Source organism: Tenrec ecaudatus, chromosome 4 (genome assembly GCF_050624435.1).
Source record: "Tenrec ecaudatus isolate mTenEca1 chromosome 4, mTenEca1.hap1, whole genome shotgun sequence".
Taxonomy (NCBI): Eukaryota; Metazoa; Chordata; class Mammalia; order Afrosoricida; family Tenrecidae; genus Tenrec; species Tenrec ecaudatus.
Genome location: NC_134533.1, coordinates 99,303,577 through 99,429,854, shown reverse-complemented (window position 1 = coordinate 99,429,854; position 126,278 = coordinate 99,303,577). Strand labels below are relative to the sequence as shown.

The window sequence follows — 126,278 nt, the reverse complement described above, 5'->3', positions numbered from 1 at the left end:
GTCACCAAGCTTTCACCTTGCTTTCATTTACCTTTCACTCAAGTGTTTCTCTTTATTCCATTTCCTTTGACTGGCTCCTTGAATTTCATAGGTACAATTATCAAATGAAAGGTCCTTTGAGAGGACATGAGCAATGCTGTCAAGAAGCTCAGGTCCCCCACGTGGAGCATAGAAAAGATTTTCTGCATTTCTCCGAGGTCATCCTCTCCCTCGCTCCGGAATAACCAAAAATCAAACCACTGCCATCACGCCACACTGTGCAGAGTTTCCAAGACTAAATCTCTATAGGAGCAGCCAGCCTCATCTGTCTCCCACACACAGGTGGATGGGATTTGAACCGTTTGACCAGAAGCTGGCAGCTCAGTACTTAGCCCACATCACCACCTTCTCTCCCATATGTCAAAACTCAGAAAACACACGCACTGCCATCAAGTCAATTCAGACTCCCCCTATGGGTTTCTGAGACTGTAATTTTAAAAATCATTTTACTGGGGACTCGTACAACTCTTATCATAATCCATACATACAACCATTCTGTCCAGCACATTCGTACATTTGTTGCCCTCATCCTTCTCAAAACATTTGCTTTCCACTTGAGCCCTTGGTTTCAGCTTCTTATTTTTCCACTCCCTCATAAAAGCTTGATAATTTATAAATTACAGAAGTGGAAAGCCTTGCCTTTTTCCCATGGGGATGCTAGTGGTTTCAAACTACTGACCTTGTGGTTAGCAGTCCAATGCATAGCCACTATACTACCAGGATCCCTTTAAACCTGGGCAGAAGGAAGGCTAGAATCCTCTGATCATCTCGCATCTGCTCAGCCTGATTTTGACGCCATCGCCCTCCCAAAATGGATTGTCAACATAATGAGAGTAAAAGACACTCTGTTCTACTCAAAATGATACCAGCTCTGCCCTGCTCCCACCACGTGAGCTCTCGGCGTTGAGCTAGGAGCAATATTGGAAAGCGTGCTTCTGGGGTCAAAAGAGGGTTTTTATTAGGTGCATATATCTGCATTTTAATCTCCTCTTCATTATTCTGAATCCAACCCCCTATCATTTGTAAATATTTTAGAATGAAACTAAATGGCTTTATTGCATAGTGCAGCATGTTGCTCTGACAAGAGTGGAAGAAGGCCTCAAGAGAGAAGGTCGGAGAAGTCCATGAGGAAGCAACTCTGCAAGACCAGGTGAGGAATGTCACATCCGTCTTGGGCGACCTGAGTAGAAAAAAGTGCGTCTATCTAAATTGTCAGCAATTTTCTTATCCTTCTTAACCCTAGACCTGCAGTGCAAAAACAACTAATGTGAGCTTACGATGCTGCGTGAATGTGTTCCGAGCAACCTCTCTTGAGGATGAAGTGTCAAAAGTCCTATCAGAGCATATTCCACCAGAATGTCAGACTGTCCGAGACATCCGGGGTGTTGGTTTGCTGGAGTTTAGACATGTCTATAGATGAACCAGCTAGTCCAGAAAGCTGGTACTTTTCTCAGCAGATTCTTTAAAAGCTTTCATGTCCTTGCTGGATGGTTTGCATTTGTTTGTTTGCTAACTTGCTTGTTTGTTTTGTGTATAAGTGTGTGTGTGTGTGTGTGTGTGTGTGTGTGTGTGTGTGTGTGTGTGTTAATATCGATACTCTCAAGACCGTGGGCCTACATTCCCAAGTCCAGTGACTTACTCGTTCAAGGTGTTGTGGTTGTTAAGACATTTGCAGAACTTTGCACCTTATTTGCTCTACAATATCCTTCAAATATTTGCAGCACATACAAATACAAGTACCCCCCAAAATCCAAATTTTTCATTTATTTTCCAAAGCTATGTATCTAAAAAAATTTTTTTAACAAAACAACCTTCTCTTTCAAAGTACTCTCCATTATACTTAATACATTTGTCAGATCTGCAATTCCATTCTTGGAAACATTTTTCAAACATCTGTCTGGATGGCTGACAGCGCCTCCCTTATTTTCTCTTCACCTCTTCTATGTCATCAAATCACTGTCCTTTCATGTCCCTCTTCATTCATGGAAACAAAAAGATGTCACACAGAGCAAGGTCGGGTGAATAAGGTGTGTGGGGCAAGAGAGGTATGCTGTTTTTTATCAAAAACTGGCACATGAGCAGGTGCATTGTCGTGCTGACAAAGGCCCTTCCCTGTCTGACACAAATCAGGCCTTTTGTGTTGCACACTGATACACAATCTTTTCAGAACCTCTAAATAGAAGGCTTGATTAACAGTCTGACCTGGTAGAACAAACTCCAAATGCACTACTAGTTGAAATTTTTATCCATTCAGGAAGTTGAGAGATGTCCAAAACGAGGTTTGTCTTCAATCAATATTTCACCTTTTTTGAAACAAGGAAGCCATTTGTACATTTAAGTTTTTCCCATAGCACTATCCTTGTAAGCTGTGTTCAATATCACAACAGTTCCTGCAGCATTTTTCCTGAGGAGGGGACAAAATTCCACCACCACATGCAGTTCACTTAAGGCGGCCATCTCACGAGGTGTCGAAGGAATGAGGTATTAGGCATCAAAGAACAAAATATCATATCATTGTGAATGAGGGGGAGTGTGCAGTGGGAACCAAAGCCAATCTATAGGCAACTGGACATCCCCTTACGGAAGGGTCTCGGGGATGAGATGAGCCAGTCAGAGTGCAGTGCAGCAACAAAGAAACATATAACTTTCCCTAGTTCCTAAATGCTTCCTCTCCCCACCCCCACCCCCACTATCATGATCACAATTCTACCTTACAAATCTGGCTAGACCAGAGGATGTACACTGCTACAGACAGGAACTGGAAACTCAGGGAATCCAGGGTGGATGATCCCTCCAGGCTCAGTGGTGTGAGTGGTTATACTGGGAGGGTGGAGGGAGGGTGGGTTGGAAAGGGGGAACCGACGACAAGGATCTACATGTGACCTCCTCCCTGGGGGACAGACAATATAAAAGTGGGTGAAGGGAGACATCAGACAGTGTAAGATATGACAAAATAATAATTTATAACTTATCAAGGGTTCATGAGGGATGGGGGAGTGGGGAAAATGAGGAGCTGATGCCCGGAGCTTACGTGGAGAGCAAATGTTTTGAGAATGATGAGGGTAATGAATATACAAATGTGTGTTATACAATTGATGTATGTATGGATTGTGATAAGAGTTGTATGAGCCACCAATAAGATGATAAAAAAAAGGTCAGTCATCACAAAAATGAGGTTTAAGCAAAACTGCTTTTTTAAAAAACTTCTCTGACAAGAAAGAACCTTCCCAGGCAACCCACTAGTTGTACTAACTCAGAGTGAGTTGCTAGATGCTTGCCTTGTGGGAAAATTACATCCTATGAAACTTCCGTTCTGCCCAGTGCAATTCTGCTTTCCGCTTTTGGAAGGGGTACCTCCCTCGAACATTCATAGTAATATCCTCTTCCAAAACTATATATGTACATGGGTGTACTCCCATTCACTCTCCCACACCTTTTCAGCTTGATGCCCGTCTCTCTGTGTATTCCTTTGTGGATATTTGTTATTGTCATTATTGCCAGATTGTGTACATACTAGGATTTACCCTTGTTATCTCTTATTCTTAATTTCCTTACCTGGCCACTGGACATGTTGTACCACTCTCCTCCTTCTTGGATATTGCCTTTCATTTCACCAAATTAATGTGTCTTGACTCTCAAAGTCTCTTACGCTCTCATCACCTCCCATCCTTTGTAATCACCCAAGAATAGTTCCTTCGGTGTGTAAGGTTTTCTTGACTTTTTATAACAGTGGCCTCATACAATGTTCATCACTTTGTGATTGGTTTATTTTACTCAGCATGATAGCCTCCTGGTGCATACATGTTCTGAGGCGCTCCCCCGAGACACCATTACTCTGTAACCTGGTGTGTTCCGTTGTGTATACACCATAGTTTGTACATCCAGACATATGATGATGACTCCTAGGTTGTTTCCATCGTTTTGCTATTGTGACTAATACTGCAATGACAATAGGTGTGCATATACCAGTTTGTGTTATAGTTCTCATTCCTCTAGAGCACGTATCCAGTAGTGAGATCATGCCATATTTCTAGTTCTACTTCTTATGGCAATGCCATACCGCGTTCCACAGTGCTTGTAGCATTTTGAAATCCTAAACCAGCAGTGTCAGAGAGTTCTCATTTCTCCACACCCTCACCAACATTTTTTTTCTGTTTTGTCTTTGTTTATTTGTTTGCAAACATTGCTATTATTGCTAGAGTGATATGGTGGCTTATTGCTGCATCTCTTTATTGAGTAACCATCCTAAGCATATCTTGAAGTATTTGTTATTCACCTGGAAACCTTTGGTGAAATTTCTATTCACTTTTGAGTTGTATTGTTGAGATATTGAAGTTTTTTGTAAGGTTTATCCAGACATTTGTTGCCCCAAATTGTCTGATTTGGGGACGTGGACTGCCAGGGCTTTCTTTCTCATCCAGTTTATTCTGAAAGTTACACTGAATCCTATTCAGCATCCTTGCTAAAAATAGGCCTCTACTAACAGATGAATTGAGGTCATGCATGAGGTTAATGGGCCAAGAACTTAACCTACATTTCCCATGTGTAAGGTGATATCAATATATACATATGTGCATATACATATATGCAATATATAGAGAGAGATATAGGCCACCATTGTTTGTCAATTTTAACACAGAGAAGTTCAAGGGAAAGGAAGAAATAATAAAGTAAAACAACTGAAGAGAAGATTTAAAAACACCTCAAGAAGACAAAGTAAAATTTTGTAGTGAGATGTGCAAAGACCTGGAATTACAATTCCCAAAAGAAAAGAATGTTGAAGGACACAGGGAACATTAGAGGAGGAAGGAAGGGATATACAGAGCCACTACACCAAGAAGAACTGGTCAGTGTTCAGCCATTTGAGGAGGTCGCATATGATCAAGAACCCGTGGTCCTGAAGGAATAAGTTCAAGCTTCACTGAGGGACTGACAAAAACCAAGACTTCAGGAACTGGCAAAATATCAATCGAGATGTTTCAATAAACAGATTCAATGTTAGAAGTACTCATTCATCTCTACCAAGGAATTTGGGACACTCAATAAAAGAAATCCATACTTCTGTCAATTCCAAAAGAAAGATGATCCAAAAAGAATGTAGAAATGGTTGAACAACATCATTAACACAAGTTTGCAGAAATAATTACAAATCAGAATACCAAAGTAAAATTTTTTAAAACTATTGCTGCCAAATTGTAGAAACCTTTATTAAACAAAAATAATAAAATATTAAGCTATTGCTTCTCAACATACTCTCCATGTAAGATGATGTTTCCATCTCTCTAATTTTTCCCTGAAGAATTCCACACTGCTGTGTTTACGCCATTTCAGAACAGTCTGAAAACCCTTATGGCGCAGTCTTACTGTGTCACATGGTCATTAGGAGTCGAAAATCGAGTCAGTGGAACCTAGCAGCAGCTCAGTCTAAACACCCACTGCCATCGAGTAGGTCTCGACTCACAGAGAACGGAAGCGGCCATTAACTGAGCCCAAGAGAAGGAATGGCAGCTTCTAAGGGCCTCGCTCCCTCCACCACCCAAAGCCACGGTCCTGGACTTGATTCTGGCTTGCAAGACTGGGCAGCGTTACTTCAGTAGACTGCCATATAATTCTCCCTCGGAACGGCTGGTGGAAGCCTGTGTGACCCATGAATTGCAAATAATAAAATCCAAATCCCAAAGAGGGACTAGTATCCGAGCTCAACTTGTGAACACTTGGTGTGCAGAAAGCTGCGGATGACGGTGGAAGGCCCACCTCGCATGGAGTAAGTCTCCAGGGAACCCCGTGACTAGCCTCGCTCTCAGACAGAGAGCATTGCAAAGTGGATCGTGAAAACATAATACCCTATCATTTGATCTCCCTTTTGACCCATTTTAAAGTTGTTTCATTTTTAATATTTTCTGTTTTCTCTTTGAGTGAGGTTTTTCTGTTTTGTGTAGTCATTGTTGTTGGGTGTTTGTTTGTTTTGTGTGATCTTGTATGGTTGTACTTTGGTTTGTATGATTTTCTATACATGAAATCCAGGATAAGTAGGTCTATAGAGACAGTAGCTATATAGGGGCATGGCAGGGGAGAATGTGGGCACTCACAATAAGTATGAGAGGGAAATGTTCTAAAAATGTGCTGGTGATTGCACAAATCTTAATGTGATGGAACAATTAAATTGTATAAATTGTTAAGTATATTCCAATAAAATTATATTTTATTCAAACAAATGGTTGCTGGATTCAAATCATTAATCTTCTGGTTAACCATCCAGCAATTTAATCACTGTGCCATGGCTCCTTCAAGTAGAAAATGGAGAGGTTTCATATGAAAAGACTTAACAAGATGGCACATATACATGAATTGCTATTAATTGCTAATATCTCATCATGTAAATTTAGGAGGATAAATCAAAATTTATCAACAACAAAGCGGAGATAGAAATCCTGAGGGTGTCGGAGCAACAGCAAACTATCTAAGAGGAAGTACTAAGAAATAGATATAGGAGGAAAGTGGTGGTGGGGTAGGAAGAAGGTAAAATGAAACAGAGGAAGGAACTAGGAAGCAAAGCAACGGATATAGGTATAAGCATTGGTGTGTACAGATGCAAATGCATTAATCCACAAAAAATAGAGGTATTGGCCTATGTACATATATTTATATGTCAATATAATACAAGTAGTGGACGGACTTCGGCCTCTGCTCATACCCTCCCTCAATACAAGAACACTTTATTCTAACAAATCAGCACTCTGAGATTCTCACAATCCCAACACAATCGCTGAAGACAAAATGGGTGCATAAACAAATGTGGTGAAGAAGGAGGATAGTGTCAGGTTATAAAACAGATATAGCATCTGGGGTCTTAAAGCTTGAACTTAAACAAGTGGCCCTTCAGCAGAGGAGTAACAAGCCCACATGATGCACACCACTGTGCAATCATGAGAAGTCATTGGGACCGAGTCATAGGCATCAGAAGACACACAATAAACAAACAAAAACAGCTGGAGCAGAGATCCAAAGCCCACCTGTAGACAGTGGAACAATCCCCCCACCAGGGTGCCACAGGGAAGGGATGAGTCAACCAGCGTGCAGTAAGGCATCGATGAAACACACAATATTCCTCTGATTCCTTGGGGCTTCCTCACCCACCCACTATCATGACCCCAGTGCTGTTTCTCAATTCAGGCTAGACCGGAACATGTACACAGGTATAGAGATAAGAGATGGGAGCTCAGAACACACAGAATCCAGGAACAGGAGTGGGAATAGTAGTATCAGAAGGGGAGGGGGAAGGGGGACGAGAAGAAGGGAGAACGTGGGAATCAATCGCAACAATCAACACATAACCATACACCCCCTCCAGGGGGGAGAACAAAGAAAACACAGGAGAAGGGAGACAGTGGTCGGTGTAAGATATGAAAATAATAATTTATAATCTATCGGGGGTATGAGGGTGGGAGGAGGGGAAAAAAGAGAAGCTTTTTAATTGATACCAAAGGGTCAATAGAAAGTAAATGTCTAGAAAAGAATGAAGGCAACACATGTACAAACATGTCTGATGCAATCGATGTATGGCCTGTGACAAGAGTTGTGTCCCCAATAAAATGATCTTTTAATTTAAAAAAATTAGTCATCGAAACCCTATGGAGCACAGATCTCTGATACAATAAAATGATCTTTTAATTTTTAAAAATTAGTCATTGAAACCCTATGGAGCACAGATCTCTGATACACATTAAGTTGCCATGAGTCAGAATCTACTTGATGTCTAACCCAGTTTCGGGAGTTTATCACTGGCCTCTTCTTCTCTATTTCTGCAGGCCCTAACCTCATGGCGCCTCAAACTCCACTCATGTCCCCCTAATGCTCAGGTTTCTAGACTCCATTCCTTTTTTTTTTTCTTTCTTTCTCTATCTTTTTTGAACCATCTTCTTGACATATAATTTACCTAGCACACAAATCAATGGTTCAAATGCATCAAAAAGAATTTCGTAATCATTGGCACAATCACTTTTGGAACATTGTCTTCATTTTTGCATCCACTGTTAACAGCATCTCCGGTCTTCTCAACCTCCCTTGTCGTAACCCTAAGAAACTATTGATCTAGTTGTCATTTCAATAGGTTTACCTACCCTAGATTTCATATAAGAAAAGTCAAACAAGAAGAAGCAGAAGCAAGAGAAGAAGACAGCAACAACAGTAAAATAAAACACAGAAAAATCTAATTCCAAAAGATAGTAGGAAGTACTAGAAAATAAACTAGTGCAAGTTAAAAATAGGTCAGAAAGGAAAATAAATGGCAAGATGTTCAATTTAAACCAAACTGTATCTGTAGTAATCCAGTTTCCAATTCACCCTGTCTGTGAACAAGACTGTTCACATCAATGGTCTGAGGGAATTCAATAGCGGCTTAATCACATGGAGAACTCTAGCAAATGTATTTTGGGCTTTCACTGTCATCCTTAGCCTACTGCAAACCAGGTGTGCAGAATTTAAGCTCTAATACAATTCCCTCCTCTAATAAAATCTTTGATTTTATCATTTAAAATTCTTGGATCACACAAGCTGGTGTACTTCTTCTGCCTGGACTTAACTGACACCTCATTTAGATGGCTGCTTGTTTTAGAGAAGCCTTTAAGACCCCAGACACTATTTTTTTCTGATAGCCAGGCACCATCTGATTCTTTACCACACTCTGCTCAAACACCCATCTCTTCAGTGATCACTTCATGAAAGACTCCATTCCTTCTGACTTCTCACAGAAAGTCCTTTCCTGGAAGCCTACACTGTTGTGGTTCCTCTTTCCATACAGAGATACTCAAATATTAAGTGTAAAGAATAAGAACTCAAAAACTTTAAAACAGAAGGCAATAAATCTATCAAATCAGATTAGAGGCCATTGAGGAAGTCCTGCTGGTTAAGCGGCTAGATTGTAAGCTTCTAGAGGAAGAGTAGACAATTGGAACCCACCAGCCTCTCCAAGGGAGAAAAACCTGTGGGTTTCCTAGAAGTAAGTCATTATGGGAGTAAAAAGTCTGGTCTTCCTCCTGAGAAGTGGCCGTGGTTTCAAACTTCTGACTTTGTGGTTAGCAGTCCACAGCGAAACCACAACTCCACCAGGGCTCCATTAGAAAAGTAATGGGCTACAATTTAAGCTCCGAAACATTCAGTTCTTCCATCAACATAGCCTGTCCTCAGCTGCGCCCCTGCCCCTAGAGAGGGTGTTTCTGTTTTGAGGTGGTGTTTTTTTCCCCCAGCTCTCTTCCCCATCCAGGCAAATAAGTGCCTAGAGACAATGACTTCATCCATAGCCTGGGAAGGCCAGTGCACTGTCTCCCATCTGTCTCCACTACTTCTGTGCTGCTGCTGCTGCTGCTGCCGCTGCCGCTGCCGCTTCAACACACCGAGTCGATTCTGACTTAGACAGACCCAGTAGGACAGGATAGCCCTGCCCCTGTGGGTTTCTGAGAGTATAACTCTTTACAGGAGTAGAAAGCCTCATCTTTCTCCTGAGGAGCGGCTGCTGGTTTCAACTACTGACCTGTGGCTATGTACCACCAGGACTCTTGCGCAGCTCCACAGAAGGGCATAGTAAGTGAATCACGTACCGCAGACATAGTTTACAAGCAATTCCTATCCAGCTATTTCATCAACAGTGAATTCCTAGTGAGTGAATCCAAAGAACTATAATTTATTCTGGGAACTACACAGAAAATATGATTTAGCCATTATGACCTGCTATTCAATAAACATTCATTGAGGAAGTAAACTGGGAAGAGAAGAAGATACAAATATGAAAATTACATTGACCCTATCTTTTAAAATCTCAAAATCTGATGAGTATAATAAATACATAAGAAATAATTCAATATAACATAAGGGCTATAACACAAGGCTGTACAATGAGGAGGGAGGAGGCCCTAATAATGGAATTTTAAACTTATTTTAATGAGTTTCTGCAATAAGTTATACAGTTATTTTTAGGTACTTTCAAGTTTCAACTCAAAACAGAACAAAACATTGCCCAGTCCGGTGCCATTCTCACAATTGTTAGACTTGAAGTTGTTGTAACCAATCTGTCAGTCCATCTCTTTGAAGGCCTTCCTCTTTTTCACTTCCCCTCTATTTTACCATGCAAGACATCCTTATTCTGGCCTCTCCTGATAACATGTCCAAAGAATGTGAGAGGAAGTCTCATTGTCCTTGCTTCTAAGGAGCACTCTGGTTGTACGTCTTCACAGACAGGTTTGCTTGCCAGGCAGGTTTGTTTCCTGACAGACATGTCTGTTTGTCCCTCTGACAGTTCATGTGATCGTTGTTAGGTATCATTGAGTAGGTTCTGAGCAGCAACCCGGTACACAACAGAATGAAACGCTGCCCAGTGGTCCTACGCCACCCTCACGATTGTTCTCAAGCTTTGTTGCAGCTTCTGTGTCAGTCCATGTGGAAGAGGGGCTCCCTCCCTTTTTCTGTCCTTATATTTTACCAAGCACGATGTCCTGCAGGGGCTAGTCTCTCAGGACAACATGTCCAAAGTGTGGGAAACAAAAGGATTTCTCCCATGCTGTCTCCCCCAAATAGATGCCAAATTTAGCTGCTTGCGAATGACTATACACTTGGAGATGATCTGGAGTAAATCAGGGGTCATTCTCCCTAAGAGCTATCAGCCATCTAGACCAAGCAGACACCACTGCTTATCCCACAACAAGTAGGGTCCACTCCCTTCTGATAAGGATAGTAGCTCTGTTTCCTTGTAGGAGACACCAGAGAGGTCAAACCCATCCAAGGATGACCAAGGTTAGGCTGCCATCCTAAATCTCGGATCTGCCCATCTTGTCACATTTATACCCCCAATCCCTCCTCTTTCTATTGCGTGTATTTCCCTAGACCACCCCCCTCTCATTACTGTATTACCTATAGCACAACCCCTTCCTGTGATGGATGTCCTCACCTGTAATTGGGGGGCTTGCATGTTCCCAGAGAATATGAAAGCCCTGGTTAGCATTAAATATCTCTTTCCCTCCACGTAGACCACCAAGCGGGGCTGAGGTGAGCATGCTACCATGAATTGTGTCTGACTCCATTTATTTCAATATTTCTCTTCTATCTCTCATGCTCCCTATAACTTTATTATAATCTTTACTTACTATCACTGTGCAGTTGCGCCTACTGGACCCGTAATAATGTGTTAGGGGCTGGCTTCTCCTGACACCAAAGTATTTAAGACAAAATCTCACCATCCTGGTCTCTAAGGAGGACTCTGGCTGTACCTTGACTAATACTTGTGTATTCTTTCCATCTTCATTGGATGCTTCCTGCATCATTCAATGGGTTGCCCATAGAATTGTTCAATGTTGCAACTCAAGACTTGAATTTTTATCTTGGGTTCTTTCAGTTTAAGACATGTGTGGCATCTTGTCTTGTTCCTTCTCTCAGGAGAAATGTTTTCAGCATTCTCCCTGTAGAGCATGAAATAGAGAAAAGAACTAGAAGGCAAAAGGTATTTATATAGGTCTAAATACAGGCATGTACATATATAAATATATTTATATGTGATAATGGGGAAATAGACCTATGTGCGTATATATATAGGTTTAGTCCCTCAATTCAAAAATACTTTGTTTTATTAAATTGGCATTCCATGATGCTTACCTTCCCAACATGATCGCTCAAGACAAAGCAGGTGCATAAGCAAATGTGGTGAAGAAAGCTGATGGTGCCCGGCTATTAAAAGATATAGCGTCTGGGGTCTTAAAGGCTTGAAGATAAACAAGCGGCCATCTAGCTCAGAAGCAACAAAGCCCACATGGAAGAACACACCAGGCTATGTGATCACAAGGTGCTGAAGGGATCAGTTATCAGGCATCAAAGAACAAAAAATCATATCATTGCTGCACACCTCCATGATACGATCGCTGAGGACAAATGGGTGCATAAGCAAATGTGGCAAAGGAAGCTGATGGTGCCTGGCTATCAAAAGGTATAGCACCTGGGATCTTAAAGACTTGAAGGTAAACAAGCGGCTATCTAGCTCAGAAGTAACAAAGCCCATATGGAAGAAGCACACCAGCCTGTGCGATCACGGTATGTCGAAGGAATCAGGTATAAGGCATCATCAGAACAAAAAAATCTTACCATAGTGACTGAAGGGAGAAGTACAGAGTGGAGACCCAAAGTCCATTTGTTGGCCACTGGAGATCCCCTTGCAGAGGGGTCTAGGGGAGGAGATGAGTCAGTCAGGGTGCGATGTAGCACCAATGAAGAATACAGCTTTCCTCTAGTTCCTAAATGCTTCCTTCCCTTTCCCCCCACTACCATGATCCGAATTCTACCTTGCAAGTCTGGATAGAGCAGAGGATGTACACTGGTGCAAATAGGGTTGGAGGCACAGGGAATCCAAGGCAGATGATCCCTTCAGGACCAGGGGTGTGAGTGGAGATACTGGAATGGAAAGAGGAAACCGATTACAAGGATCTACGTGTGACCTCCTCCCTGGGGGACAGACAACAGAAAAGGAAGTGAAGGGAGACGTTGGACAGGGCAAGATATGACACAATAATAATCTATAAATTATCAAGGGCTCATGAGGGAGGGGGCAGCGGGGAGGGAGGGGAAAAAAACAAGGACCTGATGCCAAGGGCTTAAATCGAGAGCAAATGCTTTGAAAAATGATGAAGGCAATGAATGTACAGATGTTCTTTACACAATTGATGTATTTATGTATTGTGATAAGAGTTGTATGAGCCCCTAATAAAACATTTAAAAAAAGAAAATGTGGTGAAGAAAGCTGATGGTGCCTGGTTATCAAAAGATATAGCATCTGGGGTCGTAAAAGCTTGAAGGCAAACAAGTGGCCATCTTGTAGGGAAGCAGGAAAGCCAACAGGGAAGAAGCACACCAGCCTTTGTGACCGCGAGGTGTCAAAGGGATCAGTTATCAGGCATCAAAAAAAAAAAAAATCATATCATTGTGAATGAGGGAGAATGCAGAGTGTGGACCCAAAGCCCATCTCTAGGCAACTGGACATCCCTTTACGGAAAGGTTGTGGGGAGGAGACAAGCCAGTCAGAGTGCAGTGTAGCAACGATGAAACATAGTTTTCCTCTAATTCTTAAATGTTTCCTTCCCCTCCCCCCTGTCCCCCACTATCATGATCCCACTTCTATCTTACAAGTCCGCCTAGACCAGAGGATATACACTGGTACAGATAAGAACCAGAAACACAGGGAATCCAGGTCAGATGAACCCCTCAGGGCCTGTGGTGAGAGTGGTGATATCAAAGGGTGAGGGAAGTTGGGGTAGGAAGGGGGAACCGATTTTAAGGATCTACATATAACCTCCTCCCTGTGGGACGGACAACAGAAAAGTGGCTGAAGGGAGACATCAGTGTAAGACATGACAAAATAATACTATTTTATAAATGATCAAGGGTTCATGAGGGAGGAGGAGTGAATGGGAGGAGGAAAAATGAAGAGCTGATCCCAAGGGCCCAAGTAGAAAGCAAATGTTTTGAGGATGAGGATGGCAACAAATGTACAAATGTGCTTGACACATGGATGGATGGGTGGATTGTGATAAGAGTTGTACGAGCCCCCAATAAAATGACATAAGAAAAATTTTAAAAAGAACAGCAATGAAACCACCAAACACCTCATGACACGGATGGACCCAGAAACCATTAATTAGGCTTAGTGGACTTAGTCAATCACAAAAGGGCAAGCATTGCATGACTCATTACTGAGGACAAACGTCACAATGAAGGGAGGCAAAAAAAATTGCATAACAGTGTGCGACAAAAAAAAGCCTAAGTTTTGGCAGATGGGGCACTGGTCTGGCCACCACGACAATGAATTTGCTCGTGCAGCCATTTCGGTGTGCCAGTTTTGGACAAATAACAACATGCCTCGCTTGCCCCATACAACTGACTCCATGTGATTTCTTTTTGCTTCCTCAGATGAAGAGGGACATGATTTGATGACATAGAAGAGGTGAAGGCAAAAATGAGGGAGGCGGTGTCAGCCATCCAAACAGATGAGTTTGAAAATGTTTCCAAGAATGGACTCGCAAATTTGAGAAATGTATTAAGTGTAATGGTGAGCACTGTGAAGGTGATGAGGTTGTCTCATAAAAAAATTAAATACAAAGCTTTTGGGGAAAAATTCTATTTGGGGGTACCCCTCATATGTTATCATTCTCATTTGTTTTAAGAAATTTCTTCATTTCAGCCCTATTAGTTTTTATGTAATATGTTGTTGAGTTCCACGTGTTTTAGTATTCCTGTTTTTATTGTTGATTTCTAGTTTTATAGCCCCATGATTTAAGAAAATGGATTGTAAGATGTCAATTTTTTTTCATTTATTAAGGCTTGGTTTATAGCCCAACTCTATTCTAGAGTATGTAGTGTGTGTACTGGAGAAACATGCACACTGTTTTGTGGTAAAAAGGTGTGTGGTGTAAATGTCTAAGGAGTCGAGCTGATTCATTGTGTTGATTATCTCTTCTGTTCTTTGTCGAGTTTCTTTCCTGTTGATCTTTCTTTCCTTGAGTGTGGTGTATTGACGTCTTCATCTATTATTGCTGAGTCTATTTCTGTCTTCCACTCTGTGAGTGATTTATTGATGTATTTTGAGAGTCTTTCCTTGGGGATGCACATGTTTACTATGGTTATGTCTTCCGGTTCTATTATTCCCTTTTCTTTAATTATTATGTAGTGCCCATTCTTGCCTTGCATTATATTATTTTCATTGATGTTTACTTTATCAGCAATTAATATTGTGCTTTTTAAGGCCTCCTACTGGCTTGGTACATTTTTCTCCATCTTTTGATTAGACGTTTTTTGTTTTTGATGTTAAGTTAGTCATTTGTGAGCAGCATAGAGTTGAGTCTTGTTTTCCTTTGTTATCTTCTTCATTTTCTGAGTACTCCACTGAGTTTAGATGATTTTCGGCTGTCTGTGCTTGTTTTCCTTGAGTTTGTGGGGGTGGGCAGTGGGGGTGGGTAAAGTGTACTGTAGTGGACTGTTGTTTCTGCATGGCAGGACTCTGGCAGCTCTCGAGGTGGCCAGCAAGCAGGAAGGTGAGTGGAGCAGGAAAGCAGTTCCCAGTGTCTCACACTCATGTCATCGAAGAGTCATCGGGCTGCAACTTGATTGACAACTTTGACTCCATTCGTAGCCAACGTGTCTAGTTGGCATAAATCATCTAACGACCACACCCACTATTCTACCAGGACTCCTCTGGCTAGTGATCTACTTCCCAAACAACCAGCCATTCAAAATGTGGGTGAGGGGATACAGCAGATGGTGTACATATGAAGAAAAAAATTTTATCAAGCATCCATGAAGGTGGGAGGATGGGGGAGGGAGACAAAAAGAAGAGCTGATACCAAGGGCTCAAGTAGAAAGATAATGTTGTGAAAAAGGCAATGGCAACATATGCACAAGTTTGCTTGTTATAATTGATTTATGGATTGTTGTAATACCTATAAGAGCCCCCCAATAAAATTATTTTTTAAATTAATCTATTAAAAGAGAAAAAAAGAAAAGAAAAAGAAATATATTCCAAAGAAACATCTAGATAGATAGCTAGATAAATGGGTAGATAGATAGATAGATAGATAGATAGATAGATAGATAGATAGATAGATAATCAGTCACTGAAAACACTGCGGACTGCACTGCTGCCCTGAAGCACATGAAGTCACCATGAGTTGAAACCAATGGAACTGTACTTTTGTTTTTTCCCAAATCATTGTAACGACCCTGAAAGATTGTATTACACCTATTTCATAAGTGAGTAAATTTTCATAGCTACTATGTTATAACACTTGTATTTGAAGTCATGTTTATATTCCCAAAATCTTTTCTACTGCCTCTATAAGATATCATTAAAAAAAGAAACAAATGAAAATCACTGAACACCTGATTTTCTGTCTGGACTTGATTATTTGCCTCATTCCCATTTCTAAAACTTATTTTGGTTATAGAATCACCGATTCAGGTCTTCAGATCTCTTGTTTACTCAAAAGTTCATGACTTCAGAATTTCCCATCATTTCTCATCAAAACAAAACTACTCTGTATCTAATTGGCCTGAGATTTACGGCTTTTCACAACCTAGATTTCATGGTTAGTCATTATTTTCTGTTTATCATTGTCGAACTCAGTTCACTGATGAGTATGAAACTTATTATGGCTTAAGTGATATTTACTTTTATTGTCTTACATTTATTAGATTTTGAGGCCTGTGTCTCCTCCTCGCTCTAGCAAACGGTCTTCCCCTTCAATATGTAGCCTCATGTTAGTGTTTACTCTCGGGAGTCTATTGGCCTCATAAAAGGAATTGAGCTTTCTTATCTTTCTGACAAGAAGAAAATGATAAAACTAACATTACACAGCAATGAATTAGGATATTTTAAAAGGAAAAATCATGCTACTAATCTTAATTTGCTCTTTAAAAACTTAATAAAGAAACAATCAGGTTTGCCCAGGAGAACTCTAGTTTATACCTGTTATCCCAACACTGTTATTAACAATAACCCGTTTCATTCTCAAAATATCACTGTCGGGCAGTTAATTATCTACCACATGAAGCTATCATAACTGACATGGGACTGATGTCGCATATCAGCCAATTGCTATGATAAATTTACCTGGTCTGGATGTGCTTCAGATTTACATTTAGCAGACTGGAAATCGTAGCATTTCTCTCACTGGATAGTTTGAGGAGAAAATGAAATAAAGCAAATAAAGTATTAAATTCTAAATAAAAGTTATTTGTTTCAAGCACTGGCCATCCCTAGTTATCAAATTAAAGATTCAGCACAGATATCCAACACTAACAGGATTCAAAAGCCATCTTCACAAGAAGCAGGAAGTATACAGGAAGCTATCCTCTAACAACCCTATCACCTTAGTAACTAAGGATATTCCAGGATGGAACGACAGGACTTAGATGGAGGCTCCTTGCAGTGGTCCATTCTGAAAATCCGATAACGTGGAGTCCAAAAATGTCACCATCAACCACTCCTCATTCCCATCACCTCCCCGCCCCCCCCCCCCCACCAACTTTTTGTGTCATTTTCCTGGTCCTTCAGAGGTCTGGGCCTCTTCTTTACTCTTGCCAAGCCTCCTCCCCATCAATATGTGGCAGGATGTACGTGTTCACGCTGTTTCAATGCATTATCTTAACTGATTTGGCTTCCCAGCCCCATTCCTTTCTTGAATGCACTAGAAGGTGAAATGCAACTCTTCCCCCACATCTTTGGAGGAGGAAACTCTCCCTTCCCTTGATTGATGAGGACCGTGTTTTTCAAGTTATGCATTTAATGAATCATTGAAGTGTATTGTGAAAGAACAAAGGGAGAAGCTTCCACCCCGACTAGAGAGTACCTTGGAGCTGGTGGAGAAAGGAGGTCTGTAAATCTAGAAATAAAAGACACATACGCTCTTCTCCTAGTCATTACGCTGGGAAGCATCGAAATTCCAGACAGGAGATACATGATTCATCTTGGAAAGCAGAGCTTTCCTAAAGCTTTCCAGTGCCCTAAATGTGTCAGGGAAGCTGTCAGAGCTGCCTGGATGATGCAGACACAGACACTGGGTGGATCAGCGGTGACAGGCAGAGATGACTCATGACTCTGGGAGGCCTCCATAGCTTTGGCACAGGGAGGCAGTAGGGTCGCGGTTAGGACACAAAGCTGATCTTCCTGCAGCCCAAGTGAGCGAGAATGTGGAATCAAAATTAAGTTGATTCAAAATTAAATTGATCTAAAGAAATGAAATTAAGCCTATACCATCTGACTCTGGACTAAATTCAAATCCACTATAACTAGATCCAGGTACAGTAGATGCCTGATGTACAGTAGATTCCTGATGATAGCATATAAATTCAGGAGGTGGAAGACTACCCCCGGGGCAAAGATGTCTTTTGACCGTTCCTTGACCACCCTTCAATATGTCTTATTGCTGTACTCCAACCACGTCTAACCCTGGGTGACCACACTGTACAACCAACTTAGGTATCTTCAGAATGTGGGCTGGATTTTTAGTGCACGGCTTCAGTTGATCTTCTCTCCTGCATTGCTTTGATGTAGTTTATTTCATATGTGTGTACACACACACACGTTGTATTCTAGATTCCACACAATCATAAGACTGCAAGCATAAGGGCTCTATCTGATCCACCTGGGTCATACACACAAAACACAGTGTTGGCAATTGAAAGTTATCATTATTTAAACAGTAAAAACAAGGGACAGATTTGAGGTGAACCAGTCCCCTCTAGCTCCAAAAGTAACCCATTTAACATTGTAGGGCAAGAACCCATTTATGCTAAAAGGGGGAGCTACCCACCCTCTCCAGAGTATCCAGGTCCGTCTCTATGTCACTAGGTAGGTACACTGTGGTCTACATGTTGGCAGGTGTTTCTCTCTCCCTCTGAGCAGGTACATCCTCAGGCCAGGTTGGATGTAGACTGGCTGTATCCGCCTCTCTTTTCCTCTGCAGCTTCGCTTTGCACGGTCCAGACCCCTTGGACTTGCTGGTTCTGCACTCAACCAGCAACATAGAGAGAGTTAAGTTACGATGGCATTAAGATAGCTCAGGAAGCAAAACTTTTACAAGCAATCCCTATAGGGCATACAAACAAGCTTCTGCTCCATTGGCAACCTACTGGCCAGAGGTTTCCAGCTCCTCTCCGTAGCCCTTCTCCGTCTACAGTATCCACGTTTTGACTCCTTGGTTCCAGCTGCTCAAATAATTATCCATCAGTTTTCCATTTTACCGGCATTTTCTGCCAGTCAGCTCTGCTGCCATGTCTCTCAGTCTTCCATGTTCAGTTCATTATTGCCATTCTTGTCCAGTATCGGACCTTATTCTAGGAAATTATCAGTGCAAGGTCTTGTGCCCTAAGGATGCACTTACTTCTTGGCTCTGATGTCTCAGAATGCCCCCTGTGAGCTTCCATATGCGAGCATTTTTAATCAATTGCAGGGCAGAAAAAGTGCCCAACAGCATGGCTGAGAAAAGGAATCTCTGTAGACAAAAGAATTATATCTTCATAATACTTCCTGACCATGACATGCTAACCTGCCAACTTCCCAATAAACCCCACAATTGAGAATATTGCCTGTGAGTTCTATGTGGCCATTGCAAGGGGTTATCACGCCCAGCAGAAAAATGTCATGGGGGCAATGATTGATGACAGAATAAGGTAAAGGAAGTGGGGGGGGGGTTGTGGAGGCATATCTGCCTGCCCTCTACTTCACTGGGTAGATGTGAAGTTGTATTTTCCTTCCCTCTTTGTTAGGTACCCGCCCCCACAATCAAATGTGTCCAGGGGTGGTGGTGTAATTGAGGAGCAAGTTAAAGAGACATTAGACAAGATAAGGCATACAAGTGCTCACCTACGGGGCCACCATGACTTTAGGAGCCAGGCCCATGCAAAGAGAGAGAATTTATTTCCAACAGAGGCTTATCTACTCTTGGGGGTGGCAGACGGGGGCATGCAAACCCCCCTAATTACAGGTAACAAAGTGGGTTGTACTCTAACCCTAAAGGTCCCTGAGTACATTGGAGGAGTAACATAACACCAGTGCGGGGGCAGGTAAGGGGGAGTGGCTGTCTTCAGAGTCTAGAGAGCAGTAGCACCTGTCTGCTCCTATATTTAAAGCTGATGGGTACTTAGTAATCAGCCATGTGCTTGTAAGAGATAACCTTAAGGTAGCACTATTGTGAGAGGATGTAGTGAGGAACAATATCAATTATGAGAATGTGAATGGGACTTATCTCCAACTCATAATGGTGAAGGCTTCCCCCCACCCCAGAAACCTAGCCTGCCAGACTTCTTAATATATGAGAATAATCTGTATACACTCTCTTCTCATCCTCTGTTTCCCACACTTCTTGTGTAGCCAGTGGGGTGCAGATGTGGCTTCCACACCATTTCCTCACAGTAAAACAGATCAAATAGTTAAGAGTTCCGAAAACTTCTAGACTCATTGAATCTGGGGATTTCTCTGATATGTCAGGGGCTAAGAACTGGGCAGCTGAACAAAAGTCTGAAAGTTTGAGTCTCATCAGAAGCACCTCAGAAGAAAGGCCTGCTGATCTACCTCTGAAAAAGTCCATTAAAAATTCTATGGAATACAGTTCTACTCTTTCATATCATGCCTCGACATGAGTCAAACTTGTCGTCTCCCCCAAATATATGTTAGACTTAGGACACTGCTTTCAGCTAATGGTAAATGATTGTCAAGTTACCTCCCTGAAGGCAGTCAGTTGCCAGGCAACTGTCTTGTCCCACCACAGGTAGTGCCTGCTCCCTGCTGTTAAGGACAGTGGGCTACTTCTCCCTAAAGGCTTGTGACCATTAGTCTGGTTCCTGTAGGTAAGGTTCACACCCTACTGATAATGGTTTCTATGGAGATCCAGAGAACAGGTCAAATCTGCTCAGTGACATCCAAAGTTAGGCTGCCATCCTGAATCTAGGATCTACCCATCTTGTCACATGTATGCCCCCAATCCCTCCTCTTCCTATTGCATGAATACCCCTAGATAGTCCCCCTCTCATTGCTGTATAACCTTAGTGCAACCACTTCCTGTGAAGTATGTCTTTACCTGTAATTAGTGGGCTTGCACACCCCCCAAAGATATATAAGCCTTGGTTAACAATAAAGATTCATTTTAGCCTCTGGTCGCTTCCCCTTCCTCTCTCCCCCGCCCCTGCCCCGCCCTGTCCTCACTCCCCTGTTCCCTTGTCCTCCTTCCCTTCCTCCTCTCTCCAGGTGGACCACCAAGCAGGGCTAAGGTGAGAATGCTACTATGAAATGTGTCTGACTGCATTATTTCAATCTCTCTTTTTTCTCTCATGATCTCGACGACTTTATTATAATCTTTATCTATCTCAACCATACAATTGCACCTATCAAACTCACAATTATTTGTGGGGGCTGGCCCTTTCCCCCCACAAACAGGGACTCATGTGAGCTTATCAATCTAAGCCTCTCACTTCAGAAATGAAGAAACTAAAGCTAAACTATTCTTCTGAGCAAGAGCTGCTTAGGGCCCAGTGGCTAATCACTGAGGTGGAGTTGAGCCAAGAATTCCTAAGTGGACACCTTATTCCATCCAAATTCTGATCCTGGTGCAAAACCAAGAAACCCCTATTAGAGCTGTAAGCAAGTAGCTGTCTGCCAAAGACTATTGCTTTCAGAGAAATGGTGAATTTATTTTAGAAAGAGGACCTTGAGTCCTACCTCTACAGCAACACTTTAGTCATTTGATCTGTATTTCATAAATTGCCAGACTCAGTAGCCTTTTTAAGGAGTCAGCTTAAAAAATTAGTTTATAATTACTAAAAGAGCCATAAAAGAAAAAAAGAGTAAGTTTTTATTTAGGCCTCTGATGTGGTCCTTTAAAACCTTCCAGAATAAACTGAACTTGCGTGTAAATGATGAAACAGAGGCAATCAGGTGAACCACAATCATCCACGCCATGCTTCTTTGCCCCCCATTCCAGGAAAATGCAGAGGAAGATGAAACTAATTTTCCAGGGGGAGAAAAAAAAAATAAAAGATCACCCACCCCATTCCTAGTTAGCACTTCCTCTTTTTACCAAATCTTCCAGGAAACATTAAACAAAATCAAGTAGAAGATGTCATGCTTTTACTAATGACGCATAAACATTTCAAAAGTGAGCAATTACATTCCTCTAAAGGAATTTTTAAAATGCTATTGATGCAGCAGCATAGCTAGAGGAAGGTTGCAGGAAGTGCATTGCATAATACGTACATGGGTAAGTCAACAGTATCGCTACTAGGTTTCTGGTTCATACATGCACACACCTATTCCAAATGTATTTGCACATGTCTCTGTGAACAGTGGATGTCTATGGACAAGTTCTCCCAGTAATAAACTTGTCTTAGTCTTGATGGCATGCCTTCAAAAAGAGGTCCAATCACAACAGTGCCTTCCTGGGAAATCTGCTGGGCCAGTTAAATTCAAAGAGAGGTCAGATCAGAAGTTTATAGTGACAGGATTTTGGAATTCTAAAGTGACAGTCTTCATAGAAAAAGCCCTGGTGGCATAGTGGTTACAAATTGGGCCATAATTTGCAAGGTTAGCAGTTCAAAACCACCAGCCGGGACTTTATGCTCTCATAAAGAGCTACAGTCTCGGAAACGCACAGGGGCAGTTTTACCCTATCCTATTGGATCACAATGAGTCAGCATTGATTCTACTGTAGGGGAGTAAAATGAAATGAATCTTCATAGCTTTTCTTAAAGATACGACATGAAAAAAAATTTTAATTAAAAAAATTTTTAAACTTTTTAAAAGACACGAGATGATTATGGGCCTTATTATGAGGAAGTTTTAAAAAATTAAAAACTGCATCGCTGAGAAAGGCCAAAAATTGTGTCAAGGAATTTTTCCCTCATTAGAACAACGCACCTAATCAACCTTTGAGGGTGCAACAGCTGTCTGATGAGAATTCCACTGGGAGCTTTAAAAGCAACCTGGGTTGCGTCCCTCGGGGATGCTGAAAGTAGCGTTTGGAATTCCTGTCAATAAAAGAGCACACACTTCTTCAGGGAAGAGCTGGAGAAATGGAACAGCACCCGCAGAAGGGTACAGGCCTTAAAGGAGGATATGTCAAAAAGCAATACCTTCACATTTTGATATTTGGAAAATAATATTTTCTGATTTTGTGGCAATACTTTTTACTTATACACTCTCTTGTACACTCTCCATTTGCAAATAAGCCGATTTGAATTACGCCAGCGGGGTTTGATAACTTGCTTTCCTAAAGCTAATCTGCCTAGTTGTAATTGGTAACTTCATGGAAAATGGAAGTAAATGCATACATTCTTTAAAAACAAACTCACTGCTTTTATATTACTTTGATATTAATCACAGATATTAGAGGTTAAGAATTTGGATGCTTTATTTTGCGGAGAGTCTTACCACATGACCTTCTCCTTCAAAGAATCATCATTTAAAATGGAAAAATGTACAATAAGGTATCATTGCACCAGAATGTTCCCAGGAGAATGCTCAGGACTTTTACCCTGAGAATTGTGACTAACTACATGTGATTGTCTGTGTTTTTCTATAATCATTCTCAGAAACACCTTGGATACCTCCCCTACTTGGAGTTGTTCTCAGGGGTGTGATCTGGCAGCATCAGCAACACCAGGGAACTGGTTAGAAACAGACAGACAGCCCCACCCCAATCTACTGAATCAGAGAGACTGTTGGGGTGAAGTCCTGTACCCTGAGTTTGATCAAGCCTGCTGGATGATCCAGATACTAGTTAGAATTTGAAGAGCACTGCTGATCCTCAATATCAATTCTCCATCTTCTTGCCCTTTTACCTTCCGCAACTGTGCATTCAGATGCCTCCTGCTTTGTTCCCAGCTCCTGATGGTGTTCTTATATGAGGGGATCCTCCCCAAAAAAATATGGGGAAAAGCTCTGCCAGTGGAACCTTCGTAGTGTGCATTTTCCCACTAAGCAAACATCAAGCAACCCGCTCAGTTAGTGCACTCAGTGGCGTCTCCTGGGAAGGTTCTCTGTGGTCACAGTAAATTTTTCATAAAAGTCGTTTCACTCAAACCTCCTTTTTTTGTGATGGTGATTTAAGAGAACAGTGTGTGACTGTGAACTTTATTTCCTGCTCAGGAAAAAATGCTACTGAAAATGCTGTGATGTTGAACACAGCTTACAAGGACAGTGCTTGGGAAAAACTCACATGCACTAGTGGTTTTCTCAAAATTTCAAAAAAAGTGAAATGCTGATTGATGACAAACCTCATTCTGGATGTCTGTCAACTTCCCAAATGGATGAAAATGTCAACTCAGTGCATTTGGAGTTCATTCCACCAGTCAGGCTGTTCGTAAAACTTTCTATTTAGAAGTTCTGAAAAGATTACATAACAATGTGCAACAAAAAAAGACCTGATCTGTGGCAGGCGGGGACTGGTTGTGCCACCATGACAATGCACCTGCTAAAGCAGCCATCTCAGTGTGCCAGTTTTGGGCAAAAAACAACATGCCTCTCTTGCCCCACTCATCTTACTCACCTGATCTCACTTCATGTGACCTCTTTGTTTCTGAGAATGAAGAGGGACAGGAAAGGACAGTAATTTGATGACACAGAAGAGATGAGGGAAAAAATGAGGGAAGTGCTGCCAACCATCCAAACAGATGAGTTTGAAAAATGTTTCTAAGAATGGAATCACAGATTTGACAAATGTATTAAGAGTAATGGGGAGTACTTTGAAGGTGATAAGGTTGTTTTGTAAAAAAAAAATAAAATAAAAATTTAAATACATAGCTTTGGAAAAAATATTCCGGGGTTTTTTTGGGTACCCCCTCATGCATGCCTTTATCACCTCCTAGAGGCAAGAATGAGAGAAGTCGCTCTGAGTTTTGAGAGCTGGATTGGCACTCAGAGCTAAGTCTTTGTGTTAGGCCGGTTGATAAGAGAAACAAATCCAGTGTATATATGTTTATTAAACAGCTTTATATCAAGTAGTAATTATATATCAAGAGGTTCCAGTTCATTCCAACTCAAGTCCATAAGCCCTATACTAGTCCATATATAACTCTTCAGACTCACGCAGCCATATGCAATGATGCAGAATGCAGGAATACCACAGGCCAGTGGGTGCAAAATTCCATGGATGTACTGGCAGTGTATGCATTTCCAGGGCTCTGGCAGGTCTCAGGGGGATCGGAAGCAGGAAGGTGAAGGCAGAGAGGGGGAGGTTCCAAGGTTACTCCTTATGAGAAGACCATCCCCATAAGGAGTCTCCATCCCTACACTTTTATATTTTCAAGTTGACATGAAATTATATATAAGAAGCATAGTCTTGGTGTCAAACTTGAACAATTTCACGGAACATCGACTCCAGACCAGGCCACTCTGTGACCACAATGGATCTAGACAAGACCACTTCATACTCAAGTGTGAATAGAGACAGAAGCATGTCCAAGCCACAAAAATAACCAAAGCATCCCCTGTACTAGTAACGCAAGTGATGGCTGCCCTTAGCCATTTAAGGCTTTGCTTATTCCTGCTCCTTTAAAATTAGGTTAGATACCTAAGCACAGAATGCCACATATTCTGAAAACATCCAGTCCCACGCGAGCCTTGCTTCTCTGTATCACCCAACACAAAAACTTATCAAACAAATCCTAATGCGGTCCTTTTTCTTTTCTTTTTTTTTAAAATCACTTTATTGGGGGTTCATACAACACTTATCGCAATCCATACATCCATCAATTGTGTAAAGCACATTCGTTGCCCTCATCATTCTCAGAACACTTGCTCTCCACCCAAGCCCCTGGCATCAGCCCATTTCCCCCCTCTTACAGCTCTTATAGCATCAGTTGTTTCAAGCACATTTGAAGATATTTCACCGTCATCATTTTCAAAATATTTTCTTTCTACTTCAGCCCTTGGCATCAGCTCCTCCATTTACCCCGGACCCCCACCTTCGTGACCCCTCAATAAATTATAAATTATTATTATTTTCATATCTTACACCATCTGCTGTCTCCTTTCACCCACGATTCTGTTGCTCATCCCCGTGGGGGTTGGGGGGTTGGGGTGGCAGTGTAATACGTCGATCATTTCAATTTACCCCTGACACCACCTTCCCCCTACCTTCATACTATCCCTACTCTCATTATTGTTCCTGATGAGTTTATCTCTCCTAGATTCTTGGTGTCAAAAGCACTCATCTGTACCAGTGCACAGGCTCTGGCCTAGCCAGATTTGTAAGGTAGAACTGAAGTCATGATAGTGGTGGAGAGGAAGCATTCAAGAACTAGAGGAATGTTGTGTGTTTCATCAGTGCTATACTACACCCTGGCTGATTTGCCCCTTCCTCGTGACCCTTCGATGAGGGGATGTCTAATTGTCTACAGATGGGCTTTGGGTTTCCACTCTGACCCCATCACTTGCACCAATATATTTGTTTGTTTTGGGTCTTCTGATGCCTAATAATTGATCCCATCAACACCTCGTGATCACATGAGTTGGTGTGCTTCTTCTATGTGGGCTTTGTTGCTTCACTGCTAAACGGCCTCTTGTTTTAACTTCAAGCCTTTAAGACCCCAGACATTTTATCTATTGATAGCCAAGCACCATCAGCTTTCTTCACCACATTTGCTTATGCACCCATTTTGGCTACAGTGATCGTGTCCAGAAGGTATGCATCACAGAATGCCAGGTTATTAGAACAAAGTGTTCTTGCATTGAGGAAGGACTTGAGTAGAGTCCCAATATCCATCTGCTACCTTGATATATAAATATATGTGCATAAACCTATATCCCTGTCATTATATATTAATATATGTACATATAGACATACCTATATTTAAACCTCTAGAAATGTCTTTTGTCTCCTAGTTCTTTCCTCTATTTACTTTTACTTTCCTCCCATCCCACTATCATGTTTGACCTTCATTCTGCTTTCAGTAATTCCTCTCAGCTACATTGCACTTGATCAAACCCCACCAGGCATTCTACACCCTCCTTGCCATCAATTTTAGATCTCTTGTTGTTCCCTTCTCCCTGGGTTTGTTGTCTCCTCACTCCCTTGTCCCCAGCTCCCCCACTCCCCTGACCCCCAGAGCCGTGATCCCATTATTTTCTCCTTGGGATTATTTATCTAGCCCATGTTATATAGACAGACATGGAAAAAGAAGAAAGAAAGAGGGGAAAAAAGGACCTATAAATGGTTCCAGATAGATTCTGATGAGGTGCCAAGCCCTGCCCTCCAAGTCTGAAGTCTATTTTCCGATTCCTTGGGGACTTCATCACTTTGCTCCCCTTGCTGCTTTGTTGTGCTCCCTTGGTGTTTTGTCCGTGTGTGTGTGTGTGTGTGTGTGTGTGTGTGTGTGTGTGTGTGTGTGTGAAAGAGAGGGAGAGACTTGCACAATTCCCACACTGTCTCCAGCGCTGTTCCATGCAGTGCTGTGGGTCAGTGAGGGGTCATTATGTCTCATGGTGGGGCCAGCCCTACGGTCCTCTCAGTGCATTGGCTGCTCTGAGCAGGAGTGTCATCCACAGGGATTGGTGGACCAGGATATGGTCCTCTCTCTTCCCTCTTAGTTTGCTCCTGTGTGGTCTGGGCAAATATGCCACTCTCCCTGGACTGTGTCTTCAGTGCTGGCCTCTGTAGTGCAATCTTCTGGGGAGAGGGTCGACAGATGGAACTGAGGCTGGCCCTGCAGACCTCTCTGTGAGTTCTTGACTTCCTGTCAGTATGTTGCCCTCAAGCCTTGGCAAACCTCTCTCCCTTTCCTGTGGAGACATAAACAATACCCTCCCCGTGGGTGGGTTAGTGCCATGTCCCTCCACTATCCATGTCCTTTTTTCTTTTCCCCTCCCTTTTAGTTGGCTGCCATATGGATCCCTGGGTTGGGTCTGACCCCTGCCAGAGTGCCTAGGCCTCGCCCTACGAAGTAAACCAAGCACAAAAGGACAAGTACAACATGAATCCACTGATGTAAGCTCAAAAAGCACAAGGGCCATAGGGGGAAAGCTTCTAAATGCATACATTCCTGGGGCTAGGTTAACAAGGTCTTATGAAAATGCCTCACTATTCCCTAAAGGTTTCATTTGCAATCCAATAAACCGACTGTCTTTAAGTCCATTCTGACTCATAGCAACCCTACGGGGCGTAGTGGAACCGCCCATAGAATTTCTGCAGCAGCAGATCTTTACTGCAGTATATTACTGCATCAGTTTTCTGTCGAGCAGTAGGAGGGTTTGAACCACTAACCTTTCAATTAGCAGCCCAACACTTAATTCACTGGACCCCCAGGACTACCTCCCCCTGCTACAGCAAGTAATAAACCAGACGTGCTTAATAACAGGCTGTTCCTTCTGGTCTTTTACTAGACATCATTGACAATGGGATTTCGTGATGGAATGTTTGTACACACACATCAATACACAAAGGAAAGTAAAAAAATGCAGTTACTAGGATTCTACGGAATCCCCTATGCTAATTAGTTTTGATCCTGGTCCAAAACAAGTATTGAATTTGGAAGTCATCGATAGAAGCAATAATAACAATTTGACAAAGTATTTTTTGTCTATTAAATACAAGATAAAACAGGGTTTGTCCCTTGTATGCCATTTTTATTGGAATTTTTCTAGTAATTCAATTTCATGATTTCTTAAATAGGGATTAGATTTAAATAACTTCTAAGTTATACTTTCTTCTGTTTTCTTGTTGAGGACAGAGGAAACTAGCATACTTTGAGCCTTGACCTATGGTCAAGTCCTCACTTGTAATTGTGCAAACTTAAGAACTACGAAACAACTTAAATTAAATATTAGAAAGTATCCCACCACAAAATCTATAGCACACACACAGATACTAGGCCTGAATGTTTTTGTGGGTGAATTTTTTAAGGAATTCATGATGGAATGTTGTACACACATCAATACACAAAGGAAAGTTTAAAAAAATGCAGTTACTGGGATTCCAGTCCCCACAGGAATGGGCTCATTCTAAAGAAAACATGTTTAAGCACGGCCTGTGTTCAGAAGTGCAGACACGTTCCCTCAGGAGCACATCTACCTTTGTCTCATTAGGGGGTCCTCAAAATAAATATCTGATGACAGCAGAGGCTTTCAAGAATATCTACGGGGCCGGTACGATCCAATCAGAGAGGTTGCCTCAGAGGTCATGATGACCACTTTGGGAGCCCAAAGGGATAGTTCTGATAGATTTTCTCCCAGAAGATGGAACAATCACAGGGAATTATTATGAAGAAGCATTTAAGAAAATAAAAACCGCATTGATGAGAAAGAGGCCAGGAAATTGGTGCCAAGGAATGTTTCCATCAAGACGATGCATCTGCTCCATCTCCCAGGGTAGCAAGGGCTGTCCTAGGAGACTCTGTTGAAACTTCACCCCATCCACGGTCTAGCGCTGATCTCGCCACCTCAGACTTCTTTTCATTACGCAAACTCAAAGAACACTTAAAAGGAGCACAATTTGAGTCCCCCAGGGACGCCAAAAGTCCCACTGCAATTCAGTGGAAATCAAAAACACAGACTTTCTCAAGGAAGGATTAAAAAGATGCAAACACCACTCCTAGAAGTGTACAGGTCTAAATGGAGGCCATGTCAAGAAACAACAGCTTCCCCTTTTATTGAATAAAGATTCCATGATTTTGCAGCAAAACTTTTACTTACCCTCAAATAAATATACATGTTGGTATATACTGTATATACTCAAATATAAGCCGACCCGAATACCAGCCTAGGCACCTGATTTTGTCACAAAAACTGCGTTTAAAAATGTGCTGAAAAACTCGGCTTATACAGAAATATAATATATATGATTATATATATATAATTTAGAGTAGAATAAAACAAGCCATGCAACCTAACTAATAGTTAGTAGCAGACATAGCAGAACAAAACCACGATGCTGTTAACTGACAACCATTTCACAACAGAGTGACATGCTGCTCCGTCATACCCCATCTTCATATCAGTTGCACATCAGACAGTAGTGATCTGTAGCTTTCATGAGATAGGCTGGCAGGGAATCGAATCCGTGCTTCCTTCGTGGAAGGCAGGAATTCTGTCACAGGGTTGTCACAGTCCCTAAGCGCCCTATGCTTTCAATAGGGTCAACAATATCAAAAGCATAATTAAATCATTAAGTTCTTACTTTATCACCTGTCTCATGCAGAACCTCTGCATGGATCAAGAGGCAGTTATGTGAACAAAACAAAACCTCATGGCTCAAAATCAGGAAAGGCATGCTCAATCTATGGGTTAACCAGGGTTCTCAAGAGAAGCAAAACCAGGACACTTATGAATACATACATATATAAATTATATAATATATATTATAAAGCACATAGGAATATAACAGCTAATTAGTCCACACAGCAGTACAGAGGGCTCAGTTCAACTCACTTCCACGGAACAGTGAGTATGCTGGAAGTCCTTCAACTCACCAGGGCTGCTGGGTCCAAGGTCAAGGAAGGAGACAGGTGAGTCTTCTGTAGGACAATGCAGTCAGAATCTGCCCACAGACAGCAAACAGCATGGCAGGTCACCAACAGTCAGCAGCTCAGGAGTTAAGCTTAATTTGGCTTGTCCCACAGGTAGTGTAGCTCACAAGTTGAGATAGAGAACTAGCTAAAGCAGCCATATGCTGGTCCAGTCACCAGAGAGCAAGAGAGAGGGTGAGCCTTGCTGAGCCATTTATCTCTTTGCCCTCCAATCAAACTGCGACCTGATTAACCGCACATGTTCCTATTGGCCAGGTTGGCACAATAAACCTACCTATCACAATAGGTATGCTAATCAAGTTGCCAGAAAAGCTGGATTCTTTGAAGAGGAATGAGGCACAGGTTTGGAGGAAGGCTTATTAACAACCTTAGAAGACAAAACCTTGCTTGCTGCAAGTGAGGAGGACTTAAAACACTTGCTGATAAAGACTAAGGACTAGAGCTTTCAATGTGCATTATAAATTAATGTAAAGAAAACAAAAATCCTCACAACTAGACCAATAGGTCACATTACGATGGACAAATTAAAGACTGACATTGTCAAAGACTTCATCTTGCTTGGATCCAATCAATGTTCATGGAAACAACAGTCAGGAGATCAAATGACACATTGCATTGGGTAAATCTGTGTCACAAGACCTCTTCAAGTGTTAAAAACCAAGGAGGTTACTATAAGGACTAAGGTGTGCCTGGCCCACGCCATGGTATATTTAATTGCCTCATACACGTGTAAAATTTGGACATTGAATAAGAAAGACAAAGAAAAATCTATGCGTTTGAATGACTGTGCTGGTGAGGAATGTGGAAAGTACCCGGACTGCCAAAAGTGCATCTATCTTGGAAGAAATACACCCAAAATACTTCGGAGAAGCTAGGGTGGCAAGACTTTGTCTCCTGAATTCTCGACGTTATCAGGAGAGATCAATCCCTGGAAAAGGACAGCATGCTTGGAAAAGAAGCAGGGCAGAGGGAGGAAGGAAGCCCCTCATCAAGATGGACTGGCACCAAGGCTGCAGTCAGTGGTGAGGGACTCAAACATAAGAACAAGTGAGAGGATGGCGCAGGACTGGGCAGGGTTTGTTCTGCTGTACGTAGGGTGGCTATGAGATGCTCAGCAATTCCAATCCACCAGCTGCTCTGAGAGAGAAAGATCTGGCTATCTGCTCCCATACAGAGTTACAGTTTTATGAAAAACCCGGTCCTTTGTAGAGTCACTATGGAGTGAAATCAACTCAGTGACAGTGTTTACCACCTGCTTCTGACAGCAATTATAAATCAGTAACTGGCTTCCATATTCTAGATGCTTGCGTTTCAATAACTAGAGACACTGTGACTGGACCTAAGCATTTAATACAAAGTGCTTCTGGACCTAAAATCTAAAGGCCTTTAGTCTATGAAAGGTTTATATAGCCTGAAGTCGGAGCTCAAATTCAAGCTTGATCCTGGATGTAAATCCAGATGCTATCGCAGTCTTTGACAAACTTCTCACCACCAACGGCAGAAGGACTAGCATAGAAACCACGTCAGACCTCCTCCAGCTACAGAAGGGGCAAGGAGCATCCAACCCCTGCCCAAGGATGAATCCTGTGAGGCAGAAGTCAGATGCCTCCATGCCCCATCCTTCTTGACTTTATGCGGACACCAACTGTATTCTTATTTTTATAATGAGTTTAATACACTGTTGCAGTGGACGCCCGGAACTCACAGTCAATATTCAGGATCCTGGGCTTTTATTAGGGAAGATAACAGATTGCGAAATAGTAAGGATGCAGTTCTTTCAGCTGCAGCCTCTCTTTTCAGTCGAGTTGCCAGGCATGTCTCTCTCTGGTCCTCTGCATCTCAGCCACAAGGCTTTGCGAGTCAGCCTCCTATATCTGGTTCTTGACCCTGCCCCTCCATCATCTCTCCACATAGGGAGCTCAGACTTACCTCACCATTGGTTCTTCTTTCTAGCCGTTCATGGGATTCTCTGCTCCTTATTTCTCAAATGGTTGAGAGTTTCACATGCCATATTTGCATGGCCCCACCCACCCATTCAATTATTGGGAGTTACAAAGATGATGGACACAAAAAGAATTCCAAGTAATTTCATTTCACTGCAACTGGTAAAGTGACTAGGGCAATTATGGAAAAGAAGCAAGAGGCAGTCAGCCCTCAGGCAGGGCAGGTTAACTAGTGCTCGCTGGGAAGACCAGAGACCTTGACCTAAGCTGGTCCTTTTCAGAACAAAGGCTAATAGATGAAGGGCAAGTAGTCCTTTTGCCTTCCCATTTCTAGCTTTTAGAACTATTACTGCTACAACCTTAGATCAATGTCTTTTCAAAAAATAGTCCTGCCATTTCTACAGTATTTAGCATTATCTATGGAAGGATGGCACTTCTATTGCTTTTAACTTATATATTATCAGTTGTATCATGTTCATTGGACTTAGGTAGACATTATTCTGTTTTCTCTTTTCTCTGCGTGTGAATAAAATTTCTTTTTCTTTACTCTATCACTTACTGGTAATTTTACCCTAGGACAAAAAAGAGATCTGTCTTTGACTGTTCACTTGCTATGCCAGGCACCGCTGTAATGATTGCCTACGCACAATTTCTTCCTGGGATCCATGTGAGATGTTGTTGGTTACCATCAGTACCATTGAGTTGATTCTGATCCACGGAGACCTCCTGTGTGCAGAGTCAAACTGCTCCAGAGGATTTTCAGGGCAGTGATCTTTCAAAAGCAGATCACCAGGCCTGTCCTCAAAGGCAGCTCTGGATGGTTTCAAACCAGCACCACAAGCAGTCAAGAGCTAAATCCTGCGCCCCACTCTGGGGCTCCTCTGTATGAAAAAGATCGTATCATCCTCACGTTACAGTTGAAGTCCGGAGAAACTAAGAGGGTTTGTTTAGACATAAAGATAAAGGAATGGGCAGTCCAGAAATTCAAAGTCAGGCTGAAGGGCTGACAGGGTTGAATGGACATGGGCAGTCTGGGCATTCAAAGTAAGGCACGTGTTTAACCAGGAGGATGTGCAGTCACGAACCACTGGCCAGCACACTCTGTGTCCCATGCATTTCTGGGTTCATTCCGTGTTGCTATTGTTTTGGCAGCTGGACGGGACTTTAGAGATTATCTTGCCCAATGAACCCTCCTTATTTTACCTATAAGAAAAGCTGGGGCTCATAAGCTTGAGTGCCATAATTAGACGTGGCAGAAATGTAGCTCACTTTATCTTAATTAAAAATGTTTTTATTGGTATATAATTTATATGTCATGCAATTCAGTAGTTCAATCATGATAAGAAAAGTTGTACCATCACCACCACAATCCACTTTAGAACATTTTCTTCTTTCTCACACTCATTGTTGTTAGCCCCCCCAATTCCCTCCACCTCCTCTATCACCTCCCTAGGTAACTACTGATCCAGTTACTGACTCTACAGATTTACCGAAGACTTTTCTGATATTTAATGATGTTCATCAACTATCCATACTATTTTCTTGATCCTGAAGTCGAAGTTGATGACTTACAAATAAACCATTTCAGTTCATTGATGTGGAGGCCAATAAGAATTCTGTTGTTCATGTAGAAATCCAGGCATTTGAAAGATTTTCTCACCAAGATTGGTTTATTATATTTATAATTTATAGAAAACAATAAAATAATAAAAAACAAAGCACCTTAAACCACAGTGCCTTCCAAGCCATGCGGGGTGTTTGCCTAGATAATAGTCACCATCATAAACGCCACAACAATGTGAACTAACTGGTTTTGCAGGTGTGGGGGTGGGGGAAAGCAGGCTCATCCTCTGTGAACGTTCACCACCAAATATATAAAATCCAAAATAGCCCTAAATGAGGATGTGAATTACCACCTGCCATGCTCAAGCATCCTCATTCAGGCAGACCAAGAGCAAGAGACCACCTGGCCTGCCCTCCCAGCAAGCTAATCCTCCCTCATTAACAAAAGTGAAGTTTAGGGGACACAGAGTCAGTCATTGAGATACAACTGAGACAGGCATATCCATGAGCTCTAGTTATCAATATCCAATTTCCACATCGTGATGAACAATAAACTCCACAGGGGCTTGCTCGTCTTTGTGCTTCCAGTACTGAGCATGGCCCTGGAGCACAGTTGGTGGGGAACACATGCCTTTGGAATGTACTAGCTAGAACAGTGCGGAAATCAAGGAATCAGTGGATGCGTCTGGAATTGAAGGTAAAGGACAGGATGGTCCCGAAGTAGCATCTTTCTACTGTGGCTACAGACAAAGCCTACAGGTAAAGGCTAGGCTATATTAGTTCATCTCAAACTGAATATAACCAGAGCTGATGAAAAATGATGAGAAGACTTTCCGATTGTATTAACAGGAATAGGGTGCTCAGAACAGAGGAGGTCAGTAAAGGAGTCCTCACTCCTTTATGTGCCAAGAGAGACTTCCAGCTGTTTGCTCTATCCCTCCATCCTGTCTTCCACCTATCAAAACCCTTTTCCTTCCACCCTGCAGCTCTCCATTATCCTTCAGAACGTTTCTTGTTTCCCTAACACCAGTCTCCACACTTCCCATTGATTTCCACTTCCTCCTGAACTCGTTACAATGTTAGCCTACTCATCCTTTTCCTCTCCTTTAGTTCTTTACGTACATATCATTCTGTACATATCATTCTGTACATATCATTCTTTCTCAGTAGAAGCCAAAGTGCCTAGCACTGCTTAAGTGACACTCCTTCATTCTATTTGTCACCTTTGTACCCATGTGTATTCCATGCTCTATTACTCCTCTATGAAGCCGTAGGTTGAGATTTAAAGGGTAGTGAGCAAGCCCTGACATTTATTTTAAAATCACACACTGCACCTAACAGGTTGTGCTAGACAAACACCAAACGTTTGTCGGATTGGTGGCGGAGACATCTACAAGCCACAACAAGAGAAAATGGACATACGAGAAGACACAAAAGTAGGCACTTCAAGATAAGAGTAAGTCATTGTCATTGTGAACTATATCCTTTACCATGTATCTATGCGGACAGATTTTCTAATTACATGTCTTCATGTAACCTGCTCAGTAGAAGAATTAAGCAACTAAGGATATAAACAGATAACTCCCAGAAGAGGAAATACAAATGAGATATAAACGAAGGCAAGGAAGATGCCATTTCTAAAAGGGAAGCTGAAGAAAAAGGAGAACATCATTATTTGCCTAACGTATCAGCAAAAACTAAAGAGACAAACAGTATTTAGTGCCACCAGGGTTGAAATGTAAAATTGAGAGGGCACTTGACAATACTAGGAGCCCTGAAGGCATAGTGGGTATGTGTTGGGCTGCTAACTTCAAGGTCAGCAGTTCAAAACCACTAGCCGCTCCTCAGGAAAAATATGTGATTTTCTACTCCTGTAGAGACTTGCGATCTTGGAAACTCACAGAGGCAGTTCTACCCTCTAGGCTTACTCGATAGGGTGACTATGAGTGGGAATCGACTTAATGGCAGTGAGTTTTCATTTTTGTTTTTACATATAAAAAACTTGTTAAGACAAGTTCTTGAACTAAATAATCCCCCTTCTAAGAATCGTGTGTGTGTGGGGGGGAATGGGGGTGTCTGGTTTCTTTCTTTTTTAATTGTTGTTTTTTGTTTTGTTTCGTTTTCTTAAATCATTTTATTGGGGCTCTTACAGCTCTTATCACAAACCATCCATCCATCCATTGGGTCAAGCACATTTGTACATTTGTTGCCATCATCATTTTCAAAACATTTTGTTTCTACTTGAGCCCTTGGTATGAGCTCATTTTTTCTCCCCCTCCCCCACCCTCAAAAACCCTTGATAATTTATAAATTATTATTTTTTACATCTTACACTGACCGCTGTCTCCCTTCACCCACTTTTCTGTTGTACTTGCCCCTGGGAGGGGGTTATATGTTGATCACTGTGCTCAGTTCCCCCTTTATACTCCCACCTTCTCTTTCCCCTCCTAGTATTGCTATTCTCATTATTGGTCTTGAGGAGTCTCATTATCTGTGCTGGATTCCCTGTGAGAATCTACTTTTTAGAACTACTTTTCCCACATTGCAATGATGTCCATGATGCCACTAAGATTACATAAGTAAAACACAAAGAGAACACCAAATATAAATCAAAAGTGAGATATGTAAGAAAATTACCTCCATACTATGGGCTGTTACATAGTCATCAAAAGGAATAAAGCATGTCCACCAACTTTGTGAAGCCCTCTTGCATGTGGATTTGTAAAAACTATTATTCTGTGTTCATATAAAGACACATGGTGCAAACAATCAAAAGCCTGGGGGAAATACCCAACTGCTACCTACAGTTCCCTCATCTAGGGAAGCGAAACACAAACGGCTTTTCCTCTTTTACTTCCAACACTTCGGTGTATAGTTGGATTTTTTTTCAAGATAAGTGTAATACTTTTAATAATACTCTTGTTGAAAAAATACAATCAATAAAAATAGATATTAGCAGAAACACTGGTGGCAACTTGAAGAGCTACATGCATGAGCAATCTATTTTAAGTATTCTTAAGAACTGGATGTTCACAAAATTACGCATATGTATTTGGGCCATTACAGGAACCTGAAACCCAGTATGACAGCACAGAGCAGTCATTTCCTTATCAAAGATAAGGTCTAAGAAAGGAACTAAAAGCAAAATAATTTATCGAAAACTTTATTTCAAATAAATTGACCATCTAAACATAGGACTCTCAGGAACGATGCACTTGACAACTCAGCTTGATGGGCGAGTTATGCCAAGGAGTACAAGCTCCAATGGCATAGGGACGGGCAAGTCAGAGCCACCAGTGAGGTTGGCTGGGAGTAAGAGCATAAGAACCAGAAGAAAGCAATGTCCCGGACTACTGAGAGAGAGAGAGAGAGAGAGAGAGAGAGAGAGAGAGAGAGAGAGAATGGACCACCCAAGGAGAGTCGTTGTTGCACAATTCCAGCTGGTGGGGAGAATGGATCTGGTTACTAAATCTTTCCAGAGAAGGCAGACTTGATATCAATGCTCCCAAATTTGTCTCTCTCCCCTCCTTCTCTGAGTGGGCATCTCGAGAAGCCCAGGAACAGGAGTAGCACATTCAGTGCTTGCCTGGGAAGGAGACGTAAAAGTCAAGGGGAGAGGGAGAAGGAGCAAGAGGAAGTAAGTGGAGGTCACAAATGCTGATAACATACCATCCTTTCTTTCGTCCTCAGAACACTGGGAATTCTCACAGATCATTTATTTGGGGAAAGTCTTTAGAAAACTATGTGGCCATTGATAATGATGGCATTTTCTTGGAAGAGGGAGGTTGCTACCTGGCTATACTTCCCCCTGCAAGGTATCTCTTTTGAGATCAAAATTCAAAACAAATAAATAAAACACTCCCCTACCACAGAGTTGATTCTGACTCATAGTGACCCTCTATGAAGATTCCCAGACTCTAGGTCCTTAGAGGAATTGATGGCCTCTTCTTAATCCCTCGGAGAAACTGGCGGGGTCTCTCAAAATGTGTACATGAGCCGATGCTAAAAGGACCAAAAAGCAAACTCGCTGCCATGGAGTGGATGCTGACTCATAGTGACCCTATAGGACAGGGTTGGGCTGTCCCGTGAGTTTCCATGACAAGAGATCTCTTTTTTATCTCAAGGAGATAAGTTTTCATTGTTCTCTCTTCTAATTTTCTGTGTAACTCTGTGTAACACTCTCCAGAATTTGTAGTCAGTATAGCATTACTGAGTCAAACCCCACTCAATAGAAGTGAGTGATTTCCATGCTACCTACTATGCATATTATTTCTGCTAAAGTTAGCCCACTATTACAATTTTGTTCTCTCTTTTATATTGATACAGAGGGGTTTTTAACTGACTGGGTGGTTTTATTCCCTAAGCAGCAGTTTCATCTGGTGAAATTTAATTAACTGTGTTTCTTATTCCCACTCTCCATCCAGTTCAGGTGATAAGCAAAGAGCATTACTTCTGAGTGAGCACACTCTGATGCAACAAACATCCAGTAGTGCTTAGTGACCAATCATGACCTAAGTAGATGTTGATAGATGTTATTTGTTTATGCTACTTTGATTATCGCCGTATGGAAACTGCGTAAGAGATTTAGCAGGAACAGAAGGACAGTACTATAACTTAGCTTCTTGGCTGTGAATTTTTTGGACACCTTTTGGCCTCGTGCTCATGCTCATGCCCACTCACTGTCCTCCCACGGGTGGTTTGTTATTGTCTCTGCCTTGTCTTTGTCCTGCTTCCGTGTTAATAAATTCATCTCTGTAAACTATATTTAATTTGGGGCCCTTCCCCCCTATAATTTTATTAATGCAAATTGGACCTACCCATTCCCACCCAGGGGACAAAAACAAGATACCAAAGAAGAGCAGAATGTGAGAGCATCTCCATCAAGGTCAGTCCCAGGTGAAATTGCCTTGTTCTCCACATCCTTATTTCACTTCTGGGGAAAGCTCTTACTTCAGAGCAGATGGTTGTGAAAGAAATACAACGAACCTTAAAGGAAGTGCTAGATGTGGGCTGACAAAAAGAATGGCGGGCACGGCAGAGAGAAGACAATATGCAAATATCAGGAGGTCAGACAGCCCACGCCTCATTTAAAGGCAGCGAAAGGCTGCTCTGATTAGTCTTCTCCAGGGGAAGGTCCGGCAGCACAAAGGCTGGAAAGACAGGTTGAGTCTGGATGGTGCAATGTTTGAAAAGTACATCAGGTAAGCACCAGGACAATTTGTCCCTAAGCAAGATCCCACAAGGAATTGGAGAAACCAAACGCCAAATATGTTGTTCCGGCTTTAGCAGCTGATAGATGCTGGTGAATATTTTTGCAGCTTGGTTGGTTGAATCCATCATGGTCATCTTAGTTAATTTTGTTCCAGTTCAGCCATGTCCTTCTTGATAGACTGTGTGAGATCAGAAAGTATCTCTCGGAACACATTTTTGGGAACTTCACTCCCATCTTGTGGCCTTTCTACTATGAACCACATGGCCCCACAATACAACTTTTAGAGCATCGCAGGTGTGGGGTCCAAAGTTATTTTGTATATACTGGAAGCTTTGGTCTTCCACATCAGCTGAGGGGTCCCATCCAAACCAGTGTGCAATCTTGGTTGGTCTCCCACATCTGTCATAAGTTGCTACTTGCACTTCAGTGTTCTGAGCAGACTCAAAATTCATACTGGGAAACACTGCAAGTCAAGACAAGTGAGTACTCTGGACTCCCAAGACTTAGAGAGACTCTGGCAAAAACTGTCCTTAAACAGGTTTTTCCACACGAACGAGGGCAGCAGATACCACAGGGAGATGGGCTAGGGCAGGCTTGGGTGCACAGAGCCTAGGGGACATACCATACTTTCATACCTCTGTCCTCTTTCCCTTCCACTTCACTCATTTCTCAACGCATGGGACATGTCTTTACCCAGAAATATAAGGGTTAGTTGGAACATATTACTATAAAATTATAGAGTCTGTTATTAAACAAAAATAGAAAACTGTAAAGCTATTAGCTCTCAACATATCTTCCATCTAAGTCAACACACTTGTAAAGGTAGTGACTTCATCTCGCTCGTCTTTCTGCCAAGAATTCTGAGCTCTCTGATTTACACCACATCAAATGGCAGTTTGGGCATCCTGAAGGAACCCAAACCGTGTTCTTCTACACAATTCTTTGAGTTTAAGAAGCCAAAGTAAGAAGCCTGGAGACAAGATCAGGGCTGGCTGAAGGATGGGGTGAGGTTTTCCGACATAGTTCTCATAGGGAAACCTTTGCAGCCCTTCCATTACAGTTGCGTTATCCTGCTGGGCGTGCAGGTGGGGGCAGGATCCTCATCACAACTTTCCTGGCCTTTTTCTTTTTTTAAACATGTTATTGGAAGCTCTTACATGTATCATAACATTCCATCAATCACATAAAACAGTATTGTACAACTGCTACCACAGTCGGTTTCAAAACATTTTCTTTCTTTTTTTACATAGATGGAATATAATATTTTAAAAATACCATTAAACAATGTATTATTTAAGGTTAAGAATACTATGAGGGTTTTTTTAATTGTAGAAAAAATGAATTAAAATATAATGGCATCTTCCCACTTCTTTTTAAAAAAATCATTTTATTAGGGACTCATACACCACCCATCTCGATCCATACATACATCAATTGTGTAAAGCACATTTGTACATTCGTTGCCCTCATCATTCTCAAAACTTTTGCTCTCCACCCAAGCCCCTAGAATCAGGTCCTCATTTTTTACCCTCCCTCCCCACTCCCCCCTCCCTCAGGAACCCCTGATAATTTATAAATTATTATTTTGTCATATCTGGCTCTGTCCCACGTCTCCCTTCCCCCACTTTTCTGTTGTATATCCCCCAGGGAGGAGGTCTCATCAATGCAGTTTTCAATTTTCTCCTTTTAAAAAAAGAATAAACCCTGTGATCATCCTGTGTCCTTTGAGAAAACCACGACTGCTGCCTTGGGATTCCTAAAGACAGTCCCTGTCCCCTTTCTGAGTGGAATGAGCTAGCCCAGCAGATCCCAGAGGAAGGCACTGTTCTGATTAGGCCTGGCTCTATGCATCACATTGGTGAATACAGGACTCATCCCTGTTTATGACGTGCTCCATATAGTTGTCTTCATTCGTTTTGATCCTGCTTTAAAGGGTCGATAGAAAATCAGCTCTATGAACTCACTTTAGGCAAGGTATTTGGCACCCAGGCAGCTACGGCCAAGATGCTCACTTACAATGAAATACGCTGACCCGTATGCAGTTTCAACTTCAAGAGCTATCACTGCAATGCAAACTCTTACTCGAGTCCTCTCCCACTAGCCTCTGGACGTCTGCCACAAGTTTTTCATTCGTCGATATTGATGGTCTTTCTGCTCTTGACTCACATTTCATGTCTTCCTGACATTCTTTAAGACGCTCAATCTGCCTAGAAACTGTTAGTTTATGTTTGCCTCTATGCCTGGAAGGGGTTGGAAAGTTTCTATGGTTTGGGAAGATACCTACTTGAGTTTTGTTAAAATTTTCCTATTATCCCTGATCTTAAAATCATTTTCCCTCCCCATGGTACAAAGAATATTCTTTTTTTTTTATAGGTACCATAAAGAGACTGAAGCAAATGCACTGCAGAGATAACTTTTCTGCAGCCATCTATAGATCACAGAGACATGCTTAAACACAGGGAATATATCTGGGAGTGTATGAACCAGAACCTTAGTAGCAATAGTTTCGGACTTAGCCTTGTACAGGGAAACTGTGAGACGATAAGGTTCAATTTAGGGTGATGGAGAGGGTGGGTGTTTTAGGTATAAGCTTAAGCAATGAATGTGTAGAGTCCGGGCTAAATGCGGGGCCCATACACCTGAAGTGCAGTTGCCATTCTTCTACCAGCAGGGACAAGCATGCTGGTGTGATGCTGAAAGTTTTCAGTGCAGTTTCCAGACTAAGACAGATGAGGAAGAAAGGATAGTGATCCACTTAAAAAATTATCGGTAAATATATTTATATATGATTGATGGGAAATTGATCTATGTGTATATATTTATAGGTTTAGTATTAAGGTAGCAGATGGACATTGGGCCTCCACTCAAGTACTCCCTCAATGCAGGAACACTTTGTTCTATTAAACTGGCTGGCATTCCATGATGTTCACCTTCCCGACATGATCGCTGAAGACAAAGATGGTGCATAAGCAAATGTGGTGAAGAAAGGTGATGGACCCCTGCTATCAAAAGATATAGCATCTGGGGTCTTAAAGGCTTGAAGATAAACAAGAGATGGAATCAGGTATCAGGCATCAAAGAACCAAAAATCATGTCATTGTGAATGAGGGGGAGTGCAGAATGGGGACCCAAAGCCCATCTGTAGTCAACTAGACATTCCCTTACAGAAGGGTAACGGGGATGAGACAAGCCAGTCAGGGTGCAATATGGCAATGATGAAACATACAAGTTTCTTCTAGTACTTTGATACTTTCTCCCTTTACTATCATAATTCCAATTTGACCTTACAAAACCAACTAGACCAGAAGATGTACACTGATACAGATAAGAACTGGAAACACAAAGAATCCAGGGCAGATCAATCCCTCAGGACCAATAAAGAGAGTAGCAATACCAGGAGGGTGGAGGGAAAGTGGGGTAGAAAGGGGGAACCAATCACAAGGATCTACATATAACGCCCCTCCCTGGGGGGCAGCAGACAACAGAAAAGTGGGTGAAGGAAGACATTAGATGTAAGATGTAAAATGACAAAATAATAATAATTTGTAAATTATCAAGGGTTCATGAGGGACAGAAGGTAGGAGAGGGAGGGGAAAAATGAGCTGATACCAAGGGCTCAAGTAGAAAGCAAATGTTTTGAGAATGATGATGGCAACAAATGTACAAATGTGCTTGTGATAAATGAGTTGTATGACTCCCTAATAAAATGATTTAAAAATATTATCCAATTAAAACTTAATGCAGTTGTTCTCAACTTGTGGATTGTGACCCCCCTTTGAGGGTTGAACAACCCTTTCACAGGGTTACCAAATTCATAACAGTAGCAAAATTACAGTTAGGAAGTAGCAATGAAAATAATTTTATGGTAGGGGGCTCACCAGAACAGGAAGAACTGCTTTAAAGGGTCGGGGCATTAGGAAGGTTGAGAACCACTTACCTAATGGATCAGAACCGTCCCATCTTGTTGTTGAGGAGGATGACCTCATGCTGCACCCATGGGGTAGCCATGCTGGAGTTGCTGGCAGAGGTCAGAGGACTGGGTGGCACACAACACCAATAAGTAAGGAAGCTGCAGAAGAGAGCGGCCATCAAGAAGGCGAGCTAATTAAGGCAAGCGAGACCTGGTGGTATACTGGTTATGTTTTGGGCTGCAAGGTGAGCAGTTCAAAACCACTCGCTGCTTCATGGGACAAACAAGAGGCTTTGGAGATAATAGTTTCAGAAACCCACAAGGGCAGTTCTACCCTGTTCTACAGGGTGGAAATGAGTCAGCATTGACTTGATGGCTGAGTTTGAGTTCACCCTGGGAAGAAAGCATTGAGGGCCCAAGACCGTTCAGAAGGAGTCCTATACTCTCTTCCTTGGCCTTCTTCATCTACAACTTTCCCCTTTTCACTCCAAGTCACATGGCGCTCCATCCCCATCCTGAAACTACTCTTCAAACCTCCTTACAGCAGCCAAGGGAACTGAGTAGTGCTGGGAGAAAAGTAATACTACTGCAAGGGCAGGAGCGGAAATGGAGTCGCCAAGTGTTCCCAGGCCTATTTGCCTGCCCTCAGGATGAAGCCTGCGCTCAGAATCCCCATTGCTGCCAGAGGATGGATCTACAGTCTTTTAAATAATTCACGCCCATTGGGGTCTCACTGTGATCCCATAGGGCAGAGTAAAACAGCTCCATAGCTTTTAAAACCCATCTGTCCTAGAGCAGACACGGTGACTGGTGGGTTTGAACTGCCTACCTTGGAGTTACAGCGCAATCCTTAACCCACTGAGCCACCAAAATTCCTTTTAAAGGACTTCCACCGCACTACTATGACTTCTAAGTCATAGGGACCCTACAAAGTAGAAAAAGCAGCCGGTGGGTTTGACTTGTTTCCTTTGCAGTTAGCATCCTAACACCTGAACCTACAACGCGATGGGCGCTCCAATGTTGAGTGATAAACGAAAAGAGAGGCGTCATCCTTCAGAAGCAAATGTATCATATGGAGCGGTGACATTAGGCGTTACCCGAGCTTTAAAGGACTCAAACCTACTCTTCCCGCGGCCCTCAGGGAGCACACCCGGCCGGAAACCAGGGTAAGCGTGGGCACGCCCGGAAATCCAAACTCAGCCGCATCTCGCCAACCCCGCTCAGGCCCCGCCCCGCAACCCGGCCCCGCCCCTCCGCTCGCCAGCCCCGCCCTGCGCCCCGCCCCGCAGCCCAGGCTCCGCCCCGTCCCGGCACCCAGGCTCGGCGTGCGACGCCTCCTCCAGGCCCGACTCCCGCGCCCTATTTGGTCGTTGGGGGCCGTCGTGGGGAGGGAGACCGTGTGCGGCGGAAGGGGACGCGGAGCGGGCGTCGGGGCCTGTAGGAGCCGTGCCCGCCGCCGCCGCCGCCGCCGCCGCCGCTGCCTCGGTTCGGGACTCCCGCGGCCGCGGCGTCCTGCCCTGGAAACAATGAGCTTCGGCGCGCGGGGAGCCGGGGCCGCGCTGCTCCTGGTCCTGTTGCAGGTACCGGCGCTGCTGGGAGCCGCGAACCAGACGGGCGCGCGGGGTGAGTGCCGCGAGGGTCGCGGGTCCCCGGCGGGCGCGCGCGCGCCGCGCAGCGAGGCTTTCCAAGTTGGGATCTCGCGCGGAAAGTTGTGCGTGTTTGCGCGCGGCACATCTGGACGGGACCGGACGGGGCTGGGGGGACACTGAGTCGCGGGTCCCCCCGCACCCCCCGCCCCGGGGCTGCCTGCTGGGAAACCCGGCGCTTCCCGGGAGTTTGTTTCTGAGGCGGCGGTCGCCCCCCCAGCGGGAGCGCAGAGAACCTGTTGTTCCCGGAAGGACTCGGCGTGCGCCGCCGCGAGCTCGCTCGCGCGCTCAACCTTTCCCACAGGGGAGTGTTTCCTGGGAGGTGAGGGTTTGCCCACGGCTCCCATTTGCCGGCACAGTTTAAGTGCGTTGGAGAACACGTCTCCCGACGCTTGGAGAAACGTGTCTACCAGGGGGTTGGCGCCGCGGCCACACGTCTCTCCTCACGGCGTTTCTTCGCGCCGCCGTTGTGTGAGATCATCCTCATGACTTCACAGCCGTGAGGCCCCTGACGCTTTAGTTAGAGACCTAGTACAGATTCGGGGACGCGCACCCTGCTCTCCCGGCCCGCTGGGAGGCGTCCGACCCGCTGGTGGGGCGCCCCGGGGCCCCACCGTGGACCGTGGGGCGCGTCAGCTGTGCTGTGATCCTCTCGGCAGCACCTGCCACGTTGTCGATAAGTTCATAACAGTGTGATTTTCCGATGTGTGTGTGTGTGTGTGTGTGTGTCGCTTTGTTTCCCTTTAGGCTTCTGGCCGTGGGAGACTTTTAAAAAGTACTCTTGGATAAGGCCCAGACGCTGGGGTTTCGCTCATGAATTAACTGATTAGAGGAGCTCCGTGCTTGTCTTCGCTTTTAGCCTCTGCACTTCTTTCCGTTGCCTTGTTTTAACCTTGACTTAACTCTTGTTTATGAATGTCGCACGAGAGTTGATGCTACTTGGAAACTTGGGGTGCTGGATTACCCGAGAGCCTCGATTTAAGGGACTTGTAAACCAAGGTGAGCCAGAATCGTGTGACACCACCAGGCTCTCCTGTTCAGTTACCCGGCTCCACCCGGCCCTATAGGGTTGCTGTGCTGTGTAATTGACCCAAGTGAGAGTGAGTTAGTGTTACCTTGAAACTAGAGTAAAAAAGATTTTTTACAGAATTTCTCAAAAAGCAAATAAAGGCCTTACTCTATCTAAACTTAATAAACTTCATATTCAGTATACACTGTTTAAAGTTTCATTTTAAAGTACAGTTGGGAGGCTGATACCAAGGGCTCAATAGAAAGTGAATGTCTAGAAAATAATGATGGCAACATATGTGCAAGTATGCTCAATACAGTGGATTCATATAAGAGTTGTAAAAGCCCGCAATAAAATGATCTTTTAATAAAAATAAAGTACAGTTGCCCCCTTGAACAACACAGGTTTGAACTGCATGGGTCTGCTTACACTCAGATTGAAAACAAAAACAAGAAAACTCCATGGAAATCTAGCCCTCTCCCTAATCTTCTCCACGTAAGCAAGTTTCCTCTCCAGTAAATTGGGTATCTCGGCAAACAGATTACAAAGATCTCTCCAGGTTTTCCATGGAGTTTAGTGCTATACTATAAACCTTGAATAATACCATGGGCTCCATATGATACGCCAATAATGATGCTGTAAGTGCTGTCGAAGCAACAAGTCATGACATTACCCCCCCCCCCCACACACACACAAAACAATCAGATTGCTGTTATAGCATAAATTGAAGTCTGCAAGGCTGGTTGCCCGCCATTTCAAGATAAATTTATCCAGGGAGATGGATTGATCCAGACCTGTGAGTTATGGGAACAGAACGCTTCATCTTGCTTCTGCAGAGTGACTGGGAGAATTGAACTGCTGAGTTGACCTTGCAGTTAGCAGCCCAACTCCTAACCGGGTACACCACTAGACCACCCCTAAACCACGCCTTGTTCAGGGTCAACTGGATTATGATTTTTTAAGGCCACACAAGAACTTCAGCAGCTAATTAATTTTTACTGGGCTCTTCTGCCTCTCAAACCAGTTGAGTCCATATACCATTGTACCGAACCCTTACATTAGTATCTCCTTTTCATAGATGAGGAAGCTGAAGCTTAGAAATTCGCCAACCTATCCAAAGTAAACTACCAAAAACACATTTGATATCAGCCCCAAGTCCACTTCTTGATGAACCATTTTACCACTAAGCCGCATTCACTGGCGGAGCTTATATTTTAAGACAGCCATTGCCCATCATTTATCTCTTGGAAGATTAAAAACATAGTTAAAATTCTTCTTTTTAAAATATCTGTCATCAATATCAAGGGAGGTAAAGACTCTTGATGATGAGTGTGTTACTCTGGGTAGACTAGAGAAACAAATCCAGAGACCCTCGTGTGTATGACACACAGCTTTATATAAAAGAGCAATTGAACATTGAGAACACATCCCAGTCCAGATCAAGTTCATAAGTCCGATATTAGCCTATATGTCCAATACCAGCCTATAAAGTCTGCTTTAGATTCATGCAACACATATAATGACACCGAGTGCAGGAAGACCACAGGCCAGTGGGTGTAAAGTCTTATGGAGCCAGTGGCTTTGGAAGCACCTTAGCACTGGCATGGGTCTCCATGTGGCTTCTCCAGCTCCAGGGCTCTGGTTCCATCAGGGGTCTCCATGTGGCTTGTCAGAAGACAAGCAAAGTGTGGGTATGTGTGTGTCCTCCAGGGAGGAAAACAGGAGTTCCCAGAATCCTCAGGAGAAGGCCATGCCCACACAGAGGTCTCATTGGCTATGACCTGATTGACAGGCTAGACTCGCCCACCCCTTCACAAGTTGACAGATTATGTAACTGCCACACGAGTAACAGAATTGCCTTTGAGCCATTCAAGGAAACAAGGGACTTTATTTTACTCTTTTTACTAGAATGTCTGAGGATTGGGGTGGCTTCAGAAATGCAGTACTGAAAGGTTCAAATGGGTTACCAAGAAGTCAAGACATCGTCTCTTGTTAGGACTCTTGAAGTCCAGGCAAGTGGTGATGAGTTTCCTGCCTCTGTAGCTGAAATCACTTGCTGACGGATAGGGGGGCAGGAAGAAAGAGGGAGGATCTAAGAGAACCTCGGTCTTGGGGTTGAACAACTGAATGCAGCAAAGAAGATGAAAGTAGAGCAAATGCGTTGGCTAAAACCAACAGCTTTCTCTTGGCACTCATGTACAGGCTTTGCACTGGAATAGCTTGGTTCAAACCCAGACCGAGCCACTTCCTAGCTGGGGGCGGCCTCCTCTGGCCCAGAGTTGCTTCCCTACAAAGCAGTACCCCAACAGAGGGCTAAGTGAGCTAGTGTACCAAACATGCATATGGTGCAGATCGGAAGCACTTCTTCATCTTGGCAAGTGTTTGTTAACTGATGCTAAATCCATCTGTATACGCTGACTTTTATCTTTTTAAATTTACACGTCACACAGTATTACTAATGTGATACGGAGAGGTTATAGTTCACTCAAGAGATACGTGTCTCACCAGCAGTACACATAGATTTTTAAAAGTTGCCGTTTACTGTTTCTTCATACTTTGAGGGAGTTTTGCAGGGGTGGGGAGTACATATGTTTTCTGGTGTCTGTGTGTAGTCTTCCATTATACAAAAATTTCAGGGTGAATAAAACACCCTGGAAAGTTGCTTGACTTGGCATCTTACAGTTCTTCTAAACGTCTTTCAAACCTTCAGGCTGTTGTTGGCAGGTGCTGTTGCATGGATGCCAGCTTGTGTGCCACAGAGGATCCCCTGCCTGTCCCACCCCTCCTCGTGATCACTGTTTCGCTTGAGCTCCTTGCTGCAGCCACGGGCCCAGTCCTTCTTTGAGGGTCTGCTCCTTTACAGATGCAAAGAGCCATACCAAGAAGACGTAGCCTTAGAAATAAAAACCCTGTGCACTTGGTGTCTCTGGCTTGCGTGAAGTTAGGGGTGGTGGTGCATATTAGGAGATTAGGCCCTGTGAAGAGAGGGGGGCTTCTCTCTGGATGGCCCAGCCCACACCATTTCGGAGACGAGAGTTGTCAGTAGCAGAAGTCAGTTAAGCTATACCAATTGCTGGATCCTTTCGTGGCGAGTGAACTTGGACACAGGTATTGCATGCAGTCAGTACCTGGCATGTAGCACTGTGTGTTTGTTCTAGCAGCTCAGTGTTTTCAGTTGACTCATCTGGTCACATAAGACAATTAGTTGGGAAGGCAGATTAGGTTCCTGCTCTGGTGATTTTCACATCCTGGTGGGGAAAGACTACACAGAGCAAACAAATAATTAAACAAGATTTCAGGTGGTGATTTTAACAAAACAGATTAAAAAACCACACTCACTGTCACCGAATCAATTCTGCCTCAAAGCGACCCTGTAGACTAGGGTAGAACTGCCCCTGTGGGTTTTGAAGATTGACGCTTTACAGAGGTGGGAAGCTTCATCTTGCTTTCGGTAGGAGCCTCTGGTGGTTTCAAACTGCTGACCTGGTTGGCAGACCAACGCGTAGCCTACTATTCTACAAGGACTCCTAACAGTGCAGTGCTGGAAGATGGAGAGGAAAGCCTGCTTCAAATAGTAAAGACCTTTCTGAGCTGAGACCTGAATGACAGGAAGGATCCAGCCCTACAGACGGAAGGGGTGCATCTGGTACATATGCCCGAGACAAAAGGGGGCCTGTGAGACAACATTCCTCTAGTTCTTTAATGCTTCCTCCCCTCTACTATCATGACCGCAGGTCCACCTTACAAATCTGACTAGAACAGAACATGTACACGGGAACTGATAAGAGCTCTCTACACACGGAATCCAGGACAGATAAGCCCCTCAGGAACAATAATGGGAGTATCAATACCATGAGGGTAGGGGAAGGTGGAGAGATAAAAGGGGACCCATTGCAGTGATCATTGTATAACACCCACCCGATCCCCAACACCCCCCGTGGACGAACAACAGAAATGTGGGCAAAGGGAGACAGTGGATGGTGTGAGATATGAAAATAATAATAATTTATCAAGGGCTCACAAGGGGCAGGGAGAGGAGCTGATACCAAGGGCTCAAGTAGAAGGTAAATGTTTTCAAAATGATGATGGCAACATATGTACGAATGTGCTTGATACAGTTGATGTATGGATTGTTATAAGAGCTGTAAGAGCCCCCAATAAAATGATTTATTAAAAAAAAAAGAGCAGGCCTCTTGTGTCCAAGGAACTTAGATCCCTGAAAATGGTGCACAGTGGTAGACCTATACTGCAGTGACATTATAACAGAAGAACTTAGAAAATGACATTGCAGGCAAGAGTTGTGTTTTGAGACTTCAGACACATACCAGAGCAGGAGCAGAAGAGGAGCCTGGAGATGCACATTTGCACAACTTAGCTAACTTGTCTCCGGCTTTATTTGTGGAGGCTAATGCTTCCATCATGAGATTTCTGTGGTGGTTCTAAGTCTCTGTGTACCCCTGTATTCTCTATAGCCCCCTCAAAAGCAGACATAGTACAAATTGGAGCAGCCATGGTGTTTTGTTTCCTGAGCCATGGCCATTGTGAGCCAAATGAATTTTCCCACATTGCTTCTATCCTCTTTCGTGACGTGAACGATGCATGAAGAAGTTTAACAGTGAACTGACCTCAAAGCCACGTTTGCTGAGGAAACCACAAGGCATGTGACCGTGGGTGGGGTTTGTTGGAACTCGGAAAGCATGACTGCAGGGAGTCGAAAAAGCTAAGCAGGAGTTTATGACCTAAAACTAGAGATGAAATGGGCGACATCACAACAGATCCCAACAGAAACGGCGCCCAAACCCACAAACTGCCAACAAGGGAATAGCCACAGAGAATACAACTGGTTTGGTTTTAAGTAGGAGCAGCAGCCGACGTAAAACACTGGCCACATTAAAAATGAAAGTAACTCTAGGATGGAAGAGCCAACTGTTTTAAACTCCTAGCTCTTGTTGTCTTTTGATCATGCTTGCTAAGGGCCTGGCACAATTTTTGTTGAACCTAGATTCTAGTTTGACTCATTCCAGGCCCATAGAATTGGTTCTGACTCATAGGGATCCTATAGCAGTAAGTAGAGCCCTGAAGCTCTCCTTAGGGTTTGAACCAGAGCACGCATCAATTGGATATTTGGTAATTGTTTTCTTTTTCATTAAATTATCATAATTGCAGCTTGGCCCTGGACTGTCACGGTTTCTTCCTTTCACACTGAAATTGATGACTTGTGCCATCTTGCTGAATAAGACTTGGGGATTTCACAAGGATGGTTGCTCACAGATGTGTCAGGTTCTTAGGGAGAGACCTTTTCTAATTAGAGTTTAGCAGTCATTAGGATCTGTCATCAACTTGTTTGCCTTTTCATCGTCTGCTTCTCTGTCAGTTTTTGAGGTCTAGTCCCTAAGGAGGTTTATTAAAATTGTATATGATTCCTGTGGGAATTTTAGAAAATAAAGCAAGATATTTCTAAAAATATTCCCTAAGCATTTTTAGGTTTTGGTTTGTTTTTTTTTTATCTCAAATTTAATCACATGAAAGTTCAACAAAACATTTCCCTTGGTTCCATCTGTATGACCCTGAAACACCTCACTGAAAAATGATAACTTTAAATTTTCAGACCAGGACCTGAATGTTTCGACCCCTGATGAAATGGATTGACACAGCGGCTGCAGCCAAGGGCTCGAGTATTAGAAGGATCCTGAGGAGCAGGCAGTGTTTCATTCTGTTGCACACAGGGTCCCTATGAGCTACATCAAAGCCAACTGCCGGCCCCCTGGCAAAAACAGCTGGAAAGCTTAATAACAAAGGTTTAACTACTTCCCGCTGCCCTACAGTGAACTTGATTCACTAATTTTGTGTGTTTACCCTCAATCTGTGTGCTCTGTCGTATTTAGGGGAAGAAGATACAATGAGGAAATAATTTATTTTTTTAATTTTTAAGAGGAAATATTTTAAATGATTGCTTTGTTCCTCATTGAACTTGGGCAAATACTTCTCTGCACCTCAATTCCTTCAATAAGAGGTCACCTCCACCTCAAGGTGGCCCGGCGCACAACAGAAGGAAACACTGCCCAGTCCTGTCCCCCCCATCCCTATTCATGTCTGGTGTGCTGTTTGCGCTGTCCGGAGAGCATCTCTTGCCTTTGCCTGGTCGACACCTACTCAGCCCAGGACTCCGGTGTGGCCAGTGCGTGTTTTTAGTGCTTTCCAGTCTGGGGGATTCATCTGCACCACTGTGCCGGGCAGGGCTCTGTTGTGATCCTGTAGGGTTTGGGTCTTCCTTGGTTAATACTTGGAAATAGATCACCAGGCCATTTTTTCCTAGTCTTTCTTCTAAAACAGCAGTTCTCAACCTGTGGGTCGTGACCCCTTTGGGGCTCGAAAGACCCTTTCACAGGGGTCGCTCGATTCATAACAGTAGCAAAATTGCAGTGATGAAGTCGCAATGAAAATAATGTTATGGTTGAGAGGTCACCACAACATGGGGAAGTGTATGAAAGTGTCACAACATTATGAAGGTTGAGAACCACTGCTCCAGGAGCTCAGCCGAGACCTGCCCATGAAGGGTGACTTTAGGCCCAGGGGACTGATTGCTGACGTCCTACAGGGAATTGGATTTGAGTATACTGCAGTAAAACACAGCAGTGGCATTTTAAAGGGGAGTGTCACATGGTTTGATGTACTCTTTGATTTTAAAAGACTCCCCGTGGCTGGGAGGAGTGAGGATTGAAACTGGGAACCTGTTCAGGGAGTCCAGGTGGATGAGGGGGTGGGAGGGGGTGGGGGTTTGGCTGTGGCGAGTGAGAGGAAGGAATAGATGCTCGCTGGATATTTGGGTTTGAGCGCAAATGTTTTCTTTGTCCAAGTCAAAACAGACACCTGGCCACCTGTGTCTGCAGGGATTCTTTATTTTCTTCCTCTTTTGGGGGGTCAGGGCATGATTCTTAGGAGCACAGCTGAGAGTTCACAGCATCCTGAAGGGAGGGAGGGAAGAAAAAACATGAATAAAAACGAGGAAAAGGGATGGAAAATTAGGTAGAGATTGGAGAGAATCCCACTTTCATCTTGCTTTGTTTCTGAGAAAGGAGGGGCTAGTGAGAACCCTAAAATTAGTTATAACTTCCCTACATGACCCAGATTTCTTGCAGCATAAGAATGATTTTTTAAATCTCAGGAGCTAACATTTAGTTTTATTATCATATTTAATTTTTAAAAATCATAAAGTTTTAGAGCTGAAGAAATCTGTTCCCAGTGCCACTGAGCCAATTCAGAGTCAAAATACAGGGTTTTCAAAACCGTAAGCCTTCACAGGAACAGACAGTGTCATCTTCTCTTTCCGAGTGGCCAGTGGGTGTGAACCGCCCAACCATGTCGTTAACAGCCCACTGTCTACCTCACAGCACCTCCAGAGCTCCTTGGAAGAAAGCTTGGCATTAGGATCACCTGGAACTGAAAATACTGTTCTGGGCCCCACTTCAGACCAGTTAAATCTGAGCTGATGATAGGAGAGTAGCATTAGAAACAAGGCCAGGTACTTCTATGTAGAGTTGGGAATCACTGACTTAAAGAGAGAAGGCCTCCCAGGATACACCACGAGCTCTAGTGGCGTGTGCTATGCATTGGGTTGCCAACCACAAAGACAGCAGTTTGAAACCACCGCCTCTCTGCTCCATGGGAGAAAGATGAGGCTTTCTACTCCTGTAAAGAGTTAGAGTCGCTATGAGGCGGAGTTGACTCGATGGCAGTGAGCATGCGTGAGTAATGTACTACACCATCATACAAGGAGGCCTGGGACCTCTAGTGAGTTACCTGTTGAGCTGTTAACCACAGCAGTTCAAACCCACCAGCTCCTTCAAAGGAGCAAGGTGAGACTTGCAGCTCCCCTGAAGACGTACAGCCTCAGAAACCCCATGTAGAGTTGCTGTGAGTTGAAATGGACTTGAGATCAGTGGCTTTTGGGTCTGGTTCCATGGTATGTCTGGCAGCATAATCGCTCTGTAGACAAGAGACATGTTGCATGTGGGGAAATGGTCCAGTTCACTGCATCACAATCTCTGATCAAGATTTCTGTCATATGCTGCCCAACCCTGTTAGATAGCACATGACTGCATACTGAAATACTAGTCGCTGCTATGTGGGTTATTTCTTATCAACCTATACGAAAAAGGTCTGGTGGCATAGTGGGCTTTGCATTGGGCTGCTAAACACAAGGTCAAGTGGTTCAAACCCACCCTTTGCTCTGCAAGAGAAAGCCACAGGAGCAGTTCTGCCCTGTCCTCTAGGGTTGTATGAGTCCCAGTCGACTTGATGGCAGTGATTTTGAGTTGGATATGACTAGAAATTTTAAGAGGCAAAACAAATTCTTAATTTCAAATAAAGGGAGGGATAAGTTAAAACTTTTTCTTTCAAATGTAGATCTTACTGACCTTCTTGTGCGTAGATGAGAAGCTGTCTTCACATTGAACAGTGTAAGTGCCGAAGACAGTTCCAGGCTTAGCATACAACAGTGAAGATGCAGTTCCTACCCTTGTGGTTGTGACTAGAACAAGAATAGTCACACTGTGATTGTTGTTGGACTGCAAGGGGGCTGGGGACAGCCTGTCACTGTGGCCGAAACCAGATCAGACCAGGTTTGAGAAATTCTAAGTTTATTCCTGTAAGCCCTTACAGAAGGAAACAGCCAGGCTTCTCCCTCCAGGCAGACTGCATCAAACAAGTTACACACCCTATATTTTGTGGCAGGGCATAATTAACAAGTTCTTTAGTCGTTTTACAATGACCAAAGAACCTTCAAACAATGGGACAAACCAGAGCAAGGTTCACAGGAAACAGTTCCCAAAAGAGTATCAGACCATCGGTTGGTATCTTTATTACTTCAGGGACTCTCAGACTGGTACCCTGACAGTTTGTGGCTCCATTGCTTATCTACATGTTCCTGCTTCCAGAGTTAGGAGCATCCTGAACAATTCACAGATTTTTCCACAGACACAGGCCTCGAATAGTTACAGAAACCAAAAAGAATTTACTTTAGGAGAGGGGCTTGTTAAATCCTGGATCTCACCTCTGTCCCCAGTACCCAGACCAGCACTAGGTTTCAAACTGCTGACCTTTTGAGTTCTATGCCACCAGGGTTCCTAATATGAGAAGTGTTCCCCAAACCTCCTGTGAAAGTGAAAAGGAATTACTAACTATGCCAAACCCAGCTTAGTATGCAGAGAGTCACAAAGAAAAGCCTTTCTAATTGGATTCTGAAGGATTCACAAGGAGATTAAAGTGCTGTATACCAGCACACGTCTTACTGTAATTTGGGCAGATTATCTGGAAAGACTAGTCCCTGGAAAAGGACATCGTGCTTGGTAAAGTAGAAGGGCAGGGAAAGGAGGAAGGCCTTCAACAAGCTGAAGTGACACAGTAGCTGCAACAATGGACTCAAACAATTGTGAGGATGGCACAGGAGTGGGCGTTTGCCATTCTCCTGTGCATGAGGTCCCTATGAGCGGGATACAACTCAACAGCACCTACAACATTCCAGTACACCCTGGTGCTATTGGTCTGCTTCACCGAATGACAGGTCACTGCAGTTGTCTTGTCCTTGTCCTATTTAAGACTTAACAAATGTTATCTTTAGTAGAAAGCCTGGTGGGGTTTGATCAAGTGCAATGTAGCCGAGAGAAATTGCTGAGAGCCGAATGAAGGTCAAATGTGCTAGGGAGAGGAGGCAAGTAAAAGGAAATAAAGGACAGAGCTAGGAGGCAAAAGGCATTTATACATAGACATGCATACATGTAAATATATTTATATATAACAATAGGGATAGAGGTCTATGCATGTATTTATATGTTAAGTATCAAGGTAGCAGGTGGACATTGGGCCTCTACTCAAGTCTGCCCTCAACGCAAGGACACTTTATTCCAATATCCTGGCATTCTGTGATGCTCACCTTCCCAACACGATTGCTGAAGTCAAAATGGGTGCATAGGCAAACGTGAAGAAAACTGATGGCTCCTGGCAATGAAAAGATATAGCATCTGCGATCTTAAAGGCTTGAAGCTAAACAAGCAGCCATCTAGCAGGGAAGCAACAAACCCACATGGAAGAAGCACACCAGCCTGTGTGACCATGAGGTGTTGACGGGATCAGGTATTAGGCATCAGAAGACCCCAAACAAACAAATATATCACTGTAAATGATGGGGGTCTAGTGGAGACCCAAAGCCCATCTGTAGATGATTGGACGTTCCCTCACAGAAGGGTCACAAGGAAAGAACAAGACAGCCAGGGTGCAGCACAGCACTGAGAGAACACAGAACATTCCTCTAGCTCTTCAATGCTTCCTCCCCACTCCCACCCCACTATTATGACCCCAGCCCTACCTTACGAATTCTGCTAGACTGGAGCACATATGCTGGTACAGAAGAGGGCTCTTGACACACGGAACCTCTCAGGAACAGTAATGGGAGTAGCGAAACCATGAGGGTAGGGGGAAGGTAGAGGAGAAAGGGAGGGAAAGGGGGGATCTGATCACAATGATTGGCATATAAGGCCCCCCCACCCCCCTGCTGAGGAGAATGAACAAAGAAACGTGGGTGAAGGGAGACAGTGGATGGTGTGAGGTATAAAAATAATTTATAAATTATCAAGGGCTCACAAGGGTGGGAGGGAGGGGAAAAAAGAGGAGCTGATAGCAAGAGCTCAAGTAGAAAATGTCATGAAAATAATGATGCACAAATGTGCTGGAAGCAATTGATGTATGGATTGTTAGAAGAGCCCCCAATAAAATGATTTATAAAACAAATATTATGTTTAGATAAAAATAATAAGAGTTCCCCGGGAGAAAAACAGACACCCAAATAAAGGCAACAGAAGACACAAAGAAAACGGTAACAATGAAAATCACACTGAAAAACCCACGCAGGAAATCAGCTCTCTCACACTTCCTGTTACCATAGCCGCCCTAAAGGACAGGGTAGAACTGCCCCTGTGGGTTTCAGAGATGCCAGATGGCTATGGGAGGAGAAAGCTTCATCTTTTGTGGAGTGGCTGGTGGTTTCAAGCTCTTGACCGTGGGCTTAACGGCCCAACTCCTAAGCATGAGAATTGACTCAGTGGCAGTGAGTACTCTTCCTCTCTACATAGATTTAACCCAGAAAGTAATGTGGATCACATGCCATACAAAGATGGAATCCAAGAATCTCCCCCAAATTTTTAAAAATTATTTTAAAGAAAGAGTGAGAAGCTCCTTCGGAGCAGACAGACACTCGGCAGAAACAAGGCAGCTCTTCTCTACACGTTCACTACCGCAGCCACAGTCAGTAGTGGCAGTGGCTTGGCCTGCCCAGAGTCAGTGTTGAACTGCTAACTGCAAGGTCAGTGGTTTAAGGGAGCACAATCATCGCGCCCATAAAGATTTACAGCCTCAGAAAGGGGTCACTGAGAGTCAGAAGCAACATGAGGGCAGTGGGTTCTTTAAAAACTATCTATACATACTTTGTATGTCTACCATTTGCTATAAAGAGCAAATTTGCTTGACTATTAAGCTGTTTTGGAGAGGTGGTGCGGCTGCTAATTGCAGGGTCAGCAGTTTGAAATCACCTGCTTGAGGGAGCAAGAGGCTTTCTACTCCTATAAGGAGTTACGGTGGAACCTCGGTTCTCGACCGTGTCCGTTCTCAGCATAATCCGATTTTGACGTGAAATGTCGAGAAAATTTAGCATTGGAGCTTAAAACATGGGAATCCAGCCCAACACACGTGATTTTTGTAAACAAAAGCAATTTGTGTTCTGGTCACTCAGCGTTAGTTGGCGTTGTTAGTATGCGTTGTTTAAACCTTTTGTGGCTGTGTTCCAAGTGTTTTGCTATAATTTTTTTTAGCTTTTGTGTCTTTTTGTATAGCTTTTAGATAAAAAAGACATGGGTCCTAAGAAGGAGTTTTTGAAAAGAATCATCGTGATAAGGAACTGGTTAATGGTGGACATTGTTGATGATCATTTAGTGAACCCTTTTAGAAAACAGTTAAGGAAATGCTAATAGCAGACCACATTAGACAGATTGGTTTAGAGAGCCAGACAGGTCCTTGAAAAAAGGAAAAGGAGGAGAAAAACTCCGGAAAAGTAGCTACCAGTTGATTTTATGGAAGGGAATCCAGGGTGGATGATACCTTCAGGACCAGGAGTGTGAGGGGCGATACTGGGAGAGTGGAGGGTGAGTGGGATGGAAAGGGGGAACCCATTACAAGGATCCACATGTGACCTCCTCCCTGGGACACGGACGGCAGAGAAGGGGGGTTAGGGAGAGTCAGGATAAGGCAAGATATGACAAAATAACAATCTATAAATTATCAAGGGCTCATGAGGGAGGGGGAGCAGAGAGGAAGGGGGGGGGAAAGAGGACCTGATGCAAAGGGCCTAAATGGAGAGCAAATGCTTTGAAATTGATGAGGGCAAAGAATGTACAGATGTGCTTTATACAATTGATGTATGTATATGCATGGATTGAGATAAGAGTTGTATGAGCCCCTAATAAAATGTAAAAAAAAAGAAAAGAAAACGTGGAAGGCCCTTAAAAAAAAAAAAGGCAAAGTTTGGTAAAAATTTGGTGGTCGAGAACGGATTCATCTATTTTCAGTTATTTCTTATGAGAAAAATTGATTTGAAACTCGACGCTTCTTCTAGAACAGATTCTCGTCACAATCCGGGGTTCTACTGTACTGCCTCAGAAACCCACAGGCAGTTCTGCCCTGTCCTATAGGAACACTGGGTGAGAATTGACCAGTTCTTAATGATGCTCACACTGTAGACAATGTTGTTTGTGGTGTCACTAGGGGCTCTTGGGTTGGTTCCAACTCAAAGCAACCTTGTGTCCAACAGAACGAAGTACTGCCTGGCCCGTACCATCTTCACAGTCACTCCTGTGTTTGAGCCCATTGTTGCAGTCCATGTGTCATTCCATCTCCTCGAGGGTCTTCCTCTTTTTGGCTAATGCTCTCCTTTACCCAGCATGATGCCCTTCTCTAGGGACTGGTCTCTGTAACACGACCCAAGTGCATGAAATGATATTTTGCCATGGTCATTTCTAAGCAGGGCTCTGGTTTTACTTTTCTCAAGACAGATTTACTTGTTCTAGCAATCCACAGTGTCTCGGGATTCATCACCATATTTCAAAGGCATCAATTCTTCTGTCTTTCTATTGGTTGGCCAACTGTCACATGCATTCGAAGCGATTGAAAATGCCATGGCTCAGGTCAGGTGCACATTAGTTCTCAAAGGTTTTGATTTTGTTGCTTCTGTTGGCTTTTTTGGGGGGTATTGTTTTGTAGATAGTAGTAGGTGGGAGGGATTAACATTAGTACCAGTAAACTGACTCAAGAGAATGTGGCCCCATTTAGTTTAGGGTTTACCAGAGCCTTGGTAGTAGCATAGTGGGTTGTGTGTTGGGCTGTTAACTACAGGTCAGCAGTTCAAAACCATCAGCTACTGTGAGTTGGCATGGATTCCATGGTACTGAGTCTTGGTAAAAGAGAGACTGGAAAATAAAACATGTAAATGATTCTAACCTAGGGTGTGGGGTTGTGACTAAAGACTTGTACTTATTATTAATCAATTCTCACCATCCCCGTTTTTGGTTTTTTTGCCATTATGCTTTATAAAAATTCATTTTCTCTGTTTGGATTGATGTGAGTTCTCATTTCCTTTAGTCTTTCTTATATAAAGGGACTTAAGACCTTTAAATCTCTGTGCTTCAGTTTCTTTCTAGTACTATTTCATAGACTTGTGAAGATTAATTAAGTTCATATGTGAAGAGGTTTCAAAACATTCCTGAAGAATTTTCATGATCCCATTTTCCGTGACTGTTTTAAAACCCCTTTACATGTCAAGTGCTTTGCACAGCATGTAATATGTACGGGGTGTGCTGGAGAGCCCTGGTAGCATAGAGGAATTCTATGCAAAGTCGGCAGTTCGAATCCACTAGCCACTCCTTTTGATTTCTGCTTCTGTAAAGATTCACAGCCTTGGGGAAACCTAAGGAGCAGTTGTTCTACTTCTCCCTTTAGATCCACTGTGCATCTGAGTGGACTCGATAGCACTGAGGTTTTGGGTTGTCGTAGATGGCCCACCAGTTCTTGATAGGAACGGTCCAAATACAGTGATAAGGAGTAGAGAAGTCAGGGGGTTGAGAGAAGAGTAGACTTAAAACTAAACTCATGCCATCCAGTCCATCCGATTCGTAGCAACCTATACGACAGGGTGGAGCTGCCTCTGCCTTTCCCAGACCCTTCATTCTTTCCAGGTGTAGAAAGCCTCTTCTTTCTCCGCACAGCCACACAGCCGCTGGGGGTGTCAAACTGCTGACTTATAGCAGCTCAGTTTGTAGCCACTCTGCCACCAGGGCTCCAGAGCATCGTTACTGCGAGCACATTCAAAGTCCCAGAGATCCAACGGACCTTCCTGCTGACTGTGATAAGTCTTCTACATCACACTCTCGTCATCATTTGTTCGTTCTCTTTGTTGGCAGCGTGCTACCCTGGGAGCTGTGAGGCTAGCGAGGTGTGGATTCTTACAGGAAGGCTTGCAGTTGAATTGGAAAGAAAATAAATAGTAAATCTGGCTACAATAAGAGCCCAATAAGGTAAATGACAAGCATGGGATTTCTAGGACACTACTTGTGCTCAGGCAGAGACTGTACAGAAACCAAGGTACTGCGTGGTTTAAAGACAGAAAAGGTGTATGTCAGTCAGAATTTTAACCCTTTATTGTACATATTCCGTCTGAAGGCTGAGCGAGCCAGGGTGTGTAAAAACGAATGTGGCTGCAGGAACCTGCTCAGTGATAGTGTCACAACCTGCCCTGCTGGAAGTTAGAGGAGTTGAAGCTCGAACAGATGAAGACCAAAGACTACGGCCTTCAGTACCGATTGCACCCGAATATGAAGAAAATTACAATCCTTACAGCTGGGCCCATAAACAATATCACCGTAAACAGGGAAGAAAAAGAAATTGAAATTGAATATCGCCATAAACAGGGAAGAAATTGAAGTTGTCTTTCTACTTGGATCCACAACCCTTGGAAGCAGCTGTCAAGAAATCAAACAACATACTGCACCACATTGGCTCCACTGCAAACGATCTCTTTAAAATCTTGAAAAGCAAAGATTCCCCTTTGATGACGAAGGTTCACCTGGTGCAGGCCACGCCCTTCCGTCTTCATGCACACTGAAGCTGAATGGCGGGAGAGGAAGACTCCCGAGGAACCAACACCTCCGGGCTGTGATGGTGGTGAAAATACTGAATATACCAGTTACCAGGAGAAGAACAAACGCATGAGGCTTACAAACACCATTGTTCCCAGTTGGCTTTGTCTTGACTCCCTGCAGGGTACGTGCCTTTTCTTCTTTTGAGAGACACCTTTTCATGTCAGGTGGCACCATGCTGCCTCTCCCTGTGCTGGTGAGAATCTCAGAGAGTGTTTGGCACAATGGCTGCAACCGTGGCCTCAAACAAGCAAGCAACGATCATGAGGCGAGTTGCAGGCACTACTTTGTTGTTAGACATAAGGCGGCTCTCCGGATACCTGATCCCAATGTTCAGTGCAGTGATAAAATTGCAAGTAAGGCACTAAAAGGCACCCTTCAGGAAAAGGAGAAACTTCTTAGCAAAATTATCCAGGGAGTAACACTTCAGCTCCAAGCGAGTGGATGTGACCGTCTGAGGCAGAGCTAGGAGAAGCCGGAGGGAGTGCCCGGCAGGGAAATGGCGTTTGTGCTTGAAAGGAGGGAGGACTGGCCATCTGTATTTGCAAACGCACAGTTGTAAAATGATGATGATAGTGGTAAACATTTTGTAACTATACATATATTGCTCCTGGTACCTTGAAAAAAAGTAAGGCATTTTAACCTTGGTTTTGGGGTTGTTGAGTTAAGTTTTGTTTTGTTTTGGGTTTTTTTGTATCTTTTAGAGATCAGCAAAGAGTTAAACAATTAGAAAATGATTGTGTTTTAGTTTAGACCAGAGTTTTGAGTTGGTTCATTCTGGTCTGACCCCTGCTCATGAGTTGCTTCCAGCCCTCTCATTGGCTCACTGCCATCAGGTGGATGCGACAGGGCAGAGCAGAACTGCCTCTGCCGGTTTCCAAGACCAGCTCTCTGTGGGAGTAGAAATCCTCGACTTTCTCACTCAGAGCCACTGGTGGTTTTGAACTACTGACCTTGTGGTCACAGCCCAATGTATAACCGCTACACCACCAGGGCACCTCTTTTCCAACCAAGATATTCTAAATCACAAGCTTACATAAGAATCCCCTGGGAGAATCTTTTTAAAATGTAGTCTGATTCAGGATACCTGAGGTAGAAATGCAAAATCTTAGCAGGGGTCAAGCCTGAGTGAACTTGTTTGAAGCTCTGGTTTAGACATAGAACTGGTTGGCTCAAAGGCCTCTGTTTCTTTCTAATATACTTGCCTGCTTTGTGGTAGTTTGAGGTAGTGAACAACAGACAATTAGACACATACGTGCTTCCATTTTGAGACTACAAATTGGTGTAAAGTATGATGTTCCCTATTGGTGTTTCTACCTTCTCTACACAGACATCTCCTGCTTTCACCAGCATTTCTTAGAAACCCTGGTAGAATCGGAGGACTGTGAGGGAGAAGGTTACTAGGTGAGCACATAATCAGTACAACCAGGTGGCTGGTTTGCAGGGGAAGCGCCTTTTGGCTATAGTGCCCTTGACCCTCTCCCTTTAAAGTATTAGATAAATAATATCTAATTTTCAAGTGAGGGGCCTGGTGGCATAGCGGGTTAAGCACTGGCTGCCAGCTGGAAGGCCCTTGGTTTGAACTCACCGGGTGCTCCACAGGAGAGAGACCTGAGGCAGTCTGCTTCCACAAAGGTTGATACCTTGGAAACCCCATGGAGCAGCTCTGCTTTGTCCAAATACACCTGATAGTGAGTCTATAGGGCGGGGTAGAACTGTCTCTCTTGGTTTCCAAAACTGTAACTCTTTATGGGAGTAGAAAGCCCATCTTTCTGCAGTGGAGCAGCTGATGGTTTTGAACTGTTGAACTGGGAGTTAGCAGCTAAATGGCTAACCACCCTTATTGGGGCTCCTCTTACTTTGTCCTGCAGGGTCACTATGAGTCAGAATCAACTCCACAGCAGTGGGTTTGCCTGATTTTGTGTGTGTGTGTGTGTGTGTGTGTGTGTGTGTGTGTGTGTAGGGAGCATGGGGACTGGTTATTCTTAACTAGATTTTTAAGATATTTTTGTGTCCTGGTTCCAGTCATTCTCTGAGTTTGTTTAAAATTACAATTTCTCCTATATATTTCAAGATTCATTGTAAGATAAAATAAAAATCTGCATGTGGGATACTTGACCAGCTATTCACTGCTTTAAAAATATTGTTAATATAATCATAGTCTTGAGCAACAGCTACATCCTTGCTCCTACACTTGAGTGGCATCAGGTGACTTATTTTAGTTTTGTCTCCCACTTTTCCCGTCACATTCAGCTGCCATGTCTTTGTATGGGCATTATACTGCTCTCTGATATCCCCCTCCTCTATTAAAAAAATTGCTGTTTTAAATCAGCAGTCAACCAGGAAACCACAGAATAGAATTCGTTAGCAGTGTGTCTAAAATTAATTTTGTTCTGTTGCAAGGGACAAGAGGAGATGTTTTTTAAAAATCCCAGTTGGTTTAAAGTTTTTTCCATTTGTTTTTAAGGATTGTAGTTTTTTGTTTTAATTTCAGAAGTGAATACTATATGTACTTAATCCTTCAAGCAACACAGAACATGTAAGACAAAAACAAGATATGTTCAGTCCCATCCTCCCTGTCCCTTGCCAACAACTTCCTAGAAATGATCGCTTTTGACTGGTATGAATACACAAAATATACGTCAGGCTCTGCAGTGTGCTCTTTTTACTTAACTGTTTCGTTGACCTTTTTGTGTTAGTAGTACAGTATTACCCCCAGATGTAGTAGCTTAAAAACTAATTTCTCCTGGTTTCAGGGGATTGTGAGCTCAGGAGTGATTGAAGTGGGCACGTCAGTGTCAGATTTGAGGTTGCGCACATGAAGAGCTAGAGCACTTCTTTCACAGGACCTAACTCGGCTGGCCGGCCTCAGTAACTGTCCACCCTGCGCGTCCCCACAACACTGCTGGGGTCCCTGCACAGGACGGTGGCAGGCCTACCCACGTATGAGAAAGCCCAGCGAGCTGAGCTGTGGTCTGTGTTCCACCCCACATCTGCCACTCCTTGGGCCATTTCCTAGACCTTCTGAGCCACTGTCAGTTTCCTTAGCTGTAAACTGCAGGGAACAAGCTCACCCCCCACTGTTGGTATATGTTTAAAAAAAAGGATGAGAACCTAGGTGGTGACTGACACACAGAGGGTGTTCAGTGTTTTCTTCCTGCTCCACAAATTACTGTCACCTTGAATCCAGGATCATTTCTAACATGATGAAAGTACATATCTACTCGAGACTGGAAAGCAACAGGTGCACACACACATGTATTGGTGTTCCTTGAAGCATTATTCACATTTGCCAAAACGTTTAAACAATCTAAATGGCCATCGACGGATGAAAAGATAAGCAAATGTGGCCCGTGTTATTCAGCCATAAGGAAAAATGAGCGTTTAAGAACCCAAACGTGGGTGAACTCTGAAGACATGCTGAAGGAGGCCAGGCAACCAGAGGACGGTCATTCTCTGAGCTCACTGGTATGAGGGATAGAGAGTGAATACGTGTATAGAAATCAGCTTAGCAATGATCACCAAAGGCCGGAGGAAAGAGGGAATGGGGGAATTATGGTTTGGGAAGCAGACTGTTTTTGTTAAGGCGATGGAATATTTGGCATGAGACTTTGGTGAATGTTGTACCACATGAGTGATGTAATTACTCTCACCAAATTGTTTTGTCTGCATGGGAAATGTTAAATTGGAAAAATGTAGTGTGATCCATATTTTTACAATTTTTTAAAAGACATACTTTTAGTCATTGCAAACTATGCATTTGTCCTGGTCTCGCAGAGAAGAGTGTTCGGTGCTCATGAGGGCAGTTGCTGGAGGGTGGTGAGTTAAAATTATTTGGTGGTGGGCACTGAACTGTGCAGTTGTCCTCGCTAAGGATTTCTTTTGTGCTGACATTTGATCAGACTTCTTTTTTGGCTGACTGAATCTCTTTGTTGTGGTGCTTTGAGCTTGTTCAGGAGCACATTCTTAGGAGGCAGCTGCACATTGCACGTGCTTGTTCTCCATGTTTAGACTGCAGACCTTCTGTAGCTGAGTGACAGCACCACCTGCATGGCCCTTTGAGGTTGCAGATAGCTCCCTTCTCATGTGATCTCAAACTATTTCAGAAGGGTTTTCTCACGAACTGTAGCCATGCGATCACTCTGGAAGGGTCTCAGAAGGTATGGAGATTCTGTTGATGTTCGAGTGTGTTTTCTGATGGAGACAAACTGGTAGTATTTTCAATATGTAAGTTTGTGGAACTTAGAATATCAAGAGTAGTTGACCCATACCCAACTGAGGTCTTGAACACTTGGAGTAATTTTGAGAATGTGTATGCTGCTGTTAGCTACCTAAAATACTGTTATTTCTTACCATACCGCTCACAGCCAGCTGTGTGCTAAATACAGATCAATGCTGGGACAAGGACACACTTACTGATCCCACATGAAAGCTTTCTTCTTTCTTTATTAAATCATGTTATTGGGAGCTTGTACAACTCTCATCACAATCCATACATCCATCCATTGTCTGAAGCACGTTTGTACATTTGTTGCCATCATCATCCTCAAAACATTTTCCTTCTACTTGAGCCCTTGGTATCAACTCCTCATTTCCCCCCCTCTCCCCCCTCCCTCCTTCACAAACCCTTGAGAATTTATAACTGATCATTATTTTTCATGTCTCACATTGGCCGATGCCTCCCTTCACCCACTTTTCTGTGGTCCGCCTTCCTGGGAGGGTTTATATATAGATCCTTGTGATAGGTTCCCCCTTTCTCTCCTACCTTTCTCTTGCCCTCCTGGAATGGCCATTCTCACCTCCTGAGGGTTTTATCTGTCCTGGATTCCCTGTGTTTCCAGTTCTTATCCCTACTAGTGTACATCCTCTGGTCTAGCTGGTTTGTAAGTAGAATTGGGATCATGATAGTGGAGGAGGAAGCACTAAAGAACTAGAGGAAAGTTGTATGAGACCATTCTGTAAGGGAATGTGCAGTTGCCTAGAGATGGGCTTTGGGTCTTGTGTTAGTCTGGGTACATTAGAGAAACAGATCCACAGAAACTCATGTATAAGAGAGAGCTTTAAATAAAGGGTAAGAACATATCAAGAAAACATCCCAACCCAGCGCTGCCCAAGCCCACAAGTCCAACATTAGCCCATATGTCCCACACCAATCCACAAATGGATTGTGATGAGAGTTGTATGAGCTCCCAATAAAATGATTTTATAAAGAAAAAAGAAAGCTTTCAGGTGGGATCAGTGTGCCCTCATCCCAGCATTGATCGTTATTTAGCACAAAGTCCTCCTCCATCTCACAAAACACATGCAATGATGCCAACTGTAGGAAGAAAGCCGAATCAGTAAATGTGTAAGCATCTCAGCGCTGGCAGGGGTCTCCACACACCTGCTCCAGCACCCAGGGCTGCATCAGGGTAAGTCCATGTGGCTTCTCCTCAGGGATGTCTGGCAGGAAGTGAGCCTTGCCAGCTGCAGCAGGAAACTGGCTAAGGCAGCTGCACCCTGGTCCAACCATCACAAAGCAAGAGACCTGAGAACTAGAAATGCGAGGCTCACTGAATCATTTATCTCTCCACCCTTCAAATAACCCCACATGTGTTTATTGGCCAGATTGGCACAATAAACTTTAACTATCTCAGGTCTCCACTTCGCACTCCCTCTAATTCACAATGGTATGATTTTTTTTGTTCTTTGATGCCTGATAACTGATCCTATGGACACCACGTGATCACACAGGCTGGTGTACTTCTTCCATGTGGGCTTTGCTGCTTCTGAGCTAGATGGTCGCTTGTTTATCTTCAAGTCTTTAAGACCCCACACACTATATCTTTGATAGTCTGGCACCATCAACTTTCTCATGAAAGCTTTCTTTCTGACTTTGTGGCGCTTTTTTGACCTGCTGGTCACTGTAGTGATTAAGAGTGACACTTTAAAAAACCCAGCATGTACATCACAAATTTTACAATTAATCAGTCATATTAAGAGTTGTGTAATCATCATCATAATCAATTTCAGAATATTTTCTTTTCATACTCACTGTTGTTAGCTCCCTGTCGACCCCCATCCTCTCCTGCCTTGCACCTAGGTAATTATTAATCCAGTTACTGTCTCTAGATTTACCTATCCTGGCTTTCATAGCTAGAACATCAGACAAAGAGGAAGCAAGCAAACAAATGACTAGATAAAAGAGATAAACCAGAGAAAAAAGGGAAATATAAAACCTGAAACAACTTTGAAATGAGTCAAAAGGGATAGCATATAATAAGGTATTACATTTTAATCATGATCTACCTCTACCATAAGGCTGTTTATATCCTGCAACTAGGCAAAGGGGATTTACCTGAGGATTAATCCATGGGGAGACCCTGCAAATGATTTGGGGCTCCCACTCATCCATAGCCTTCTACAGACCAGATGTTCACAATTTAAGCTTCGATACAATTTCCTCTTTCAGATTGGATTTTATTATCCTTGTGCCACACAGGTAATGTGCTTCTTTGATATGGACTTAATTGGTGCCTTACTTAGATAGCTGCTTGTTTTAAGACAAGCCTTTAAGACTCCAGGCACTATTCTTTCTGTTAGCTGGGCACCATCTGGTATTTTCTGCACACTTTGCTATAGCATTCATATCTTCAGTGATCTCTTCATTAGGGTATGAAGTAAGGCCTTATCATAAGAATTAACTGTTCTTATATTAGAGCCAGAATTAACTTTGAGCACAAATTCATTCATATATCTGTGGAATATATGTACCTCTCGTTCACTTTAGAAACATTATAATTTTATGATAGAGAACATTATAAGCCATCCCCTGAGGGCATAAAGTAATTCTACTGATAGTGTTAATAATTTAGCCAATGGTATAGAATTTAAAATACTGTTGATACAAGGAACTTACACAAGTATAGGCTGCTTCAGGCCACAATACATGAATTATTGTCTTATCCAGATTAAACGTTTTTAAGGAAAGGACACTATTTACATGGGGTTGGTGATAGGATCAAACTGTCAATAACACTCACAAGGTAAAACCATGCCTACCAGACTAATATATGTCATAAGAAAGCAAGGAGAGCATTAAAATAGTAAATACATGGTATTCCAGACTGCCATCCATTCATTGGGCACCCTGGAAGCAGGCGATCTGAACCAAAGCCCAGCAACCACTAAGTCAGTAACCCTGGGATTGCAGTCACCTGCTTCTCACACTGGAATGTGTCAGCCTTAAGGCCTGCAGGCGAGTTGGATGTAAAGCCCACTTCTCTTAGTGAGGTTTCCAAGTTGAAGCCTTCCAGTGTGGCCTGTGAAGGATGGCTGTGCCTCTTGAAAGCCACAGACTGAAGTCCCAGGAGTCTCTAGCACACAACCTTGATCATCAAGGGTTCAATAGAAACTAGGTCAAAAGTGTCCAATTACGAACATAGTACCAGGTGCATTCTCTGAGTATATTCTGGAACATACATGCTTGACTTAAATGGCCAGTAATGCCCACTCTGGTAGGAGTTCTGCTGACTTGGGGTTACCTTAGTACAGTGCTGTCTGCAGCAAACCCTCGCTCTCCATCTTGAGAAACTAACCTGTCTGTGTCCAACTGCTGACTCCTGTACATTTGCGACTCGGCCAGTTCCAGAGTCACTGTGCCTCAGTCACACCGGTAAGATGAGAAAAATAATCATACCCACCTCTTAAACGTATTCTCAAAATTGCTAAATACTTAAAATGCGGTTTGGGTGAGCATGCGCACTGTATATATTTAGTAAATGTGACTTGGCTAGGAAGCTGTAAGGCACACAGCTGTAAGGTCTGGGCTTGACATTGTGCGTTCATTCCAAACCATATCTACCCGCAAACAGTAAAACGATCCTTTCAGCCAATAAGGACAGTGAGGGAGATAATACAAGGGGTATCCATAAAAACGGAAATTTCTTTTTCAAAGCTATGTATTTAAATTTTTTTTACAAAACAACGATCGCCTTCAAAGTACTCTCCATTAAACTTTATATTTTTGTCAAATCTGCTATTCCATTCTTGGAAACATTTTTCAAACTCATCTGTTTGGATGGCTGACAGCATCTCCCTAATTTTTTCTTCACCTTTTCTGTGTCATCAATTTGCTGTCCTTTCATGTCCCTCTGAATTCACAGAAACAAAAAGAAGCCACACAGAACAAGATCAGGTGAGTAAGGTGTGTGCGGCAAGACAGGTGTGCTGTTTTTTGCTTTTTGCCAAAAACTGGTGCACTGAGATGACTGTGTGAGCAGGTGCATTGTTGTGGTGGCAAAACCAGTCCCTCATAAATCAGGCCTGTTTATGCCACATACTGTTAGGCAGTCTTTTCAGAACCTCCAAATAGAAATCTTGATTCACCGTCTGACCTGGTGGAATGAACTTCAAATGTACTAATCTACCTCACATCAGAAAAACAAAGGAGTATTGTCTGGATCTTTGATTTCACTTGAGCTTTTTTTGGGTGAGGTGACATGGCATCTTCCACTGATTTTTTTGATGTTTTCTTTAGGGTTCCTAAGAATAGCACCATGTCACCTCACCAGTAATGACCTTGGGGGGAAAAGTCAGGGTGGCTTCAGAGCTGTTCTTTCAAAGCACGGCACGTTTCCACTCAACCTTCTGTTTCCTGGTCAGTCAGGACCCACGGCGCAAATTACGCAGCGACCCTTCTCATTCCCAAACCTTCTGTTAAAATTCACTGAACCGAACTTCAAGGTAGTCCAGATAACTTCCCCATCTCTTCAGTGGTCCGTCATCAGTCTTCCAGCACAAGTGCACACATTATGTTGACATTTTCGTCCGTTCCACAAGTTGACAGATGTCCAGACCAAGGTTTGTCATCAACATTTCCCTTTTTTGAAACCAGAAAACCACTTATCACTTGAGTTTATCCCATAGCACTGCCTTTGTAATATGCATTCAACATCACAACAGTTGTTTTTTTTTTCATCACAACAGTTTTTGCAGCATTTTCCACAAGCAGGAAACAAAATTTCACGACTATACACTGTTCTCCTAAATCGCCATCACAAAAAAATGAGGTTCAAGCATAATTGCTTTTATGAAAAATTCACTGTGACCAGAGAGAACCTTCCCTGGTGATGCCACTGTGTGCACTAACTCAGAGCAAGTTGCTTGATGCTTGCCTCATGGGGAAAATGCACACTATGGAAGATCCACCTAGTGGAACTTCTTCCAGGTTTTGGGGGTACCCCTCATAAAGCAGTAACAAATGTTATGGCGGAATCTTGTCATTTGTCTTTGGTAAGTTTTTCTGGTCATGGTCCCAGCAGCAATTAGATGGATTCTGAAGCAAGGTAATTGAGAGTAAAAGAAACATCTGTTTCTAGAGGTGTCAGCAAGGTAAAGGGGAGAGCTAACACTCCCGACACCGATAGGAGGGCAGCTATCACTGTGCCCAGTCCAGAGGGACAAGAGGAAAGGATAGGGTCTATGAGCCCATCAGAAGTCACCTCTGAGAGGCAAACAGCTGAATGCTCTGAGCTGCTAACCGAAAGGCTGGAGGCAAGAGTACGCCTAGAGTCGCCTGGCAGTCTGTTTCCCAGAGCTAAGCCATCCATAACCTGTGGAGCACAGCTCTCTGCAGAATGTGAGCTTGCCGGGGCAACTGGTTTCGTTTCGTTTGGGGTATTTACAAGGCCTCATACCCTTCAGCTTTAGAATCTACTAGTAGTTCTTCAGGAGAGAAAACAGGAGGGAGTCCTGACTTCCTTCAGGGTCTGCCATGGTCTTTGCTCTATTGCCTAGTGCCTTTAAAAAAAAATTCATCTCTGGTTATCTCAGCAGGTAGTTGATTTGTGTCAAATATGTCCATTACTAGGAGCATACATATATCCTCATGGGTGGTTAAAATTTTTTCCCATTTAAATGGAAGCTTTCACACACTGCTTTTCCACTGAGAAACAAGGTGGGTTTTGTTGTGTTTTCTTTTTAATGGCATCAGCAAAGTATATTCCCATGAAGGGGCTTTGTGGCTCTATACATAACTCAAGTTGAGGCATATCAACCCCCCCAGGACACCCCCACGCCACATACCTTCAGAAGTGAAAAATGACTACATCTTTCGTGGATATCATTATGGGAATAGTCAAAATCATGACTGTTACATACACAAATGGCCAAGGTCATGCACATATATAGGCTATTAAATGCCTAGTCTGAAAATTATACCATTCATATGTCAAGAATGAGCTAAGTAGTGCAAAGTGTGGTGGCATAGCTTTAGCATGGATCATTGCACGTGTATGTAGTGTGTAAACCTGTTTCTAAAATAAGGTGGACTTTCAGTTTTCAAGTATTTCTGTACATAGACCCAGAGAACATGTGAATTATAACCATAATGAATAATTTATGTACAAAGCATACAGAAAGCAGGAATACTGTTAAGAATAGGCACTTGGACTAGATAGGGCAGAGGTTGTACACTGGTGCATATGGGAGCTGGAGGCACAGGGAATCCAGGGTGGATGATACCTTCAGAACCAGGGGTGTGAGGGGAGATGCTGGGAGAGTGGAGGGTGAGTGGGTTGGAAAGGGGGAACTGATTACAAGGATCTACATGTGACCTCCTTCCTGGGAGATGGACGGCAGAGAAGGTGGGGAAGGGAGACTCCGGATAGGGCAAGATATGACAAAATAACAATCTGTGGATTATCAAGGGCTCATGAGGGAGGGGGGAGGGGGGAGGGAGGGGGAAAAAAAGAGGACCTGATGCAGAGGGCTTAAGTGGAGAGCAAATGCTTTGAGAGTGATTAGGGCAAAGAATGTACGGATGTGCTTTATACAATTGATGTATGTATGTGTGGATTGTGATAAGAGTTGTATGAGCCCCTAATAAAATGTAAAAAAAGAAAAGGGGGAAGAAAAGAAAAAATGATTAGGGCAAAGAATGTACAGATGTGCTTTATACAATTGATGTATGTATATGCATGGATAGTGATAAGAGTTGTTTGAGCCCCTAATAAAATGTTTTTTTTAAAAAAAGAATAGGTGCTTGTTAGGCTAGGCTTGGAACTTGTTTAGAGTTTTCCAGGCTGAGCATAGGTGAGAAACGGTCTAAGCAGAGGAAGTAACGTAGCAATGCAGCAGGAACATGGGAATGGACCGCTTACTACAGGAAGGAGGCAGATGCATCCATGCACCTGGAGCAGAAGGGAGTGATGGAAGATTGGTATCAAAGGGAGATTGGGCCTAGTCTGAAATGGTGAAGAGTTTAGCTACTCCTTGGGTGTCTCCTTTATTTCCTTGCACAGTTTGGGGCCAGTGCTAGAAGTGATTGGGTTCTTGTAGCACCTTGCCTGACCCTTTGGGAGAGTAAACAGCAAATATAAGATACAGTTCTTGCAGTTAGTAGCCTGCTAATTCTTGCGAGTGACTATGGTGCTGGAAGCTATGCCACACCTTCTTTTCAAATACCAGCAGTCACCCATGGGGAACAGGTTTCTGTGGCGTTTTCCTGACTAAAGCAGTAGAAAAAATACACCTGGAGATCTATTTAGCTAATGAAATTTGCTAATAATTACCCTATGGATCATAAAACAGTGGCCCAGACTTTGACTTGATTATTTTGGAAGTGTCACCAGGAGAAACTAATCCCTGAAGAAAGATCAAGATGAAAACTCACTGGCATTGAGTCAATTCCGACTCATGGCAACCCTGTATGTAAGAGTAGAACTGCCAGAGAGTGGGTTTCTGAGGCTGTAAATCTTCCTTCCTTTCTTTCTTTCTTTTTTTTTATTTTAACAATTTATTGGGGCTGATACAATTCTTTTCACAGTCTTTCTTTCTTTCTTTCTGACTTTTTTCTTCAGTTTTATTGGCACTTCCTCCCACATATACAATTCAATAGTTCAATCAGATCAAGTTGTACAATCATTACCATATTCAATTGGAAAACATTTTCTTCTTATACTCATTCATGTAATTATTTCTTGTGTCACAAAAATATATTCAGCAAACCACTTTCCAACTTAAAAGTTTCTACGTGTATAATTCAGTGCCATTGACTATAAGGCTGTAAATCATTATGGCTAGACCACCAGTCCATTACTGGACCGTGTAGGAAAAGGACTAGCAGTCATTACAATCTTAGGCCAGAGACCACTACTTTCACATAACATTTTTTATGGTTATTACCCCGTTCATTTTTAAAAATCATTTTGTGGGGGGGCTCATACAGCACATCAGAATCCATACATCCATCCATTGTGTCAAACACATTTATGCACATGTTGCCATCATAATTTTCTTTATTTTTTTCAATCATTTTATTGGGAGCTCATACAACTCTTATCACAGTCCATACATACATCCATTGTGTCAAGCACATTTGTACATTAGTTGCCCTCATTATTCTCAAAACATTTTCTTTCTACTTGAACCCTTGATATCAGCTCCTCATTTTCCCCTCCCTTCCCTTCTCCCCCTCCTTCATGAACCCTTGATAATTTATAAATTATTATTTTGTCTTATCTTACACTGTCTGATGTCTCTCTACACCACTTTTCTGTTGTCCGCCCCCCAGGGTGAGGGTTATATGTAGATCCTTATAATCGGTTCCCCCTTTTTAGCCCACCTTCCTTCCACCCTTCCAGTATCGCCACTTTCATCACTGGTTTTGAAGGGATCATCTGTCCTGTATTCCTTGTGTTTCCACTTCTTATCTGTACCAGTGTACCTCCTCAAATTTAGCCAGATTTGTAAGGTAGAATTGGGATCATGATAGTGGGCGGCGGGAGGGGGGGAGTGGGGGGAAAGCATTAAAGAATTAGAAGAAAATTTTATGTTTCATCGTTGCTACATTGCACCCTGACTGACTTGTCTCCTCCCCAAGACCCTTCCCTAAGGGGATATCCAGTTGCCTACAGATTGGCTTTGAGTCCCCATTCCGCACTTCCCCTCATTCACAATGATATGATTTTTTTTGGTGTTAAGGATTTTTGCATCGATATTCATTAGGGATATTGGTCTATAGTTCTTGATTCTTGTGTACTCCTTGCCCGCTTTCAGTATCAGAGTTATACCAGTTTCATAGAAGGAGTTCAGTAGTTTGCCGTCTTATTCTATGTTCTGGAAGAATTTGTATAGGATTGGTGTCAGTTCTTCTCTGAATGTTTGGTAGAATTCTCCTGTGAAGCCATCTGGTCCAGAGAATTTTTTTGTTGGTAATCCCTTGATAACCTTATCTGTTTATTCTAATTGCTATGGATCTGTTGAGATACTTGACATCCATCAGGAATAGTCTAGGGAGGGATTTTTTTTCCAAGAATGTGTCCATGTCTTCCAAGTTATTGAATTAATTTGGTACAGTACTTCATAGTACTGTGTAATTATCCTTAGGGTCTATTGTAATGTGTCCTCTCTTTTATCCCTCCATCCCTCATCCTTGCTATTGAAATGTGTTCCCTCCTTTCTCTGGTTAGGTTTGCCAGCAGCCTGTCAATTCTATTTATCCTTTCAAAGAACCAACTCTTAGCAGCATTATTTTTTCCATAGTTTTGTTATTTTCCCTCTCTTCAGTCTGTCCTGATTTTTATATTTTCTTTTGCTATTAGTAGGATTGTGCTGTTGACTTTGCTCTAGTTGCTGTAAATTTTGTGCCAGCATATCAGTCATAAGTCTCTCCCTCTTTCGTGTGTGCATGTATTGCTATGAAATTTTTTTCGGATAACTGCCTTTGCTGTGTCCCATAAGTTTTGATAGGTCGTGTTCTCATTCTCGTTGGTCCTAGAAATTTCCTAATTTCATCTCTGATCTGTGCCAGAACGCACTCCTTTTGCAATAGAAAGTTAATCATCCTCCAATTGTTTTCTCTTGTTTTCTTCATCTTCCTTTTGTTGATTTCCAGCTTTATGGCAGAGTGGTCAGAGAGTCAGGTCTGTATAATATCAATGTGCTTAAATTTATGGAGATTTGCTTTATGCCCCATCATGTGGTCTGTCTTCAACTATGTGTCATGTGAGCTGGTAAACAATGTAATTTTTTTTATTTGGATGAAAAACTCTGTAAATATCTATCAAGTCAAATGGTCTAATTGTAGTGTTTAGATCTCTAGCCTTCTTGTTGAGTTTCTTTCCATGTGATCCATCTTTCTCAAAGAGCAGTGTATTGAAGTCACCTGCTATAATTGTTGAGGCTGTGATTTCTTTTTCCATCTTTTGGAGCGTTTGCTTGACATATTCAGCGGGTCTCTCGTTCACGGAATATATGCTTACAATGCTTAGTGGTTCTTTGTCTACCATTCTCTTGAGCATTATATAGCATCCCTCTTTATCTCTCTTTATGGTTCTCACTTCAAGGACAATTTTACCCAAGATTAGGATTGCAACCCCTGCTTTTTTTGAATTGCTGTTTGCTTGGTATGCTTTTCTCCAGCTGTTGATTCTCAGCCTATTTTTGTCTATAGTCTTGAGATGTGTCTCCTGTAGGCAACAGAATGATGGGTTGTGTTTTCTAAGCCAGTCTGCTAGCCTCAATCATTTAATGCCTGAGTTTGTTCAGTCCTTTGATGTTCAAGGTTATTATCTCCATCTGTGGACTCTGTGATGCCATCTTTAACTTTTGTGTTGGGTGTTTTCCTACCTCCCTTTCTTATCAATGTGTGTGCGTGCGCGTGCACACACACATTTTATTCTTGACACCTTTCCACCCTGAACCAATGCTGCCATGGGGACTGCTTTCTCTATGTTGCCCTCTGGGTAAGGTTGTTCTATGTGGTGGTCTCTTATTTGTGCTTGCTGAGTGCTGTTTTCTGCCCATACTGGGTCAGCAAGGATCTTTTGAAAGGGCTGGGTTTCTTCTAACATATTCTTTGAGTTTTTCCTTGTCTGGGAAGACAAGCTGGTGTTCTTTCAGCTTCCTGAGTTGCCTGGTTTTCATTCATTAAGCTGGGGAAGTTTTCTTCCGTGAATTCTCTCACTGTTGTTGCAAATAACTTATCTGTTATGTCTTCCTCTGGCAATCCAATTCTTGATTTGTTCCTCTTCATAGCATCAGACATAGCTCCTAGGTTTTCTTGAGCTTCTCTGATGATCTTATTAGATTTTTGTTCACGTTTGTTAAAGTCTGCTTGACTGTCCTAGGTCACTGGTGCAGTTCTCTGCCTCCTCCAGTCAATTGTTGAGGTCTATGAGCCTGCTACTGGTTTTTGTTATCTCCCCCCCTAAGTTTTGTATTTCCCTTTGGTGTATGGACTTTATCACTTCTCTCATTTCACCCTTTTCTGTATTGGTTCCCTCATATCCTATACGACTCCAAGCAGTATTTTGAAAATTTCTTTCTGTGGTGATCAATGTCTTCTGTGCACATCCTTAGGTTCACGGCATGTTCTGCCATTGCCTTTTGTTTTTCCTGTGTTTTCATTGAGGTTGTTGGGGCCGATTGCTGTTTGCATTGCGTTGTTTTAGAGGAGCCAGGTGCCGTTTTCCAGGAGTCAAAGAATGCTGGCTTTCTCTGGGAGGCTCATAGGGATGCATCTTTGAACTGCTTGCTGCTAATTTTACTATGGAATTGACCTACCACTTTATCCTCCTGTGGCTTCACGTCTTTCCCTAGTCAACCAGTATTCTTTTACTTGAAGGGCAAGTTGGATTCTCTTCTCAGGGGATGCTGGTTGGGTGGTTGTATACCCACGAGGATGGTGCTGTACTCGGTGATCTCACAAGAAGCCGTGATGGTGTGGCCCATGGCATCTTGGGGCCCCACAGAGAGCATGTGGGGTGCCTGCTGCAACAGGAGTGCCACAGAAGGTTGGTGGGTTGCCCGCTTTGGTGTAGAGTACTGAAAATAGTAGATGGAATTTCCCTGGACAGGTACATTGCTTCAGAGGTTGGGCAGTGGTTCCCACAGCAGTATGGAACATTGGTGAGTGTTGGCTGAGCTGCACTAGACCGTGTGAGGCACTACAACAGGCAAGAGGAAGTTCCCTCAGCCATGTGGGACCACAGAGGATGGGTGGGAGTACCCCCAGCCACGCAAGCAGGAATTCCCCTGAAGAAAGTAGGGAAATCCCCAGCCACGTGTTAAGCACTGCAGAGGACAGGCAGACAGAATTTCTCCCAGAGGAAAGTGGATGAAATTTCCCCAGAAGATGGTGGGCAGGCTTTCCCCAGTCTTGGGTTACGCTACAGAGAGTGGAGCTCTCCCAGCTGGGTGGAGGGCTTGATGCATAAATGCCCTAGGCTAAGGGGAGTGGTGTGGAGGTCGGCAGTGGCGTGAGAGAAAATTGAAGAGAAAAAACTAAGGGAGAGAATAGAGAAAAACAACAGTAACAATATAACTTAGCTTAGCCCCGATCCCTAACCATGGGGTTGGATAGGTTTAAACCCTGCCCCAAGTTGGCTGAGACTGTGGTTGGATAGAGAGAAGAGAGAAACAAAAGTAACAATATACCTGAGCCCCATCCCTGACCATGGGGCTGGAGGGGTTTAAACTGCCAGGAGGCAGCTACAAGCTGTGGCTGTGTTGAGATAAAGCCCCAACGCCAGCTCCAAATGATCCTGGCTCTGGCCAAGACAGTGGCGGGGCTAAGGTCAATCCTAGCTGGCCTCCACTGTGGTAAGCCAAAAGCCCCCAGATCCTCAAAAGCGAATAGATTTGTGCTTACTTCTATTTATGACAGGGCTCCTCAAACTTTTTAAACGGGGCCAGTTCCCTGTCCCTCAAACACATTGGAGGACTGGACTATAGTTAAAAACAAATATGAACAAATTCCTGTGCATACTGCACATGCACGTATGTTATTTTGAAGTAAAAAAAACAAACCAGGTAAAAGCACCCGGCGGGCTGGATAAATTTCCTCGTTGAGCCACATGTGGCCCACGGGGCTATAGTTTGGGGATACCTGTTTTATGATTCTCCTCCTGTCACCCGGCAGTGTGGAATTTCCCTTTTAGTAACTCTCCTGTGCTGATTTCTGCCAAGTCCACTGGTATGTGTTTCCTCAGTCACTATCTTCCCTGAAGTCACCACATAACAATTTTTAAACGTATCATCCAACACAGCTTCAATTTGGGTGGAATCAGCTGGAATAGCTGCCCCTTAACTCTTAAGAACAGAGGGATTTTTGGTTCTATGCTTTGCCCAACCAGGGCACTTGAGACACCTTGTGATGACAACACAAAAAGTGACTGATCTTGTACCTTTTCTAACAGATGGGATCTAGCAGAGTTTGATGTATTGTTCGTGTTCTGTATAAGTAACTTACTTGTGGGTAATGCCACTTTTGCCATAATAAACATTGCTTTATGTGAATTAAAAATTTAAGAAAAAAATTGTATAATGGGAGCAGAAAGCCTCTAACTTTATTCTGTGGCGTGACTGGTGCATTTGAACTGCTGACCTTGCAGTTAGCAGCCCAACACATAATGTTACCAGGGTTTCTCAAGAAGAACGTCATGTTGAGCAAAGTGAAGACAAGGGAAACCCTTGATGAGTGGATTGACACAACGGTCGCAACAGTATCCTCAAACGTCTCAACAGTAAGGAGATGGTGCAGCAGGGCCAGGCCACTTTTTGTTCTGTTGTATATGAGGTCACCAGGAGTCAGATCTGACTTAAGAGCCATCAACTACAAAGATTACACTGAAACCATTAAAAAAAAGAAGTGTCCATTAAAAAGGAAGATGCCTGAGAAGGAGATGGACATTTAATTGCCCCCAACACACCGTCTTCTATTGTTTCCTTGTCTTTCTAACTAGACTACGTTCTCCTTGCAGAGAGGATTGCACCTTTATTTGTCAGTGGTGCATCCACACATAGTTCTTGTCTCAAAGTAGGCACACAGTTCTAGACAATGTTTGGGATGTGAGGTAGCAGTGAGCCTGGATGGCTCCTAGATGGTGAGAAGCCAGCCTGGCTGGAATATGTTGGGGGAGATGGGGCAGAAGTAGAATTCTGCTCTGAGAAGCGGTGCACGAAGACCGTTGTGCTTGTGGTGCATGCCTTTTTTGTGCTTAGTTCAGGTGACTAATGACAGAATTGGTGGGTGAGATAACAGTGATAGAGTAGAATGCATAAAACCAAGCACAGAGGCAGAACAAAGCCTAGACAGTGTTGACACCGCCTTTGCCCAATCATGCCAGCACTTTATCTCTTGGCGATCTGACTGCTCTGCAGAACCTCTGATTTTTGTTTTTTTTTTTAGCCATCTCTGCTCTCCTCCTTTATTTACATTCTAGTAAGGAAGGTGAACTACTCCACCCGAAGCCAACTGTTTTAATCTCATGATTGATCCTGTCTGTGTCTGGCCGGGATTTCAATACCCATTTCTGGGTTTGTGGTGGGTGGGATATAGTTCAATTTTTAACAGTCCTCCAGCGAGGAAGTGTGGCCAGCTGGTCCTTAGCTTGAGCTCTTACTACTGTGCATACTGCCGCCTGGTGGAAAGTAGCGCCAGCGCTTGGTGAAGAGAAGAGCTCGAAACCTGAGTCGCGCGAAGGCAGTGAGTTCAGTTCTGGTTTTGCATCCTGTCACAGGAAAGTTGGGTGTGAGGACTATCTCAGTTCCCATGGATAGGAATGCCCAGCTGACTGCCCTGCTTAGACTCTTTTTATGGCTGTGCCAAACCTTCACGCATATACGCGCGTGTAGTTTTTATCTGATTCCTCCTCTCCTGTGGGCTGGCTCTGGGAAGAAAGGTGCAAGGATGCTATGGTCACAATCCTTATTTCACTTTCCTCCAGTCCTGTTTGTTGAAGCAGGAGTCACCACTCAGAGATCCTTAAATCTCACATTGGAATCTATAGATCTTCCCAAATTCTCTTTAGAGTATTCAAGAGTCATTTAACTAGTGTTGACTCACTCAGCTCTCAGTGATAAGTTTAGAGATCTGTGAGTAAAGCCAGCTGCTCACACAACCTCTAGTACCAACTGCACAGAGACATTTTGTTACCAGGATGAGGGTGGGGTAGGGGGACCTTCAACGTTGAACCCGAGCATGGCAACCGTGTCATACACAGCCTTTCCCTGGTGCCTCTCCCTTCCCCCGTCCTAGCAGAGGTGTTTTAGATGGCTTGTGCAGTTTACTAGTTGCCATTCCTGTCCTGAATAATAAACTAAGAAAACTACAGTGATCCAAAGTTGAACACTCCCTTCCATCATCTTGGCTTGCATGCCTGCAGTGGAAAACCTGACTTGGTTGCCTTCCTTCCTGGCTCCACGTCCTCTTCCCTCACTGTGGCCATTGTTTCTGACCCTTACAGGATCAGGCCTAGAACGGTTTGAGAAGAAAAAGCCAGTTGGGTGATGCCGTCGATGTTTTCCTCTGATAGAAGGGCCCTCCCCCCGAAAATCCGGGGCAGCAGGCCTCTCCCTCCAGCTGACTCTCACCACACTCCCTCACCTCCTAGATGTGGTACCTGCTCCCACCCCCACTCCTTGCTGATGAAGCTATCTTTTAAGGTACCCCCAGGAGGTTCACCTCCCGAGGGCTTGCATGGTTTATGGAAAGCCAGCACCTTTGGGGTCAGTGGGAAGGCTGCCTACCCCTAGTGAAGCTTAAATGCTCCTGATGGGTAGGGACAGCTCCGCCACAGAGTTTCTCTCACTTTTCAGGCCTGGTCACATTGTAATCACATTGTGTGTTCTGTGGGGAACTGAGGCCTGGGAAGAGTGTATGCAGACAACTTCTTTAGTCTCTCGTATTTTAGAAGCCTGGGGAACCAGGCTTTTGGGTATAGGGAGGCCATCATACTTGTGAGTTAGAGATGTGTCCCAATCACATTCTCATAATTAAAAGTACTCCCCACAATCTCTCCCATAAGAATGCTGCCTTAAAGTTAAGTCTTTCAAGCACAGGGCGGATTGCTATCTGGCAGGTTGCTTATGTGTAGGAGCAGATGTGTTGCAGTTGCTCTCCCTGCTCAGGGGCAAGTCACTCCCCCTTATTTGGTCCCAGCACTGGTGTTAGGTTACCCCCCCCCCCAGTTGGCCTCTAGGGTTCCGGTACTGTCCAAGTTAAGTCTGTGATTAGCAGTAATTATGGGACTTGCATGCCTGAGACTATATAAGTTGATGTAAGAAAGCATTTCTCTCTCTCCCTGACCTGGTTCCAGATACCATGGAGGTGAGCACCCCAAAATTTTTGTCTCTAATTTTCTTCCCTTCAATTACAACTGCCCCTTATGACTAATCCAGATGTGAGGCTGGATCCCACGATGTTCCTCTCAGTCACGGAGCTGCGTCTCTTACAGCCTTTCCAGCTTGGTTTGAGGCGGTGGGTGGTACTCTCATGTTTTGCCCCCATGTGCAGAGGCAGGCCTAGTCCAATACACTCTCCCACTCAACAACCTACCCTTTGGGTGGCCCATCAACCTCCACTTCTCAGAGGCTGGAGAAGACTGGGTCAGACAGACAGGGGCCCGCAGGGCTTCCCCCTTACATGTCCCGTGTGGACAGTCGGCTCTGACTTGTGCAGAACTGTTTTATGAAGGTGCACTCTGTGCCATCTGAGATCCTAGTCCCTATCCGAAGAATTAGGAAAGAGGGAAGACTAGACTTGAGTGGTGGGAGACTACTATTTGGAAAGGAAAGAAATAGCCACTTACTTTGTTGGACCAGGGGGTTGGGTCACCAGATGCACATTCCATCCCTGAAGAGAGCATTGTGCATTGTAGTTTGCGCATCTAAACATGAGGCAATAACACTGAGCACAAAGTATCTCTTGCCTGTTTATCAGTCTTAGGCATGTTCAGCTAGTTGTTTATGTAACATTAAGATTTTTTTGCCCATGTGACTTTAGTCAGTGTTCCTAAGGAAATTTTTGTGATGGCAAGGCAGGGTGGGGAGTAGGCTGAGTGTGTGTGAGTAATCCAAAAGCACCATTGTGTTCATTGTTTTACTCTGCAAAGATCATTCTGTTCTAAAGATGTGCTATAAATGCTGGGTCTTTGCCGTGCTTCGTTTCATTACAATGGAATTCATTCAGCAGTTAAAAAAAGAGATGATTTTTTTAATGCTAAAAGTGTATTATATCCACATAGAGCATTCACAATTGAATAATAAAAGATTACTTCAAGTTCATGGCATTTATATCATCTACTTTGGAAATTAAAATTTACAATTAGTATAAAAGTACGCATTCCTTTAGTTCCTTGTTTTGTTTTTAAATCTAGATCCATACTCAATAGAAATAGACAATGTAGTAGATACTCAAAGGGGGGAGTTTCAGTAGTAAAAGCTACTATGAAAATAGGCAACATTATTAAACCAACCTGTACATTTAAATCTACCACTTGTGTGTCACTTTGTCGTGCTGTGGCGGCTTGCATGCTACTGTCATGTTGGAAGCCACTGATATCTCTAATACGAGCAAGATGGCCCAGCGTGAGCAAGGGGCCTCGGAGCTTCCAGAATTAGAACTGTGAAGAAGGAATGCACTGCCCCTTCTGAGTGATGGAACACCGAAACCCTTACGAATAGCAGTGAAACATTGTCAGAGAGAGTGTCTCGGGTCAAAGGCACTCAAAATACAAATGAGAAAGAGCTGCTTTCTTAGAGTCGCCCATCATGACGTAGGTGGAGTAACGCCTTCCGCACCTTCGTTTGTTGATATGGGCATTATTCAAAAATGAAAAGAAACAGCTGCAGACATCTATAAATAACCAGAACTTGGAATGTATGAAGTATGAATCCAGGACAACCGGAGGTCATCAAAAATTAAATGGAACACATGAAAATCAATATACTAGACATTAGTGAACTGAAATAGACTGATATTGGCCATCTTCAATCCATCAGACAGTGTATGATTCACTAGGCCGGAATGACAAATTCAAGAAGAATGGCATTGCATTCATCCTCAGAAGGACGTCTCAAGGTCTTTCATGAAGTCCAATGCTCTCTGTGATGGTATAATATCTGTAAGCCTTCAAAGAAATCCAACTAATACAACTAGTATTCAGACCTGCAGCACCCACTAAAGTTAGTAATGAAATTAAAGAATTCCACCACCATCTTCAATCTAAAATGGATCAGACATTCAGTCAACATGCAGTGAGACTTTTTGGTGAATGGAGTGTGAAAGTTGGAAACAAAGAGGAAAGGAGAAGGGTTGAAAAATAAGGACTTGTAGATAGAAATGAAGCTGAAGCTCGCATAGTAGAATTTTGCAAAAACAATTATATCTTAATTGCCGGTGCCTTTTCCCAACAACATAAACAGCATCTCTACACATGAATGTCACCAGATTGAATACACAGGAATCAAATTGACTGCATTTATGGGAAAGGATGATGGAGAAATTCACTATCAAGCCAAAATGAGACCAGGGACTGGAAGTGGAACCGACCATTGTTCATTTATAAGTTCAGGTTGAAGTGGAAGAAAATGAAAACAAATCCACAAGAACCAAAATATGACCTTGATTAAATCCCATCTTCTTGAGAAGAGTTCAAGAATAGATTTGAGGCATTGAACGCTAATAACAAGACCAGGAGAGCAGTGGTTTAACATCAAGATCATACACGAAGATAGGAAAAATTCATTAAAAAGACAGGAAAATAAAGGTCAAAGTGGATGTCAGAAGAGACTCTGGAAATAATCCTCGATCATAAAGTAGCCAAAGCAGATGGAAGAAATGATAAAATAAAAAAATTAAACAGAACATTTAAAAGGGCACCTCGTGAAAACAGAGTAAAATATTATAATGAAATGTGCAAAGATCTGGAGTTAGATAGCCAAAAAGGAAAAAACACACTCAATATATATCAAGCTGAAAGAATTGAAGAAAAAAAATGTAAGCCTGGCGTTGCAGTAATGAAAGATTCTAGGGGCAAAATATTGAACCCTTTAGGAAACATCAAAAGATGTTGGAAGGAATGCATAGACTCACTGTATCAAAAAGAACTGGTCAACATTCAATCATTTCAAGAAGTAACATCAAGAGCCAGTGGTACTGAAAGAATACGTCCAAGCTTCTCTGAAAGCCATTCGTGAAAAACAGGGCTCTGAGAAATGACGGAATGCCCCCAGACCGAAATCTTTTAACAAGTTGATTAAGCACTGGAAACACTTGCTTTTCTATGCTAAGACATTTGGAATACAGCTAGTGGACTAAAAGAGATCCATATTTCTACCTATTCCAAAGGAAAGCAACCAACAAGATATGGACAATATCAAACAATATCACATACAAGCAAAGTTTTGCTGAAGATCATTCAAGTGACTTAGCAGTACATAGACAAGGAACTGCCAGAAGTTTAAGCCAAATTCAAAAAGAGGTTGCACGAGGGCTATCATTGCTGATGTCAGGTAGCTCTTGGTTGAAAGCCGAGAACACCAGAAAGATAGTCGCTTGTATTTTATTGACTGTGTAAAGACTTTCAACTGTGTGTCTCATATAAACTGTGTGCACCATATGAAAAGAGTGAGAAGTCCAGGACACTTCATTGTGCTCAGGCAGAAGCTGCACATGCACTGAGGCAGTCATTCACACAGAACAAAGTAATACCGAGTGGTTTGAGAACAGGAAAGGTGTGCTTCAGGCCTATGCCATCTGTATGCTAAGATATGCAGATAATATGAGAAGTTGGGTTGGTTGAAGAAGAATGTAGTATCGAGATTGGAGCCTTATTAACAACTGCATTGTGCAGATGGCGACCTTACTTGCTGAGGACTTGAAGCACTTGCTGATGAAGAGCAAGGATTACAGTTTTCAGTATGAATTGCATTTCACTGTAAGGAAAGTCAAAATCATCACAATTGGACCACAAGTAACATGATGGATGGAGCAAGGATTGAAGTGGTCAAGGATGTCATCTTGCTTGGATCCACAATCAATCTTCACGGAAGCAGCAGTCAGGAACTCAAACGCCATATTGCATTAGATAAGTCTGCTACACAAGACCATTTCGAAGTGTTAAAGAGCACAGGTGTTGCTTTGAGGACCAAAATGCACTTGACTTAAACCACGGTATTTTTAGTTGCCCCGCATGCATGGGAAAGTTGAACATTGAATAAAGAAGCTGAAGTAAAATGGAAGTGTTGAATTGTGGTGCTTGAGAAGAATATTGAAAGTATCATGTACATCCAGAAGAACAACCAAATCTGTCTTGAGTGGTTCTTGGAATCAGGAGACTTTATCTTCCATACTGTGCACATAATGTCAGTGGAGACCAGTCCCTGGAGAAAGACGTCGTACGGAAGCGAGGGGGCTGACCCAGGCAGTACTGCCATGTGGATGGTGGAGCTGCGGCAGCTCTCCGTGCAGGAGGCAGTGGACTGACTCCATGGTGAAGAGTCTGGAGAGAGGACAACCGGAAGATGCGGGGTGCCATGTTCCAGTGCAGCACCAGCTGCTGGGAGGACAGCCCGGCTTCCATGCAGCAAGAACCCCAATGTATTGAACACTGCTACATGCCCAGGCTCTGGTGGCCAGCGAGCTGGAGAGGTCCCAGGGCCGCCTGGCCCGGTGTACCGTGCACTGCAATGACAAAGCCAAAGACTCACTGGCTGCCGGGAGTAAGGAGCCGCAGGGGAAGCAGCAGCTGGAGAGCCGTGTGACCAAATGTGTGGACGACCACAGGCACCTCATCCCGTCCGTGACCAAGAAGATGAGGGCATCTCTCACATCCATCGCCAAAATAGATGTCTGCCAGTGGCCATTGGGGTTCAGGGCAGGAATCGATATAAAAAAGAAGGGGAATTTGGGTCTTTTAAGTGAATTTTATGAAAGGAAAAAAAAAGGATAGCAGCAAGTATAAGGAATATCACCTGGCTCTGGACACTGGCTCTTTTTTTTTTTTTTTAATCAATTCTAGTTCACAGGAAGTTAATTGGGAAAAACTGGTGCTGTAACTTGGGCTGGAGGTCATACGAGTGAGTGATACAGAGCCTAAGTGGCAGGTGCTTATCCTGGCCTTGGGTCCCTCCCTTGCTGTCCCAAGCCAGAGCCATCCCAGGGCACCAGATTCTCCTGAGTCACAGGTACCAGCGTGCTGCCACGTCCCTCCAACCTGTCTATGATGATCTGCTGGAGTTTCTGTTTCTCGCCAACCTCCTGTTTACAAGAAGTATTGCCACCCCATTTTCCACCAGCTATAAGACAAAATGCATGAGAGCAATAATTCAGAAGAGGGAAATGGAAATGTAGGTTTTTGTTTCACTTGGTTTTGCTTTGTATACAAGGGCCCGGCATTGAATCAGATGTCAAGTCGGGAGACAGGTGGTTTGGATAAGATCTTTGAAAGGCTCTTTGGCCTTCAACTAGCTCTCAAGATAGGCTGTTTTTGAAAGTTGCACACATGGAATCTTTCACTATGCAAAACCTGAAAGATTGTCACTCTGGCTGTAGGAGGCAGAGCTTCCTTCTCACCGGCCGTCTTGGCGGCCCCAAAGCTGTGTACAGCAGAGTGACAGGACCGTCGCTCCCCCTGGAAAACAAAGGGTGTCTGGATGGTGAAGTATGTCCCAGTAATGGAATGAACAGTGAGAGGGAAACTGGTGGCTGCCGAAAGAAAGGACAGCCGAAACATGGCATTACTGGTTCATGGAGTCGGCCCAACTCAAGGTGACCCTTGGTATAACAAAGCGAAATCTTGCCCAGCCTGTGCAATGGCTGTGATCACTGATGTGTGGGGACCCAGTGTAGCAGTCTGTCTCGCGGAGACTTTCATTTTGTTGGCTCTCTTCCAGGTCTTTCCTGGTGGTCTTTCCTGTCCAACTGCTTTCTTATCCCCTGTGTTATCAGAATCCCGTCAAACCAATCTCCTGGCAACAGGAAAGTCGAGGGAGAAAAAGCAAGTGACTCGGGAGTTAGGGAGACCTGTGACTCTTTTGCAGCAAAGGAATGCCCCCCCCCTTACCAAATACCACTTTCTGCCCAAAGCCCTGTGTGGTGTTCCTGCTTCAGTGACACTTTATTTCTATAAGGGGCGTGTCACCTTTCTACCAACTTAATACCTGAAGTGGTAATACAGCTTGTCTGTTTGCTGTTCCAAAGCTGTGATATATTTTCCTAGTGGTTTAATTTAAAGAGTTTTACTTCCACTCCCCCCACCCCCCAAAAAAAAGACATCATGCTTTGAAAAGTGTGAGGGCATCGTAAATGAGGAAGACCTTCAAGGGAATGGACTGACAGACGAGGGTGTTCCATTCTGTTGTATAGAAGTGCCGTGAGTTGGATTACTTAATGGCACCTCACAGCGACATATATGTCAACCAGAAAAAACATATGTGTATCTATAGAATCAAGTTCAAAAGACTTGTGAGAGACAGGTCATTCATGAAATAATCATATTGGTGTATGCAGCAAGAGTGTTTCAGGGAACACAATAGCAACATTGCTGCCCTCACTGGGGGAAGAAGTTAGATCCAGTGAATCTCTTCACTTTTAGTACTTGAACTAATGAGAAAGATGGGAACAGAGGGGAAACATAAACAATGAATAAATCTGTAAATAAGTACAGTCAGGGTGCAGTATAACACCGGTGAAACACACTGAGTACTAGGAGATTAGTAAATAAAAATACTTCATATTAAGTGGACAAAGAAATAGCTGTCTTTCATTACCCAGACAGTGTGGACTAAATTATCATATTGAACTGCCGTGAGTTGGAAACACCAGTTACATTGTGGAGTTATGAGGAGATACAGTGTGAGAGAATGGTACTAAGAAGAAAGGTTTGCTTCTGGTCATTCAGCGTACTGTACTGAAACGAAAAGCATTCCCAAACTGGAAACAGAATACATCGATTGTTTTGAAGGGAGCCTTGGCCCAATCAGTATCTGTTCCTTTTGACATACATCATATTCTTAGGCCGAAAAAGAAAAACTCAATTTTTAGGTATGAGCTAAAGAGGTGCTTGAGTTGTTTATTTTAAATCATCATTAATGTCAGAAGTCATTTTAGAAATACCCCTTCAGGGAGTCGGGGAGCCAACAAAAACCCAAAGAGAAGGGAACAACAAGAGATCTAAAATCAATGACAAGGAGGGTGTAAAACACCTGGTGGGGTTTGATCAAGTGCCATGTAGCTAAGAGGAGTTACTGAGAGCTGAATAGGGTAAAACATGATAGTGAGACAGGAGGAAAGTAAAAGGAAATGGAGATAAGAACTAGGAGACAGAAGACATTTCTAGAGGTACAAATATAGGCATGTATATATCTAAATATATTGTTTATATAATGATGGGGATATAGGTCTATGTATATATTTTTATATGTTAAGCATCAAGGTAACAGACAGCCAGTGGGCTTCTACTGAAGTACTCCCTCAATGCAAGAACACTTTGTTCTAATAACCTGGCATTCTGTGATGCTCACCTTCCTAACACAATCACTGAAGACAAAACAGGTGCATAAGCAAATGTGAAGAAAACTGATGGTGCCCGACTATTAGAAGATATAGCATCTGAGTTGAAGTTAAACAAGCTACTATCTAGCAGGGAAGCAACAAAGCCCACATGGAAGAAGCACACCAGCCTGTGTGATCACGAGGTGAAACACCCAAAACAATCATATCTATGCGAAAGAGGGAGCCAGAGTGGAGACCCAAAGCTCATCTGTTGACAATTGGACATCCCCTCACAGAAGGGTCACAAGGAAGGGACGAGCCAGTCAGGGTGCAGTATGACACCGGTGAAACGCACAACATTCCTCTAGTTCTTGAGTGCTTCCTCCCCCTCCCCCCCCATCACGATCTCAGTTCCACCTTACAAATCTGGCTAGAGCGGAATATGTACACTGGAACAGGTAAGAGCTCTTGACACATGAAATCCAGGACATAAACCACCCAGGAATAGTAATGGGAGCAGCGATGCCGTGAAGGTGGGGGAGAAAGGAGAAAACGTTCACAGTACAAGACGTATAACACCCTCCCTCCCGAGGGGGACGAGCATCAGAAACACGGGTGAAGGGAGACAGCGGATGACATAAGATAAGAAAATAATTTATAATATATCAAGGGTTCATGAGGAAGGGGGAGGGGGAAAAAAGGAACTGATACCAAGGGTTCAAGTAGAAAGAAAATGTTTTAGAAATGTTGGCAACATATGTATAAATGTGCTTGATATAATTGTATGGATTGTTGTAAGAACCCCAATAAAATTATTTTTAAAATACCCTTTCGTAGGAAAATTATTATTGCCAGTATGAAACTAGCTGTATTACACTATGATGTTTCACTTCCTATTGTATTGAGTGAGGCTGCTTTTGTGATGTATTTTAACTGAATCATAACCAAAAAAAACCCAAGTCACTGCCATGGAGCCCATGCCAGCTGATTGAGACCCTGCACGACCGAGTTCAACTGCTGCTTGAGTTTCCGGACTGTGACTCTTGAGAGGAGAAGGTCTTTCTCCCACAGACGGCTGGTGTTTCAAACTGCTGACCTTGCGGATCACAGCCCAACTCTATGCCTCCAGGGTTCAAAAACTCCTAATTTCATGTAAATCTAGGCAGTTTCCTCTCAAGTGTTTGGGACGTTTGATTGCTATATAGTACAGAGTGTTAATGGGATCTTCTTCATGCTGCTCTACTGGTTAGATTGCTTGGTGTGTGTGAGAAAGATCATGAAAATCACAATGAAGTGCTTACCTTAAACTCTACCTAAGTCATGACTCCAATTTTAATGTGTGACATTCTTGCAGGACCAGACATCCCTGCGGCAACCAACCTACAAACCGCATCTTCCAACAGCTCTACAAGTCCAGCAACAACTCCAGTTTCCCCAACCACCAGCAAGGTGACAATTTCCTCCACCTCAAGCAACGTCAGTGTCACGAATTCTACGGTGCCGTCTAATACGTCAGCAAGGACGACTCCTGCCAGCACAAAGCCTGCCCCTCAAACAAGTGTTTCACAAAACACATCTAAGATAGCAACATCTGCAGTGACCACCACCCACAATAGTTCAGTGACATCTGCTTCTTCATTAGTAACAAGTATGTATTGAAACGGATCCATTTTTCCTAGGCTTTGTGTGTCCATGAAGAGTCAGACACCCACAGGGGTCATTCTACCCTGCCCTACAGGGTCTCTAGGAGTTATAATCCACTCGGTGGCAGTAGTTTGAGGGTTTGTTTGGTTTTTTTTTGAGCTTTGCTCCTCATTACTTTCTACAAAAATAAGTATACAGATTTAGGCCACGGTTTTCAATAATATAAATTTCAATGTCAGTTGACCTAGTGCTCTCTTCTCAGGAAAAGAAAAAGTTTTTAACTATGTGAAATAGTGGAGATATGTGACTGCACTTTTAATGAGTAATTTATCTTAACAGAATTTTATTTCCTTGGTGTGAAATTCTGTCATGCATTTAACCCTCTCTGCTTCATTCAAGAAGGGTTCTGAATGGGCTCAATGTGAACATTTGCCTTAACTTATTTGGGCCATAAATTCAGTTTACAATGGAGTAAGATCTAATCAGGTATATGTTAGTATCTAGAACATCGTATTATGAAAAAATAACTTTATTTTGTTTTGTTTAAAATATAATTCTTGTGACACTATGAGCTCAAAAACCTTTTAAAATTTTCTTTAAAAGTTATCCACAGTTGAAGTTAGTGATTATTTGTACTTACAACAAGTAGCTGACTTCATGCTTTCCTTTATATGTTCTTACGTATGTTTCTACCTCACATCGTTAATTTTCTTTATTCATGTACTTTGTGTTGAAATCAACATTACCAACTGTCCCAGGGGCTCTTGAAGATATGAAACCAAAATAGTTAAAATTCCCAATAATTTATTCAAAAGGAGGAAATTTCAGTTAGAACCACTCACTCATTATGGAACCAGTTTTAGGATTCTGGGGATGCTCCCAGCACCTCACTTGTGAAGGCACAAACTCCTCAGACTCTGTAAGAAAAACAATAATTCCCCAAGTCTTGCTGCTCCTGGGGTTTTGGTGACCTGCCCCAAGTCCAGCACTCTCAAACACTTAGTCCTTAGGGTTTCAGTTAAAGGACAGATAGGCTGGAATGGAGATGAACCAGGCTGTCAGACAGAGGCTGGCTGGAAAGCACCTTCCTGGGCCAGGACATCCCCTCGCTCCGGTTCAGTGTTCCCGCACAGAAATTCAGCAAGTTTCAGTTTATTGCAATGTTAAAAAGACAAAACAAAAAGCACTAAAGCCTTTTCTTCACCTCTCTTTTAGGCGCTTCAACTATTAATTCTAAAGAAAACAGAGGATCAAAGTTTGATATTGGCAGCTTTGTTGGTGGTATTGTTTTAACACTGGGAGTTTTATCAATTCTTTACATTGGATGCAAAACCTATTATTCCAGAAGAGGCATTCGATATAGAACCATGTAAGTTTGGATTGGCTGAGTCATTTACTGTGAACTTCTGTGTTTCTTCTCAGTTAGATTCTATGACTGAGTTCTCAGTGTTCATATCAGAGTTGAATGATTTCTATGATTAATTCCCATTACTTCTCAACACTCAGAGTAAATCATTTCTGCACAAGGTTGTGATGATAATTATTTACAAATGATTATGTGTGCTTGTACCTAAGAACGCTTATGTTTCACTAGTGTCATGCCTGTGCTCTCGCACGACAAGCCTGTGCCTCTAAGAAATGCCTGGTCAGTCTCCTCAGGTTGCTCTTAGTGTGCTCTGGGGCTGCCGTTGCACTCAACTTACGTGACAGGGATTTCAGAAACTAAAATTCTTCACAGCCTCCTTTTCTCTGGTAACTTAATTATATTCAGAGTTGTTGTTCTAAAACATATATTACTTTATCTGTGCAGAAACTGTCCTAACTGTCCTTTGAGATCACCTGTATTAGCAATAATAAATACACAAACCACGTCACCCTAAATGTATATTGTGCTATTTTATAACTGATGGTTTCTTACATATTGAGATTTTTTAGTTGAGATTTTAAACAAGACATTAAATTTTCATTTGACAACCTTCCACGCAGACTTGTCAGCATTCCCTCAGAGTACTCTAGTTTCCCTCCCCCTGGTTTGCTCATCTTTGCTTCTGCATATTTATTTGTTCACCTTTTGGTCTCCTGCCATTTTTTGTGTGTCTTTTTAAGAAGGCATATCATAACTAAGGGGGCCCTACTGGTCCAGTTGAAGGAGCTGTGACCTTCTGAGTTTAGAAGCAATGAGCCTTGCTAGTTTGCACGTACTGGGTTGAAATGTTTCACTCCTTGTTTCTTAAGCATTGCTTTGAGCAGAGACACACAGTGGAGGGACGTTAAGAGACAAGAGTCAAGGCAGCCAGCTTCCTGGTTCTGCTGTTAGTAGCCGAGTGCCTCCATGCTTATGCGTGTGCAGGGCCAGGAGTGCCGACTCTGGACACGAACTGCAGAGATCACAAAAGAGCTGAGATTTTGACTACCTGGGAAACGAGATTAAAAAAGTGCCTTCTTTTTTTGTAATCATTTTATTGGGGGCACATACAATTCTTATCATAATCCATACATACATCCATTGTGTCAACCACATTTGTACATTTGTTGCCCTCCTAATTCTCAAAACATTTGGTCGCCACTTAAGCCCCTGACATCAGCTCCTCATTTTTCCCCTCCTTCCATGCTCTTGTCTCCCTTCATCGACTTTTCTGTTTTCCATCCACCAGGGAGGAGGTTATATGTAGATCCTTATCATCAGTTCCCCCTTTCTACCTCACCTTCCCTCCAACCTCCCAGTATCACCACTCTTACCACTGTTCCTAAAGGGATCATCTGTTCTGGATTCCTTGTGTTTCCAGTTCTGTCTGTACCAGTGTACATGCTCTGGTCTAGCCAGACTTGTAAAGTAGAATTGGCATCATGATAGTGGGGGATGGAAGCATTTGGGAACTAGAGGGTATGTTTCATCGTTGCTACACTGCACCCTGACTGGCTCGTCGAAAAGTGCCTTTCTGCACAGGGCTGCTGGGATGATTCATTGAGAGAGGGAGGGGTATGGAGTCTTTAGCACAACACCTGACATATGGTAAATGCTCAGACAAGCATGCTTGTATTTGTTTTTTCTTTGGGTTCATTTGTTTGTTTGTGTAGAGGGGCTACCATCACTCCCTGGTGAAAAGTCACCCAGCCAGGGAGACAGCAGGGCTTGGGTGTCTGCTTGACAACCTTAACGAGTATTTTGAGTTGGTAACCAATTAATCTACCAGATAATTTTACATAAAAAAAAACATTACAAAGAGCAATGACAGTTTTTAGTGAAGTTCAAACTTGTTCTAAGGTTAGTTTTCTTATCAACATGACCATACAAGTAATTGTGATACTAACATAAGATATAAAGTAACCGTAACCTTTGATGTATTACAGTGATGAACACGATGCCATCATTTAAGGAAATCCCAGCGACCAGGAAAGCAGACTGACTGATGGAGCCCTGTTAGCTAACTTTTATTTTTCATTTAAAAAATACATTCTCTTCTTGGAAATAGTAGAAACAGGCCATGCATACAATGTTCAACATAGTAGAAGATATGTAAAGAATCCTCTTGATTACTGAGAAGCATTGGGTGTAGATTTTTAATGAACATGTGAAGCTGGCAAAGAGCCCTGGTAGTGCAGCAGGTAAAGGCTTGCCCACTATCTGGACCCACCTGCGGTGCTGTGGGAGAAACGTCTGGGAGCCTGCCTCCATAAAGACACAGCCTTGCGAGCGCCCTCTGGCGGCTCCGTGCTGTCCGACAGGGCTGCTGTGAGTACACTGGGCTTTTGGGTTTGGGGGGGATTGTTTGTTTTTTATCTGGCACAGTTATATTTACTTTCCACACATCCCCAGGCATTGTCAGACATGCAGGTCCTCTCCCATTTTTTTGTGGCATTGGTCACCTACAGCTAATATTTGGAAGATGACACCAGTTACGGGCAGGACCCCATCTGGGCATCTGGCTAAGGGACTGTCAGAGCACTGGGGACTTCAAGGTCCCTGTTGCTCACACCAGTGCTGGGTGAGACCACACAGCAGAAAGGAAGCAAGTGAGTAAAACAATCCAGGCCTTCAACATAATTTTCATTTAAATACCTCTTCAAAAAAGCAGTCATGTTTTTTAAGGTATACTAAGGTATATAGCTAGTTTAAAACAATAACACACATCCAGAAAAAAATGATCTCCAAGTTAAACCAGACACAGTTGCTTAACCCTGTCAGAGATCCATTGGACTCTATTTTTAGAAACATCTTGTGAGCTTTCAATGGTAGTTGATACAGATTTCTCTTTGGCTTCTGTTGTATAATTTCCACCAAACTGTGTTGTTTAACATGACTGTTTTCTGCTAGTTCTAAATAGTCCTGTATTTATAGGCGAAAACTCCTACAAGCGTAATTGCTACTGTGAGAATGTTGTTGCCACCACCTGAAATGGTTTTATTTCATATTTCACGTGATAACTTTATATTTAGTGACTTTTTTAAGGGATGGAGAGATGCTTTCAGTATTGAGAAATGTCTAATGGGGCGTGGTAAACACAACCAACTTTTAAAAAGTCTTTCACAGCTTGCCAAAACAGCCTTTAGAAGGGACTCCATGTGGCAGAAATGCAAGGTCCCTGCTCTGATCAAGCCTGAATGCTGCCCCTCGAGGCAAGGACTGAACGGTGCAGCAGGAAAATGCAGTGTCCATTTGACTCAAAGATGTGGGGAAAGAACCATTTTTTAACTAAGCCACATGTACATTAAAATAAGTGCTTGTGACATTTTAAAAGAATGTTTGAGACGGAATTTCCTACTTATCTGTGCACACCTCCTCATCTGTAGGGGGAGGGGGGCAGTATTGTAAGGGCAGCACCAATAGCCAGTGTGTTTTGTAGTGTTTTCAGTTTTCTATCCCAGCACTCAAGACTCAGGGTGAAGTTTTGACAAAAGCGCTATTTGTTCATGCTAATGGTTATTCGTGGATCCCTATCTCAGATGGCCAAAGTAACTTGTAACCAATACCTGACCATCCAAAAGCAGGCTACAATGTCCTAGTGAGCATCCACTTGTGTTTAATGGGAATAAAATAGAACTTTTGTGTCACCTTGAGTTTACAGAGAATGCCAGTTATCGATAATGGCACAGAAAGTGATCGTTTTTTCCTCACTGTGTATTATGGCCAACTGATTCAGGTGATGAATATGGGTGATAAGTAATACCCCAAATATGAGTAAGTTCTGTTGCGCATGCATTGGGGAAGAAATGTCATGACATATATGTTTAGACGACTTTGAAAAGCAGTATTGGCTCATGGTAAGTTACATGTTACTGTCATGACTAAATTGGATATTCAATCACTATTTTTTTTCTCTACAAATAAAGTTGAGATATATTTTATAAGTAGAGGCTGTTTAATTCTACCTTGTTTCCTTAGTGAAATAAAAAGACTGCTTTGTTTCCTGCACCTTTGATATTTTAATACTTCAAGTTAGTCAGAACTCTGGACTGGCCATAAGTTTTTCTTGAAAATTTGTTTCATTAGCACTTTGAAGATGTAAAACCACTTTTTCAGTACTAAATACCATTGTTTTCCTTGGAAGTTTCTTCAGCTTCAGTTTGAAAGAATTTAGTTATGCCTTTTCTCTGTATAGAAATAGAATTTATTAATTTTAAGTACTAGTGATTTCAGTGTAATCAGTTTTTTATTATCTGCAAAAAAGGAGGAGGGGCGGTTATGTGTTGCTTTGTTACACATTTCTCTAGCGTAGATTTATCTTGTTGGTTATGGTTGACTTACATGTTGAAATTTGTTTGCATTTCTTGAGAATATATTTACTTGAAGATAAAAGCAATCCAAATGTATGTAAACATTAGGTAGAAACCAATCTGGGATTTAAATTTTTCCTTGGCGAACCCATAAAATTCATTTACATAGACAAGTGGGAGTTGAGAGCCCATTAGTGATAATTTTGTAATTTGGGGAAAAATTTAAAGCAATTTCTTGTTAACATTTTTCTTACTATATGATAGTGACCAATTTTTGGTATTTCATTGTTACTCAAATCTATTTTTCGAATAAAAATTTGTTCTTCATCTAAGAGTTTCAAGAGTCGGGTTTCACTTCATTTCATTACACTCAAGAGCAATCAACAGTGCAGAAAATGCCCCAAATACGAAAGGCAGGCCACAGGTGCCAAATGGGCACTGTAAACTAATAACACGGTAAACATCACTAGTATGATTTACATAAACACACCCCCGGGCCGTCAATACTTTCTAAGGGTTCTGAAGCCAGAAAGTTTAAGAATGGCTGTGTCCAAGTTGGGGCTTCCAAAAGTTCATGGGACACATCTCTTCTCTTTTCTCTCTTCCCAGGAGGTTTCTGAAGTACCTCCTCAGACACACACTTGTATTATTATTTATATCCTAGTCGATTGATGTGTAACACTTCCAGAGGGAACGTAGATGCATCTTCCAGGCTGATGGCCAGTTGCCCTTTTGACTGATCAGAGTAGATGGCATCCAGCGAATAAAGCAGCTCTCATCTCCGGCTGTTAGGCTGAGCACTTGTGGTCCGTCCAGAGAACACAGAACTACTAAGCTAGGCATAAGAGACTGAACAAATGATAGGTTAAGAGTAGAAAACTGAAGTATGGTTTAGCAAGACATCTTTTTAAAATGATCCAGAGTCATATAAAATTCAGTCTACCACCATCTTCAGCAGTCTTTGTTTCACTGAGACCATTTCCACATTTATAAAACAAAAACATGCCATAGGGTTTTAAGGGTTAAACTGGTCAGCTAACAAACTCACCAGGTGTCTGACATTCATCCACTTGTTCAACATAATATATGTTAGGTCACTGTGATGATCATAAAACCAAGCCAAACGAACTGTCATTGAATCAGTTCTGACTCAGCCACCCTATAGGACAGGTTGGAACTGCCCAAGAGAGTTTCTGACACTTAACTTTAGGGGAGTAGAAAGCCGCATCTTCATCCCACGAAGTGCCTGGTAGTTTAGAACTGCTGCCCTTGCAGTTGGCAGCCCAATGTGTAGCCACTACATAACCAGGACTTTTGTGATGATCACTAGGAGGGCAAAAACTATCAAGAAAGAAGAGACTAGAGTCCTATTCCAGTCTGGCACATAAGAGAATTCAGCAAGTAGGTAAAGAATTCTATAGCCAGTTTTATTTTATATGATATTTTTCTGAATGTTTACAAGTAAAAAATCCTTAGATTATTAAAATAGATTAAAGATAGTCCCTGGCTTACAATATATTCAAGTTACACCAGGCGGCACTTATATAACTGTAATAATGGTTTTGTACATAATAACAATGTATTGCACACAATGTTGCAGCAGGTAATTTGCTGATGGGATTCTCAGATGTTTGCCCACAGATGTCTGATGTTAAGATTTATGTAAATGCTGATAGCAAAGGCAGTAATAGTGAGGTGGGGAAGAATTAGATATTCAGCTTCCATCCAAACAGACTTATGATGGAACCGTATCATAAGGCATGGACTACCTACACCGTGGCCACAACAATGAGCTTAAGCAATTGGGAGGATGGCACAGGACCAGGCAGTGTTTCGCTCCATTGTACATAACAGTCACTGTGGAGCCGACTAGACCTAACCCCACCTGTACCTTGCAGAAAGCCAAACAACATGTTTGGCATTGAGTCAATTCTCAATATGACAGTTAGAACTACCCCGAAGTGTTTACTAAGTTGTGATGGTTACTGCAGCAGATAGGTAAGTCTTTTCTCTTGAGAAGCTACAGGTAGATTCAAACAGCCTTTTAAATAATAATGACTTCTGCTAGAGCACAGCCCCATGTAACTACCAGCAAGAGAGATGAGCTGGGAGCAGAACACAAAGGGTACCCCCCAAAACCGGAATCATCCTCTCCTCCCCCAAGGCTATGTATTTAATTTTTAAAAATAAAACAACCTTTTGTAGTACTTCAAGGTTCTCTCCATTACACTTTATACATTTGTCAAATCTGTGATTTCATTCTTGGAAAAAATGTTTAAACATGATTGGATGGCTGACAGCACCTCCCTTTTTTCACCTCTTCTAAGTCATCTGCCCTTTCATGTCTCCCTTCGTTCTCAGAAACAAAAAAGTCACACACAGCAAGGTCAGGTGAGTAAAGTGTGGGGGGCAAGAGAAACATGCTATTTTTTTTGTGTGCCAAAAACAGGTGCAGAGATGGCTGCATGAGCAGGTGCATTGTCCTGTCAAAACCAGTTCCCTGCCTACCACAAATCTGGCCTGTTTGGTTGCACACTGTTATGCAATCTTTTCCAGAACCTCTAAATAGAAATCTTGGTTAACCGTCTGACCTGGAGGAAAGAACTCCAAATGCACTATCCGCCTCACGTTAAAAAAACAAAAAGCATTGTCTTGATCTTTGATTTCACTTGAGGGTTTTTTTTTTTTTGGGGGGGGGAGGGTAAACTTGTATGCCCTTTGGACCTGAGCTCCCTGCATTGAAGACCTGCTATGCCAAGGAGGTGGTGAAGGCCAAACCAGACATCTCCAAGGATGCTGGGCCCACAGATCATGAAAGGACACAAGGATTTTCCCTCAGGGCCAGCACACAGGGATGCATTTATATGTTCAAGCCATCTATCTGTAGTATTTCCTTGCTATTTTGTAGTATACCTTGCTATTTGGCCACATTAATAAATTACATGGCTTTCAGAAGACTGGTGGCATGAGAAAAGTTGTCTAATGGGCCATGTAAGGTAAAACTCCAATTATGTGGCCTTTGGCCACATCTACAACTACTCCCACCCCATGGCTTAAATTTCCAGGTTTATATGTCCTGGCCAGCAGGACATCTACAATGTGGACACCTGAAAGAGGGACTGGAAATGAAGATGGGCAAGGGCGCGGAGAGATGGAGGCAAGACAGGAATCTGATCAAGCCTCTTTTTATTGAGTTGAGAGCAGAGGTTTAAATAGCCAGCGAGGGGCTGGCAGCATTACGTCACATGTAAAATAGGGTACAGCTGAGGTAGCCAATAGTCGTGCATCTTTAAACAAGGAAGGGGTGGCGGGCAACTGATCAAACAGGTAAGTATGCTAATGAAGCATTCCTGGTGAGCCTGGGGGGAGATGCCATCAGGCATGTATTGACCAATGAGCATAGCAGCTGCTAGTGAAAGAGCACCAATCCTAGCAAGGGTCAAGGCAGTCACCCTCTGGCGGGAAAGGAACAAAGGGCAGAAAAACCTTTGGGCAGTTTGTATTGCGAAAGTAAATTCATGGCTAAAATCCAGGGTGGGGATACATGCAGCTCCCTACATATATATGGAACAATAAAACCAAATTAAAAGAGCAACATCTATCCATGGGCAAAATTCACCAGGGCTAGGAGAGGAGGACTGGGAAAGGGGAAGGAGAAACTCAGGGAGGCAGTGGGATGATGAGTAATATCACACTGGGAGGATTTCAATGGATGAGATTAAACCAGGTGTATACAAATTGAATGTCAAACTAAAAACCCTGTAAACCATCACTCAATTAACAGTGGTAAGTCGTTTTTTTTTAAAAAGTAAACTACATTGGCTTTCAATACATTTTCAAAAGTATTGTAATTTTTGGCAGTTTGCCAAAAATTCTCCCATTATAAAAGGCCAGGTTCTAATTTCAATTTGAAATGTTGTTTAAAGGATTCGAAGGAATGTTTACTATCCCCTCAATTGTTTAGTTCGTGGTGGCATACCTTAGTAATAACTATTACTAAGCAAATAACCCAAATAGTGCAAGGCTCGGCCGCTACCTGAAGGGCTGTGGGCTTGAGTCTATCCAGCAGCACTCGGCGAGTGGCCTCACATACATATTACCCCCAAACCAGCCACAAAGAACCCTAGTTCTTGACTGTCCAGCTCTACTCAACTCAATAGCAAGTGGTGTTTAATAAGAGAAAGTGTCTTCAAGGATTTAATAGCATTCCATGGTAATAAATCATAGAATTTTAAGATTGAGACATACTGGGTAGCTTTGACGAAAAGTTTCTTGACTCCAAGGAGCTAGTAAGGAATCCTAACAGCTCCAGATTGAAAGATCAAGAAGAGTTTATGGTGTTCAACCTAGTAAATGCTGCAACGTGTGAAATACCCTCTGTACATTCTTCTAAAAACCATAGGGAAAGACTATCCCTGGCATGAGATCTGGCATCTTGTTGGTGCTCACCAATTGAGTCCAACTTGCCAACCCTATGTACAACCACACAAAATGCCACCTAGTCCTGGGCTACCCTCACGGCCTTAGCTATATTCGAGACAATGTGTCAGTCCATCTCATTGAGGGGCTTCCTCTGTTTTGCAGCCCCTCTCTCAAGCATGCTGTCCTGCAGGGACTGGTCCCAACTGATAATGCTAAGTGTTTGCCTTTGGACTCAAGGGAAGCACATCATGTGGAAAGAAAAGCAAGAGAAGAGACTGAAGCACAGGAAAAAAATTGTAAATGCTAGTCTAGATTCACCTAGTATTGAGTATTTTTATACTGTTTATCCACCCTATATCCAGTATATGCAAAGCAACTAGGTTGCCATTATTTAAAAATATCATAAATCACACTATCTTTAAAAGTTTTTTAATATTTTCTTTGAAGAACTTAGTATTTTAGTAGCAAGCATTTGAATGTTTCCAATGTAACATGTATTGTTTGTGTACATACCTAATTTTATAACCATTTTATACAATATTTTTTAAATGCTTTTCACCAACATGAATATTTATTTCCAAATCAAGGGGGGAAATAAATACTTGATAATATAACCTTTTTTAAAGCACTTTATTAAAATATTTTTCACAAACTAGGGAAAAGCTTATTTACTGGTAAGAAAAAAAAAAATCCCTACTTTACAACACAAAAAGCACTGATGAGAATCTGGTTAACAATTGGGATTAAACTCCAGAGTTTCTGGTTTCCAGTTCTTTTAAACTTGTTCTTATGCTACACTTAAATCTTCCAGAGAGAATTCCAAATCTAGAAACTTGTGAAATGATACATAACAGCAGCATCATGGCTACTGCTTTCCTTCGTCCTACTACCACACATAAAAACTGGTACAACTCAGCAAACAAAAATCTCTCCTGGCAAATCAAAAGGTTAAATGTGATCTAGGACACTTTTTTCTTCTTGGAAACAAAGTTATTCATACCAAAGCAGAATAGAACACAATGTTACTACAGTAAAAGCCAGTCATTCTCCCTTCTAAACCAAGGCGTGGATTCTGCCAACGCACAGGGACGAGATGGGCAGAATTGCCCTCCCGGGTTTCCATGGCTACTATCTGTAGGGAAGCCGACTGCCAAGTCCTCCCAGGAAACAGCTGGTGGGTTCAAACTGACCACTCTGGTTAGCAGCACTCTGGGCTCCTTTCTTTCCTTCAGATTGCTTCCAACGTTCAAGAGTATCTTACAGATTATTCTGTGTGGGCTCATACATAGCCTCTTTAGCTTTCATGACAGAAATGTACGAACAGTGCCCTTAATTATGCCCCGGCAAATAGGGCATTTTCTCAGAGAAGGGGCACACTCCTGGCACACTACCAGATGACCACAAGGAATAAATACGATGGAAACTTCTTTGTCCATACATACTTTACAAGTTCTCTCTTCTTGCAACCTCCTCAGTTGCTCCTGCAGTGACAGACCTGTTAATGAAAAACAGCTTCAATGAAATAGTTGCTACTTTACCTCTCATTTAAAAAACAAGGGTAATGTTGTGTTTTGGTTTTAAATGTGAATTTCGTTTTACCTGAAACATCTTCTGTTGGAATATACTTCATATTCTTCTCCACTGAGGAAAGACAAACATTAAAAAGCATCAACCTACCACATACACGATTGCTTCAACTAATACTCTTGATGTTTTAACCCACTACCTGTTTGTGAGCACAGACTCTGGCTAAGCATTATCAGGAATTGTTACCCTGAGCAACACAATAACTCATTCTTCTGGAGCACGCTAAAGATTACACAACTGCTAATAGGATTTGCTGGTGAAAAAAGACAGATGAACATCACCCTAAGGATTTGCAAAATCATTTCCAAATAAACTCACCAAATAAATTCTTATATAGTGTAGAGTCGATGTCTCTTAGACACTTCTTGAAGATGTTAGCTGCAGCATTTCCCTTCACTAAAACAGTATCAATCAGTTCTCTTGCTTGTAAAGGTACCTGTGTTTTTTGTTGAATAATATCATGTTCCTGTTTAGTAATGACACTGGCTTGTAAGAGCTTGTCCAGGATAGGAAGCACACAGGTCAGCTGTTGAAAGAGAGCCATTCTATTCTTCCGAATTAATGTCAAGTCAGCTACGTAAAAAAAAAAGAAAATCCATTCAACACTTACAATTACACACAGGCAACCACTAACAAACAATACACAAACAATTTACCCACAAAGGTCTGTACTTTAATGCTTATCGCTCTTAAAGCTTCCAGAAGAGGAAGCTAGACTAGAGTAGACCTACAGGGTCATTGTCTACAAATAAAAGGCCTCAAAAAGTTTGTGGAAAAATAGAATTTAAAAATGGAATTTCCCAACAAATTCTTCATGTCAGCACTGTTTCTCCTTCATTCTGCTGAAAGTAAAAATTTCTCACCTTTATATTTCTTCCCCCATGGAATTCGTAATAGACTTCTGTTCACATTATATCACTTTAGTTTGATAAGTCAATTCACTGCCATTGAGCCCATTCTGATTCATACTGACCTCAGAGAGGGTTTTGAGATAAATCTTTATTTTGTAGATGTGCCAACATTTACTTCCTACTTCAATGCCCTACTTGATTTATACATGTATACATAAATTTAGTTGGGGGCTCTAACAGCGCTTTTAACAATCCATACTTCAACTGAGATTATAAATCTACAGGAGCAGGCAGCCTCTTTTTTCCTCATGGTCAATGTTGACCAAAGCTTCCTCAACAGTGTGGCACCAGGGCTGGGCTATTTCCCGTCTCATTTGATGCCACAATCCTGTCAGGGTAAGTAATGACTGTCTCTCATTCTCAGATGTAGAAAAAACCATCGAGAAATGAATGACTAAGTGCTCAAAGTCACAGCAAAATTGTATTGCAGAACCAAGTCTCTTAACCAGTGTTCCTTTTTTGGTTGTTTCAGTATTTGAGTAAATTATTTTTGGTAAAAACAAAGCAAACCCCATACCCAATCTAGTTTCTAGATATACTGATGTGTACATGATGCTGGTTCCATTCTTCACAAACCAATGATCTTTTCATCACCCAAGCATAAGCAGCAGTACTATATGTAGTGCGGAAGAGCTTCAGGGCAGGTTTGTTTTCTAATGCTGGCCTACCCTCTAAGGCTGGGTACCTGAGGTAGGTCGTTTATTGTGCCAACCTGGCCAATAAACACGTGTCAGATTAATTGAAGGGCAGAGATATAAATGGCTCAGCGAACCTCGCCTTTTTTTTCTCTTGCTGTTTGACCATCAGACCAGTGTGCGGCTGCCTTGCTTGTTCTGTGCCTCCCATTTGCAAGCTACACCACCTGTGGGACACCGAACCCGTGGACTGTGTTGCTGTAATTTGAGGTTCCTTCAAGACCTGCTTCGCCACACCATTGGAATTGACATCTCTTGAGCTGGGGACACTCACACTCTGTCATCTGGCTGACTGTTGGTGACCTGCCTTGCTATTTGCTGCCTGGGCCCAGGATAGCCTGAATTACTCCACAGAGGACTACCCAGCGGCCCTCAAGACTTGGACTGACAGTGTCTCACAACTGTTTCACGGGAGTGAGGTTGCACTGAGCCATTTGTACTGCTTTATAATTTAATGAACTGTTCAATTCTTACATATCTATCGGTATAAATATATATAAAATCACTAGCATTCTGGTTTTGTTTCTCTATGGAAACCTGTCTAACACAGTACCAGAACCCTCATAAGGCTGCTTCCTTGTCTGCAACACAGAAACAGCAACAGCACCTTCTCCTAGAGCTGTGATGATGAACTCAGATAATACATGCAAGACATTTCACATAATATCTGACACATTAAATTTATAGCCATTTGAAGTTTACATATATCAAATATAACTTTTTAAAATTAATGTTTCTTTCCTTCATTCTCAAACCGTGTAAAATTCCAAAGTTATTTTCCTACATTCATGAACTATGAACATTAATTTCTGAGATAAATTTCATATAGCATGCACTTTCTTCTAGTTTCCCAATAAGGAAAATATTTAATTGCCTATTTTCAGTGCCGTGTTGGGGGTGGGATGGGGGAAGAGCACATATCTATATAGTACAAACTCAATTTGTTTAATGAGAAAAAAAATTATAAAAGTATTTTTCTTCTCCTTTTGCATTTTTCTAGGATGAATTTCTTGAGTCATCTTAAGACTATGAAGTTCCCTTCTCCGACCACAACTTACTGTCTACCTTAAGCATTCTCCCTCCTGCTGTCTTCTAGCGCTGATGTCCTGTTCTAGTCTTAAGGTCGGTCAGTCAGCTGCTTCAAGGCTTGCTTTCTCATGCCCGGAACTTCCCTCCCTGGTCCTTAGAGTGGCCATCTCCTCCTATTGGGCCTGCCAATTCCACAATTTAAGGCTATGCTCTGACCCCACAAAACAGGAGGAAGTCACAAAACTCGGGAGATTAGATTTATTGCAGAGGTCAAATTTCACCGTGGCTACTTAACCCTGAAACAGTTTCACTCGGTTAGGCTCTCTCTCACCTGGGCTCTCCCACTTCCAAAGTCAACCAATCTACTTTTTTAAAAAAAGCAGACTGTTCTGGTGTGCTAAGTACAGTTCTAACGCATTTTACTTGCAATATCTCATTTGATGCCTACAGCCAGACATTGGGGCCAATTACTATTCTATCCACTTTACAGATGAGAGAGCTGAAGTGAAATGCACTGCCAAACTCGGAACTGATGCCATCAAGGTTTAAACACTATCTGTCTGCATCTAGAAGTCAAACTTTTAAACATGCCACCCACCTTAAAGACGAGCTCTCTGAAACTATAACTATGTTCATCTTACCAAAAAAAAAAAAATCTTTCCAAGCCAAATGTTGATCTCTGTTGGCTCATGAGCTGGGCTCATCTACGAGCCCCTGCATGCGAGACTGCACATCTACTGCAAAAACTCCCGGCCAGCTATCACCGTGGTGAGCACCCAATCTGGCATAGGTGCACATGCTCGACACTTTTTCTTTTTAGGGGCTCTTACAGCTCTTATCACAATCCATGATATATCCATTGTGTCAAACACATCTGTATATATGTTGTCATCATCCTTTTCAAACTTTCTTTCTACTTATGCTCCTGGCATCAGCTCATTTTCCCCCTTCCTCCCCCATGTCCCACCAAACGCTGTCTCCTTTCATCCACTTTTTGGCTGTCCATTCCCCTGGGAGGGGAGCTATTGGTAAATCGTCATCAGTTCCCCTTTACTCCCCACCCCTACCCTTACCCTCCTAGTATCGCTGCTCTGTTCCCCTTATTGGTCCTGAGGGGTTTATCTGTCCTGGATTCCCCGTGTTTCCAGCTCTTACCTGTACCAGTGTGCATGGTCTGGTCGAGCCATATTTGTAAGATAGAGTTGGGGTCATGGTAGTTGGCGAGGGGAAGCATTGAAGAACTAGAAGGAGGTTGTGTGTTTCATCGGTGCTATACTGCACCCTGACTGGCTCTTCTCTTCTTTATGGCCCTTCTGACTAGGAGTGCTCGACTGACTACTGATGGGCTTTGGTCGCCATTCTGCTCTCCCCCTCATTCCCATTGACATGATTTTTTTGTTTGGTTTGTTTTGGGTCTTTGATGCCTGATACATGATCCCATTGACACCTCATGATCACACGGGCTGGTGTGCTTCTTCCATGTGGGCTCTGATGCTTCTGAGCTAGATGGCTGCTTGTTTATCTTCAAACCTTTAAGACCCCAGATGCTTTATCTTTTGATAGCCATGCATCAACAGCTTTCTTCACCACATTTTCTTATACACCCATTGTGTCTTCAGGAATTGTGTCAGAAAAGGTGAACATGGCAGGGTGCCATGTTAGTAGAACAAAATGTTCTTGCATTGAGTACTTGAGTGGAGGCCCAATGTCCATCCGCTGCCGTAATATTTTATAAATAAATATATGTACATAGATATATTCCCCTGTCATTGTATATAAATGTTAATCCATACTTCTTGAAGGAGTAAATGATTACACCAAAGACTTGTTCTGGGAAGGCCGAAACTGAGCACACAATCCAGAGGAAGACCAACCTCACTTCCTGCCACCTTTGGGTTCAAGAGGAGGGTCTCATCATCAATTCTGGTTATTTTTAATGTAAGAATCACCTAGCAAGAATTATGGAGTAAAATGTCATTTATTTAAAATATCTGACATTTAAAATATAGAGCTAAGAACTGTACAATCAAAAACTCAACCTCACAACCACTGAGTCAATTCTGATTCCTAACAAACCTATAAGCGCAGAGAAAAACTACCTCATGAGTTTCTGATACTAAATTCTTATGGGCGTACAAAGCCTCATCTTTCTCCTGGAGAGCAGCTGGTGGTTTCAAACTACTGACCTCAGTTATCGGCCCCACAAGTCACCCACTATGCCACTAAGGGCTTCTCAAGAATATCTCACTTTAAAATCTTGCTTTTGCAAAACAATTTAAATGTGTTATGTATCAGGAAAGAAATGCAATGGAGCTCAGAAATATCACATGAACATAAGCCAGGTTATCTCATGGTAAAACTAACACAAAGAAAATAACTGAAGTTAGTTTATTGTGCCAACCTGGCCAATAAACACATATAGGGTTAATTGAAGGGCGGAGAGATAAATGGCTCAGTGAGCCTCGCCATTCTAATTCTCGGGTCTCTTGCTTTCTGATGGTCGCACCAGGGTGCAGCTGCCTTAGCAGTTCCCTGCTTTAGCTGGCAAGGCTTACTTCCTGTAAGACACCCACAAGGAGAAGTCACAAGAACCTACCCTGATGCAGCCCTGGGTGCTGGAGCAGCCATGTGGAGACCCCTGCCAGCACTGAGATGCTCCCATGCTCACTGATTCAGCTTTCCTCCTGCAGTCAGCATCATAGTGTATGTTTTGTGAGATGGAGGAGGACTTTGTGGATTGGTGTCGGACATATGGGTTAATGTTGGACTGTGGGCTTGGGCAGCACTGGGTTGGGATGGTTTCTTGATGCGCACTTAACCTTTATATAAAACTCTCTCTTATACATGAGTTTCTGAGGATTTGTTTCTCTAAAGTACCCAGACTATTATAGTAACTATCATCAATTGTCTACAATCAGAGGAGGTACCCCGTCCTCCACTGGACAGAAAAAGAGCTATGGCTTAGAAATGACTGGGGAGCTGCGGTTGGCACTGCCAAGTAAACACTGGACTGTGAGCTCTAAGGTTGGCAATTCAAATCCACCAACGGATTTGAGAGAAAAAGAGGAGGCAATCTGCTCCTGTACAGATTTACAGCTGCAGAAAGTCTCTATCAGGTCTGAGTCGGACTAGGAGGCAGACTGGATTCTATGGCAGTAGGTCTGAAGGAAGCTGCGTCCAGCAGCAGTGCTAACTGTCCTGCAACATGTGAGATGGCCTCGGTGCCCTCCTGGGGCAGAGTGCAGGAAGACCAACATCCCCAAATACCTGAGGCCATTTCTTCAGTTTGCCGTTCCTTCTCCTCCTCTCTTTTTTCATCCTCGGCAGTAAGAAGTGCTGACACAATATCATTAACTGTTTTGAAGTTCTCCCCGGTTGTAAGGATTTTACTCTGTACTGTCTGTTTTACCAGGCTTCTGCTGAAGCCCATTTCCAAGGCGGCGTTCACCACAGGTGTGTTCATCATGACCGCATCTTCCGAGGAACTTTCCACAGGTCCAAAATGAACTGTTGCAAAAAAAGACATATGCTAATATTAAGTTCTACACACAACAACCTTATGACTAGGGCTGGGGGGAAGGTCTATGATGCCAGTAATCTCGTGCTGCGGAGATTCTGGAAAGGGAGATGAGCCACACGCACCAGTGACCAAGAGCGCAAACAAAAGTGTGAACTGGATACGGTTCAATTAGAGTATAACCAATATGCTGTGCTTTGAAAAATGCCACTTCCCCGGTTGTATACTAGACCTTCTGAAGAAAAGACTTTCTAGTTATGAACTCAGGAATCTATAAAATGCCTCAAATAATTCTCATGTACTATCCTTTTGACAGCTACACAAATTTGTAAGTGAAAAATAATCTGCTCCTTCCATGGTAGGGAAGAGAAAACACAGATTCTCTAGTCAAGGGAGCATTAGAGTTTAGACTTGTATTAACAGGAGCCAAAGTTTTTCATAGTTGAGCATAGAGAATGACACGATCACGAATACAGTAAGTGATGACTCAAGTAAAACCAAAAGACCTTCCAACTCCGTGCCAATCAATCAGTTCCAACGCACAGTGATGCTACCAGGCTCAGAACTGCCCGCGTGGGTTTCTAAGACTACACACATTTACGGGAGTAGGGAGCCCCATGTTTTTCCAGAGAAGCAGTTGGTGGTTTTGAACTGCTGACCTTGCAGTTAGCAGCCCAACACATAACCCACTACACCATCAGGGCTCCTACTTCACATCAAACTTGGTTAAAGAAGCTATAGAAATATGACTAAAGAGGCACTATGACTTTTGAGAGTGAGAGGTTATCATTGGGCAACTAACCTCAGTCACCAGTTCAAAACAACTAGCTGCTCCTCGGGAAAAAGAGGAGACTTTCTATTCCCATAAAGTTACCATCTTGAAAACACACAGGGGCAGTGCTACCCTGCCCTAGAAGGTCGCTGTGAGTCAGAATAGACTCATTGACAGTGAGCCTGGAGTTGGAGTTTTAATGGGGGAGGGGGGAGAAACTAGAAGGTAAAGAGGTGTTTTTGATAGGGAGGCCATGGATAAACAGTTTACAATTACAGGGTCAACGACAGCCCACAGGGCACTTTGGGGAAGGAGGGGAAATTACCCATAAAAAGATGTTCTTCAAGACACTTTACTGCCATCTGCTGGAAAAGAAACATATACAAGGTCTGCTGCCATGTGTCTTCTGCTCCCTTGTCCATCATAGAAAGGAACCCCAGTGGAGCAGTGGGTAAAGCAGTGAGCAGTGCAAACTCAGCAGCTGCTCCAAAGGAGACCGGTGCAGCAGTTTGCTTCTGTAAGTATTCAGTCTTGGAAACGACAGATTTGGCTTGGGTTTGGTTGGCTCAACCTCATGTGGAGTCTGTGTGAACAGCACTAGAACCAAGGCTGGAACAAGATGGAGTGAGGTATGGAACACTCAAGGGGGAGTCTTCTAGGCATGGAGAGCATCAAGCACAAAGGTCTTCAGTCGAGGGGCAAGGTGTCCTGCTCAAGATACATGAAGATGAGTTGGCCAGGGCACACTGAAAGAAGAGGGCAGAGAAGGAGGCAATGCCCAGACCATGTAGAACCATCGAAAATATTCATTTTATTATGTTTATTAGAATGTTCTGGAGGGATTTTAAGCAGGAAACGGATCAGATCTCATCTGTGCTTTGAAAGGAGGGCTCTGAAAGGCCTGAGAAGACAGACTATAACTAGGTGACACAGAATCGCAGAGACCTGTTGGGAGGTTCTGACCGAGGATGATGGAAGTTTGAATTAGGTTGAGAGTGGAAGAAGTGCTAAGAAGTGGTCAGACTCTGGATTTACTACATATGCAGACACAGAAGAACTGACAGACTAGATATGCAAAGTGAAGAAAAGAGGAATCAGGGATGTTGTCCCTTGAGTCAACTTTCTGACGTCAGCAAATAGGTACCATTAACTGAGATGACGAAGGCTAGAGAAGCAATTAATCTGCGAGGTGAGGACGGGGAGATTACTTTGGTCCTGTGAACTCTGAGACTCTGAGATGCCTATGAGAGCCAAGTAGCCCTGAACTATAGAGGTTTGAGAACGGAAGGGCCAGCAAAGGAGATTGTTCCAGATCAACCAATGAAATAGAAAATCAGTGTGTGGCAAGAAGCCAAGAGATGTTTCCAGTAGGAGGCCTTTAACTGCGCCACCTGCTGTAACAGGTCCGCTAAGATGAAGACAGGGAACTGATCCGTGTAGATGCCAAGATAACGGTTCCTGACGTCCCTCCTAGCTCTTTGTCGCTGTTTGAAGAACGAACAGAAGGTGAGGAAGTCAGCAGAGTGAGCACAGACCAAGTCTTCCCAGGCATTTTGTAGAAAGAGCGGAGAACTGGGACAATACCTAGATGGTGACATGAGTTTAAGCAAATATTTTCTTAGTATGAGTGCTATCGCCTTCTGTTGTATGCAGAAACAAATGATCCATGAGAAACAGGAAGTCAGTATGTAAGAGAAGGGAGACCATTGCCAAAGCAAAGGACACTTGAAACCACAAGTTGGGGGCCCAGAAGACAAGTTGGCCTTCTGGTAGGATTGCCCTGAGATAGGGACAAGAAGTACTCATCTTTCATAAAAGAACAGAAACCAAAGCATATGGATGCATCATGTACACTGGAAGTTCTAATAGGAAGATGAAATAATTCTCTCTTGCTTGTTTGTTTGTTCAGTGAAGCAGGGCTATGAGCTTACAATCAGGCAAGGGTAGGTGTCAGAAGCGTAAGGAGAAAGGCAATGTGAGACCATCGTTTTGAAGACTGGCAAAGTGGTGTTCTTAGAGAACAGTGTGGCCATAAATCTCAGGAAGAGTCAGCACAGTTGCCTTTCTTTCCCAGCCGTATGAGACAGGAGACGGGTGCCATGTCATCAAGTAAATCGTTTCTGTACCAGCTCAAACACGAGCACAGTCTTCGAACCACTCCTCCTTAGCGATAGTTTCTAGCATCTGTCACACCATGGTCGCCATTTCTGGTCCTGCCAAGAATCTGCCCTTCTCCCTCCTGAATGGAATGCCAAGATTAAGACACCTTTCTAGATATGATTAGTAGACAATTATCATCCTTATTTTGGACACCATAACATACGTTCATTATACACATTAATAGCAAGTATGACTAAAATTAAAAAATCAAGTTGTAACCAGTAAAGATACTAATTCTTGAACCAAAATACATGTTATTGTTAATACCCACCAAGTTGGACCCCGATTCATGGAGACCCTGTGTGTACTAATAGTAGAGCTCCTCCAGAGTGTTCTTGGCTATGATCCTTGCCTTCTTCCTCAGAGTGGCTTGGGTGGGCTTGAACTGGCAACCTTAGATTAGCAACCTTAGGGTGCACACTGCTTGTGTCGCACAGGCTCCACCAAATAATGTATCTATCATCAGGCCCAATTCTTCAATCATATGTAACTAACTTTTCCAAATCATGATAGCTCACAGCAACCTTTTCCTCTTCAGAGCAGTGGTTTCTAATGCCGTGACCTTTTAGTACAGTTCATGTTGTGGTGACCCCCCCCACCATAAAATTATTTTCATTGCTACTTCATCACTGTAATTTTGCTAGTGTTATGAGGGTTGTTTGACAACCCCCCAAGGGGTCGTGACCCACAGGTTGAGAACCATTGCTTCAGAGGACTTATTATGTGCACTACACACTTGACATTGCTTTGAACGCATTGCTGCTTTTCTTTTGCACATCTTCTCTTCCCAACTTAAATGTTCACAACTGAAGAACAAAGACTAGTGCCCTTACACCCTTAACCAGACCTGCTGCTGCAAAGCCGATTTTGACTCACAGCAACTCTTTAGGACAGAGAACTGCCCCAGTGTTTCCAAAGCAGTAAATCTTAATGGAAGCAGACTGCCACATCTTTCTCCCATGGTACAGCTGGTGGGTTCGAACCACCTACCTCTTAGCAGCCAAGAGCTTAATCATGGCACCACCAGGCTTCTGCTTACATGTCCTAGAATCCTCTAAAATGCCATGGCTCTTAGTGGATACCTTTTGTTATCGAGTGGTGTCAAGTTGATTCCAACCCACAGGGACCCTGAAGGACAGAGCAGAAATGCCCCCTGAGGTCAAAGGCTGTAATCTTTCTGGAAGCAGACTGCCTCATTTTTCTCCCACAGGGCAGTTGGTGGGTCGAACCATGGACCTTTCAGGTACCAATTGGGTGCTTAACAACAAGCTATCAGGGTTCCCAACCCAGTAGATATGTACGTAATCTTACTGTGAACTTCAGTTTTCGCCATGCCCTCAGAAACGCTTTCTTTACATACTTTCATGCTTAACATTCTCGCCGCATAAAAACTCTTACTTTATACTTGAAATATTTTCATACATACTTGGTGGATCAGCAATTTCATCTCCGGGAGGGTCTGACGTTGACAACAGCTATGAAACAGGAGGAAAGGTATCAGGTAAAATCAGAACTCTCCAGCGCCCTGAACAGGGTAACAGCACAGTCAATTACCCTAACTGAATGCCCAGATGCCTTTGGGAGGGGAGCACTTTACAAACTTCACGATGCCTTTTTGTCTAATTATCCCACTGATTTCCCCAAACTTAACCTCATTTTTGGTTAGAATTCCAGAGTTTCTAGAGTTCCAGGAAAGTCGGAAAAAAATATTTTTTACTCAATTAATACAGTCAGGTTTCAGCTGGGTTATCTCAGAGGTTTGTAAATCCTTGCAAGTTATTTTGGTTTGTCTTTTGTAAAAGAGACGCCAGGAAAAGCAAAGGCTGCTTCTCTAACCCTGCTGTAAGCTGGTGGAGTGGCAGCGTCAGGCTTTTTTCTTTTTTTCTTCCCCAAAAAACACAGAACTTTTTTAGCTAAAAAGCAAGTTGGCTATACAAATTAAAAATGTCATAATTATGCATAGAAAGTACATGCTTCAACTAATTAGAAGACAGATATAAACATCACTTAGATTTTTTGTAATAACTACCAATTAAGAGAATCTACTGTTACCAATGATAATAATTTATTTACCTGTTCAAGAAGATGGGGATATCTACCCTGAATCTCATCAACAAACTCTTGCCCTTTCATGCGTATCAAGAACTCACACCTAAAATGTAATTAGAAAAGAACAATTGTTTTATATAAAATATAACCTGATCATTCTAGAAAATGGTTTTTGAGACGTGTTTTTTCATTGTGCTCCAGACTACATTTTGTACAGTCTCGTACACACGTATATCTGATAAAAGCAAAATTCCCATAAAACCATCCAGACTCTTCCTATATAAACTGTATTCTATCGATTCCAATGCTAGACTCACAAAGGGTCATAAACCGAGGCATGAAAAACACTATTCAGATGATATACTTTTTTGTGACCTAACTAACATAGTTTCAAGCACTTTAAATTGGTAGTCCAAAGTTTTACAATATAATACATATTTCTCCAGGGTTACTCTCAATTATTTTCACCCATCCATAAAGCCACAGTCTAACAGTTGCTCAGCTACCAGGCCTTCTCAAAGGTGTCACAGGAAGCTCACAAAGTACCTCTTCCCACCCATTCCTTCGTTTTGCTCCTTAACAAGCGGTGTGGGATGACTGGCGAGCTATATCCACAATATATTCATAATTATCTTAATATTCATTATATACCTAAATGTCAAACTCCAAACCATAAAACTTCCAGGAAAAAAGAAAGGAGAAAAATACTTTTTGTCAAGAAAAGGTTTCCTAGATAAGATATCAAAAGCCCAATCCATAAAAATATAATTTATTGGAACAAATAAATGTTTTCTAGAGCCAAATAAATAAATGCTTAATGTGGTATGTGGTAATTTTATACAGCAACTAAGGTCATATTGGCCCTTTCAAATCAACTAGCAAGAAGACATCTGACATGACTTCTTGAGGGACTGACCACCTAATAAAAATATTAACTTTTGCATGTACAAAAATAAAATAAAACTGATTAACTGACATACTCAAAAACCTTTCAAATGAAAGCTGTTAGGAAAACGAACACAAAAAGCCACGAACTGAGAGACTAAAACTCATACATGAAAAGAGCTACGTTTTCCCAGTGTCGTCAGCACTCTCGTCGCTCAGTGTTTGAGTTCTCACTGTGGTTCTTGATAAAGATATTTGGCTCAAAGCCTTAATTAGCCCAGTCCCTAATTTTTCAAATGAGGAAAGAGGCTCAAAGGGGTCACATGGCTTGCCCCAAGTTCACATAGCTCTTAATAGCAGAGATGAAATTTCCATTTTTACTTCCATCAACAAGCACCTTTATTTCTAGATTATACTAGAAAGCAGGAGGCACCAGAGACAGGAGTGGCTAACGGGTGGCCAGTGACCTATCACAAAAAAGAAAACTGTGCAAACATATTAAGTGATCAAATTCAGCAGTCACGGAAGACTTGGCATGCCATCTGACAATGACTTCACTCCTAAGTAGACTTTGTGCCCTCCTCACTTTTCCTGTGCCCTTCTTCCTCATTTCTGGTCTTTGTGTCCCAGTTTACATCTTTGGAACCCTTCATGTGTCTTTAGAGCAAAATGGCCACACGCAAAAGAAACCCGCTGCTGCTAACTCGCGCTGCCTCGTGGTGCGCATGGCAGCGCACGCTGCTCCCCGGGTTTTCTTGCATGTGCTCTTTACAGAAGCCTCTCACCAGGGGTCTCTTCCATGAAGCCACTGGGTGGGTTTGAACTGCCAATCCTCGATTAGCAGCTGACTGCAAAACATCTGCACTACCCAGGCTCTTTAGAGCAATATGGGAAATAAATAAATGAACTGGATGGCCACGATAAATAAGTCAGTCTGTTGTATTATATCGGCTTACAAAAGAAAGGAAAAAGCAAACAGAACTTCTAGAACTTTGCTCAATAAAATAATTAAAATGAAAATCTGGTCTTATCATGGGTTAATTCCCCAATGGTAGGTAGAAGGGCTTGTTTTCATTTAAATGCCAACTTCCATCCTGTGCGTATGCCTCCTTCTTTTAAGCCCAACTCCACGCTGCAGACCATTGTACCATTACCTGGGAAACCACTTGGCGTGCTCCACCCACGGGTCGTCTCCGGATTCCCAGCACCGCAGGCCGCCGTCGCAGCAAAAGCATTTGACATCGTCATTGCGGCCTAAATAAAGGGCAGAACTGAATACCCATAGGTTCTGGCATAGAGATCAAAATGCATGAGGTCTTTTCAGAGCTAAGAGTGTCTTTCTTACCCACATAATAAAAACCAGCACTTGCAAGTTGCTCGGGTTGAACGGGAACAGTAGGTGGCCAGTACATAAATGTTCTCAGTCGAGCTGCATGTGTCTGCATACTCAGATTTGAAATGCTGAACCTCAACGTTTCTAGAGAATTTTCCAAAAATGGACAATTGGGAAAATGTCTCCGGTGTTCCGACATAGCATCATCCTTTGGTTCCCAGTTACTCAGTTTCCCACCACAGGCAAAGCAGGCCACCCGATCTCTAGGTCCTACGTAATAGAACCCAGCTCTTGCCAACTCTGCTGGTGACAAAAAGGTTAGTGGCCACATCTTGTAAGAAAGGAACCTGGCCTCTTCGGTATTCATGGCGTAGCTGTAGGGATTAGTCCTCGATGGGGAGCTGTCTTCCACGGCTCTGGAATTAAGAGGGTTTGGTGAAAGGTTGGTGTAGGAACCACTAAATGAGCCACTATGTCCCAAAGTGGATAATGAATGTGCAAAACTGTTTCTTACAGGAGAAGTGTTCTTAGAGGTGGATCCCAGATTAGTGACTGAACTCAGATTCCGAACGAAGCTACAGCTAGGATACAACTGCCTGTGCTTCTCAATGGCATTGTCTCCTGGTTTCCAGTTATCCAGCATCAGACCACAGCAGAAGCATTTGACCTTGTCCTTCACACCCGTGTAGTAAAAACCAGCTCGGGCAAGACTCCGTTCTGAGATGGGAACTCCGGCCGGGAATGTGGAATATGTAGACATTCGGTAGAGCTCACATGAATAGTCGTATTTCATCGTTTGTTTGTTGCTGTTTGTCCAACTTGACAAGACCCTATCTTCCATTATGTCCATAAATGTTTGATGAGAGGGCCTTGGGACAAGTCTTTGGAAGCTAAGTTTTGTGCATGAGGTGATTTGACTTTTTGATGTCACGTGAAACGTTTCATCTCTTCACACTAAATTACTTTTTTAACCTCAAAGAATAAGCCAATAACTTTCTCCTTATCTAGAATTCACTGTCACTTCTTAAATGGAGTTATACCTGGGTACACCCCCAGACATCCTAGTTGTTGCCTAGGTTACCTGATGCCTGTTTCTTCTAAGTTATCAATTACACTTGGTATTCTTTGGGACTGTCTTAAGCCATTTAGGTCACTTACATGCTATTTGCTCGTAATTTAGTATAATACTAACATGATAAGAAAGAAGTTCATGCACTTCTGAAAACATGTTAAAAGACCCTGCTTCAGGGAGGCTTACAATCCAAATAGTTTAAGCTCAAGAAGTATAGAATACTTAAATTATGCCCCTAATTTGCTTTTGATTACAAGTTACAAGGCCTGAGTATAAAAGGGGGAAAAATCCTCTATGTATGACTTCTTTTCCCATCAGCACTTTAGTGTAACATTTACAAAAAGCCTTTATCCTAGTAAGCTAATGGAAGTCTTTATACAGGTACATTAGCTAATATGAATTTCACGTAACTTCTCGTAATGGACTGTTAACTTCAGTAACATCTGGGGACGTCAACACTCACAATCTGTGTTGTATGTTGTACATTGCTTGTTATGTTGTACACGTCATCAAATGAAATTAATTTTGCTTAAAGGTCACAAAATATTAATTCTTCTTAGCTAAATGTTTTATACAAGTGGTTCAGAGAGAATCGTGATGTTGTCTTTCCATAAACTTAACCAGACAGTTTTGGCAACAGAAATGTTTGACACTACACTAAGGACTATGCCTGGTTCTAGCATCATCCACTTTGTGATTTCCAATGACCAAATAATCAAAACATACAGCTTGTCTCTTTGGGTGTTATTACAAATGCCTAACAAACTAAGACCAACAGAATTACTGCTTCTGCATCATGTACTGGCAACAGATCCTACTAGTCTTCATTCGGAAAAATGCTTCCTATTATAAAAAGAGAATTCGTATACTAAATGGACTCCACAGAATTCAACTTCCCAGAGTGTCTGGGTCTCTATAAAGGGACGTATTACTGTAGGTGGAGTGGCGTTAGAGTCTTCTGCGGTATAAAATCTGAAAATTAAAATAAAACTATTTTAGAAAACTTTACTTTCATGGCAAACAAACCACTCTTCCATTTACTAAATAAAGTCTAAAAAGGATTTACACCTTAGCGAACACATCAAACTATGGCTAGAAAAGTTCTAAATTAAAATAAACTGCATACACATCCAAACCAAAACCAAACTCTGCCAGGAGCCAATTCCGACTCATAGCAACCCTGTAGGACACAAAGCCGAACTGCCCTGGGTTTCAGAGATGTTACCTCTATCAGAGTAGAAAGCCTCCTCTTTCCCCTTGTGGGGAGGCTGGTGATTTCGAACTGCTGCCCTTGTGGTTAGCAGCCCAACGTGTAAGCACCTGGGCCAGTAATATCCATTATACAGGTTAGAAAGAAATGGCCAGCTTTGAAAACTAATGGGCCTTTTCATACAGGAAAAATGCTGTTCCTGTTTTCAGCTCCTCCGGTTGCAACTTTCAGCAGTTTGCTAGAAGCAAACAGAGGCGGTGGGAAGAAAAGACTCCACTCTTCTTTATCAGCGCGGGGGCAGAGTGAACGCCAAAGTTATTTTTCAAAGTCCAGTCTCTGCAGGCCTTACGTAAAGCGACCAGTCCAGTAGGGGCAAAATGTACCAACAGCTCAAAACCATAAAACCCTGAAACTTTAAAATTTCCTCCCAATTCCAAAGCAACAGCCACAAAATGCAATTAGAAAACAATACCTAACGCCACACAGCCTGTAAAAGCCAGGCGAAAGTGCTTGAATTGCACGGGGTCACGTCTACTTCAACTACACACTTCTCCTCTGCAAGCACCGAACTGCCGATTTTGCTCTCTTTATGCAAACGGCGATTGGAGAAGAAATGGAGAAGGGCTGCGATGTACCCATTCATTTCCCGGACGGGGTTTGCACAATACACAGCCGTCTACTGAAAGTGGCGGGCGCTGTGGGAACTGCACGACATACCAGCTCTCGCTGCCGCAGGGCTGTCTCCGATTAAACGCATCCCATTTAAGAGCATCGGGGGCCCAACCTAAAACCTTGCGCACAACACAACTCGTTGGGGACAGCACACGAGCGCCTTCGCCCGAGGCCAAGGGCCAGACGGGTGGGCGGCGGCCCACGGACGCAGGAAAACAAGTCCATCTCCGAACGTCGCTTTCGATTAGCTCGCCTGGAAATCGGGGCTCCCGAAGGCAGCACAAGCCGGGGCCGGAGCCGAGTTCGCTGCGGCGCCGGACCCTCGGCCCAAGGGCCCCCGGGGCCCGGCCCACCCGCGTCCGACAGCAGCTTCCGGGGCCCTCGGGCCCCGCGCGCCCCCGCGCCGGGAAGCAGCTGCACTCACCGCGAAGCTGGCAGAGGCGGACGCCGCGCGAGACGCGAGCACGCCGGCCGCCCGGAACAGCGGCGACGACGCGCGGAAAGCTCGCCCGCCGAGCCCCGGTCTCTGAGGGCCCCCGGCCAGCGCCGCGCCGACGCTGACGCACGGTGACGTCAGCGCGCCTGGCCGGGGCGCGCGTCCAGCGGAGCCGCGGGCCGGGGAAGCGGCCGCCGGAGGCCCGGATGCGCGCGGGCTTCGCGAAGCGGAGGTGCGCCGGAGGGGGGGGAAGCTGGGCCTGGGCGCCCACCTGGAGCTGCGCGGGGCGGCTCCGCGCGGCCACCGTCCCCAGCCGACGGGGCTTCGCTTCTCCACCCCGGCGCCTGGTTGCTCACCTCGTGCGGAGCAGGGACGTGGCGAGCCCGCAGCGGCTGCGGCCGGCTCCTGGGGAATCCTCCGGCAACGCTCTTGCGCCGCGGCTGGTGCGCCTCCTCCTCCCCGGCCGCCCCAGAGTTGGAGTCCAGTCGGGCCAGATCCCCTAGGGAGACGCCTCCGCCCCGGGTCGACGGCCGTATTTGGGGGTGGAGGCGAGCCAGCGGCTTTGTTTGGCTTCCGTTAAGTAAACACTTGTGACCGTTTTTTTCCCCTGGAGAATGCAACTACGCGGCATCTGTCATCTCCAGGGATTACAACCGACGGTTGGGAAAACTGCCAAGTTCAACGTGCTGGCAAAGTAGAACAGCACCAGAAGATTGATCTTGACTGACCAACACATCCCTCATTTTTACACTTAAAAAATCATTTTATTGGGGGCTCATACAATTCTTATCACAGTCCATACTTCCATCCATCGTGTCAAGCACATTTGTACATTTGTTGCCATCATCATTCTCAAAACACTTGCTTTCTACTTGAGCCCTTGGTATCAACTCCTCATTTCCCCCCTCTCTCCCCACACCCCCTCCTATTTTTACACTTTTGTGTGTGGATAAGATACACTCCATTTGTCCCTGAACTGTTTGAAACCCCTCGTACGTTGGTGGGAGTGCTGTGGGGTCTCTCCCCACCCGGAGTGACCCTGTGTACAACAGAAGTAAACATGCTCCGTCCTCCCTGTACCATGCTCACAATCCGTCCCTTCCTTTGCTGCATATACAAACATATATCAGACATGGGACTTTAGAAAGTTCATGGGAAATTTTTGTATTTAATTCCCTTTTTCTACCAACTCTTTGAAGTCTATTTGTGTATGTTAACACGTTACAGCTACATGTTAGAGTAAGTCAAAAAGTGTTGCTGCCAGTTGGTACAGACATGGGTTTATTTCAAACAAAACGTTTCCATGGTCAGTGGAAGCCCCAGACTAGCGCTTTTTAGTAATACAGTTGTTAGGGGGCCTTCTAGGGAAAAAAAAAAAAAGGCCAATCCAAACCGACTTCTGGACAGGTCTGCTGGGCCAGTTAAATGCATAGCAGAGCAGTCAGCTCAGTGGGTACTCATACAAAGGCATCGGGCATCTTGATAAACAGGCTCAAAAGACATAGCACAATCTATGTGGCTTATTATGACATGAAAATTGAGCGCTGCATTGGTGAGGAAAAGGATAGGACAGTTACACTTAGGATTTTTAGTTTGTGTTCGTTTTGTTCTTTTCATTAGAACCATGCACCCACTTATGCAAGGGTAGCAAGAGCTGTGCTAAGAGGATTTCCCTGGGAAAACATCCTATCAATCCTACAGCCCTGATCATGACCCTTCAGACTTATTTTTGTTTCCAGAACTTAACTAACACATAGAAAAGAAGCACAATGTGAATCCCTCGAGGATGCCAGCACTACCTTTTGGTGTGCGATAAATCTACGCTCACTTGTTGGGGAGAGTCAGAGAGATGGAAACGCGCCCTTCAGCAGTGTTCAGCCCTCGTTGGAGGGTGTGTTGGAAAAGTAGCTTCACGTTTTGATAATTTTGTTTGCCAACGACGTTTTTAACATACTCTCAAGGATATTCCAAACCAGACGCTATTGAATCGTTTCCAACTCCCGGCAACCCTGTGTGTACAGAATAAACCGACTAGAGGTTGGTCAGGAATTCTTGGTAATGCAGGAGTCAAGCACTCAGCTGCTAACAGAACAGTCAGCAATTCAAACACCAGCCTCTCCACCAGAAAGATCTGGCAGCGTCCTTCCATAAAAGGTACATTCTTGGGAACCCTGTGACTCCATGTATTCAATCCTAAAGGGTGGCTGTGGGTTGGAATCCACTGGGCTGAAACAGGTTACTGTCTGTCATCATTTGCACCACCCAGGGTGCAAATGTCTTTCTGTCTCGGTATGCATCATAAATACACATTTATATGAATGTAGAGCTTTTTCTGGGTGGGAGCCCCTGCATGACTCAAAACCGTTAAACACCGAACTATTCCCTGAAAGACTGGCAGCTTTAATACACTCGTAAGCGCCTTGGAAGACAGGTCTGGCAATCTGTTTCCAATAGGTCACAGCCCTGAGATCCCTATGGATCAGTTCTATTCTCCATTCTTGGAGTGGTCACAAGTCAGAATCAGCTCAACGGCATCTAATAATATAAATGCTGCATTACCTTAATGTTCTGTAGTTTACCTCTGGGTTCTAATACCCATTGTGATGACTACACAGAAACTCAGACAAATTTCGTGATTAAAGGGTTTATTAAGGATGTTAATAGGTTGTAATTAATGCCAGAGAGAAATGCTCAGGGTAGTTGTTTACCAGGATGTGTTTCAAAGGTTTGGATCTGGTAATAAATGCCCAGAGGGGCTCACCATTCTGCTGAAAGCCATAACAAGAAGGCGTTCAATTCAACAAAGGTCTGTGGGTCAGCAAATCCAGCTCCCTGAACCAAGTGCCCAGAGGCACCCCACTCCAGTAAGTTCAGCCCAAAGGCATGTAGCTTCACTTCCGTGGGTCAGCAAGTCCAACTTCCCCCATTAAATGCCAAGAGATATCCTTCCACTCCACAAGCCAGCCTCCTGCACAAAAGCACTCAATTTGCTCTGTGGAATGGGAAGTCCATCCTTCTGCTCCTGTTCTGGCTCTTGGTTCTGCTGCTGCTCCTCTGATGGTGTAGGTATCATCGAGATCCAGGAGATTCACTGCACAGGGGTCTCAGGCTCAGGGGACACGCTCCACTCCTGCTCTTGCTGGTAATGAGAACCATGCTCCTGCTTCTCAGAGGGTTCATGTTGACCTCAGCTGGATGTCACCCCAGGGAATCCCGTTTGCCATCACTCACAGGTGGGCCCTCTCAGGCTCTTCCCCCTCCTCCTTCCCAGACCCATGCAAGGCATTAGTCTCGAATTTGGTGGGCGTTAGAGACTTTACCTACAAGAGCCTCATTAAAAAATTCCCTGGACCTGTAATATGATGTAAACTTACATGAGCCCCAGAGGAGTCTAAAAATCAGAATAGTTAAGTGGTAGAAAAGGTATCGTAGAGTTTTTAATATTCTAGATTTTTAAAAATCATTTTATTGGGGGCTAGTACAATGCTTATCACAACCCATACATACATCCGTTGTCTCAAGCACATCTGTACATCTGTTGCCATCTTCATTCTCAAAACATTTGCTTTCTACTTGAGCCCTTGGTATCAGCTCCTCAGTTTTTTTTCTTCCCCTGCCTTCCCGCTCCCCCTGATTTTTTCGCTTTTTAAAGTCTTGCTAGACATGGACCTTTGGTCTTGCTCCTCTCTAAATTGTGACTCAAATAAGTGGCTTGCAGTGCATATTTCTTATGAAGTCAATATTTTTTATTTGCAATGAAGCCAACTTTTAGGTATTCTAAAGACACTCTTTGTCAAGAAAATCAGATGCTCTGTCCTCTCAGGGAAACTCACAGGGCATATACTTTAAAACCTTCCAAATAACAAGCCTCTCAATTTAGGCTATACCAAAGCCAAAGCAATGAGTCAATTCAGACAACGACTCTGTAGGGCAGAGTCACCAAAGCTATAAATGTTACAGACGCCGACGGTCACATCTTTCTCCCATGGAGTGGCCAGTGGTTTCAAACCGCTGACCTTTCAGTTAGCAGGCAACTTCTTCAAGGCCGGCACCACCAGGGCTCCCTTTAATTTAGTCATCCGGGGGGGAAATCCAAGACCTTGACCATTTCCCGTTCTTGTCTGTGTCATTTCTTCCTGCCAGTCAGTCTCAGAACAAGAGGTCGTCTGTTCCATATTAACAATAAAAAGAATTTGCAACAATTTGTGATAGAAAAAAAATGTTGGCGACTCCCCATGACTCAAAACTATAAAAGAATGCACATGCAGTTTAGTAGTCATTTTACTTTTACTTCACATCTCTAGTTCTCAGACAGTTACAGAAACATTCTTAATATGTGTAGGACTATATGTCATCTAGAAAGTATATGTAGCATGAATTACTCAATCTAAATTCAAGTGTATTTCTGTTTCAGTTCTTGGCTTGACCAAAATAGTAAGATGATGAATCTACTTCAGTGTGGTGAGAAACTGGCACCTCAATTCCAAAGCCTTAGATATTTTCTCTTTTAAAAAGTATGGATTACCACTCAGGTTTAACAAATAGAACGTGGTAACTTTTCATCTTGTATTCTTGTGTGTTGACATGTGTTTACTCATATGTTCAGGCCCCCCACCAGCTTATAGTTGTTAGCAGTTTTTAGAAATGAGTTGTATATGGCAGGCAAACTTGCCATTAAATTATTTTAAAATTTGTGCTCGCTTCGGCAGCACACATACTAAAATTGGAACGATACAGAGAAAATTAGCATGACCCCTGTGCAAGGATGACACGCAAATTCGTGAAGCGTTCCATATAAAAATATATATATATTTTTTTAAATTTATATAGAACATTTTATTTATTTTTAAATCATTTTATTGGGGTTCATACAACTCATCACAATCCATACATACATTTTGCCAAGCACATTTGTACATTTGTTGCCCTCATCATTCTCAAAATATTAGCTCTCCACTTGAGCCCTTGGTATCAGCTCCTCATTTTTCCCCTCCTTACCTACTCAGCCTTCCCTCATGAACCCTTGATAATTTATAAATTATTATATAAAACTTTTAAAATCATTTTATTAGGGGCTCATACAGTTCTTTTCACAATTTATGCATACACCAATTGTGTAAAGCACATTTGTACATTCACTGCCCTCATCAGTCTCAAAACATTTGTTCTCCACCTAAGCCCCTGGCATCAGCTCCTCATTTCCCCTCCCTCCTCGCTATCCCCTCCCTCATGAACCTTTCATAATTTATAAATTATTATTTTGTCATATCTTGCCCTGTCCAACGTCTCCCTTCACCCACTTTTCTGTTGTCTGTCCCCCAGGAAGGAGGTCACATGTAGATCCTTGTAATCAGTTTCCCCCCTTTTCAACCCAATCTTCCTCCACCTTCTCAGTATCGCCACTCCCACCACTGGTCCTGAAGGGATCATCCACCCTGGATTCCCTGTGTTTCTAGTTCCTATCTGTACCAGTGTACATCCTCTGGTCTAGCCAGATTTGTAAGGTAGAATTGGGATCGTGATAGTGGGGGAGGAGGAAGCATTTAGGAACTAGAGGAAAGTTGTATGTTTCATCGTTGCTACATCACAACCTGACTGGCTCGTCTCCTCCACATGACCATCTGTAAGGGGATGTCAAGTGGCCTACAAATGGGCTTTGGGTCTCCACTCCGCACTCCCCCCCTCATTCACTATGATATGATTTTTTGTTCTAATGATGCCTGATACCTGATCACTTCGACACCTCGTTATCACACAGGTTGGTGTGCTTCTACCATACGGGTTTTGTTGCTTCTGAGCTAAATGGCCACTTGTTTGCCTTCAAGTTTTTAAGACCCCAAATGCTACATCTTTTGATAGCCGGGCACCATCTGCTTTCTTTGCCACATTTGCTTATGCACCCATTTGTCTTCAGTGATCATATCATGGAGGTGAGCACACAATAATATGAATTTTTGTTGTTTGATGCCTGATAACTGATCCCTTCGGCACCTCGTGAGCACACAGGCTGGTGTGCTTCTTCATGGCTTTGTTGCTCCTGAGATAGATGGCCGCTTGTTTACCTTCAAGTCTTTAAGATCCCAGACGCTATATCTTTTGATAGGCAGGCACCATCAGCTTTCTTCACCACATATACTTATGCACCCACTTGGTCTTCAGCGGTTGTGTCGGAAGGTGAGCATCATAGAATGCCAATTTAATAGAAGAAAGTATTCTTGCGTTGAGGGAGTACTTGGGTGGTGGCCCAATGTCCTTCTGCTACCTTAGTACTAAACCTATAAATATATGCACATAGATCTATTTCCCCATCCTCATAGATAAATATATTTGCATATGTACATGCCTTTATTTATACCTCTATAAATGCCCTTTGCCTCCTAGCTCTTTCCTCTATTTCCTTTGATTTTCCTCTTGTCCCACTATCATGCTCAGTCTTCATTTGGGTTTCAGTAATTCCTCTTGATTACATTATCTTTGATCACGCCCTACCAGGCCTCCTACACCCTGCTCACCACCGATTTGGATCACTTGTTGTTCCCTTGTCCCTGTGTTTGTTAACACCACTACCTTTCCCCACCATCTCCCCTTCTCCCATGTCCCCCCAGAACTGTCGGTCCCGTTGTTTTCTCCTCCAGATTGTTCATCCAGCCTATCTTATTTAGACAGACCTGCGAAGATAATAACATGCAGAGAAACAAGACAGAGCAAAACCAAGCAACAATATACAACAAAACAACAACAAACCAATGAAAAATTCAAAACAAAACACAAGAAAGAAAAGCTTGTAGTTAGTTAAAGGACTGTTTGTTGCCCATTCAGACTGTTTTCCAGTCCAGTCTGTTCTGGCACCATGTCCTGGCCCCAAAGTCCACCTTCAGCATTCCTTGGGGACCTCACCGCTCCATTCCCTTGCTGTTCTGTTGCACTTCCTTAGTGTTTTACCTCGGTGTGGCGGGATCAGATCGGGTGCAATTCCCACACTGTGTTTCCAATGTTGTCCCCTGTAGGACTATGGGTCAGTGAGGGACGTCATGTCTCATAGTGGGGCCGGCCATGTGGTCCTCTCTGTGGACTGGCTGCTCTAATCAGGAATATCGTCCAAATGGCCTGGTGGGCAGGAAGTGCTCCACTCTCTCCTCCTCCCCCTTTACCTGCTCCCGTGTACTCCCATCAGATATGTCACTCTCCTGTATAGAACATTTTAAATTGTTATATGATCCAAGACAATTTTGAAGAAAAGTAAGGTTCAAGGGATTTGTCCTACTAGGTGTTACGAGCTATAAAAGGAAAGACATCGTAATTATGACATCTGATATCAGGTCAGGCCTGGGGAAATAGGCAAGGGGCCACCTAGAAAACGTGGGGGAAAGGACACCCACACCCACACCCCTGCTCCACACTTATAACCTGTCTCATTATCTGACATTTTATATTCATGACAACAGTATAAAAATCTGTCTGGCCACTTTGCACATTAACAATATATAACTGGCAATAATGAACACAGAAGAGCCAGGTGAAGGCAACACTGGCTGTGCTGGTTACAGTTATTTGTTGAGTAAAGTTCGAGGAGGTTCTGTCTGCCCCCCTGTGGCTACAAAAGAGGAAACTCCAACTTGTTGCAAGTCCAAGGCCTCCTGCTACAAGGCCAAGGAAGCAAGCCTAGCTCCGCCCTCCCTCCTCCTTTTACCCTATTCTGATACCAATGCTTCTTCCTGAGGCGCTCTGCTTTTCCAGGGCCGATAATCCATCACAGTGGCCACACAGAGTTCACAGACAATACTCACAATTAAGAGGATTTATTAGGGATATTAATAGGTCATCACAAACCAGAATCAGTAAACATGAAGGACACAGTTATTGGCCAGAGCAACACCTCTCCTCAGCCAATAGCCAAGTTCTCTCTCTCTCTCTCTCTCTCGCTCTCTCTCTCTCTCTCTCTCTCTCTCTCTCTCTCTCTCTCTCTCTCTCTCTCTCTCTCTATTTTTCCACACACACACACACCACAGACATTGCTCTGCCTCAGTCTCAGTCTCAGCACTGCTCCTCTGTTCCATCTCAGGGTCTCCTTGCCTCTGGCTCTGATCTCAACCTGGCTCTTTTGCGTCCCCGCCACCCCCCGCCCATCTCCATGCCACTGGGTCTGGCACCTCCACCATTTCAGACGAAGATCTTGGACATGTTCCACTGGACTGGTGACTCTTGTTCCTTGATGGTACTGAGAGTCCCTGTATTTCCATGATGACTGAAACACAGGAAATGATTTTGATATAGGTGTGGTTTTTGCCTTTTCCCACATAGGGTGGTGACCTG

General features: G+C 43.1%; 2 protein-coding genes, 1 long non-coding RNA gene, 1 other non-coding gene and 1 pseudogene across 7 annotated transcripts; 3 read left to right on the top strand and 2 right to left on the bottom strand.

Moving 5' to 3' along the window:
• Positions 1–9,827: 9,827 nt before the first annotated feature.
• Positions 9,828–43,058, bottom strand: LOC142447008 (uncharacterized). Its single transcript, XR_012784053.1, has 6 exons — positions 42,734–43,058; positions 18,378–18,570; positions 16,676–16,735; positions 12,360–12,468; positions 12,163–12,242; positions 9,828–11,486 (listed from the first exon to the last, which is right to left on the bottom strand). It is a non-coding gene; the product is annotated as an uncharacterized LOC142447008 (long non-coding RNA).
• Positions 43,059–44,008: 950 nt separating this feature from the next.
• Positions 44,009–95,547, top strand: TMEM123 (transmembrane protein 123). Its single transcript, XM_075546522.1, has 4 exons — positions 44,009–44,329; positions 89,211–89,504; positions 90,716–90,869; positions 92,852–95,547. The coding sequence occupies exons 1-4, from the start codon at positions 44,233–44,235 to the stop codon at positions 92,874–92,876; spliced, it is 570 nt and encodes a 189-aa protein (XP_075402637.1). The 5' UTR covers positions 44,009–44,232; the 3' UTR covers positions 92,877–95,547.
• On the top strand, positions 84,803–85,313 carry LOC142444301 (protein FAM136A pseudogene; annotated as a pseudogene).
• Positions 95,548–100,248: 4,701 nt separating the features above from the next.
• On the bottom strand, positions 100,249–118,468 carry BIRC2 (baculoviral IAP repeat containing 2). Of its 4 annotated transcripts, none has more exons than XM_075546520.1 (9): positions 118,322–118,468; positions 114,588–116,619; positions 114,397–114,496; positions 112,382–112,460; positions 111,735–111,783; positions 107,127–107,366; positions 101,543–101,797; positions 101,237–101,278; positions 100,249–101,132 (listed from the first exon to the last, which is right to left on the bottom strand). In XM_075546520.1, the coding sequence occupies exons 2-9, from the start codon at positions 115,423–115,425 to the stop codon at positions 100,939–100,941; spliced, it is 1,797 nt and encodes a 598-aa protein (XP_075402635.1). In that variant the 5' UTR covers positions 115,426–116,619; positions 118,322–118,468; the 3' UTR covers positions 100,249–100,938. The 4 variants fall into 4 exon arrangements, with proteins under 4 accessions (XP_075402635.1, XP_075402633.1, XP_075402634.1 ...); XM_075546518.1 differs by lacking the exon at positions 118,322–118,468 and adding an exon at positions 117,954–118,088; XM_075546519.1 differs by lacking the exon at positions 118,322–118,468 and adding an exon at positions 117,575–117,824.
• A 4,190-nt stretch (positions 118,469–122,658) lies between these two features.
• Positions 122,659–122,765, top strand: LOC142447485 (U6 spliceosomal RNA). The gene has a single exon (XR_012784184.1). It is a non-coding gene; the product is annotated as a U6 spliceosomal RNA (small nuclear RNA).
• Positions 122,766–126,278: the final 3,513 nt, after the last annotated feature.

Bases quoted from the DNA above. Each gene is read 5' to 3' on its own strand.
- TMEM123 (XM_075546522.1), top strand. From the start codon at position 44,233: ATGAGCTTCGGCGCGCGGGGAGCCGGGGCCGCGCTGCTCCTGGTCCTG. The intron at 44,330-89,210 runs GTGAGTGCCGCG...ACATTCTTGCAG, and splicing joins GAACCAGACGGGCGCGCGGG to GACCAGACATCCCTGCGGCA. The intron at 89,505-90,715 runs GTATGTATTGAA...CCTCTCTTTTAG, and splicing joins TGCTTCTTCATTAGTAACAA to GCGCTTCAACTATTAATTCT.
- BIRC2 (XM_075546520.1), bottom strand. From the start codon at position 115,425: ATGGACATAATGGAAGATAGGGTCTTGTCAAGTTGGACAAACAGCAAC. The intron at 107,367-111,734 runs GTATGTATGAAA...TTTTTGCAACAG, and splicing joins TGAAATTGCTGATCCACCAA to TTCATTTTGGACCTGTGGAA. The intron at 101,133-101,236 runs GTAAAACGAAAT...TTTCATTAACAG, and splicing joins TCCAACAGAAGATGTTTCAG to GTCTGTCACTGCAGGAGCAA.